Source organism: Meriones unguiculatus, chromosome 14 (assembly GCF_030254825.1).
Source record: "Meriones unguiculatus strain TT.TT164.6M chromosome 14, Bangor_MerUng_6.1, whole genome shotgun sequence".
NCBI classification, from domain to species: Eukaryota; Metazoa; Chordata; class Mammalia; order Rodentia; family Muridae; genus Meriones; species Meriones unguiculatus.
In genome coordinates, this window is record NC_083361.1 from 13,165,558 (window position 1) to 13,294,238 (window position 128,681).

The 128,681-nt window shown below is 51.4% G+C and overlaps 8 protein-coding genes and 1 long non-coding RNA gene across 14 annotated transcripts; 4 read left to right on the top strand and 5 right to left on the bottom strand.

Moving 5' to 3' along the window:
• The first annotated feature begins 4,553 nt into the window (after positions 1-4,553).
• Positions 4,554-23,165, top strand: Stx1b (syntaxin 1B). 2 transcript variants are annotated; one of them, XM_021655405.2, is made up of 10 exons: positions 4,554-4,854; positions 12,955-13,029; positions 13,218-13,317; positions 13,400-13,474; positions 16,175-16,248; positions 16,478-16,586; positions 16,727-16,800; positions 19,220-19,357; positions 19,471-19,581; positions 19,842-23,165. In XM_021655405.2, exons 1-10 carry the CDS (start codon positions 4,825-4,827, stop codon positions 19,920-19,922), a joined length of 867 nt encoding a protein of 288 aa, XP_021511080.1. In that variant the 5' UTR covers positions 4,554-4,824; the 3' UTR covers positions 19,923-23,165. The 2 variants fall into 2 exon arrangements, with proteins under 2 accessions (XP_021511080.1, XP_060222781.1); XM_060366798.1 differs by lacking the exon at positions 4,554-4,854 and adding an exon at positions 5,246-5,278.
• Positions 23,166-23,278: 113 nt separating this feature from the next.
• Hsd3b7 (hydroxy-delta-5-steroid dehydrogenase, 3 beta- and steroid delta-isomerase 7) lies at positions 23,279-26,589 on the bottom strand. Its single transcript, XM_021655387.2, has 7 exons — positions 26,370-26,589; positions 25,829-26,000; positions 25,469-25,624; positions 25,143-25,251; positions 24,973-25,072; positions 24,680-24,842; positions 23,279-24,258 (listed from the first exon to the last, which is right to left on the bottom strand). The coding sequence occupies exons 2-7, from the start codon at positions 25,998-26,000 to the stop codon at positions 23,846-23,848; spliced, it is 1,113 nt and encodes a 370-aa protein (XP_021511062.1). The 5' UTR covers positions 26,370-26,589; the 3' UTR covers positions 23,279-23,845.
• Positions 26,590-26,970: 381 nt separating this feature from the next.
• Setd1a (SET domain containing 1A, histone lysine methyltransferase) lies at positions 26,971-50,295 on the bottom strand. Its single transcript, XM_021655389.2, is given in 20 exon segments — positions 26,971-27,792; positions 27,869-28,006; positions 29,291-29,410; positions 29,568-29,678; positions 29,758-29,930; positions 30,302-31,360; positions 36,008-36,328; positions 39,243-39,330; positions 39,488-39,645; positions 40,328-40,415; positions 40,586-40,762; positions 41,222-41,767; positions 41,769-42,011; positions 42,153-43,044; positions 43,688-43,917; positions 44,151-44,272; positions 47,459-47,729; positions 49,326-49,421; positions 49,654-49,818; positions 50,146-50,295. Coding segments are annotated over 19 exon segments (5,157 nt in total). The 5' UTR covers positions 49,804-49,818; positions 50,146-50,295; the 3' UTR covers positions 26,971-27,618.
• Positions 50,296-52,975: 2,680 nt separating this feature from the next.
• Positions 52,976-58,848, bottom strand: Orai3 (ORAI calcium release-activated calcium modulator 3). Of its 2 annotated transcripts, none has more exons than XM_021655414.2 (2): positions 58,561-58,848; positions 52,976-54,297 (listed from the first exon to the last, which is right to left on the bottom strand). In XM_021655414.2, exons 1-2 carry the CDS (start codon positions 58,660-58,662, stop codon positions 53,653-53,655), a joined length of 747 nt encoding a protein of 248 aa, XP_021511089.1. In that variant the 5' UTR covers positions 58,663-58,848; the 3' UTR covers positions 52,976-53,652. The 2 variants fall into 2 exon arrangements, with proteins under 2 accessions (XP_021511089.1, XP_021511087.1); XM_021655412.2 differs by lacking the exon at positions 58,561-58,848 and adding an exon at positions 57,958-58,354.
• Positions 58,849-59,256: 408 nt separating this feature from the next.
• On the bottom strand, positions 59,257-79,002 carry Fbxl19 (F-box and leucine rich repeat protein 19). 2 transcript variants are annotated; one of them, XM_021655397.2, is made up of 11 exons: positions 78,677-79,002; positions 77,326-77,526; positions 75,765-75,908; positions 75,567-75,653; positions 75,269-75,487; positions 74,730-74,762; positions 73,120-73,631; positions 64,816-64,979; positions 64,578-64,739; positions 60,548-60,766; positions 59,257-60,437 (listed from the first exon to the last, which is right to left on the bottom strand). In XM_021655397.2, the coding sequence occupies exons 2-11, from the start codon at positions 77,500-77,502 to the stop codon at positions 60,259-60,261; spliced, it is 1,896 nt and encodes a 631-aa protein (XP_021511072.1). In that variant the 5' UTR covers positions 77,503-77,526; positions 78,677-79,002; the 3' UTR covers positions 59,257-60,258. The 2 variants fall into 2 exon arrangements, with proteins under 2 accessions (XP_021511072.1, XP_021511073.1); XM_021655398.2 differs by having other exon boundaries at positions 74,601-74,762.
• LOC132647142 (uncharacterized) lies at positions 78,111-80,840 on the top strand. The gene is made up of 3 exons (XR_009585432.1): positions 78,111-78,169; positions 78,260-78,398; positions 79,652-80,840. It is a non-coding gene; the product is annotated as an uncharacterized LOC132647142 (long non-coding RNA).
• A 12,650-nt stretch (positions 80,841-93,490) lies between these two features.
• Positions 93,491-100,556, top strand: LOC110559794 (cardiotrophin-2). The gene is made up of 3 exons (XM_021655417.1): positions 93,491-93,506; positions 96,610-96,746; positions 100,098-100,556. The coding sequence occupies exons 1-3, from the start codon at positions 93,491-93,493 to the stop codon at positions 100,554-100,556; spliced, it is 612 nt and encodes a 203-aa protein (XP_021511092.1).
• Positions 100,557-101,246: 690 nt separating this feature from the next.
• Positions 101,247-106,291, bottom strand: LOC110559789 (cardiotrophin-1). 3 transcript variants are annotated; one of them, XM_021655409.2, is made up of 3 exons: positions 105,819-106,291; positions 104,510-104,628; positions 101,247-102,511 (listed from the first exon to the last, which is right to left on the bottom strand). In XM_021655409.2, exons 1-3 carry the CDS (start codon positions 105,841-105,843, stop codon positions 102,044-102,046), a joined length of 612 nt encoding a protein of 203 aa, XP_021511084.1. In that variant the 5' UTR covers positions 105,844-106,291; the 3' UTR covers positions 101,247-102,043. The 3 variants fall into 3 exon arrangements, with proteins under 3 accessions (XP_021511084.1, XP_021511085.1, XP_060222786.1); XM_021655410.2 differs by lacking the exon at positions 105,819-106,291 and adding an exon at positions 105,552-105,658; XM_060366803.1 differs by lacking the exon at positions 105,819-106,291 and adding an exon at positions 104,917-105,150.
• A 2,642-nt stretch (positions 106,292-108,933) lies between these two features.
• Bcl7c (BAF chromatin remodeling complex subunit BCL7C) lies at positions 108,934-112,828 on the top strand. The gene is made up of 6 exons (XM_021655411.2): positions 108,934-109,283; positions 109,771-109,849; positions 110,158-110,266; positions 110,352-110,513; positions 111,953-112,038; positions 112,631-112,828. The coding sequence occupies exons 1-6, from the start codon at positions 109,192-109,194 to the stop codon at positions 112,754-112,756; spliced, it is 654 nt and encodes a 217-aa protein (XP_021511086.1). The 5' UTR covers positions 108,934-109,191; the 3' UTR covers positions 112,757-112,828.
• The last annotated feature ends 15,853 nt before the right edge of the window (positions 112,829-128,681 follow it).

The window sequence follows — 128,681 nt, forward strand, 5'->3', positions numbered from 1 at the left end:
CAGGAAGCAGACACAGGTGGATTTCTGTGAGCCCAGTCTGGTCTACAAAGTGAGTTTCTGGACAGCCAGTAATACACAGAGAAATTGTGTCTCAAAAAAAAAAAAAAAAAAAGAAGAAGAAGAAGAAAAAGGAGAAGAGGAGAAGAAAAGAAAGAGAGAGCAGCATGTGCCAGCGAGAGCAATGGGGGAAAAGGGTTATTTCTGAGCAGGGACTGGGGCGCTAGCCCGGTCACTCAGGTAGAGAGACTACAAAAGAAATTTATGCATGATACAGCCTTACCTCATAGTTTTGTTTGGTAGATTTCAAGGGATCCTGATGTGATGAGCCGAAAGGATCTAGCAAGGTGCTCGCCTAGCCAGTCACGGATATGGATCCAGTCCCCAACACCACAAGCCAAACGAAACAAGCAGCAGCAGCAGAAGCATGTCAATGAACAGTCTGAGCATGGCGCCACACACCTTTAAGGAATTAGTCACAGTGTGTGTGTGTGTGTGTGTGTGTGTGTGTGTCTGTGCAGCACAGTGCAAGTGTGGGGACCAGAGGACAACATTCAAGAGTGAGCTCTCTCTCTTCACAGTGGGTCCCAAGGACTGAACTTAGATCTTAGGTGGCAGCAAGTGTCTGCACCTGCTGAGACACCTTGCTGGCCCTCAAACACAACTTTTAATACAGCTACTTGGGAGGCTACAGCAGAAGGACAGGAAGTTCAAAGTCAGCCTGAGGGAACTGGCAATACTCTATCTCAAAATAAAAATTTAAAAGGAGGGCTGGGCATGTTGGCGCACGCCTTTGATCCCAGCTCTCAGGGAGGCAGAATGCTGTGAGTTCAAGGCCAGCCTGATCTACAAAGCAAGTCTAGGACAGCCAAGGCTACACAGAGAAACTCTCCAAAAAACAAAACGGAAAAATGGAAAAGAGGAGTTGTATAGAAGGAGCAGCAGTTGGTGCGTCCTCAGAAGGAGCACTTGATGCTCTTGCAGAGGGCCAAGGCTCAGTTTCCAGCACCCACGTGGTGGCCCACAACCGTCTGTAACTCTGGTTCCAAGGGAGCTGATGTTGTCTGCTGACCTCAGTGGCCACCAGGCACGCATATAGTGCACATACATTGATGCGGATGAAACACACATAAAATAGATACATATTAAAAAAGAATTAAAAGGGAGTGAGAGACAGCTGAGCGGCTAAGAGAGCACACTGCACTTGAAGAGGATCTGAGTTTGTGTTGAAGCACCCGTGGCGGGCAGCTCACAACTGCCTGGAACTTCAACTCTAGAGGATCCGACACCTCTGGCCTCCACAGGTGCCTACGCACGCACGCACACACAGTAAAAAAAAATTTTGAGCAAGTGGATCTTTGTGAGACCGAGGCCAGCCTGGTTTATCTTAAGAAGTTTCGGGCCAGCCAAGGCTATCTGATGAGGCCCTCTCAAAGAATCATCATCACCCTCTGAAAAAATAAGGACTGTAAATACAGCTCAATGGTAAAGTGTCCTTTTTATCATACCCAAGGCTTCAGGTTCACTAAGACCTAGCACTGCCAAGCTAAATAAATAAATAAATAAATAAATAAATAAATAGTGAAATGCCTGGGCAGGGACAGGAATTTCGGTTGTCATCTTATCTCCTTGTGCCTGCCTGCATTAACCCTATCCACTCATTCACTGACTTAACAAACACTGTGTGCTCACTGTGTTCCAGGGCCCACAGAACTCTAGGGAAATTAGCAATGAACACAACAGACAAAATCTGCCAACTTTGTTGGGTTATTTCCTTCATTTTTGTGCCTGGGTCAAGGAGTGTGTCAACATGCCCATTTGTTTGTTCCGATTCCAGGTGAGCATCAACGTTGTCCTTGGCCTCTGTCAGTTCCTGGAAACATGTAAACAGCAGTTAGGTTTGTGCTGTTCCGACAGGAGACTGGACCATGGCCTCACAGGATGAAAATGTGACTTTAAAGAGAAAGGACTCAGTACTTACTAGTCCACAAACAGCAAACACTGCAAACACACAGTGGAGGCTCAGAGGTGCTTGGAGGGGTAACCAGATGGCAGAGCAGGCTTCTGTTCATTTGTTTTAAAGATTTTTTTTTAATTTTATATCTGTGAGTGTTTTGCCTGTGAGTTTGTATACATGCCACATGTGTGAGCGGTGCCTGAAGAGGCAAGAAGAGGGTATCGAATTCCCTGGATCAGCGTCACAGAGGGTTGTGAGTGCCATGTGCTGGGAATTGAGCCTGGGCCCTCTGCAAGGGCATCCAGTGCTCTTAACTCTCCATCTAACTTCCATACAGATTTGTGTTCATTTTAAGTGTGTGTTTTGCCTTCTGTGTGTAAATGTACCACCTCGGTGCAGTGCCTGTGGAAGCCAAAAGAGGGCATCAGATCCCTGGGGACAAGGTTTACAGGCAGTTTTCGGCGCCATGGGAGCGCTGGGATCTGAGGTTTGCCCTCTGTGAGGGCAGTCGGTGCTCTTAACTGCTGAGCTGTCTCTACAGCCCGCTTGTTTGTTTGACGATTGGTTTGTTTTCAAATCAAAGTCCCACTCTATAACCTGGCCGGCCTCCAGCTTGGTATCTTCCTGTCTCTGCCTCCCGAGTGCTAGGATTACAGGCACACACCACCCTGCCAGGCCTTAGATTAGCTTTTGAGCGCAATCCTGGAAGCTGTGGGGTGTGGGAGGTGGTAGTGCCACAGGTAACATAAGGTGAGGAGAGCCCACACAGTCCTGAGGTAGTGGGGACAGGGGGAGGTTCAGGATGCAGCAAAGCAGGGTGGGGGTGTAGCTTAGCAGTAGACCATTTACCCAGCAGGCGATGAGCCTAGCTTCAATCTCCAGCATTAGGAGGAGGGAGAGGCTACCAAAGGGCCCACTCTAAACACACTCCTTAATCCTTTGAAGCCCCAGCTTGCTGATCTGTCCACTAGGGACAGCAGCAGTGGTTAGGAAGGCGATGAGTTACCATGTATCAAGTGTCGAGGAGGACATGATGGACACTCAGAACATATCAGGGGCGCTGTAACAAGGAGGGAGTTGGGGACAGGTTCTGCTCCATTGAGCAGCTGGGTAGACAGAGATGCCACCGTTGATGGAAACGGGGAGAGTTGCTTCCTCTGGGGAGGAGGGTCTGGCTCATGGTGGGTACTCCAGGCATGAGGGTGCAGAAAGGTACAGGACGGCAAGGTGACAACCTGGGATCAGTGGGTGAAAGGTACCCGAGTTCAGATCTGCAGCACCCACACAGAAGCTGACAGCACAAGTCTGCAACCCTGTAAGCCCCGGAGGGACAGAAACAGGAAGCTTCCGGGCTAACCAGCGAGCCTGTCTTAAAAACTAAAACTAAGAGTAAGGTGGGGAGTGACAGGAGACACCCAGAACGGACCTCTGACCTGCACGTATGCCAATGAACACATCTGCCTACACCTAGAGTCAAAAGGACTAAACAGGAAGATGAGAACCTAGAATAGCACCCAGAAACCTTGGCTGAGGGCCATAGAACAGAGGAGAAGCTAGAAGGAAGTGGGAGGCAGAGCCCAGAGGTTGAGGTGGTGGGATAGGAGGTAGGCAAGGCGGCAGGGAGGGGGCAGTTTTCATCAGAAGGCCACTGGGTGGAGGAAGTGCTGAAGGTCACGGATGTGAGGTCCTGCCATGACACAGACGAAGGGTGTCTCAAGACCGTTACTGGGTGTTTGCCAAAAGCAAGGTCAAAGCCCCCCCTCGTTGGGAGTCCAGACCCCACTGCAGAGGAAAGGGAGAACTGATGTGTTGGAGGGAGGAGCGCAGAGGCCGGAGGGCTAACTGGACCTTCTGTAGCACTAGATTCAAGATTTCTAGTCCCAGCAGAGGTCTTCCTTCCTTTAGCACCACCCTCCCAGCCCCTGGGTGTTGGGCACGGGAACCCAGGGCCTTCCAGGCATGCTAGGCAATCATCTACCACTGAGATTCATTCTAGGCCAGGATAAATGTTATTTTTTTAACAGAGCCACCTAAAATGCTAAACCAGAAGGTCTCAGCAGGTAGCGACCACCTTGTCCCTGCGGGTAGACAAGCTGAGACCCACCAGGGCCAGGGCACTCCCGAGGTAGGGTGCCGACGAAGGATGTAGAGAACAAGCCCGTGTCCTTATCAGCAAGCAACAGCCACACACAGGGTCAGGTTTGTCATTGCTAGTATCCAAAACAGCCTTCGGCAGAGCAGAAGAGCCAGGATAGAAGGTGGTCCTGCGTAGGCTGGCTCACCAAGACCCGGGTACACACCCTCTGCCTTGCCCAGGCTATTCCTCTAGTGCACTGCCTTAGACATTCCTTCTGCTGGTTCACCCCAACCGCAGTTCACCTAGCATCTCCGTCCCTGCCTCCGCATCTCTCCCTGCTTCTTGGGCTCTGACCCCTCCCCCAACACACACACACACTTCTGGGCCTCCCCAGTGCCCCTCCCGTGGGTGCCCCTCCCCGGACTACAACCCCCAGGCGCCCCCAGCCTGGGGCGCTGCGCATGCCCCCTGCTCCCCGCCCCCTCCGCTCCCCCTCCCTCCCTTCCTCCTCACCTCCCTCCGCCCCCCTCCCCCGCGCCTCGGCTCCCGCATCCCTCCATCCAACCCTGTGCCGCAGCCGCATCACCACCGCAGCCCAGGCAGAGCCCAGTCGGCCCAGGCCCCTGTCTCTGCCTGGCTTCGGCTCCCCGCCCCCAACCACGCACCTTACCGGCACATCCCTGGGAGGTCTAGTCCGGTGCCCCCAGACCCCGGCCTCCAGCACAGAGGCAAGAGGCAGAGAGCAGCAGCGGAGGCGGGAGGACGAAGAAGGGGAGGAGGAGCCCGTCGCAGGATGAAGGATCGGACTCAGGAGCTGCGGAGTGTGAGCTAAGGGGTGGGAGAGGTGGGGAGGCGGGACCCTGCATTTGGGGAGCGCATGGGGATGGAGTGGGGGAGGTTCTGGGACGCGGGGGGCAAATGATGAGACTAGATGTTGGAAGCCAGGAACCCTAACATCTCCTGGCACCTGATACCTCCAGTGAACCTGCGATTGGAGGACAGTGGCTGGAAGGAGTTGGAGGCCATTAAGACACAAGGGGGCAGGAGAGGTCTCAGGGGCCTGAGCAGCCCACATGCCCAGGAGGGCCCTGGAATCTAACCTGGGGATGGGAGAGAGTGAATGTCAAGAGAAGATTGGGGGACACCATCATCCCTGAAGGAGGTCTGTCAGATTAGGCGGATGGAGGTGGTTACTGGCCTGGCCGGGCCCAGTAGGACCCAGATTTGGGATGCTGTGGAGGACACAGGTTGGGACTAGATGCCAGCACCTGGCAGTGAATGAAGTGTGTGGTGCTATTGGTTATGTGTGTGTGTGTGTGTGTGTGTGTGTGTGTGTGTGTGCACGCACGCGCACGCGCACTGGTGTGTTGCTCCATGGGGAGAGGGCAGTGCTTAGAGGGGGGAGTGTAGGGGGGGATTGAGTTCCCCTGGGTCAGAGCCTCAGCTGAGGTGACCCCCAAGGTGGGAGAGGAGAGAAAGATCCACCCACCAGGTCACAGAACTGGGTTGTATGACATAGGCCACACAGTGCTCGGGGGAACTGGGGCATGGGAGCAGCCAGGGGCAGGCTGCGGGCGGCCAGGGGCCAGGCTCCAGGAGGCCTGCCGGCAGACCTGGGGGAGGATGGAACAGGGTTGCAGGGACCGCTGCTCTCTGGAGGGAGGACTGTGAGGGCCTGGTGAGAACGGTTTCGGGGCAGGGAGGGTGCTGAGACATTTAAAGAATGACATGGGCCCAAGGAGGTTGAGGTAGCAGTCAGCTGTGTGATGGGGGCCCCTGGCCACTGTGTCCTAATGGAGTGGGTTATGCCAGGGTTCTAAGGGGTTGCTATTCCACCTGACAGGTGGGGAAACTGAGGTCCAGGGATGGGAAGGCACTGGCCCAAGGTCATCAAGCAAGTGTGTGTGTGTGTGGTACAGGTCAAGTGGCTCAGGGGCCTCCAGGCTGCAAGTTGACGTGGGCTACACCTCCTGGCCTTTGAGACCCAAGTTTGAGAGACAAAGAGCTCTGTCGTTAGAGAGCCTCCAAAGGCTGGACTCGGGGATGCAGACCCCAGTCGCAGGAGGCACAGGGAAGGAAACACAGAGGCAAGTGACCTCTGGTAGAGGCAGGTTGGAAGTGGGGAGAAAGGAGGAGCCGACAGTGGAGGGAGGAGGTCTGAGGGGTTATTTACTGCGTGAGGAAAATGATAGTAGCGATGGCAACTCTGTTCTGCGTGTTTTATAGGAAATCACCTCTGGTTCCCGGCAATCCTATGAGGCTGGTGTTAGCATGATCTCATCACACAGAAAAGGGAACAGAGGCTCGGAGGTGTTAAGGAACTTGGCCAAAGTTACAGAGTTAGAAACAGGCAGGATTCAAACCCAGACCAGCAGCTCTAGTACCCAAACTCCCCTCCAGGTGCAATTTGCAAAGCAGGTTGTCATGGCAATCCCATTAGATCCCAGCCAACTTCCTGGTAAGGTAGACAAAGAGTCTGCCTTGTCTAATATCTAAGAAAACTGAAGCCCAGGGGGTTTAACAAATCCCTCTGGGCCACACAGCTAAGCAAGGGAGAAGATAGAATTCGAACCCAGATCCCCAGCAGCCAAGAATATTCCAAGACTCCTAAACCTAGAGAAATTCTATAAGGTGGGGGCGGAACTCTGGGATAATTAGAGAGAGAGGGAGAGAGAGAAAAGTGAGGAGTACTCTTCTGCGTGAGTCAGGGCTCCCCGCCCGGAGGTGAGGAAACCTGTGGCCAGGGCTGCTGTGGGGAGAAGCCAGGTGGCTGAGGCAGGAGGCGGATGGTGTCGGGGGCTGGGACTCAGGGGGCTGGGTGAATACTTTGCTGTTAGTCACAGCTTAGGGAAAGGGGAGGTTTGGAGGGCGCGGGTGGGGTAGACAGGAGCTCCAGATGTCTGGAGTGTGAGAGTCTCTGCCAGAGTCGAAAGCCAAGCTATGGGGAGACGGGGAGACGGGGAGACAGAGGCTACGGCGAAGGGGCCTCAGGAACGCCAGCTGTGGGGCTGGTTGTCTTGCCAGGGCCCTGTGCTCCTCCCAAGGAGCCTCCGAATGTGTTTATCATACAGAGGTTGAGGGCTGAGACTTGGAAGCCCGACTGTCTGGGCTTAAGTCCTAACTTTAGTTACTTCACGTGCGACCTTGGGCAAGTTACTTAACTTGTCTGGCACTTGAGGTGGTTTGGTGGTGGGTGGGTTTTGTTTGTTTTCAGGAGTGCGTGTGTGTGTCTCTGTGTGTGTGTGTGTCTGTGTGTGCCTGTGTCTCTCTCTGTGCATGTCTGTGTGTGTCTGTATATGTGTCTGTGTGTGTGTGTCTATGTGTCTTTCTCTCTCTCTTCCTGTGATTCCGGGGATTGAAATGAGGGTATTACATACACAACGCAGGTACTCTTGTCATTGAGCTACATCCCAGCCTCAGTTTCTTCATGTGTGATTCGAAAGCAATGGTACTACCTCATTTCACAGGGTTATTTTGAGAATGAAAAGTTAATTAGTACTTACAAGGTGTCTAAGAAAGGGCCTGGTGCACAGCAGTGCTCTGTGGCTCCCAGGTGGCTTTCGAGTTTCTCTGGCGCATCACATAAGTCCATTTGGATGATTCCTGTTTGATTTGGATTTTGAAATTACCTGAGGGCTACAGAAAAAAAAAAAAAAAAAAAGACAGGCTTTCCAGAGGTGCTGGCGGTCCCAGAGCTGGGGGGGCTGAGGTTGAACAGCTTTGTTTATGTTGAGCCAGCATTCTTGGTCGGGAACTAGGAGGTCCTGGGAGGTCCTGGACATGGAACCTCCGCTGAGCAGGTGTCCCCGGGTCAGGGTAGAAGCCAGGCATGACACAGACAGATCAGAGTGAAAGCAGGAGGATGTGTGCCAGCTTGGGGTGGGAGGACAGGGGGCAGGGGAAGAGAGGGGAGAAGGAGCGGGGAGGCCAGGAGGCCTGCGGTGAGGAAGGCTCCGGGTCTGTAGCAGTGTGCAGAGGCCTAGAGTGAGCATTCCTGCCCTCCAGTCCCTGGGCTTTTCTCTGCCTTGAGTTCTCTTCTGCCCCAGCACTGCTCCCATTGCTTTATATCCAGCCTCTCCCACATGACAGCCTAGCTGGACTCAACTCAAACGTCACCTTCTCAGGAAGACCCTCCCTGGCCACCCTGAATGGAGCGCCACATGAATGCTCCCGTCGCGTCCTCCTGTTTCCCTCCCTTCTGCTACTTTTCATGCCGAGTCGCTCGTACTCATTTTCCTCTGTTTGTCTCCCCCCTCCTACTGGACCTTCAGCTCCCTGGAGGCAAGCCCTTTCTTCCCAGGCTTGCTCACCCTTAGTACCTAGCATACATATTTGTTAGATGAATGAGTGACTTGGGGAGGCAGGAGGAAGGTTGGGAAGGGAGCAGGTGGGCTGGATGGTCTGATGGAGGAAGAGGAGAAGTGAAGGCCAGGCTGGATCGTGGGAGATGGGAGATGGGGGCCCAAGCTGAGGAGGCAGATGGACAGAGTCCTGAGGGGTGCAGGAGGGGGTCCGGTGGCTTTAGATCAAATGACATAGTGCTCACACCTTGAGGAGGCTGGGTGGGCAGTGTACGGATGCAAGTATTTGTTAGCCTCAGTTCAGTTCCCTGCAACACACACACACACACACACACACACACACAGGCACGCACCAGAACCCTCTTGTTGATATGGAAAACTTTGACTTTAAGGAGGCCAGATGGAAGCTGGGGGCTTGGATTGGATGCCCCTCAAGGCCAAGGAAGCTTCTGGTGACAGGAGCTCTTACCAAAGGAGTCCTCCGAGGTGTTTAGGAGTTGGTGGATGGTGACAAGCAATGCCCTGCCGTCCACCAGCACCTCATCGGCTGACCACCCTTGGGCAAGTTGTGGAATCTTTCTGTGTCTCAGTTTCTTCATCTGTCAAATGGGAGTAAGAACATCTACCTCCTGGAGTGACTGTGAGATAAAAACATGAGGAACTGCACGCTGGGTACGGGCTCACACCTGTGATTCCAACACTTGAGAGGGTGAGGCAGGCAGGAGGATTGCTGTCTACCCTGGGCCACATAGTGAGACCCTGGAAAAAAGTGAGTGGAGGGACACTTTGTGGCCACCTGTCAGGAGGATGGATGGAAAAAGCCTTGAGACTTGACAGGTCCCCATTTCAAGCACCACCTCTGGCCTTGTTTGCTGTGAAGCTTCAGACATTAGGGCAACAGGTCTGGGCTGTCCCCTCGCCTGTCACACAGAAGACACAGGGACTCACAGTCCACCCTCACCCAGCATTCCCCCCTCTGCAGCGTTTCCCCACCGGTCTCCTCACGTCCTCCCGCCCTCTGTGGGAGCAGCCTGCCTTTTGACAAAAACAAGGTGTGAGGCCTCGAAGTCAGAAGCCCACGCGGCTGTTCAGCTGCCGAACTCCGTGCAGACTGTTTGGCCTCTCTCTAGTTAAAGCTCCCCCGTTAATAAAAGGGGGCTGTGATAATGTCTCTGCCAGGAGCCGCTGGAAGAATGAAAGTGAGTACCTCTGGTGGTGACATGGCTTATAATCCCAGCACTCACGAAATAGAGGCAGGGGGATTCCAAGTTAAAGGCTACCCTGAGCTACAGAAAACCAAGGGTTGGGAGGTCACTCAGTGACAGAGTATTGCCTTAGCCTGCCTGAGGGCCTGAGTTACACACACACGCACACATGTACATACACATATGCAGAGAGAGAGAGAGAGAGCAACAGAGAGAGACACACACAGAGACACACAGAGAAAGAGAGACAGAGACAGAGAGGCACAGTGGTCAAGAATGGATTAAATAGATGAGCCTGCGCAGAATACACAGACCAGCACCCAGCACTTCATAAAGCTCTGAAGTGTTTGTCAGCGTAGTGATGCAATTATGTCAGTCAGTGGTCATGACAGACTTTGTTAAAATGTTGGTTTGTTTGTCTGTCTCTTCTAGACAGGATCTTGCCATGTAGTCCTGTCTAGCCTGGAACTGGCTATGTAGAGCAGGCTGGCCTTGAACTCACAAAGATCCACCGCCCGCCCACTGCCTCTGCTGTAACTACAAGTGTATGCATGCCAGGCATAGGCCTGTTTTGGAGGTGGGATCTTGTTCTGAAGCCCAGGCTGAGCTGGATCCCCTGCATGCTAAGCCGCCTGCATTCTTCGACACTGAGCCATCTCAGTTTTTGTTTAATTAAGATTTTTTAAAGGATTTTATTTACTTACTTACTTTGTTGTTATTGTTGTTTTTGAAACAGGGTTTCTCTGTGTAGCCCTTGATGTCCTGGAACTTACTCTATAGACCAGACTGGCCTCCAACTCAGAGATCTGCCTGCCTCTGCCTTCCAAGTACTGGGAAGGTGTGTGCACCACACCAAACTTTAAAATAAGATTTTGTGTGCGTCTGTGTGTGTGTGTGTGTGTGTGTGTGTGTGTAGGTTTGTACATGTGAGTGTAGGACCACGCAGAGACCAGAAGAGGGCAGCAGATCCCCTGGGGATGGAGCTATAACAGGTGGTTGTGAGATACCCAGTGTGGACGTGGGTGCTGAGAACTGAACATGGATCCTCTCCAAGACCAGCGTACACTCGTAACAGTGAGCTTTGGCTCCAGCCCCTCTGTACAGAGTGTTGGCGGAGCTTGGAAGAGATGGAAAGAGTGTAAGCTGCACGCAGGAGGCGCTGGCAGGTGGCGCTGTTTGCCTGGCTTGTCAGGATGCAGCAGCTCCGCTGGCAGAGGCCTGGGCAGGAGCTGGCCCGGGAGGAAAGGAACCCAGAGGCTAGGGCACTAATTGCAGCTTGGAGCCTTCAGGTAAGCCTGGACCGTGGTGTCCTGGTCCTATTCTGCCTGGCGGCCCCCGGGAAAATCGTTGTCTTTTGCCCACTCCGGCTCCATGCTCCTTCATCTGTGAAATGGGAACAGCATTTATCCGGCTTTTGTCCTTGGGCTGTGTGGTGAGGATCAAGAGGCATTATGAATGTGAGCATGGCTGTTCGCATAGAGGGATTTTAACTCTCTTTGTGGTTGTTAGCCAAACCAAATCATACTCGGGCCTTACTTCTCTTTCTCAAGGGCAAGTAAGTAGGTAGGCTGGAGACTCTAGGAAGAAAGGAAAGAGGCTTTGAGAACAACAGGAGAGAGTGACCTAGGACTTTAGGAAGGACTTCTTCACGGTGGCATGGAGGAGGAAGGTTCCCAGGTACTTAGGCCTGCAAAGATTCTCCTGACCTGTGTGAAGCTGGGCAGGGGTGGGTGGGAGGAGGAGGAGCAGGCCAGCAGGAAGCTGTGGCCCCGAGGCACTCTCAGAAACCGGTGCATCCTAATGAAGAGCCCTGTTTCTCAGAGGCTTTTCAGGCTAACATCATCCAGGGGCCATCCTGGGGCATCCTGAGGTAGGAGAAGCCAAAAACCTTTGAGGCCTTTGAGTTTGGTTTGAGCAAGACCTGGGCAGAATCAGGTGGCCTTCTGGCCTGCAGCAGGAGGTCTCCTCTGGGTATTGCTGGTCTTAGAGCAGCCCCAGCTCTGTGGATCCCAAGTTATCTCAGTGTCTTGGTCGCATCTTGGTCCCATCTGGCCCTGTCTGGGTTCGATCTGAGCAGGCTGAGATACAGCAGAGCCAAGCGCAGTTTCTTTTCAGGCCATCAGACTTCCGAGGGGAGCTGTCTGTGATCCGCTCCAGCCCTGTCAGCTCTCCCCTTTGGGTCCCAGGGGCTCCACTTCCAAACAGCTGCTGTTTGCCTTCTGTCTTGATTTCATTGAGGCTCTCTTGGCTACGTTAGTTCAACCTGTCTGTCTGCGATTGGAGCTGAACCCTCGAGCTGACTGGGACTCCAGACTTAGTGTCGATGGTTTGAGCTCAACTTTGCCCTGAAAACTCTGTCCCAAGCAAAGAGGAATGGGGATCCCAGGGGAGCCCTCTTGTGCCTTCTGCCCAGCTCTGGGCTCAAAAAGGTTGTGTGAACAGGCAGCACCCTCCTCCATGCCCTGTGCCCACGTGTCGGGTAATGCAGCTCTGCCTGGGTCTGTGTGCAGTGAATGTCAGCGTGGCAGTGTGGCTCTATGTGGGTGTCGGGGGCCTATTTCTGTGTGCCTGGGTGTCAGCTCTTCTGTCTGTGTCACTGGTCTGCCTGGAGATGGTAGTGTGGGTGGGTAAGTCCCTTTGTGTCTCTGAGCCCTGAGGGTGGAGGGCTGAGCAGCTGCAGGTTGCAACTGGGAAATCCGAGTCAGAGAGAGTTGGTGGGGGTATGGTTGGAAGGGACTGGAGGATAGTGAGTGAATGATGCAGGGCAGAAGGGCCTCCAAGAACACAGTGCCGAGGGAGGAGGAGGGAGGCGTGGGATGGAGGGGGTCAGGGTGCTGCCAACATGGCTCAGCCAGGCCTGGCCCTGCTTGCTCAACTTGGCATCAGGCACGGGCAACCTGACAGCGATGTGACCTTCTGTAGGGGAGTGGACGGTCAGGTCGCGGCGGGGAAGAGAGAGACCTGAGCAGGTGCTGCTAGGGGATGGCAAGGAGGTTCACAGTCTCTGAAAACCATTCTAGAATGCTCCTTGGAGCCCAGAGCCAATCATCACAAGGCTGACATTTAGCTGGTTGTTGAAATATTGAAATTCGTTCATATCCAGGAGTCGACAGCAATGGCCTCAACTAACATCTCTTCCCAGGGAGACCCTGAACACATGAGGCTATACTTCCCTTTAGCTCACTCCCTGTAAGGTCCCCTGGCATCTAGGGCTTTCTTCTACAAGATAATCCAGTGCTGGCTCTGCCTGTTCCTTTGCCATTCCTCTTGACTAGGACCCTTCCCAAGATCCCTTTTCTGAGTCTGGAACTGGTACCACCAATGCGTGTGTGGCAGGGAGCAGAGAGAGAGCTAGGGAGCCAACCGTGGGGAACAGGACAGGCACTGCTAATGGATCTGGCCTTGCCTTGCTTCCAGGCGAAAGACAGTGATGATGAAGAGGAGGTGGTCCATGTGGATCGAGACCATTTTATGGATGAGTTCTTTGAGCAGGTAGAGTCCCCTGTATTTCTGGACTGGAACCTTGTCCCTTCCTAACTTCCATTGCCCTGTGCACCCCCTCTTTCCTGCACACTCCTTGGCCTCATGGTTTGGCCCGTTTCCCTGAACACGGGCTAGTTTCCTGATTTCCTCACCTGGCCCACCAACCTGGGTGAGGTCTCACCGATTTCCTGCCCCAGGTGGAAGAGATCCGGGGCTGCATCGAAAAACTGTCTGAGGACGTGGAGCAGGTGAAGAAACAGCACAGCGCCATCCTTGCCGCCCCCAACCCAGATGAGAGTGAGTGCTGCTTCGGGGGGACCCGGGAGCTGGGGCCCCATTCAGGTCCTCACTTCCCTCTTTGCTCCCCCCCGCCCCCCAGAGACTAAACAGGAGCTGGAGGACCTCACAGCGGACATCAAAAAGACGGCCAACAAGGTCCGGTCCAAGTTGAAAGGTGAGGAATGCAGTCCTGCAGCTGTGGTGAAGGGTCCCTGCCCTATCTAGACAGAGCAGGCAGGTCTCTGTGGCAGTGCTCATAGGCTTCTGGAGGCCAGATTCCTAAACAGCGAGAAATTCACAAGCGCGCTTTTGCCGACCTTCTGTGGAGACACTTGACGGGGAAATGAACCGGGTAGGGTTTCTGCTTGAATTGCACCTGAGACTGTCAATCAGAAAAAGACAGATTTCCAGCCAGTCACAGTAGGGAGGGCCTACAGTCACAACACTCAGGGGCTGCAACAGGAAGAGTGCGGATTCCAGATGAATGTGGGCTACATAGTGAGACCCTACTTCAAAAGATCCAGGAAGGAAGGAAGGGAGGGAGGAAAAATGAAGGAAACATACTCTTCCGAGAGGTTTTAATTTTGTTCAGTCCTCATTTGTCCTGAACAGGCTCTGAGCATGACACTGAGCACCCAGTAGGTGGGCTCAGCAAATGCTTCTGAATTAGTATCCCCGGCTCAGGACAGATTGGACTATGTGGCTGACATCAGGGGCTGGCACGCTTTCAGGAGGGCCTTGCCAAGTGCTCATGTATTCACTCTAATTTAAGGACTTGGGTGCTGGTAATAACCACCTTCCCTCAGAGCACTGTGGGTTGGGAACCTCCTTGTCGGCTTGTGCCAGGGGAATAACAGCATTAAGGAGCGGCCGCTTATGCACCCTGGTAATTCAGCAGTGTAAGGCGTTTACCAGGCATTCGTTAGCACTTAGGCTCACGGCTAGGCTTTGGACAGGCCCTATCGAAAGAACTTGTCCCCAGGACCACTAACCTTTCTGGGGAGATGAACTCTCAAGCTTCGTGTCCTTTTGGATAAGAGGAGGCCATGTGAGAGCTTCTGATGCTAACCAACTAAAAAAAAAAAAAACAGACAAAACTTTTTGTCCAGTGCAGTGGCACACACCTGTAATCCCAGCTCAGTGAGGCAGAGGCAGGTGAGCTCTGTGAGTTCGAGGCCAGTCTGGTCTACAGCATGAGTTCCAGGACAACCAGTTCTAAGATGACATTCTCAAAACAAACAGCATAAAAGTCAGGTTGTAGCCAGACATGGTAGTATGCTCCTGTATTTTCAGCACTTGGGAGGGGGAGATGGGCAGGTGGGTCACAGGTCCAGGACTCAGTGGTTTCTTCAGAAACATTGGGTCCTGATCTAGAACACTTTCTAGAAGACCACGAAGAAAACTTTGTGGTCAAGGGTTCAGGAACAGGTCCAGACAGAAGACAGGAAAAATGAAGGTGGTTTAAGAAACTGACCAGGAAAAAAAAAAAAATCTCTTTTCTATCTTCTTCCATTTGGTGACATCCGGGTGACCTTGAATTCTCATGAATTCGAACCCCAGTGTCTAGTCTAAAATGTCAGCTGATATCTCCGCATCCCCACAGCTGCTGTAGAAGACCCCACTGTCTGGGCTTGGCCCTAGCTCCAGGCCTGATAATAAGGCCCAGTGCCATGGCTAGCAGATTCCTGGATCCCTGGTCGTGTGTGCCTGAGCTGGCACAGCCAGTTTGATTAGGCTCAGTCGCTGTGCCTGCTCTTGCTTGCAGGACAGCCTGGAGGTGCCATCTAGATCCATTCCTCCCCCAGCTGCCAGGAGAACAGAGAGGAGGCACTCTCAGGACTGGCCCGGAGGCCTTTGGGAGTCTAAGCAGCCTGGGTGATTGGTTCCTGCCGCGTTTTCTGATCTGACTCGAAGAAGCTGTTTCTGCAAGCTCTTCTTAGAAAGTCTGAACGGCAGAGTCAGGAGTGCAGGGCCCAGAAGAAGTACAAAACATCCGTTAGAAGTTGAAACTCTCTAAGTCGGGCTTGGTGGCGCACTCCTGTAATCCCAGCCCTCAGGGAGGCAGAGGCAGGCGGGTCTCTGTGAGTTCAAGGCCAGCCCGACCTACAAAGCCAGTCCAGGATAGCCAAGGCTACATAGAGAAACCCTGTCTCAAACAAACAAACAAACAAACAAACGGACACCCCCCCCACACACACACAAAAGTTAGAACTCAGCTGGCAGGTGGCAGTGGTGGGCAGAGGCCAGCATGGTCTACAGAGCAAGTTCCAGGCCAGCCAGGGCAGCACAGAGAAACCCTGTCTCAAAAAAAAAAAAAAAAAAAAAACACAAAAAATAAAATAAAAAAGAAGTGGGAACTCTTAGAACAGACAGGGCAGACGGAGAGCTAAGTTTTCTCTGTTTGAACACCATCTGCTGGCTGTGGAATTCCCATGGAAGGAAAAGAAAAGAGAAGAAAGTAGAGTCAGAAGGTAGAGAGGATCTATAGTAAGTAGGAATGGCTGAGTCTACAGGGTCCGTGCTGTAACACCACCATGTCTTTAAAAGAAAAAGAAATGTTGGTGGGGTTTGCTTCTTGTTCAGAGAGGAGCTGAACAGTACTTGGAGGCAGTCCTCTTTAAGTGGACTGGCTGTCTTCCCTCGAGGGCTTGGGCTCTTTCTGAGGTGTAACCCCTCCATCAGAACAAACCTTCCATCCCTCTCCCTACTGCCTAGGGAAACCCCTCAGACCCCTGCCCGTGTACCTCACCATGGTCCCTTCCATTGGGCCTGGTGCCCTTACCAAGCTTGGAGCCTCCCCTTTCGTACATCCGGGACCCGGGTCCCCCACCCCATCCCCAGCTCTCCAGCCTGGCACTGCACCTTTTCTCCCCAGCGATCGAGCAAAGCATCGAGCAGGAAGAGGGGCTGAACCGTTCCTCGGCGGACCTGCGCATCCGCAAGACCCAGGTAAGCTCACCCACCTAGCAGGGGACCGGCCTGCGGGCGGAGCAGTCTCTGTCGGGGACCTTGGGTGGGGTTGTAGCTGGGGCCAGGGCTTGGCGGTACCTACTGTTGCCTGCGGGCGTGCAGAAGTAGGGTTTTGAAAATGTGGTATAGGCTGGTGCCGCACACAGCCCTCCCCGCCTTCTGTCCCTGACGCCCAACTTTGTCTCCCTCCCCCCCCCCCATTGCCTAGCACTCCACACTCTCGCGGAAGTTCGTGGAAGTAATGACCGAGTATAATGCAACCCAGTCCAAGTACCGGGACCGCTGCAAGGACCGCATCCAGCGGCAGCTGGAGATCAGTGCGTGTGCCCCTCCCTCCCCAAACTCCCAGGCCCCACCTGGCCTGAGCCTGGTGGGAGGGTGGGTCCTGGCTTCCTGTGCTCTTGATACCACTACCTCAGCCCTTGCTTCCTGAGCGAGAAACCCTTTCTCCCCACAGCTGGCAGGACGACCACCAATGAAGAACTGGAAGACATGTTGGAAAGCGGGAAGCTGGCCATCTTCACGGACGATGTGAGCCCCCGGGGTCGGGTTGGGGGGGTCTGTGGGGTAAATGTTTGCCTCTCGTCCACGTCCACTCCTGGAATCTCAGACAGTGGACAACACGGATCAATGGCTGGGAGAGTCCCGCAGGGCAGGAAGCACCTCCTTTGACCAGTAGTGGTGTGCCGGCTCTTAGAACACACCTGGAGGTGTTGTGTGGTTGTTGTTGTTGTTGTCATTGTTTTCTGAGACAGGATCATGCTCTGTGGCCCAGGCTCGTTTCAAACTCGCAGTCCTCTGGCCTCAGCTGGAATTACAGGCATGCACCACTATTACTGGCTTCATTGAACCTTCCCCACAGTCTCAGGGAAAACCCATCTCACAGATGAGGAGAATTGGGCCAGAAGGTGAAATGATTTGCTGGGAATTTGACTCTAGTGTCTGCGCCAGAGCCCTTCAGTATGGTGACTGACAGCCTTCTTCCCTCCCCGGACCCGCAGGGATCCACAGCCCAACCCTGCTGAAGCCTGCCATTGTCCGAAACTCATTTTTCAAGGCTTCTTTGCTTTTATTTTTATTTTTTAAAAAGTTTTAGTTTGGCTTAAGTTTTCCATCCTGCCCTGTCCTGTCATGAATGAGTGCATGGGCTTTCCCCAAACTCGTGTTCTCCTTTCTCCCCGTGGACTTTTGCTCTGGCCTGCCTAGTCCTATCTTCATTTGTGTCTATGGCCAGATGACTCTGGATGTAGACCAGGTACAAAATAATCACCGGGATTGTCTGCCGTAAACCAGTATTTGAATAGTTTCTTTTTCTTGAATTAACCCTGGGCAGATAGGCTGTAGGCCGCTCAGATCCCGTCTTCCCCCTCCCAATACAGCTCTCCTCAGGCCGTCTGCCTTTCTGTGTGAGAACGGAGAACAGCTTGCTGGGTGACTCCAAGAGGTCTTACTTTAGTGGGCAAAAGCTGACCTCTGGCCAGGCACGGTGGTGCACGCCTTTAATTCCAGCACTTGGGAGGCAGAAACAGGAGGGAGGATCTCTGTGAGTTCAAGGCCAGCCTGACCTATATAGCAAGTTTCAGGACAAACATGACTACATGGAGACATCCAGTCTCAACAAAACTCACCCAAACAAAACAAGAAACAAAAAAAAAAAACAAACAAAGAGTTGACCTCTGCCCCCTGGCAGTCCACTGAGGGAGTGGAAACCATTTTGTGAAACAATAATGCCAGTGGTTGGGAGCCTGGATGAGGACTGAGGAAACTTCACATGAACCCTGCACATGAGGGCTGGGGCTCATTAATGCTGGAGTCAAGCCAGGCATGGTGTCCTGTGATCCCAGCACTCACGGAGGCTGAGGCAGGCAGATCGTTGTGAGTTCAAGGCCAGCCTGGTCTACAAAGTGAGTCCAGGACAGGGCTACACAGAGAAACCCTGTCTCGAAAAAACCCAGAGAGAGAGAGAGAGATCAATGAAATGGACTTGAAGAGACAACAGGATATGGGGAGAGATGGGTTAGTGGTTAAGGCACAGAGCTAGTTCCCAGCACCCCTGTCGGGCTTACAACTTCTAACTCCAGCTCCAGCTGTGCCATGTGAGGGCACTTCGCATTTGAGTGCGAAAACATATACATGCTTTGAAAAACGTAAGACCAATGAGCTTTTAGATATGAGAAGGTTGGAAAAGAGCAGTCAAAACCCAGACAGGAGGGGGGGCACTGGCAGGACAGCTGTCGGATGACCTTGGCTTCTACACTTTGGGCAGGAAATCTGGGTAGAAAGAAAAACAGAGGCCTGGCTGCCAGATGGTGGTGTGGCCGGGGGTATTAGGGTGGCCTGGAGGTACCAGGGGTGGATAGATGTTAGAGAAGAGCAATGGCCCACAGGGGGCCAGGTCAGGAGCTGAGGGGGCATTGTGCCGTAAGCTGGCATTTCTCCTCCCAATTTCCTGAGGCCCTTGTGCGTTTGTTTTGTCCTTATTTGCTCCCTGCTCCATCTCACGCAGGCTCCTGTCGACTTGTGGGCACAGTGCTTTCTCAGTTGAGCCTCCCTGTCTGTCGCTGCTCTCCCACCTGCTGTATCTCTTGCATCGCCCTGTCAGCTTTTAGCCATCTCCCTTCCCTGGGCTTCCCCCTGCGGGGAGGGAGGTCGTGGACTCTGTACAAGCTTTATCTTGTAATTCCACAAACTTCTCTTTGATGCTCATGGTATTCCGGGAATCCTTGGAAGTTCCACACATAAATTCGTTCAGTTTTCCCGAATAATCTTTTGAGGTAGACACTCCTATGATCCACACGCTTTCTAGGTGGCGTCGGCAAAGTACAGAGGAGGGTAAACAACTTGACCAAGGATCAAGGATTTTGAACCCAACCCCTCTGTTAGGTTGAAGCTGGTTACGCGGGCAAAGGGTACTCATGGCCCTTTCTCCCCCCCTCCCCCGGCACCTCAGATCAAAATGGACTCGCAGATGACAAAGCAAGCACTAAATGAGATCGAGACAAGGCACAACGAGATCATCAAACTGGAGACCAGCATCCGAGAGCTGCACGACATGTTTGTGGACATGGCCATGCTTGTGGAGAGCCAGGTACAGGCCCCGCAGCTCCAGCCTGGTGGGCGCCCCCCCCGCCCCCGAGCCCCACGGCTGCCTCCCGCAGCCCGGCCCTCCGCCCTCCCCCTTCACGCTCCCTCTGTGCGCAGGGCGAGATGATCGACCGCATCGAGTACAACGTGGAACATTCCGTGGACTACGTGGAACGAGCCGTGTCCGACACCAAGAAAGCTGTGAAATATCAGAGCAAGGCGCGGAGGGTAAGCCGTGGAGGTGGCCTGACTCGGGGGGGTGGGATGGGCCCAGTGGGTGGGGTGCGGCAGTTATGAAATGACACGGGTGAGAGGCCTTATCTACGGCTCTGACCGCTTCCTGTTTCTGTTTTCTCTCCCCTATTTCTCCTCATGTCCCAACTCTCCATTTGTCTATCTCCCTCTCTCCCTCTCCCTCTCTCTCCTTCTTCCTCTCTCTCTCTCTCTCTCTCTCTCTCTCCTTCTCTCTCTCCTCTTTCCACGTGCAGAAGAAAATCATGATCATCATTTGCTGTGTGGTGCTGGGGGTGGTCTTGGCGTCATCCATTGGGGGGACCCTGGGCTTGTAGGCCCCTACCCTTCTCTTCCCCTGGACCTCCCCACACATCGGGAGCAATACCCCCACCTCCCTTTCACTCTTTTCCCTGCTCCAAGCTCACCCCCAAAAACGGACCCAGGCAGTTCCAGCCACTCTCCCCCTCATGCAGACCCTGGAGTTCCTGGCTCTCACCTTGCCATGGATCCCCCTCCACCTTGCCGCACATAGATAGCAGCAGGCGTGATCACACATGCACACGGACATGCATGCCGAGGGCACATGCTCAAGGGCACCCCAGCGTGTGTGTGTATTTGTGTAGATGTATGTAGAAGCCCCGAACCTTTTCTTGCTGCCACCTTCATCCTGTGTGGTCTCAACTTCCCTTTCTACCCGGTTGCTGTGCCGACGGGTAGTCGAGTATAACACAGCAGCCCACCGCGGCCCAACCTGTCCTCTGTGAATAAGACGTGCGTGTAGCACAGGTGTGCGTGCATGTGTGTATGTGTGTCCATAGATCTGTGGCCATACAGTGTGCGTACATGGAGTTTTTTGAGTGTGAAAACCCAATGCAAAAGCAATTCCTCCGCTGACCTTCTCTCCCATCTGATACATTTGGAGCAGGAGGTAGGTGTGAGGAAAATTCACATCCTGGGGATCCAGGGAGGCCCAGCGACCATGGCCCACATCCCATGAGATGTATAACAAACTCACAAACTCTCCTGGCTTGGTCACTACCAGGGGTTACATCATGTCCTGGGGATGTGTGTGTGTGTGTGTGTGTGTGTGTTGGGCCTTGGAGTTCAGGGAAGGCAAGTGGAAGCCTATATGTGTAAATGATAAGCAACTTGGCTTAGTTTGTATGAGTGTGTATTTTCCTTAACAGATGATGTGAAGGGCTTGTGCACAAGACGTGTGCGCGTGTGTATGAAGTGTTGATAGTTTTCTCCTCAGACAGAGCCCTCCATGCTGTGAATCAGACATTAGTTTTGGGTGGGTACAGATAGCTGTTTCTATGCCACCTGGAATATGACTGAGTGTGTTCATGCATGCATCCGTAGGGACCTCATAACATGTTTCTGCTTCTGGGTATCACACACACACACACACACACACACACTTTACATTTTAGGGTATACTCCCCATCCAGGCTGTGTCTTCGGGCTTAGTTACTTGCTCCCCATCTCCTCAGAACTGCGGCCATACACACTGCTCCATCAGAAGGTGCGAGCGGAGCGTCCCCACCAGACCACCTGATGGGGAAACACACACCCAGACTCTTACCTTTCTGTTTCTGCCCGAGGGCAGTACCGAGCCATGGACAACCAGCATATACTAGCGGGCTCCAGAATGCCGAGGCCGGGGAAGTCCCCAAAAAGTGGCCACATGTAGGTGCCGGGGCCTTCCACATTAACATCATAGCGCCCACCCCGGGCCACGCCCATTTGTACACGACTGTCTCCTGGAAGGAGAATGGTGGGACTCGTGAGATCAGATGCCAAGGGCTGCCCCTGGCGGGCGAAAAATCACGGTCTTTCTCCTTCCTGCCTCTTAAACTCACACCTTAGGAGCTACTGTCTGTCCTCACTGCCCCAGATAACGCTCTGGACTCTTTCTCAAGTAACTTGGGTTTGGGCTGCCGTATTTCACACATACCTGAGTGGCCATTTAGGGTCGTCCTTGAACCTGTCCTCCGGACATGTGTACTGCCGAAACATCAGTCACGGGCACTACCGAGGCTGCGTGACAGGCAGGGTGGGACTGGGACTAGTCTCTGGCAGGAGGGAGTGGAGGGACCCTAACGTGGTTTGGACGGCTGTGTGGTTTGTGGGTTCTTGGGGAACGGGCAGGAGGTCAGCGGGATAAAGGCCAGTGCTGGAAGTCCTGTGAATGTGGAGGCAGTAGATGGAGGTGCATGCGTCCTGCCCTGGAATAGGGCAGCCACGTGGTGGAGTGTGTGTGCGCACAAGTGCTTGCAGGACTGAGGGAGAGATCTTGCAAATATGACCTTCCAGATAGCCAAGATTTTTCTGAGCCAGGGCTGATAGCTGCCCCTTCCCTGCCTGCTGTTTGAGCCCTGTCCACCTGGTGTGTGTGTGTGTGTGTGTGTGTGTGTGTGTGTGTGTGTGTGTGCGTGCGTGCGCGTGCGCGCTTGTGTTTCTTGGTCCGTGTCCACAGGTATGTAACCCCCAGATTAGCTGTGCTGAGGAGGGAGCCTCCCTATCCATCCCAGAATACTCTTCTATGGGACAGGGGCCGCCCAGAGCCTCCCGCCCCAACCCTTGGCTTCTTTGAAGATGTCAGAGGAGGCCCCAGCACCCATCCCCTTCTTCAGCCAGAACTCCCTCTAACCCGCGTGTTTCCAGCAGCCTCCCCCACACCCCAGTCACGGTGTTCGCAAGGACAGGACTGTGGCTGGCATGCTGCCCCCTGCCGCTTTCCACGGCACTGGACCCATGGCTGCCCACCACTGAGCCTCCAGTCGCTGAGCAGCCCCCGAGAGTCTGCTGGAGCCCAGCTTTCTACAAGATCCGCACCTCACAGGATCGACATGCCTGTTGACTGCTGTCCACGTGTGTGTCCTGGATGGTTGCCTGGGGGCTGGTGTGTTTTGCATGTTCTCAGATCTGAGTGTGTGCTGCCTGCCCTCCACACACCTAAGCCCAATCGTGCCCCCTTGGTGGTCCCGGGCCCACGCCAGGACTCAATGCTTCCATTCTCCCCTTCCTTGCCTCGTACAAAGCACACTACCTGTCCATCTCACGTGCCCGTGGCTCAGCACGCTCTTGTCATGCCTTGAGCGTGTACACAATGTGTTCTATGCACTTACCCTGCCCTCCCCACAGAGGACAAGATGGTTGCCCCCAGCTCCCTTCCCCCCCCCCACTGAGCCTTTCCCCACGCCCGCTGTGCAGTTGTGTGCGTTGGTGTGTTTCTGTGTCGCTGGCGTGTCATGTGATGTAGCCATGTTTGCTGACATGAGCCCCTGCCCCCTTCTCTTTTTCTCCATTGGTTTCTAGAACTCTCTCCCTCCCCTCCCCTGAGGGGACAGGACTCCTGGGGCCTGGCTGGGGGCCCAGAACCTGGCCACCCTCCTGTTAGCCCTCAGGGTCTTCCTTCTCTCTATTGGTGACCAAGTTGCAAATGGATAAAATACAGGAAATTCTGACCCCCCTGCCCCAGACCTGCATGTCCTGTCCCCAGTGGCCCCGAACCCCATCCGGGGCCAGGTTGGGCCTGGTGGGACGGGAGAAATAGCAACTAATCCAACAGCGGGCTTGCCGTGTGCTCACTTCCTTCCGTCCCCACTCGGGACCGGCGCCGTGGTGAGGGAGAGACAGGTGGGTGAGTGCGTGGGGGCGGGGGAGGGGGCAATAGGTAGACACAGACTTGAAAAACGATTTTAATCCAGGCTTGGCCAGATACAGCATGGTGGCATCCTGAGGCAGGACGCTAACAATATCACAGGAGCTGAACTTGGTAGGAGAGGCAAGACATGGACAAATCATTTATTTCTTCAGCTTTCTTTAAAGCAAATTAAAAGGTAAATGTCTAAAAGAAATACACTTCATAAAGTGATCAAACCCTAACCCCTTAAGGAGAGCCCGGTGAGGCAGGGGCCAGGTCTGAAAATGGACCTGGAGGAAGCGGACCAGCACAAGCTCTCTGGAATCTTTGCCCCTTTTTGCTTGAGAAAGCAGAAATGGGAAAGGGGTAGTGAGACCACTCAGGAATCAGTTTTGCCAACCAGCCGGCAGGCCTCGGTTGGCACCAAAGATGGGCCTTTCCCCAAACTCTGTACTGCAACTCGGAGACTGAGATACCAACCAGGCCCAGGGTCTGTGTAGTTAGAGTGTGGCAGCTCCCAACAGCAGCCATTTCTCTCCCTCCCGGCTCTGAGGGCTCAGGATCTGGAGTATGTGCCACAGTGACCTCCAGGCCCTGGCCCTGCCATCATCAGGCTGAACCCTCCGTGGTCTGTACCCAGTGAATGGTGCGGGCCCTGCTCTCTTCCCATGAGAAGAGGGGCTTGTAGCCAAAATGGCGCTGTGCCTTGTTGGTACTGACGGTAAAGGTGGTGTTGGCGACAGCCAGTGTGTAGGGATTCAGCATGGGTGTGTACAGCACCAGGGGGCGAAGCAGCCACTGTAGCAGGGCATTGAGGGCAGCCAGCAGCATCAGCAGCCAGTAGGGCAGCAGGGGTTGGCTGCCTATCAGCCGAAGTCCACAGGGACCCAGGAACTCCATGTTGAAGTCCTCATAGCTTTTATAAGGTGACTTATCATAGCAGAAATAAGCCTGGCCACCCATGAGTGCTGCCCGACGCTCCAGCTCCCGGGCCACCAGCACATGCATCCAAGCCACATTGCCTGCCAGTAGGGAGGGAGGGAGACACAACCACTGAGGGACCTGGGCCAGGGCCTTCTCTGGCCCCATGTACGCGCCGCCCGCACCTCACTGCTGCCTGGTCAAGGCTGACTCTCCCCAAGGCCCTGTCGTTACCAGCCCTCCTGGGCACACGGCCGCCGCTTGGTGCCTGTATAGATGCTGCCCCTTTCTCTGGAGAGCTACCACTCCTATTGCTCCAACGCTTGGCATAACCTACGACATGTTTTTATGTCAGTCATCCCAACTGGCGTGGATGTGGTTTCTTTCGCAGCCCACGCATTAAGCGCCCACATGGTCACTGTCTGCCCGAGCCCTCGTGGAACCAGGAGTACACCCATGACTCCGCCACCTTTAGGGACAGTCCTCTTGCTCTGATCGCCCACTGCTCTGCCTTGTCCTTACCAACATACACTCGGCCGTGCTCCACAGAAGCTGGGACGGCCCGAAATAGCCGACCCCCCATTTGCTGGCCCTTGTGGTAGAAGTCTTTCATGAGCTGATGACCTTCACCATAGATGCCCGTGGGTCGAAGGGCACATGTCACCAGGGGCAACCCTCCGTTGACCTGGTGGCAAAGGGAAGTGTTGGGGGACACCCCTTCACCATGGCCACCGGGGGCTGGAGATGGATGCAGACAAGCCTGGGGGTCGCGCTCTGCCTCTGCACCCCAAGCCCTATAGATCTTTGCAGTGTACCTTCCTTCCATTGGCCTCCAGGACCAGCTGCTCAGCAAGGGCTTTGCTGCGTGGGTAGGGGTGCTTGTGGACTGCCTCATATGGGGTGTCTTCATTGCCCCTAGAGAGAGAGAGAAAGGGCTCAGTGCTGGAGGGAAATGGGCTCTGAAATTAAGTGGGGCTAAGCTCACCTGTAGAAGGGTTGGCCCTTGGCATTAGGCCCCACGACTTCCATGCTACTTGTGTAGACCAGCAACTGAGTCCCAGTCTGCACACAAGCGTCAATCACATTCCGTGTGCCTGGGAAGGGAAGGGACAGATGCAAGCCGTGTCTTCCTGTCTTAACATCTTTTTCTGTCCCACCCAGTGTCCAAGGAGAACCACCACAGGTCAGGAGAGGGTGGGTCAGCAGTGATGGGGCGAGGTTATCAGAAAGACAGGCCCTCAAATACAAATCACGGGAGTCCCAGTGATTTCAGGTCACACACTAGGGAAGGACAGGCGGGCAGCACCTCACCCTGCACGTTGACTTTGTGGATGGTCTTTGGACTGGCCTTGCCAAACACATCCACCAGCCCAGCTGTGTGGATGACCACATGAGATCCAGCCACGGCTGCTACCACCTCCTGGGCCTGAGTCACATCCCCCTGGATGGCGGTCACTTGCACAGGCCCTGGTGGGGAGGCCCAAGGCGGTGTCAGAGATGCTGAGTTTTGGCGTGCATACACCCTGGGGGCCACGTGTTCCCAGTGACTCACACGTTCCCGTGGGCCGGAGCACACAAACAGGAATCATCTTTTCCACAAGTGGAGTTACCGCAGTTGGGGAAGGAGTGGGACACCACACCCTCCTCCCGCCACTGCCCCGCTCCAGTCACCTGTTTTCAGCTCCTCCAGCCAGGGGCTCAGGTGCAGATCAAAGACACGCAGCTCCCGGAGCCTGGGCTCCCGCTCCAGCAGCATTCGGACGATATGCTCCCCCAGGAAGCCGCAGCCACCCGTGACCAGGTACACCAGCGCTGGCCCCTGTGCGCAGTCTGCCATGCCCATCTGTGGGAAGAGAACTTAGCTCACGGGAATTGCCCGATAGCACCTGCTCCAACTGTGTGTTATGCCCAGAAGGGATCTAGTGCATGGCGACAGTGATACGGGTGGAAGGGACCGAGTAGTCGCTGTGGCTTACAGTCCTGTGTTGTAGCGATAAGGCTCCCTGGCCTTTGACCTTAACTGCCGAGTCAGTAGAATTGGGCACAGAAGAATTGGGCACAGAAAGAGATTAGGGCTTGAGGTGGATGGAAAAAGCAAGTGGGGTTACTAAAGGATGGGAAAGAAGGCAAGGAGTTGGATTGGGAGGGTAGAGGGAGGTGGGAAGGGCTGCGACTTAAGGGTCATCTGGGGCTCAGGATCATCTCTACCTACCTGTAGCTGGTCCTAGGGCGCCCAAACTGGCCACTGGGAGAGGTTGTGTCCCGGGCTGATGGGCCAGCTAGGTGCACACAGGCTTCCTTCCTTTCCTTTTGCTCCACCCTCCTGGCCAATTCCAGGAAGGAGACCAGCCTAGCCTCCACCCCTATGGGCGGGCAAGGGGGTTTGAAGAAGGGAATTCTCTTCCCAGAGTGCCCCCTGGTGGTCAGTGCACTGTCCAGCAGCAGGCAGGGGACAGAAGCTGCCCACTCGGGAATGCAGTATTTGGGGATAATGGAGTAGAGGAGGTGGGGTGACCTCATCACTGCTACATGACCTTGGTTCTTCCCTCTTGCTGGGTTTCCCAGTAGGCTGGAGGCCCAGCACCAGCTGTGGTTCTGGAGAGGGAGAGCAGGGGAAGCCTCATTTTGGTACAACTCTGGCTAGCCTCCCTGGGGAGATACTGGCACGGTTGTTGCAGCTCGTTAGGTGGTTGGTCCAAAGCAGTATTGCTGTCTGCGGGTCTATTCATCCCAAATTTCAGGCTACCCATTTTTCCCTCTCTGGCGTGTCACCCGCATCCCAACCTGCTCTTCCCAAAGATACTGACCAAGCATTTTTGTACAATAAAGTTTAATCACAATTATAAAAATGTGGCGTTGGGTTTTCACTATTAACATTATATACAATCCAGCCCAACAAGAAGGGCCTGCCCCCCACCATCCTGGCCCACTGAGCCAGCGCCCTGAGACACCAGGGTGGGAGGGTGACCCACAGGGTCTGGCAGGAACAGATGAGGCAGGGTTCCAGGCACAGAGTTCCCAGGACTAGGGGCCAAAGGCCCCCCCAGGGGGAGAACATGGCCACTGCCCCAGAGACCCCTAAACTGGGGAGGGGTGCACATAGGGCAGAAGGGGAAGACCCCATTAACATGAAGCAAAGGGCTTTGCAGCCCCCAAGAATAGCATCTATACAGGCTGGTACCCCAGGTTTCCACAGGAAACAGCTGCTGGCAGCTACAAAACATTTACAGCTTCTTCTTCGCAAAGAAAAAAAAAATTAAGAGGGTGGTTGGGCACAGGGTATAGGGGAGGCAGAAGTTACCTCAAAGGACTGAGGCTCCCTTGCTGGGCTCAGGGCCCCTACCCCACATGTGGAGATGGGGGCATGTGGGCTCTGCTGAGTCCACTAAGGCTGGGGGTGCTGGGAGCTGAGGGCACCGAGGGGGAATAAATAGGGGTGTGGGCAGCAGTCCTGCCCCACCTCAGTTGAGGGAGCCACGGCAGCTTTCAGTGCCGCACAGACACGGGATCTTGTTGTCCTCCAGCGGGAACTTGTAGTCGTAGGTGATCTCCTCGTCCACGCCAATGGGCTGTTTGGAGTAGATCACGATCTTCTTCTGAGACTCGATGGTGATCACCTTAGCGTAGCAGTTGGGCTGTAGGAGGGGCAGTGTAAGCCGCAACCCCACCTCACCCCTGCCCAGCCCAGCCCTGGCCCAGCCCTGAGCGCACCGTGCAGCAGTGGTTGATGAACCTGGCAAGGTTGCCACACTTGGTGGCATCAATGATGGTGTCGTGATCCACTCGGAAAAGGTAGCTGCTGCCAATGCCCTCCTGAACATAGCGCTTCTCCCGCATGTCAGCTACCATCTGGTAGGGTAAGATGCACATGTCACGGACCTCAACCGCTGCAGGCTAGACCTGCTTCCAGCAGTCCCTCTGGACAAGCCACCGGCTCCCGGGTCAGTCTCTGGGTCTGCCTGCTCCCACCCATCTTAACCCAAAGTCCTGCCACAGGAAGACTCGGGAGAAATGAGCACTGGCTCTTCTAGGAACCTGTGTGACCACAGTGGAACCCACAGCATGCTGCAGTCCCATAGCTTCTGAAAGGACAGTGGCCATGCCTTGAACTGAATCCTTTCCTAGGACTATCCTTCCCAAACAAGCACCTATTGGGCAGCTGGTGAGAGCAGATGGCAGATGGTCTGTGCCAGGACAAAGCCTTGTTCAGCAAGGGGCAGCTATTCCCAGGAAACAGGCAATGCATTCGCCACACTCTTGACGGGTGACCTCACCCCTCTGCAGAGTTCTAACCATGAGCTCCGTGGTGAGGACTCCTCCCAGGTTTCAATCTCCAGCCAAGTCTGCCTCAGAAGGGCTGTGGAATGTCATTCCTACACCCCTGGGAACCTGAGCCTCACGTCTGCACTTGAACAAATCTTGATCCCATTTCTGTTCCTTCTGCTGCTCCCAACCACATTCCTAGAGGCTAACGGGGATGCCCTGAGAAAGGCTTTGCCACCACCACCTTATTTTCACTCTCTACAACCAAATACCTGGTTCTGTCAACTATTCTGAACCCACCGACTAGATTTCTGTCATCCCTGTTGCCACTACCTCATCCATACCTAGGGTATGATCTGCCATTAAGCCCCACTGAGGCCAGCCCACATGAGCTCGTTTTTCCACAGCTATTGGAGGCCACTCCTCATATACAAGACCACGCTTCCAGGCTCCTATCGGTCACTGGCCCTGACGAGGTCACCTGAACAGAGGCACTGGTCTTGTCCTCCTAGGAGGACGTAGCTTCTTAGCCTTTGTACACACTGTCCCCAGAACAGAATGTACACAGCCCACGGCCCCGGAAATTCATCACCCTTTGGCTTCCAGGCTGAGTACCCCGTCGCCGTCTCTGCAGGGCTCTGGGCCCACAGTCCCTGTCGCCCTCTAGTATGGAGCACTGTTCTCTACTATTGTTACTGCCCAGTGTCCCTGCTACACTACTAATACTAAGTTTGATAAGAGAAGTCTCAGACCTGGGGCAGTGGCAATGGTGGCAAGGAGTGATGCTCTGTACAAAGGATCAAATGTAACAGAAAACCCCATGCTACTGTCCAGTCAGCCACCCGCCTGGGGCTAGGAGTGGAGTCTCACCTGGCGGATATTCTGGCCAACATATTCTATCACCATTTCATCGGCTGCAATGGGCTCCATGGCAAACAGACCCCACTCGTGGATCCGGCTCCGGCCAAATCGGAGCTTCTTCTTCCGGAACTAGGGGCAGAAAGCGGCTTTAACTGCTGGGTGCTCCCACAAACATCACCTCCCCTTCCCTTCAGCACCCCGCCCCACAGGATCCCACCAGGGGCAACTCTCCTTGCTGCAGTGTTTTTCACTGGGTCTCCTCCCTCTTCCAGTTTCCCCTCCTGACCTTGAGCTGGTTTAGCTTTAGCAGATCACTATCCACGATGGCTGAGGTGCCAATGGCGCTTAGTAACCGCCGCTGCTCTGACCGTCGCTCAGAAAGCACCCTATTTGTCCCCTGTGAGCAAGACAAGGAGGTGGTAAGTGCTCAAAGGACACGAAGAAGTAGCAAGCGAGGGCTCCGGGCAGGACTCTACCTGAGTGTCTCCACCTTCCAGCTGTCGGGCTGAGACAGGGCACACATCCAGGTACCTGTCTTTCTCCTTCTTGCTGATGGGGTAATAACCTTCGCTGCGTGCAGAGCCTGTCTGATGCTCCCGGGGCCCATCTTGGGGCCGCCGTTTGCGCTTTGGAGTGCTTAGGTTGGTGAGTGCAGGGTGTTAAGGAAGAGAACAGGTTTCTCACTGGCCAGTCCCTTGGGGCCCACACCTCCTGACCAACCCAGGCCCAGCCCACAGGGTAGCTGGTCTGATGGTGAGAATACTGTGTTAGGAGACAGACTGGAGAAGGCTAAGTCTAGACGTTATCCGTTCTGCCAAAAGAGACACAAGGCAGAGAGGAAAGAGCTGGCAGCTGGAGGAGAACCTCAGGGCTAAGCAAAGCACAGTAAGTTAAGACAGGAGACCAGGGCAGCCCTGGGATGACATTTCCTGCCATGTGACCCCAGGGAAGGCTGCCCATGCCCCAGCCCTGTGTTTTGCTGTAGGGTGCAAGGAGGATGAGCTCTGTGGCTTAGGATATTTGTGTGATGGACCCAGTGGGTGTCGTTAAGCCAGTCAGCACCACTGGTCTGCTGCAGCAGCCGCTCGTACGTGAGCCGCAAATAGCTCATGTCTTCCAAGTCCAAGCCTGAGTTCCAAATGTCATATAGGATGGTCATCTGCTCAAATTCACTCCTTGGCTCAAAGGAAGGAGGCGGTGGGGGTGGGGGTGGGAGTGGTGGCCGTCTTCGTCGAGCGTGCGAGCGGAGGCTGCGCCTCCTGATGGCCCCTTCCTCATCACTGCTGCTGCTGCTGCTGCTGCTTTCTGAAGACTCGGACTCCTCTTCTTCTTCCTCCTCATCCTCCCCTTCCTGCTCTGGAATCTGCTGCTGTTGCAGCTGTTGTTTTGACTCCTCTGCCTCAGCCACTACCACCTCAGGGGCCTCCAAGACCTCATCAGCTGGGGAGCTAAAGAGTGCAGCAAGGGCAGGAGCTGGCTCCAGGGGCCGAGGTGCTGGTGTGGCAGGTGGGGGCTTGATGGCCAGAGCATAGTTGTGTTCTAAGAGGATGTGGCTGAGTAGAGGGCTTGGGCGCTCAGCCTCGTCTGAGGTCTCTGTGGCCTCTGAGTCATCACCAGTGGGTAAGGTAGCCAACCCACGTCGGGCTGGGGTCAAGGCCAGGTCAGCCAGCACTGCCAGGTCCACTTCTGTCCCTGACTCAGTGGCCTCTTCTTCCTCAGTAGAGCGAACACGACCTCCAGCCCGATTCCGACCCCCTCGGGCCACCTCCTCAGGCCAACTCTTGACCAGAGACGCATGGTCCAGGGGCAGGTTACGAATGGTCCGCTCCACAACCCGGGGAACTTTTCGAGAGACTGGACCAGGTGACTTGGCCTGTGGTGGGGCAGCTGGGGGAGGCTCTGGGGCTGGTGCCTCCTCTGTAGCAGAGAAGGAAACAGTTTTCCGGCGTTTCTTGGGTGGGGGAAGGAGAGGGATAGGAGAAGAGGGGCGTTCATCCAGGCGGGGAGCAGGGTCTGGAGGTCCAGCTGGCGGCTCTGGGGTAGGCTGTGGTACATTAGGAGGTGGTTCCTCAGTGGGACCTGGGGATGGAAGCAAATGGCAAAGGCCAGAGTGTCAGCCTCATCAGACAAATCTGTCAGGGCCAGAGAGCTGGACTCAGCAGTACTGGAGCAATGCAGCCTTACTTCATCAAGTCCTACCCTATTCTGCCTCAGCAGCCATCTAGTACCTGCATGCTGATATATACACAGAGCGCTTGTTACACAGGAGATGCTCTGTCTGCCTGTCTCCTGCCCATATAATTCTCAGCACTATGGGCTCCATGAAGAGAATGGGGCTCTCCACCTCTTCATTATTCCAACTGACAAGCATATACTGAGTCTGGTCCATGTAAGGTATGGGGAAAACTCAGAGCAGACAGATAAGCTTTTCTTCAAACGGATGCCCAACCAAATCAAACGTCTAACCAAACTAGGAAAACTGGGGAACTGGGGAGGGAAAGGAGCCCATGAAACACTGGAATTCTAGCCTGTTTAAAAGACCACTGAAAGAGAACATAGCCCACTTGTAGGCTCAGAGCTTTCACATCTGGCTCATTTTCACATTTCAGAACTAAATGGCAGCCAGCATCACACATTTGGCTAGGCAGGCAGTGCTCCGCTGTCTACACTGCCTTAAGCCGAGTGTTCCTTACTTGGGAGCACTGAGTAAGGTCCTTCAATGTGTTGTGTCCTAGGCTCTGGCTATCACATGGGTCTTGGACGATGGCAAACTACATAACTTAGCATCCACCTCAGCTTCCTCACACATCTCTCTGTGCTCCCTCACTTCCCCAGGATACAACTGAGGATACAATTTCTGGGTTACCCATGGTGAACACAACTACCCTTTTTCTTGAGAATCGCTCTCCTACGTCCTTAAATTCTTAAAAAACAAGGTCCTAGAAGTCAGTTCCTCCGAGTTTTTTCCCTCAGAGCTATCATTAACTGATACCACAAAGACTGCCACCTGATCCAAGCTGGCCCAATCAGAAACTTTCCTAAGAAGGTCTAAGGTGGGAGTAGGTTGGTTGACCTGTTGCTAGTCTAGTGGTTTGGTGGATGTAAACACTGCACTGGAACAGAGAAACAAAAGAAACCTCTTTCTTGGGGAAAGCAAAAATATACCAAACTACAAGACAAAGGACTGCAAGACCAAGGCATTCTACTTGTTTCTGAAATATGCCCACACCCACCCAACAATAGCCCTCCTCTTTGAGAGAGGTCTCATGTAGCAAAGACTAGCCTGGAAGTCACTGAAGCCCAGGTTGAACCTGATACTTCTGTAAATGCTGGGATCCCAGGCATGCACCACCATATCCAGCTTTCCTTTTTGGTATTTAAACTGACTGAAATTGGCTGCTGTCACTAGACACTCAATGATTTTTCTTCAATTAGGCTACCGTTTATTAAACTGACATTTTCCAGAGAAAGGTGGACGCTACAGTTTCAAGTCTTCTCCGTTTCCTGGCACTAAGCCACAAAGCCAGGTACTCCCCACCCTTAGGAAAAAACTAGCTATCATCCTTACTTCTCCTCATTCCTTAATACCTGACTTCAGTCTGAACCATTCACTTGAAATTTCTAATACCAATGACCAGGTCCAAGTCACTTCTATCTTATTATAACTACTCCTGCCTTTTCATTATTTACTTATTCAGTTAGCACTGGACATTGAACCGAGGACCTCATGCACGCTAAGTAAATACTATCCTGAGCTAGACTGCTGGCCCTTTGTAAAATTTTATTTAGATAAAGGGTCTTGCTAAATTGTCTAGATTAGCCCTGAATTGCCTAGGATGGCCTCAAACTTCATATCCCACTGCCTGACTCTCAAGCAGCTCGGACTATACTCATGTGCCACCATACCTGGCTATTCCTTCCTTTAAAAATAAATAAATAAATAAATAAATAAAATCCAAAAATCTTTTCTGTGTATGGTTGCTTTCCTGCCTGTGGATTCCCTGGAACAAGAATTACAGATAGATGTAAGCCTGTGTGTGGGTGCTGGGAATGGAATCTGAGTCCTCTGCAAGAGCTGCCAGTGTTCTTACCCACTGAACCAGTTCTCTAGTATCCCTCTCTTTTTTAAAAATAGGAGCTGGAAAAATGGCTCAGCAGTTAAGACTGTCTTCTGCTCTTATACAGGGCCCAGATTCCGTTCCCAGCACCCAACGTGGTGATTTTCAACTGTCCATAATTCTAGTTCTAGGGGATCTGACATCCAGCTCTCGTCTCCATGGGTCTTGTATGCATGTGGTACATAAACACACCTAGAGGGCTGCAGAGATGGCTCAAAGGTTAAGAGCACTGGCTGTTCTTCCAGAGTTCCTGAGTTCAATTCCCAGCACCCACATGGTGGCTCACAACCATCTATAGTGAGATCTGGCGCCCTCTTCTGGTGCACAGGTGTACATGCAGGCAGCAAGTTGTATAAATAAAAAAAATAAAAAAAAAAATAAAAAAAAAAAAAACCACACACACACCTAGAAAAACAAGATATGGTCTCATATGTATGCCAGCCTACCTTCAAACTTACTATAGTTGAATATGACCTTGAATTTTGACCCTCCTGCCTCCACTTCCAGTGCTGGGATTACAGGAATGTACCACAACCACATCGCCTGGTTTTAACTCCTAGCGCTTTAAAGCCATGCTTTGCTAGATGTACAGAATTTAGCCTTCCCTCAATTTGTCCTTTGCCCACCCTCTCTCATCCTATGTTCTCTAGGGTGGACAACTGAGTTCACATCAATGCTCTTATTTCTCTTGGGCAGACTCTTCTTCCCAGGGCCTTAGTACTATAATTGTATTGTTCATGTTTCAAACTGGAGGTCCAGATACCTCAACTCAATTCCAAGTCATCTGTGCCCATAATTCCAGGTCACTTAAGTTATCTATCCTGTCTTCATCCCTATCTCCACCTATTTCCTGTTTCTGTCTCTCAGCCTCAAACGTAGTTCCTCAACTGTTCACCCTGTTTTTTTGAGATAGGGTCTTTCACTGGGACAAGGAGTTCAGCTCCAGAGATCTGTCTCTGCTTTCCTGGGATACATGTGCAAACAACCACAGCTCTATGTGGCTGCTACAGATGAAACCAAAGGTTCTCAAGCTTGTGTGACAAGCATTTTACCTACTGAGCTACATCCCCAGTCCCAGACTGTATTCTCCTGTATCCCCTCTAATGCTACCCTTATTCGGCCTTCCTCTTTTCCAGATCTTTCTTCCTGCCAGAATGATCTTCTCAGATGTGACCCAGAAAATGGGAGAACAATGCCCTCTTAAGTGGCCTAGTGGCCTGCTGTTGCCCAGAAATTCAGGAGATGTGAGTGTGTGAGTGTACCAGAACAGGTCAACCAACCTGTGTATGCTAAGAGTTTTTACAATGTAACTGAATTACACTGAGGGACCCCTAAGTCCCAGTGTCTTTCCCATTCTCCATCCTTCCCTATCTTAGTCCCTATTTTCCCTATAGTCTCCCTTCAACACTCTGGCTCTTCTCCAACTTCTCTGTGTTGTACATCTTTTTTTTTTTTTTTTTTTTTTTTCCCCAAGACAGGGTTTCTCTGTGTAGCCCTGGCTGTCCTGGACTGGCTTTGTAAACCAGGATGGCCTTGAACTCACAGACCTCCACCTGAAGCTTCTGTCTCCCGAGTGCTGGGATTATAGATATGCTCCACCGTACTGGCTTTGTAATGCATCTTTCAAATCACTATTATCTAGTCATTGTTTTCTTTCTTTCTTTCTTTTTTGAGACAGGGTTTTTCTGTGTAGCCTTGGTTGTCCTGGCACTCACTCTGTAGACCAGGCTAGACTCTTTAACTCAAGAGATCTACTTGCCTCTGCCTCCCAAGTGCTGGGATTAAAGGCAAGTGCCACCACATCACCTAGTCATGGCTTTCTTCTTCTTCTTTTCTGGTTTTTCAAGACAGGTTTCTCTGTATAGCCCTGGCTGTCCTAGACTGGCTTTGTAGACCAGGCTGTTCTCAAACTCAGAGATCTGCCTGCCTCCCAAGTGCTGGGACCAGGCACCGTGCTGGTCTTAGTCATGGCTTTCTGTGGCTCTCAAACAAAGATAGAGTTTCTTACATGGGCTCTGCATTTTGCACAGGCTGCTCATTACCAGCTGTCATCCTAAGCTCTCAACCTAGGGGAAGCTTTCTTCCAGGTCTTCCAATTTGCTGTTTTATGCCTTCTGTAGCACCTATAGATCTGCTAATTCCTTCTCATTGTCTGTTTTGTCTAGACGTCAGCCCAACTGTGCTTCAGCAGGAGGATGTCCTCAGGCCCACAGATGCTCTCAGGAGTCTGAGTTTCTTGCACTTTTCCTTCATAGTACTTACTGGTTTGAAATCAAAATTATTTCTATGCATTTACTGCTTAACCAGCCCCTATCTCCCTGTAGACTGAAAGCTTTGTGAGGATGAGAACAGTTCCTGCCAGATAAACTTCTACTCTACGAGTAAACAGTCCCTACAGCAAGACCATCACATGCATGTGCTACAGAATAACAAGGACCATACACACCTACAAAGGAAAGCAAAAGTACAACTCAGGTATGAGTTAAATGTTCCTATGCACCCATTTAACTGCCCCCACGAATACATATACCCCCAGTATAAAGGGGGACACCACTCTCTAAGACACTAATATATACCTTAGTTATGTCACCTGTCCCATACCACCTACCTGTAGGTATTGTGGGCGATGTCGCCTTTTCAGTGAGTGGCATAACAGGGGAATCAACAACCCTGTCTGATTCAGGCTTCTCATCAGGTGCTGGAAGGGTCTCTGGAACTTCTCTGGGGGGTGGTGAAGCTTGGGGAATGACTGCTGACTGCTCCTCTTCTTCTTCAGAGGACTCTGATGAGGAAGAGGAGGAGGAGGAGGAAGGCGACGATGAAGAAGAAGAAGAGCTAGTACTCTCGGAGTCTGACGTGCTGCCGTTTTCATCATCTGAATCCGCAGAGAGAGAGCACTGGGAAGACGAGTCACTGTCCTCATCTTCACCTAGAAATCCACAAGGGCAATCAGTGGTCAAGATGACAGACCATTCACTAAACACTCTGGATGTGAGGCTCTAGGTCAGGTGCTGAAGTCCAAGAAGTCAGGAGGTTAAATAAGCAAATATCTGTTCATGGTGACAAACATCATTATAAGAAACTGGAGATAGAGAAAGTCCTGGGTTCTGCTTAAAGAACAAGCCTGGGAAGGTCTCCCCTAAATCCAAGAAGTAGGAGATGTCCAACCACAAAGAAATGGAGATGAAGCAGAAATGTTAAAAAAAAAAAAAAAAAAAAAGGGGTGGGGTGGGGTGTGGAAATGGCTCAGAGGTTAGGAGCACTGGCAGCTCTTCCAAGGTCCTGAGTTCAATTCCCAAGCAACGATATGGTGGCTCACAACCATCTATAATGAGATGGGATGCCCTTTTCTTGTGTGCAAACATACCTGCAGCCAGAACACTATATACATAATAAATTAAAATAAATAATAGAAAAGAGAGAGAGAGAGAAGACCTGGAGACTGGCAGGTAGTCAGCTTGGACCAGTGGCTGTACAGAAGATGGACTCAAAGAATTCTGAAATAAACAATACATGCTTTTAAAGAAAAAAAGAACACTGGGTGTGCGGAAGGGGTAGAGAAGTCTAAAGGGAGGGGAAAGCAAGGGAGAGCAATGAATATATGTGCCATAAAAATCAAAAGGAGGACCAATTTGGGGAAGGTATGACTAGCACATAGTTATATAATGTATAGCGTCACAATGAAACCCCTAGTTTATATACTAAATTTAAAAACCTAATAAAAAAAAGGGGGGGGGGAGTAGTGGCACATGCCTTTACTCCCAGCACTGGAGGGAATGGGTAAGGGGGGGAAGCAGGCAGATCTCTCTGAGCTTCAGGCCAGGTTGGTCTATAAAGTAAGTCCAGGACAGCCAAGCTACAGAGAAACCCTGTCTCAAAAAACTGATGGATGGATGGATGCCAGTCATTGTGGTGCATGTCATCCCAGAACTCTGGAGGTGGAGGTGGAAGCAGGACATGCTTATCTACATAAATTAGAGACTAGTATGTGAAACTCTTCCTCAAAAACAAACAAACAAACAAAAAAACAAAAAAACCAAACAAACAAGAGGCCAGCAAACTAGCTCAGCAGGCACCTATTACCAGATTGAGTTTAATCATCAAAACTTCAATGGTAGAAGGAGAGAGCTGACCCTATACACACACAGACATCATGGCACAGAGTCAAAACATTTGTATATACCACTCTTATGGAGTATTATCAGTATTGCATGAGAGCACTAGGGAATCCTGAAGAGGCAGAATGGAAAATGCCTGTAATCCCAGCAATGAGGCCAGGGAGAGCAAGAGCTAAGAAAACAGATGCATCTATGAATTCATAATGGAGTAAACAGAAGGTGGTAGAGGTGGGGCGGAACTGGAACATGGAAAGACAAAAGTGAAATGGGCTTATGTGCAGGAGCTGTACCGACTATATAAAAGGCTTATAAGTCACTTTGGCAGAAAATAGGAAGTAGGGCAAAGACCCTATAAAGAAGAGAGAACATTTCCTAAAATGTACATTTTAAGAAAGACAACTCTATTAGCAGTTTGGAAAATGGATTAGAACAGAAGGAAGGAAATGGAGACAGAAACCAGTCAAAACTGCAGCCAAGGAGCTGGGGCACAAAACAGTTGTCTAGAAAAAGGCTTGTCTAGCACGAAGCTCTAGGTTTGATCCCCAGCACTACAGACACCAGGCATGATGGCATGTAATTCTAGCACTCCATTTAGGCAGAAGAACTAGAAAAGAGTTAAAAAAAAAAACACAGCCAGTTCAGCTAGAGACCTTGTCCCTAAGAACTTAAATGAGAAAAGCAGAACAGAGGGGCAAAGAAGACAAATTCAAAATGCATGTTGGAGGTACAGCTGATGGGAAGGGAGACAAAGGACCCACAGGAGGGAGTGTCTTCCTTCTTCCCAGGAAACCCAGCTCTTTCTTTTTCAGTGAGTCTTCAGGAGATCACTCTCATCCCTGGGCACTGAAGGAACAGTATTTTGGGGAATTCCTTGACTGCCATGCATAGCAGTGGCTCTTCCCTCAAGTCTAGCACATTACCAGAAGTTATTACTCCATTTCACTGCAATGACAGGACTTGTGCAACCTGTCGAGTCTACAGGAACTACGTCTTGTCTATATCAAGGCTTTGTTTGAAGTTCATAAAACACACAAAGGGGGTTTTAATGCATACATCTTAAAAAAAAAAAAAAAAAAAGACTTATTTCTGTGTATATTTGAGTGTATGCCTGAGCACCACATGCCTGTGGACCTGAGAAGAATGTACTGGATCTCCTGGAAATAAACTTACAGACAGTTGTGAGCCACCATGTAGGTGCTAGGAACCAAACCCAGGTCTTCTATAAAGCTGTTGGTGGTGTTACCCAGTGTGCTATGTCTCTCTAGTCCCTTAAAACATACTTCTGAAGGAACGGAGATCACTAAACCATATACAGCCTGTGGAAGACAACAGGTGTGCAAGCGGAGGGAAGTGTCTGATTACGACAGGAGAGATGAAGAGAAAAGGACAGACTGATGACTGGACCTTCCAACAAGAGATGTGCCCTAAGACAAGATGGTCTGGATTGGCAGCATCAAGGGACAAGAGGAAAATAAATACCCTACCCCTCTAAGACCTGCGAAAATAAACAAACTTTTGCTGCTGCCCACAGGAAAGGAGTATCATGAATTAATGAGGTTCATTTCCCAAAGAGACCTAGATTCCCAAAGGATGATGCTAAAACAACTGTCATTGCAAAGGGCAAGACTGGCCAGATGTCCAGTAGGAAGGGTATAGGGATTTAGGAAAAGACAAACCAGAGAGTGTAATTTCTTCTTCTCCAAACCTAAAACTGTCTACACTTACCTTCCGATGCCTCTGCCTCCTTCTTGGTGGCATCTACAGCTTCTTCCCGCTCTTCATCTTCCTCATCTTCATCATCATCATCTTCATCCTTAAAGAAAAGAAAAAATTAAGACTAGCGGGAAAATGACAAGTTTTCACCCATCAAGCCCAGCTGGCTGCCTGGGTTCCAGCTTAGTGAGAAGCTGGCTGTGCAAACAGGAGTTCAGGAAAGGCTTCTGGCAGACACCAGGCACCTAGCATCTTACCTTCTCCGAGGAAGATTCCTGGGATGCCTCCTCTCCTTCACTGTCCAGGGCAAAGGATTTCCGGTGCTTGCCTTGGGTCTTGCCTCGTTCTTCATCTCGCTTTGGAGGCTTGGTCCCTGGACGTCCTGGTTCCCCACCTTCCTTCTCTCGCTCAGGATCTGGAAGAGGCAGTCAGAGAAGTTGCAATATATCAGCAATCACTGCTCTGCTCCCAGAGGCAGGGAATCCTATTGCCCACTTTACTGACAAGCCAAACTTACAGACAGTAAAGTCAGAACTCAGTATAGAACTGGAATACACTAACATGCTATAAAACTTGAGCTACAGCCCACACATTTTCTTTCACCATTTTCTAAGCTGGGTGAAAAGGGATGCCAACTTAGTTTTATCTGGCCCAAGAAATAATATAAGGCAGAGAGTTCTCCAGGGAAAAGACTCTGACTCAAAAAGAAGCTGCCTGTCACGTGAGCTGCCAACCAACAGTCCAGGCTTCAGCAAACTAGGAAGGACGGACAACAGAAGCATTAGGCAGTGAACCTGGGAAGATGAATCCTTCCATGAATCGCTCTGATTCTAGACAGTGAAATTTCTACTTTGTACTTGGGAAAACCAAGACACTGAATTACTTAAGTCAGCCAGAATAGGTTAAGAAACATAACTAACCTCAGGGAAAAGCCTCTCTTCTGATGCCTTTTGGAATCCCTTTCATTCACTTTCATTCTGCCCCAAGGTCCCCACTAGGTGCCTCGCCGTGAGAGATAGCCTGACCCTTCATCTTTCCTGTTGCCCGTCAGACTAAGCAGATCAGCCCTTTCTCTTTCTGCCTGATTTCCTACTTACCATCTTCATCTTCCTCAGCTGGAGTAGAGGGCCTGGGCCTCTTTTCCTCACTGGCCTCTGAAATTTCTGATGGCTCTTTCCGTTTTACCTGGCAGATACAGAAAGATAGAGAGGAGAGTGAGGAAAAGGGAAGGGGGAAAAAAACCAAACCAAACACCTCAACCACCACCATCCACAGCCTCACCCCACTTCCATCCACCATTTCCCGAGGGAAGGGAGGCCCACCAGCGGCTCCCCACCCTCCACACTCCTGGATACCTTGAATGAAGGCAACCGCAGGGCCCCTCGCAGCCCTGACCCAAAGGCAAAGGCCTCAATGCCTGTGATACCGCCACTCTTGGCCCAGTCTACAAGGGACAGCATGCCTGGCTCTTTAAGTTTCATCTTTTCCTTGTCTTCCTCCTTGGCTTGCTGTTTGGCTGCGTTCTGGAATGGCTGCAGATAGTAGGGAGACTGAGATGCAGAACCCAGAGCACAGCTATTCCCTTCTGCCCAAGAACCAACAGTGTGCCTCAGGAACAGACATGTATTAACTTACTCTGCTGACACTATCTCTGGCAAATTAAAGCAGTTCCTCAAGTCTGATAATTTAGGCCATCCACCCTTAGGAAACAGTTACTAATTTTTGCCATGTTACAAATAATAGAACTGAAGACAATCCCAGAAACAAGTAAAGAGTTCTAACCCCTGGAAGCAGCAAAGCAACCAGCTCTTTAGTGGCTGACAAAGTTCTTCAGACCCAGGCCCGTGCTTACTCTTTGCTTTGCCTGACTCTCCAAGTCCATAATGCCCACAGCCTTACTATCCATTTCATTTTTCTCTTATCCTTACTTTGAACTAGGCAACTAGCAAAACACCAAATGTCCCAGTGTCCCTAGCACTAAATATCCTCACCTTGGCCTTCTCTTCCTTGCTCTCCCACCACTGGTCAAAGGCTCCAAAGGCCACATTCTCCACCATCTTGCGGTTGAGGTCTCGCTGCATAATGCTCTTCATCTCTTGAACAAGGGTGGCCAGCACACGACCCACAGTACCCGCTGATGGTAGGGCTTTGCTTTCTGCCATCTCTGCTTCCTCCCTATGAGGCAGCCGGGCCTCCTCTCCCGAGACTGAGGAGGAGGGCAGGGGCTCGGCTGCCATAGGCAAGGGCAGGTGGTAGGCCTCCCGAGAGTATGCCCGACCTTCTTGCCCTTGTGTGTACAGAGCATACGGCAAGCCATAGGCTGCCTCTTGTGGAGGTGGAAAAGGGAGGAAAGCTTCGCCAAAGGCCCCACCAGGAGGACCAGCTGAGGCTGCAGTCAATCCCTTGCCCTGCCGCAACTGGTGGAGCCGAGTTAACATCTGGGTCTGCATCTGGAAGGACATAGGCATGCCTCCCCACTGCGCCCCAAGTCGATCCATAAGTTCCAGGGAGTTCACAAAGTCATAGATGTGGGGGGGGTGGCGGTGGAGGTGGTGGAGGGTACTCAGGGGGTGGCAGTCCATCTGGGTGGGGTGGGAGGAGGTAGGCAGGTTGGTGGGGAGGATAACCCAGGGGAAGGGAAGCAAGGTAGGGAGGAGGAGGGGGAGGTGGTGGTGGTGGTGGCGGCGGTGGCTGCTGGGGGGGCGTTGGGGCTGGAGGTGGAGAACCACCCCTGTCATCATCAGAGATCTCCATATCTTCTCCGGAAGAACATGGAGAAGCCTGTAGGGTATGGAGGAGAGTCACAGACAGCTCTAGAGCACCCTGAGCTTGCCCTCAAACTTGTTTTCATGTCTGAGCACCTTCCCTCTCCCCTAAACTACCAGATTCCTTCCCAGATCCTATGGCTGGCCCCAGGCTCACCTGGTTCTGTCCATTGGCCTTTGGCGATTCTCGGGCAGCCCCTGGCTCTCCACTGCCTGTAGGTGCTACATCTTCAAAATTAGCTGGGGCGGGAGGGGGTGTGCAGGGCCCATGACCTGCCCCAGAAGGCACCTCAGCCCCTGCATCTCTAGCCCCAGGGCCTGTGCTGCTGTTCTCTTCCTCTTCCTCTGTATCAGAGGCCAGGAAAGAAAATTTGGAGCGTTGTTCCTTCAACAGCATTTCAATGCGGGAATCCAAGCTGCTGTGCTGAGCAAAGGGCACACTCTCATTGGTGGTCTCTGGGGCTGGGGAGCCAGAACGGGCAGGTGAAGCTGGGCGCGGAGAAGTCCGAGCTTCTTCTCTCTCAGGGCTGGGTGCCCCACCACCACCACCACCACTACCACCACCACCACCACCACCACCACTACTACCACCACCACCACCACCGGGCTCTGGAGGCTCTGGAGGCGGGGCCTCTGAGGCAGGAGGCCGGTAGTCTTGGTCAGTGGATCGGTTGGGCTCAGGGGCCAAGTAGGAGGTATAGGAAGGTGGGAAGCGCTCAGCCGTATTTTCGGCAAAGGGGGCCCCAGGAGGGTCCTCCCTAGTTGCCCGGCGAGGTGGGTAGGAAGTATGGCGCTGGTAGCGATTCCAGCTTTCATAATATGCTGGGTAGCTAGAGTCAGAGCCACGAAACTGAGAGGCTGAGGAAGAAGATGAAGAGGACGATGAAGAGGAGGAAGATGAGGAGGAGGAGGCTGCAGTGGCTGCAGCAGTTGCTGAGGTGGCAGTAGAGGTGGTTGTAGGAGCTGAAGATGCAGAGAAATGGCGGCGAGAAAAAGAATCTTGATAGCTGTTCTCTGACCGTCGGGGTTTGAAGGAGGTTGAAGTAGTGCTGAAGAAGAAGCCAGGAAGTTAGCTAGGCTGCTACCTATGTGACCAAACCCAACTGTTTCTATTCTCACGGTCAAAGCCCATCTAAAACCCAGATTCTATCCCAGCACCCACATGGTAGCTCAGAACCATTTTTTTACTCCAGCTCCAGGTAATCCACTGCATGAGCACTAGGAACACTGTGTAAAGACATACATGCAGGCAAAATAGATGCATACAAGTCTTTTAAAAATCTAAAAGCAGGAGCTGGAGAAATGGATCAGCAGTTAAGGAAATATACAGCTCTTGCGGAAGATCCAGGATCCGGGTTCTGACACCTACGTGATGAGGGACAACCACCTGTAACTACAGTTCCGAGGGATCTGTCTCCTAGCCTGTGTGGGCACTGCGTGCATGCAAGACACAAACATAAACACACAAACACACACCTATAGTCAGACAAATCAAGATTTCTCAACACCTGCTTCTACATAGCTGATCAGGTCATGCACTAGTATCCCTGAAAGCAGCAATTTGTCAGTTGAAACCAGAGACTAAAATAAACAGTTTCCAATTTCTTCTCACAGAGACTTGGGCCTTGTTTTTCCCAGCTGCAGCTCTCAGAATCAAATGGCTCAGGCCCAAGAAAGGTGTGCTTCCCATACCTGCTGGAGTAGGCAGAGTCCTGAGAGTAGGGGGTGCTGCCCCGAGATGTATAGGGGGTTCCTTGGGAGGACTGAGGGGTGAACTGGCCAAAGGAAGATGGCGTATCTTGTCGACTGCTGGAGAAGTTTGTATCTTGGGAGCAGGGAGTGCCATTGCCAGGGGTGGTCCCCACAGCAGTGCCTGCTGGGTAGGCAGCTGTGTCAGAGGAAGATCGTCGGCGGGCTTCAGTCTGGAGAAAAAGTGAGACAAGGAGAAAGGAAGAAAAGATCAGGCATCACTTAAAAGTGTGTCCTGCCCCGGTCCAAGAATCCAGTTCTTTGTTTCTGAAGGTACCTAGGCATCTTTCCTTAACTCTTCCTATACTTAATAGTAAGGGTTAGGGCTTTCCCAGATGGCTCCTGCTCCTGGTGACCAGGTAATGAGTACATGTGCCTAACACAATGGCAGCTACAAGCTTCTCACCGTCTCAGTGGCTGCACCAGAACCCTGGAACTTCTCGCTCAGGGCCTTGCCCCCAGTGGGCACAGTCTGAGGAGTGTAGGAGCCATTGACAATCAGTTCATAGTACTTCATGCGTTGCTGTCCTACATGGAGAGAAATGGGAATCAACACTCAGAAAAGGAAAAACCACCTCCCTGATCTGGTAGTCTTGTTTCTTCCTCAGGTCTCAAGTTTCCTGTAATTTCTTGAGCTGAATGTTTTAGAACATCAGTCTCCTGCTTAACTCAACCCTTGGGAGCTTCTACTTCATTTCTACCTGGTTGGTGTTGTTTTAACTAGATCTATGCTTCATTCCTTTTATTTATTGAAACATGGTCTCATATAGCCAGGCTGGTTTCAAACTTGCTAATAGAAAAAAAATAACGCTGAGTTCCTGATACTATTGTCCCTACTTCCCATGTTTGGGGAATATAGGCATGTACTACCACGCACTGCCCTTTTGCAGTTTTATAGAATAAAGTCTAGCTCATCGCTACCTACCTCTTAACTATAAAAAAACAAAAGTGAAAACATTAATATGGGTAGGCAACAGCGCTTGACTTGGCATGTGAGAGGCCCTGGGTTCAACCCAACCACTGTATTTTGTAAACTCATAGTTCACACACATATATCATCTAGAGTATTTCATAAACTTCAAGAAAAGTATTCTGCTCAAAGCAGAGGTCTGCTTGCTGCTGCGCCCCATACCCCTTATGCTATAAGCTAGACTGAGAACTGCAGCCACAAGAGTCAATGCAGCCCACGGGGGATTTCATTTGCCTTGCACAATGACATAAAAGCTCTTGGAAGGGGTCGGGTGGCGAGAGGTTTTTGTTGGTAAAGTGCTTGCCACAAAGCTTGACAATCTAAGCTTGATCCCTAGAACCCACATGAGAAAAGGAGAGAACAAATTCCCACTTGTTGCCCTCTAACCTCCACATGAAGCCATACATTCACAATGGACATGACATGCACACATATATAAGCATTACATGTAAAAAGAAAACAATCTTAAAAGGATGTAATCCTTAAAAGCGAAGAGTTGCCAGGTGTGATGGTATATACCTATAATCCTTGTACTTGAGAGATTGAGGCAAGACTGACTCAGAAACCCAATTGGTAGATTGCCTTCCTAACAGCATGCACAAAACCCTGGGTCTCATCCCTAGTACCACATAAACCAATGTAAGTAGCACAAGTCTATAATCCAGGATGAAGGAGGACTGGAACATCCTTGGCTACAAATAAAGATCAAGGCCAGCCTAGGCTACATGAGACCCTGTCTCAAAAACAAGAACAAGGGGTTGGAGAGATGGCTCAGCACTCAAGAGCACTTTGTGTTTTTGCAAAGGACCCGGGTTTGGTAATGACCACTGACATGGTACTTCATAACTACTGTCCAATTCCAGGGGAGCCAACAACCATCCCCTTCTGGCCTCTGTGGCGCGTGTACAAGCACGTGTGCACACACGCACACACACATTTATACAAGCAAAAATAAATCTTTAAATGCAAAACAAAACACCGAAAGTAAAAACGATGAGGCCAGGTGTAGAATTCAATGGCAGCCTAAAAAAACCTATAAACAAATAAAAGCCAAAAAAAAAAAAATTCCATTGAGGGTTCTTTAATCCCAGCACTCAGGCAGATCTCTGAGTTTAAGACCAGCCAAAGCTATGTAGTGAGATCTGTCTCAAAAATACAACAAGTAACATAAAAACCATGAGCTTGCATACAAAAGTCTCAAGTCATATTGGAGAACATTAGTTCTCCACTAATGTCCACTAGTGAAGAACATTAGTTCTTCACTTCCATTTACAAACACCAACTAACAGCTACTTCCCTTAGATGGCACTGTAGCCTAGTTTGCCAGGAGTCTCATTTTACCCCTCCAATTCCTTGAAAGCAGTTCAAACCTGCTCCCTTTTCCTTCACTTTTATTTGTCTGTACTTGTGCACTTCCAAGTGCACACAGATGCCAAAAGAAGACACTGGGAATCTCCCATTATTGCACTCGATCTCACTCCTTTGAGAGAACGTCTTACTACTACTGAAGCTTGCCATTAGGCTAGCTGGTCAGTGAATTTCTGAGATCTGCTGATCTCTACCCAACGATGATGTTACAGCCACACCCAACTATATCTAGATTTATGAGTGATGGAGATTCAAATTCAGGTCTTCAAACTTGTAAATACTATTATCCACTTGAGCTCCTTCTTGTTTTTTAAGACAAAATCTTACTATGTAGCCCTAGGTGGTCTGGAATCATCTCTATAGACGGGTTAGCCTCAAACAGTCCTCCTGTTTCTACCTCCCAGGCACTAGGATTACAGGCAAGTGCCATCACGAAGCTCTTCTCCACTCACATCTTTATCCGCACAGATCTGGAGGTTTTTTGGGCAGGCCATTACTGTGCTCGGCATGTATTCTACTACTGACCTAAAATTCCAGTTCCTCAATTACCTAAAATTTCAATTTCAGTGTATGTGCCACTAAAGAAAGCACAAAATACCTATAATTTCAAAACAAACAAAAAAAGAAAAACACTCCCTCAGCTGGAGAGATGACTAAGCAGTTAAGTAGACTGGCTGGGCTTCAGGTCTGTGGTTCAGTTCCCAGCACCGACGTGATGGTTCACAACTATTAAAACTCCAGTTTTAATAGTTCTCCAGGGAAATTTGATGCCTTCCTTTGCCTTCCACGGGCACCAGACACACATGCCATACACAGAAATACATTCAGGCAAAACAGTCATACAAATAAATATATAAATAAATCTTTAAAATCCTAGGTGGGTGGTGATATGTACGCTTTTACTCTTACGGGTAGAACCATGTGATTAAAAATGGAGTACTGTCATCATCATGTTGTCAAAAACAAAACAAAGCAAAACAACAACAGAAAAAACATGTGGTACATATGCATGTACCATAATTTTTCTGTAACATTTAAAAAAGTTCTAAGTTCAGGGCTGGAGAGATGGCTCAGCAGTTAAGAGAACTGGCTCTTCTTCCAGAGGTCCTGAGTTCAATTTCCAGCACCCACATGGTGGCTCACAACCATCTATAATGGGATCTGATGCTCTCTTCTGTCATGCAGGCACACATGAAAACAGAGCACTTACCTATATAAATACATCTTAACAACAACAGCAACAAAAATGTTAAGTTCAGAAACAAACCTGATCTCAAGAATTTGATTTTGATAGAGTCATGACCCTGATCCCTTGACTGAGTCCAGTAGCTATTTGCACATATGCCCGCTAAAGCAGCATGCAAGGCAGCCCTCACCTTTGATATCAAGCTGGGCATGGATGATATTGCCCATGACGGAGGTCAGGTGGAGGTTTTTGACGGTTTCCTTGGCACCCCGAGTGCTGGTGAAAAGCACACGGGCCAGGCCCAGGTGCTTGCGAGTGCGGGGATGAAGAAGGATCTCCACCTCCTCCACCTCGCCATATTTCCGACACATGTCCTTCAAGAAGCTTTCCCGCACATTGTCATTGAGCCTTGCAAAAGTGACTTCCTTCAGGGGAATCTGTCCGATATAGAATTCATCCAGCTGTGGAAAGACAAGAGTTGGTGTGGGGTTTCCAAAATGAGCAGTTTCCTTAACGTTTGGGAAACTTCAGAGATCCACGAGATCAAGACAAGTCTGGGATTACTGTGATGAGGCCTACATTAGGAGGCAGAGGCAGGTGGGTCTCTGAGTTTGAGGTCAGCCTGGTCTACAAGAGCTAGTTCTAAAGACAGCCAAGGTCACATACAGAAATCTTGTCTCAAACCCCCCCCCCAAAAAAAAAAAAAAAAAGGTAAGCCAAATATATATAATCCAAACATGAATGACACAGTGGTACCAAAGGTGTAGACAGGGTATATGGGAGGCAAAAAAAAAAAAAAAAGGTTCCTCAGGAAAAAGATACTATCATTCTTACTCCACTACTTAAGATTTCAAGACATGAAATGTATCCATCTTGATATTATCTGAAAAGCTAAAAAGTGTCTGTTTGAATATTACAGGAGGAAGGTGTCAACAAAGTGGTAAGGCCACATGTCAGAGCCACACGTCAATGCCTCACACCAGACTTGGAATGCCAGCAAAATGGTTCGGTGGGTACGGGCACTTGTCACCAAGCCTGAGAAACTTGAGTTTGATCCTTAGACCCACAGCGGAAACCAACTTCCTCAAGTGTACATGCGCACAATGTCATGCAAGCTCTTGTATGAACACTCACACATGAAAAAGAATATAATAAGAGGAAAAATAGACTTGGAAGATAATATTAGAACCGGAGTCAAATGACAGCAAGATGGAGCCTAAAATTAAGAAGGCAGCCACAGAAATCAAGTGAAGTGAACACAGACTCTGCATGAAGAAAATGGTAATGAAAAGAGAAGGATTAAGATGAAAAGAAAAGAACTACTGAATGTCTCCGAGGTTTCTAGCTTGTGCACCTGAGCAACTAGTACTGCGATCTGCTAGTCAAGGATGATGAGAGCAGGACCGAGGAAATAAAGGCAATGTGTTTAAGTCAAGGATGATGAGAGCAGGGCTGAGGGATAAAGGTAATGTGTTTAAGTCTTGCGTCAGACGCTGGCTGAAAGAAGGTATGCGAAGGGAACATTCAGGCAATAGAGCTTTAAGTGAAATTGCTCAGGCAAAGTAAAAGAAGGGTGAAAGTACCCCATAAATTACTTTAAGATCAATCAGTAAAACAAAAACCATGAAACTGGAAGGAGACAAAGAACTACCAATTTTTAAGGCTCAGTCCAAAGCTTAAAGAATAAATACCCTACTAAAGTAGGAAATGGAACTGCTCTAACAAGATGGAGGAACACATACCCACATGACAGCGAAGAACAAGAGCACTCCGAGAAGGCAGTGCTCTTAGCAGTACCCTAACTGCTGAATAATGTGGGTATGCCACCACCATGCTGTTTCAGAATATCCTCCCATTCCTCATCAACACCTCTGTCACCAGAGATATATTAGAGCCACCTCAGCTATACAAGTACACCTGTCCAAAACGTCTCAGCCTCACAGACTCAGAAAGCTGGCTGTCAGTGCTCCACTGAACAGACACTTTGGTAGGCTATGTGAAGACCACTGTTTGACCATACCAAGGACCAACATGCTAAGAAACCAACAGACACTTACCTTAAACTTAGGAACTGGGAGGGAAAAGTCTCTGTTTTTGGACCTGACATGGCAGCGGGGGTCTTGGAGGTCTTCCACTGGCGTGTACTTTGAGTCCTAATAAAGAGAGCAGGAAGAGATGAAACCAGGCTGAAAATTTACCAGGCTACCGATTCTACAATGCCCACTCAGAGACCCACATAAGAAGAACTGGGATAGCTTTTGCTCAGTCTCAAAAACAAACAAGCTACAGGTACATGAGGTCTGGGTGCCGAATACTCAACAGGGGAATGGGGGGAAGGGGAGACAAGAGGCCTAAAGAAGTCAAGAAAAGATGTAGCACACTCACATTGACACTGAAGTGGACTCCATCATAGCGGTACACCTTTTGAGAAGGCCTGCGCAAGGCAGGGTCCAGAGCAGGATCCACTATGAGCTTGTAGTTCCGCCACTGGAAGCTCGGGGCTTTCTGCCCATCTCCCCCACCTTCCTGGTCCATCTTTGCTCATTTACACTGTCAGGAAAAGAGGAATACGCAATGGGGGTCCAAGACTTAGGCCTGACTCCCTTGCTGTCCCCTCAATGGCTGGCCCAGATTCCAGGTTCTCACATCAGTCTAGTTTCCACACCTCAGCATGACCCACGGCTCCCTCAGATTTTGCCCTGAGGACCCGGGTTCACTCCAGCACTCCATTCCTCTCCACCCCCAATTCTACCCTCAGGGCCCCGGCCCATCTCGCGCCCCCTTACCTTCCCGCTCTCCCTAGCGCGCCCCACTTGGCCTCCACGCAAGACCCCTCCCCCGTCCCCTGGCAGGCCCCGCCCCCTCCCGCCTCCTCACCGGCCAGCGGCCCGGGCCAAGCCCCGCTCCCGCTCCTACACAGCCGCTCGCGTCCCCGCGCCCCGATCCTCTGAACCAGAGGTGGCACCTCTTCGGGGCGTTGGAAACACCGCGAGACCGAGCCTGAGACCCAGCTTCGGTCCCTGATTCCTGGCGGGGCGGGGGGGGGGGGCGGGGGTGGGTAACGCGCGCCGCTGCCCTCTCCTCCCGCCCGGGCGCGTTCGGTGCTCTGCCCCCCCCCAAACCCCGTCTCCGCGCACGCGCGCCAGGGCCCTACTCACCCGCTCGTGGCGAGCGGCTCACCCTCCCCCCACCGCGCGCGGCACCTCAGCGGCGTGAGGCGGCGGCGGCGGCGGCGGCAGCGCGAGACCCGGCCCCGCAGCGGTGGCGGCGGCGGCGCCCCCCCACCACCACCTCCCCGGCGCGCGCACCAAACACCACCGCCACCTGCACGAGGCCCAGCGGGCGCAGCGTCTGCATCCGCACTTTCGCTACGAGAACTGCGGAGGGGTCCACGGGGCCGAGGGTGGCGGCCTTGACTCGGCCGGCGCCCGGGGAGGCTCGGGAGTCGTAGCCCAGGGAGCCTGGCGACGGGCCGCATCCCCCGGAGAGTGGACCGCACCACCCTTCTCCGGCGGCTCCGGCCTCGGGGAGCGTGACGAATCGGCGGCGGCGAAAGCGGCGGCGAGCCCCCGAGGCGAGGGGGGCGGAGCGGAGGGGAGGCGGCCAGGCGGAGCTCGGGAGGTCGGAGTGGTGCGGCGCACGACGCAGATTCGCGAGGCGGGCGGGGCGAGCGAGTGGCCAGGATGCGCGCTCCTCTGCTCCTTTTCCCTGCCCCTTCCTTGCGCAGCCCAAACGCCTAGGAGGCTGCAGTGCAGATTCGCCACCGCTTCTGGGCTTGGGCTGTCACCGCCTCTCACCTGAGGTAGGGTTCGGAAAATGACGTCCGGTTCGCCGAGCCCTGTTGGCACCGTCGACCGCTGTTCCCGGATCTCCCTCGCCAGCACAACTCAGGGAGCGGCTCGCCTCCGGCTCAGGGCGAAATGGTTGCAAGGAGAGGGTCTTCTCAGAGTGCCATGAAAATGTTCAGACAAGGAAAGGTGCCTAAATAAGCCTAAGGAGTCCGGTAGCGAATCTGCGGATCCTGTTGTGGGCGGGGCTAATGGGCCGCGCAGAGAGGCGGGGCCGGGCGTGCGGAGCACGGCGTAACGGGCCGCTTCCCGTAGAACCCACCAAAACCCGAGCCGGTTGGGAGGTGGAAAAATACAACCAGGAGCGGTGACTCAGGCGCTTTGCCTGTCCACGCACAGGATGAAGTGATGGGCGCCCTCCCGCTCTTCGGCTCGGGTCCCCGTTGGGGTTTTTCAGACAGAATGACAGCGAACTTGCTGTAACGACGGAGGACGGCCTCGAACTCCTGACACTTTTGCCTCCTGTCTCCAGAATGCTGGGATTACAGGTGTGCATAGCATAACCGATTTAGAGGATGCTGGGGAATCTAACCCAGAGATTCCTGCATGCTAGGCCAGCACGCTAGTTACACCTCCCCTGGACTAGTTTTTAAAATGTCCGTTTTGCAAATGGGGAAACTGAGCTGTAGCGAACAGGCCCAAGGGAGGTGACTAGTGGTTAATTTTTAAAGCTGTCTCAGGGCCCACTCTGTTGAGCTTAAGAGAGGCACAAAGACCCTTGAGTGGGTCCTATAAAAAGTAAAGGCCTGACAGTAACCTAGTTATCCTTAGGCAGTAGTTCTTAGACTAGTGCTCCCTGTGGCTCACAGGATCCCACTGCTAAATTTAAGGACAATCCCAGCTCAGGCCTCACTTGGAGCCAGGAGCTGAGATGGCCCCAGGGTTCAATACCCTTTTCATCCGGTGAATAAGGGCACCCTCGCCAGGTCTACTTCTGAGCTGAAGATGTCCTACCTGCCCCTCTACAACAGTCCTGCATTATGTGACACTGGGCAAGCCATTGACTTCCTTTAGTTTCAAGTTATCCTTCCAGGAGGGATGGGTATTAGTCACAAAAGACTTACTGCAACCCTCCCAACAGTGTAGGAAAAGTTATTGGGGCTTGGTTTTACATAACTGATCATTTCAGATAATAAATAAAACTCTCCCCAAAGTCTCTTACCACAAAACCAGAAGACAGGATTTGTACTCTAAAATTATGAGGCTGAGAAAAGAAAAAAAAAAAAAAAAAATATATATATATATATATATATACATGAAGGCACTGGAGATGAGGCTCCTTTGTTCGGCTCAGTTGAAGTGTACCAACCCCCTTTCTCTCTGAAATATCTGTAAGATGGTAAAGGTAATTCAGGTCATAGACCATAACTGTGTGGTGTGGGCAACATAATCAACTTTCCTGGCCTCAGCTGCCTCTCTGAGATGGAAAAGATAAAACTTGTTTATTATGAAACTGGAGAGTGGGCTCAGAGGTTAAGAACACTGAATGCTCTTCCTGAGGACCCGGGTTCAGTTCCCAGCACCCACCTGGCAGCTCATAAGGGTCTGTAACTCCAGGATCTGACAAAACATTAATGCATATAAATAAATTAAAAAAAACAAACTTGTTTATTGAGAGGGCTGATGACCAAATGAGAGAACTTATGAGTAGTTCCATAGGATGAAGGGATCACATGTTAAAGAAACTTAATCCCCAGTTCAGGAACGAGTTCAGAGGCCTTGGTCTTGGAATATTCGGAAGTTTATCAGCTCTTGTCAGCACCTGATGGACCCAAGCCCTTCCCCCAAATCTGGTACATCACCTCCACATGGCCCTCACCCAGGGTTTCCCCTTCACTCCATTCACGGCCATAGGAACATATGTGAGACAATTTTATTTACAAAACAAGGTGCATCAAAAATTCAGTGTCTGAGCCAGGGAGTGGTGGTGCACACCTTTAGTCCCAGCACTTGGGAGGCAGAGGGAAGTTAAGTGAATTTCTGTTGAGTTCAAGGCCAGCCTGGTCTACTGATGGAGCTCCAGGACAGCAAGAGCTACATAGTGAGACCCAGGCTCCAACCAACACCCCTCCACCTCCCCCAAAAAGTTCAGTGTCTGAAGGGCTCTGCATTTTAGGGCTGAATTTTCTCCCCTAGAAACTCACCCACCCTTTGCCAGGGAGTCAACCAGCTGCACAACCCCTGTCTTCACATAAGCAAGGATGGCTGTGCAGGTATGTCACCTTCCTGTGGAGGAGCAAGCTACGGCCCCTCAGCACCACCAAGGTTCACACTAGAGCCTCCTTCCATCTATTCCAGGATCCTTAGACTGACATAGATTCTACTTCCTCTCTTCCTCCAGGCAAGCAGAGTGGCACTTACAGAGTCCATTGGGACAAGATGACAGGCATCATCCCTGAGACTGTGGGACTCTGAGGAATTTGGCCTCTACCTGAGAGTAGCTTTACAGGAGGTGGCTTCAGCCTGGGGCAAGGAATGAGGTCCTGCAGCTCCCTGGGGTCTCTGAGGCAATGTTTACAACAGTCTAAAGCCAGGCTCACACAGCCTGCAGCTCCCCCTGCAGGCGACTGAGTTCCTCAAGCTCCTGCTTGTGGCGGTCTGTCTTGTGGGCCACCAAGGATCGGTAGAAGTGCAGGGCAAAGGCCATAAACACAAGTCCCACAGGTACCATGATGGCGGTGGAGGCCATAGCTGCCTGCCAACCTGGCCCATGGGTGCCACCACACACTTGCCGGGGTGGGCAGGATTTGGAAGGCTGCTGTGATGTGACTGTAGAAGCGGGGGATGGTGTGAGGTTGGAAGCTAAACTAAGGGAGACAGTCACTGGTGGCACCTGGGACATGGGTACCACAGGAGCTGGCTTGTCCACAGGTGCCCCAATGGGCACGAACTTGACCCAGCCCACCAGAACAACTTCAGCGAGGAAGAGAAAGGTGCCCAAGGCAGTAGAGAAGCCCCAGGCTAGCTCCACGTATCGGTGGAGTCGCTGGTGTGGCGACTGGTGGACAGAGTTGAGATTGTGAATGTTGCTCACGGCTTCAATATGGGGCAGCAGACACGTGGAGACCATGAGTGCAAACAGGTGCACAGCTACCAACACAGTGGTGCAGGCGCTGAATGCCACCAGCAGGCCTGGTGGGTAGTCATGATCATTCTCCAGCTGCACCTCCACCATCGCCACCTGCGGGCACAAGAGCGAAGACATTGAGTCCTAGCCTAGGTCTTCCTCAGGTATTTGTTTTGCCTGCTTAGTACCATAGCAACATCCCTCACTAAAACTTAGTGCCTAGAAGATACCCCATCCCCCTTTCTTGGTAGTGTCTTATAATTTAGGGCTAGTTTGAAATTTGCTAGGCAGCTCAGGTTGAGTTGAAATTTGTGATCCTCGTTTTCTTGAGTGCTGGGTTAAACCACCCTGCCTTGCAGTTAGTTACTCATACTCTTAAAAGGCTAAAATGGGGAGAGGCGGGGCTGGAGAGATGGCTCAGAGGTTAAGAGCACTGGCTGTTCTTCCAGAGTTCCTGAGTTCAATTCCCAGCAAGCACATGGTGGCTCACAACCATCTATAGTGAGATGTGGTGCATAGGCACACATGCAGATAGAATGCCGTATAAAACTTTTTTCTGAGTTTTTACCTGGTTACGACATACAGGTTAAAACGCACAGACTCAGGGGCTGGGGGTGTAGTACAACGAACGGCAGAGCCTTGTTTAGCGTCCACACCACTCTAGGTTCAATTCCCAACCTACCAAGAATAGAAAGCACACACTGGCAGGTGTGCTGATTATCCCAGCACTCGGGAAGCTGCAACAGGAGGATCTCAGGTTTGAGAGTAGTCTACACTACTTATTGAAACTTCATCTCAAAAGCACCTGGAAGTGCTGGGTGTAGTTACACATGCCTTTAATCCCAGGACTAGGGAGTTAACCAGCTAGGGCCACACAGAGAGCCTATCTATCTACCTCTAAGGGAGGAGAGTCACATAAGCCCCAAAGCAAGCAAGCAGACAAAGCAAGCGCTACAATGTAACACACCCCCAACAGTTTTTATTAGTCCATACTTGCCTCAAATTCACTACCCTCCTGCTTCAATGTCCTGAGCAGGATTACAGTCATGTGCTACCTTGTCCAGCTGTGTAATCTTTGAGCTGGGCAAGTGTCTCCCTCAATTTCCTACCTAAAAAAGTGGGGATAATAGGCTCATTGAGAAAGTTAAGTTAGATAATAAACATTAACTGCTACGAATGGAGCCAGGACAGACTAAGGACCATTACAGTTGATGTTATCGTCCAAGGCATTTCAAAACAAAACGGAAAACAAAAAACAAAATCATGGCCACTCGGTGGGGCACACACCTTTAATCCCAGCACTCAGGCGGCAGAGACAGGTGGATCTCTGTAAGTTCCAGGCCAGCCTGGTTTACAGAGTGAGTTCCAGGGTAGCCAGTGCTACACAGAGAAACCCTGTCTCAAAAACAAACCAAAAAAAAAAAAAAAAAAAACAGTAACTGCCACTCAGAATTCAAGAGGCTTCATATGTTTCCAAATCAATCTGAGAATTTGGCAGATCTAGTCACACCAGCTCTGCATTCAACTATGGCAACCGTCCAGGCTGAGTCATGAGTCACGGCTGTTCATTTTTGACAGGTCAGGGAGTCTGAACCACAGGGCTCCACCCAGGCAGCCTGGACTTCGCAAACATTTGAGTTGATGTTCAAATTTGGGATCTCAAGTCAGGCTGCTAGAGTCAAAATCCTGCCCGCGGCCTACTGTGTCATCTTAGATACCTCAACGTCTCAGGCCTTACCACCTCATCTGAAAAACCGCCATGCACTCCAGAAGCACCGCACCGGGTACCAAGCCGAGATGTGTCTCCTGAGACAGGATTCCAGGGAGCCTAGGCTAGCCCCGAACCCTCAGTATAGCCAAGGACAGCCTAGGATTACAGGTGGGCTCTACCATATCTGGTGTATGCCGGAAACTGAACCTAGGATTTCCTGCATGGTAGGCACTCTACCAACCAGAGTAGATTCACAGCCTTTGAATATAATTTGTATGTCACTGTAACTCAGGCCATCTGTGTTTAAGAGGCCCTCCCTCTCCCCACCCCATCTCTATTAAGAATCCCTGAGATTACTCTGAGGCCAAAAGGGAAGGTGCAGGAAGACAGTAGTGATAGAAAACTAAAAATGAGTATTTTGGGAAACTGGGCCATGGCAGATAGTAGGCAGGCAGTTTCACAAACAGGGATCTGGGCCAGTCTAGATTCTGGTTTCCCCCAGGGTCTGACCCTGCCTTCTCTTTGTCAGGACTGTTCCTGTTCCCAGAACCTACACATCCAGCCTGTTGCTCTCCAGAGAAGGCCCTCTTGCTTATGCTGTCACCCCAGTGATCTGCAATTTCTGCAGACTGGACTGTTCCTTTGGACGTCACTGTGCCCTTCTTTCCGTGGTGCTGATGGGGAGTCGATTCAGTCCAATGTCACCCTCATCAGGAACAGTGGGTTGCTTTGGGGACTCTGGGTCCCTTATAAACACCATAGACCGAGAACAACCTTTAGGATTATAGATTTTTCATTCAGACATTGAGCTTGCAGATCAAAGGGATGTGCTGACCTAAGTCACTTCTTTTAGTTAGCTCCCTCCGATGTCTACTTAAACAAGGATACAATATTATTATTCCAAGACAGGATTTCTCTGTGTGGCCTTGGCTGTCCTGGAACTCACCCTGTAGACCAGGCTGGCCTCCAACTTTTACAGATCTGGCTGCCTTTGCCCCCCAGATGCTGGGTAAACGAAAGGTGTGCGCCACCTCCACCAGCGGATCATGGGTACTGTTCTGAAGGATGCCCTCCCTTCAGGCCTGCTTTCTCCTCCCTCCAATCATGTGGAGAGAACTTAAACCAGCAGAGGTTCGTTCCCTCCACACCCTTCCCCTGCTGAGTGCCCTCATCAAAACATCAGCTTCCACCCAGTTCAGTTAGCACATTGCTCTGAATCTTTGCTAGGTGGGGCTTGCTCTGACACACCTAAGTTCTAGGGGGCTCCACAGGAATCCCAGCTTCCCCCCTCCCTGGACAAAAGCTTGGCAAACCACAAAGACAGCACCTTCTATGCCCTCCCAACTTCCGACTGTCGGCAACGAGTAGAGGTCGGCTTGGGGGGGGGGATGTCGCACAGCTGGCCATAAGTCGGAAGGAACCAGGACACATCTGCTGACTGCACTCTGGAATCTTCTTCAGTCCCACTTCCGGAGGCCACTGGCTGGGACCGTTAGCTGACATTATCCTCCCACACCTGCAGTTTATCAGGCTCTCTTATCGGCTAGCTCCCCGATCAGCTTCCTTTCCCAGCAGCCTCCTTACTGGTTCCTCAGTTTTCCTGGCAATTCTTGCATTCTCTGGGCCTTCGGGAGGTTGGGGCTATCTTCCTGAGGACAGGCCTTCAGCTGCGTGACTCTAACATACCCTACCTAGCCCCTTGCCCTCGTTGGTTTCAGCTCTCACTCAGCTCTGACTCGCCTTGCAACTCTTGAGGACTTGGTAACTAAGCCGCTTCGGCGAGAAAAGACTTTCTCCGCACCAGTTTGACCCTGCTGCCCTCTTCACTCCTTTCTTCATGACATCTCTGGGACGGATCTTCCTCGGCTTATATTCCTAGGGCCGTGCCTACCGCAACCCCATCCCCGACATAAACGGCTCTTTCTAGTCCTTTGGGATTCCGTTCCTTCCTTTACCCTGAAGAAACCCTTTGTTCCGTCCTGCACTTAACGAGGATCCATTTTCTTGGCTCCTCGACCCACCACGAGTTCAGCCACCCCTGGCAGCCCCTGCCCGCCCCTCACCATGGCGAAGCCCGACAGCAGAGCGGACGTGCGGCTGGAGGCTTTGAGCTTAGCCCGGCTGAGGTAGAGGCGGCGCCAGCTGAGCGCCCGCAGGGAGTGCTGACTGGCCCCCATGAGGTCCAGGTAGCCGCGGTGCACGAACTCCCGGTACGTGGCCGAGCCCGAGGGGCTGTCCACCTCCGGGTTCAGCGGGGCCTGTTCGCCCGCGTCCCCCTCGCAGCCCTTCATCCTGAGCGCGGCTCCGGCGCGAGCGCGGGCGGTCACGGCGGGGCGGAGGCGCCCGGCGGCCCCGACGAGGGACGGCCCCAGCGCCGGCGGGACCCCATCCTGCGCGGCGCAGCAGCCCCGGCGGGAGAGCGCGGCGTCTGCAAGGCCCGGGGGCCGAAACAGGAACTGGGGCGGGGGCGGAGCCCGGTGACCACATGATTGGGTGGAGCCGGGAGCCCGAACCCCGCAGTCCGGCCCGCGGGCAGCGATCTCATGGGACCCCCGGGACCCAGGTCACCAAAAATATCCCGCTGCCTGCGAAGCACTGCGAGCCCAGTGAACGCCCACACAGCCTCTGTCTGGGAACTCACTGGCTTCGGAACACTCAACACGTACCTGGGCACTCACAGGTGTCCACACTCCCACGCTCCTCCAACAGCCGTCTCTGGAAAAACGGGCCCACTTTCCCACAAGTGACCACAGGGGCCCTTCCGCCATCCCACCCACCGCTCACACAGACACAGGAAGTCAGCGGCCCCGGCTAGAAGATTCTGAGTTTTATAGCAAACCGTATTGTACAGACTTGGGGGTTTAGGGGTCCAGCCCGGCTGGGTCCCCCACTTGCCCCTTGCCGGGGTGCCTTCTCCCCTCCCGCAAGCGGCCCCATCCTCAAGCCTTTCTCCAACCCCAGCCCCCCCTCCTGCCTTTGGTCCGCCCAGCCCCCGCCCCCAACCCCGCGCACCTTCCTGTTACCTGAGGTATGTGGATAGATTCCCCTCCCCCCACCCCCATGTGGTACAATCCAGTTCCCCCTGGCCTAAATTGAGTGGGACCTGGACCCGACTCCTCCCTCAGGCTCTTGAGACCCCACCCCCACACTGGAAGAAGGGAAGGGGTGGGGAGAGGGGAGGTGCCAAGAGTCTTACTAAGTTCCCACAGCAACTAAGAGGGACCATTTCCAGTCTTAGCACTGATTTCCGGAGGTGTCCATTGGCTGCTATTTCCATGGCAACCAGGAGTGGCAGTTCCCTGGGCAAATGGGACACATGTTTCCATGACGATGAAAGAATGGTAAGAGCCAAGCTGGAGGAGTCCCATCTTGCCCATCTTTAAGCTGACATCCCCCACCCCCAACTCAGGTCGGAGGTGGGGTGGAGCTCTTCAAGACAGTAACTCAAGAGAACTGGGGGTGGGACAGTCCAAACTGGGTACCCACTGGCCCAGTTTCCGTCAGTCAAGCTGGTCCCCTCACATCACACTCCCCCAAGTCCGAGATTTCCCCCGGTTCAAGTAACACTTCAGTACAGATGAATGTTCAAGTATTGTGTAGAGAGCCAGGCAGGGGTCTGGGCCACCCCTTACCACTCCCCTGGGCCACGCTGAACAGCAGGTAGACCCGTGGCCCCTACTCCTTGCAATAGCTGCCATTTTCAGTGACGTTCAAGGAGTCGGGGTGGGGAAAAGAACTGAAATCTGGGCAGAGGAAGGGGAGAAGGGTAACCCCACAGAGAGGGAACTAGCCCACATCTGCTCCTCTCCCAGCCCCCAGTCCTGGCTTTTCCTGGCTTGTAGAGGCCCCTATCTGACACCTGGAACCCCAATTGCTCCTCTGGTTTCCCTTTTTTTGGACCCCGCCCCACCCAACTGGTCTGTTCCCTGAACCCTTGTTGGTCTGCTTTCTGCTTTCTGCCCTCCCCACACCCGGCTACCACCTCCCTCGGCCCCCTGGCTCCCAGTATCCTGCGTGCAAGATACCATATCCCCTCCTCCTTCCCGACTCGCACCTTTGGCGCCCCCTCCCACCGTCCCTTTGGCTCAGCACCTCCCCGGTACCTCTTGACCCACTCCCCCAAGGGGATGGACAATGAAGCAGGTGGAAGGGAGAGATGGGAAGCAAAGACCCCCAAAGATATCAGTGCAGGTGGGAGGGAAGGGGAAGGCTGGCTCAAGTCCTTGGGAAGAAATCCCAAGTCATTAAACTGAGGAGTGCCAAGTCATGAAGAAAATAACCTGGCCTCCAAACAGGGGTGAAATGAAGGCGAGAGGCCCAGGAGCTCTTGTCGAGTCCTGGGGGACCAGGGCATAGGCACCCAACTAGCTGTCCTTGAGAAGTAGTTTCTCTTCTGGGCAACGAAAGGGGCCAGGGGGCCCAGCAGCTGCCAACCGGGCACAAGCTTCAGGTGAGAGCTGGCGGCAGGAACGCAGGTCCAGGCGGCGAAGACGTGGGCAGCGACGGAACAGTGGAAGGCAGTGGTCCGTGAGGCGGTGGCATCCTGGAGATGAGGCAGTGGTAGCTGAGACTAGATAGGCGAGCAGGAAGTAGGCGACGGACAGGGGACCCACACCACTAGGCAAGCAAGGCAGACGGGGGGATCGCACTCACCAGCGAGATTGAGGTGTACCAGTGTCTCTCGGAGAGGGGAGGTGGGAGCCGTAATGAGGTGGACACTGGGGTCCCCAACATGGGCACAGTGACTCAAGTCGAGGGCACTGAGCTGGGGAGCATGGCGCAATAGGAGCCTCAGGGAGGCGTCGGTGAGCTCCAGGCCTGCCAGGCGGAGTTCTGCCACCCCCTGCAGTCGACCTCGGCTCTCTGTTTGCCCTGCGTGGACAAAGAAGCATTAACATTTAAGGCTCCTCCTACCCTTGGACCTCTGACCCCTGGACCCTTCCTGGGAGCTCTGCCACCGCCCTCATGCTCTTCATTACCTGCTCTCAACATGTGAGCGCCTCCCCTGCTGCTGCTCCACATGACCTGCTCTTGCCAACACCCACGGCACCCAAAGTCATCTCCTCTGACCTGTGCTCCTATCCCCTGAGGGAGGCCTCCCAAGCGCTCAGAGTCTTAACATTCCTCTCACTCCTAAGCCCCACCCCCAGTATCTAATACACTGTATATACATTTCTCCCTTGGGATCTATTTCTCCTGCCATAAGAATGTCCAAGAAAGCACAACTTTTGCTCAGTGCTCTGTCCCTAGTAGGATACTCAGTTATTTTCACCCCTAATCCAATAAACACCACTCCTCCACCCTCCCCATGACCAGTGAGGTCACGGTACAGGCTCAACGACAGTCTTGCTTGAACTCTCGCTCATTCTCTGCCAGAACCAAGTTTGCCGGCACTCTCCCACACCCTTGCTATGTAACTCTGGCTGGTCTGAACGCCTGTGTAGACCTCAAATTAGCAGCAATTTTCCCACCTCTACCTTCTGAGTAGCTACAATGCTCCATCGATTTATTCTCAAACACAAATGTGGTAGTATTTCTCCCCTACTTGGAATTCTTTGGAAGTATGTGCTGGTTCAGGTTTTTTTGTTTTGGTTTGGTTGGGTTTTCTTTTTGTTTTTTTCTTGTTTTTAATTGTTGTCGACACGAGCTAGAGTCATCGTCGAAGAAAGAATGTCAATTGAAGAATGAATGGCCTCCATCGGATGGCACGTCTGTGGAAGCATGTTCTTTTATGTTCATTTAACGTGCAATTGTGTTCCATTACTGACGTGAGATGGCCCAGCTCATTGAGGGCAGTGCTACCCTGGGTAGGGAGACCAACTGAGCCAGCCATGGAGAGCCAGCCAATGAGCAGTACACCTGGCCGGTCGCTGCTTGACTTCCTGCCCTGACTTCATAATGAACTACAAGCTGTAAGATGAAATTAATCCTTTCCTCCCCAACGTCCTTTGGTCATGCCGTTTCATCACAACAAAAGGAAACCAACTAGGACAGGTTAACTCCCTGATAGAACATGGATTCTATCCTTTCTTTGTTTCAGCTTTAAACCCAAGCCCATCCCCAAACACTGGGGCTACATTCCACAAGTAGCTCTGTCCACGAAACCCTGACAGGATGACCTAGGCTCAAGAGACTGCTGGCCACTGCAGAGTGAGTCCAGAAGCCTCCTCCTCCCTTATCTCCAGGGGAAAGGGCTCAGAGTCCTCCCACTCCACACCACTGCCTTAGGATCTCTGACTGGAGGGTTGCTGGCCCCGCACCAGAATTGCAGTAGGTCTTGCACGAAGCCCAAGATTTCAGATTTACTTTTCTTCCAAATTCTCTTGTGCTAACACTGCTGGGCCTATACTATGCTTTAGGAAGCCAAGGCAACAGAGATGGCTCGGCGGTTAAGCACCCAAATCCAATAGCTAACAACCACCTGTTGTATCTCAGCTCTGGGGGCACCTGACACCCCTCTGTGAACACGTGCAAGCATGCGCACATGCCCGCTCATGCCTGTAATCATACCACTGGGAAGGTAGAGGCAGGTGGATCTCTGGGGGTTCCAGGCCAGCCTGGTCTACAAAGCGAGGGCTACACACAGAAACAAAACAAATAATTTCAAAAGGAAGCCTCTACTTTGACCACCCCTGCTTGCAGAGAACACTAGAGCTTAGGTCACAAAGTCACCTGTCCAAGAGCACATGATTATGAAGTAACAGAGATAAGACCCCCAGGCCTAGGACTGAATCAGACTCTTATCATAATACCATCACTTGCCAGACACTAGCCTGGCTCTGAGAAAAACATCGCCAGATGTCACAGACTAAGATAAGTTTCCAAAACTGTTCTGTGGCATCTGTATAATGCTAAAATCAGTGTGTGTGTGCGTGTGTGTCTGTGGCATTAGGGGTTGAACCTAGGACCACACGCTGGCCACTAAGCTGTGTCCTCATTTACTTTCTGAGACAAACGTCTCTATGTTGCCCAGGCCTGCCCTGAGTCCCTGATTCTCCTGCCTCAGATTTCTGAGTAGCTGGGATAACGGGAATGTACCGCAAAGCTTCCAGGAGAATTACTCTTTATTTAAAATGTATTTTTGAGGTAGAATATTTAGCTCAGGCTAGCCTTCCATGTATCTCCTTGGCCCCGCTTAGGCCTCAGAAGTGCTGGGACTACAAGGTTGGTGAACTGCTCCCTAAGGTCTGGCAACCAAACATACCGCTTCTGTTATACGTCTGTGGGCAGTCAACTTAGCAAGCCCCGAGTTCCACCCCTCCACGTGTCCCTAAGGAGCTCACAGCTTAAAGACGGAGCAAACTGACTGGCCACAGCCCAAGTCTACCAGTGGCAAGAAAGGTCATTTAGAACTTGTGGACTGAGGGCAGGGGACATTAGTGTATGTCTTAGAAGCGAGAAATCTAAGCATAATAAATAATCTAAGAGCTGAGACAGCTTCCTGAAATGGAGGAATTGAATGATCAGAAAAAGAAGGAAGCCAAAGCTGAGAGACTCTGGTCACTGAAGCCTCAGCCTGCCCTGCTCTGCTTAGAATTTTCCCTAAATCCATGGCTTCAGAGACGTAAAAAGTGCAGGTGTAGCGTCTTCTCCGAAGAAATACTTTAAAAACAGACAGCTGTTAATTCGATGGAGGAGGATACAGCAGAAGAGGCGACGAAGATTAGGAAAAGGCCCCAGGACTGGAGAGACCTTGGCAAGAAGTCTCAAGCAGCTAAAGTACAGGGATGGCGTAAGACAGAAGGACGTATGCTAAGCCAGCCCTCAGCCCTCAGCCCTCAGCCCTCAGCAGTGAAAAATATCAGTCTTAAGGATGGTGGTGCAGCTCTGTGGACTCAGAGCTTAGGAGGCAGAGCCCCACCGGTTCCAGGCCAGTCTAGGCCACAGAACAAAACCCGTCACAAACTCAAACAAAAAATGAAAAGTAGGAAGGGTCGAATGTGGGGGCTCACGCTAATTCCAGAGGCAAGCTCATCTCTTGGGAGTTTGAGGCAGACCCGGTCTATACAGTGAGACCCTGTATAAAACCACAAGAACAAACACCAAGCTTGTGAGCTCAGTGGGAGAGTGTCTGCATTCCATGCATAGGAGGCTGCGTTCCAAGGGCACAGAAAACCAAAAAAGTGGTCCTTATGACAGTCAGAGCACGAGGGTGACAACACAGATGTGTTCTTCTGGGTGGCTTTCCTGGCTTTGGTAGGAAGAGACTATTGGGGCCAGAGAGAATGCTTTTAAAACCATGACTCCTCACCAGGCCTTTTCTGCCCTTCTAAGGGAAAGCCTATCCTTTCAAGACTTAGTTCAAAGTACACAGTAAGAAAAGTGAGTAAACGAAAAGTGGCCAAAACAGGTCTTCCTACTCAAACTCCTATTTTCTTCTATTTTTTTTTTTTAAATTTACTTATCTTTATTTTACATGCATTGGAATTTTGTCTGCATGTGTGTCTATGTGAGAGTGTCAGATCTTGGAGTTACAGACAGCTGTGGGCTGCCATGTGGGTGCTGGGATTTGAACCTGGGTCCATATGGAAGAGCAGTCAGCGCCCTTAACCACTGAGCCCTCTCTCCAGCCCACTTTCTTCCATTTCTTTAACTCCTTTGAGACCTGGCATATCAGAAGGGGCTTCAGAGCCCACGCCTCCACTTTACCTAACCCGTCTACAGGTGAGCTCGGTGGGCAAACCTGGTTTGGTGTCTGGTGGAGGCAGCAGCAGCTCACGAAGCTGGGAGTCTTTAACATCTTCAATCCAGCGGAGGTCCAAGAGCCGCAGAGCCGGCAGTGGGGCTGAGCCCAGGGCAGAGACGGAGAGCCAGGAGCACCCAGAGAGCACCAACTCCTGCAGGCCTAGAACCAGGAGACAGCTGCTAGAACTCATGGCACCTGCCTGTCCCCACCTGTCCCGACTCATCGCCAGTCCTACCTTGCAGTCGGTTCAGAAGCCACATGAGCTGCTTTTTGGAGACACCTGTCCAGCTAAGGTCCAGAGCGCGGGGCTGGCGACGAACGACCCCACTAAGCATGGGTGGGGTCAGTGACTTCCTCCTGCTCAGGTCCATCCTAGGCCACAGACGCTTGTCGTAGCACCTGCCAGCCACAGGGGGGAGACAGAGTCTTCAGCCCCAACTCTCAAGGACCCCACAATCCGACACCCCAGCTTTCTCCTGTCTGAGGATGGCTAGAATCTTCTGGCCCAAAGGACTGGATCTAGAAGTCCACCTCAGTGGAAATTGGAAGCAAGACCCTGGGCAAGTCCATTCCTCTTCCTGAGTCAGAAAGACTTCAGTTATAAACCGAAGATAATGATTCAGGCTGCTTGCCCCACAGGGCTGCCTTAAGATCAAATGAAGTAATTACAGTTCGTGGATCTTACAACTTTGCCAGATAGCTACACAGACACCATTTTCAGGATGATGTAATTAATGCCAAAGAGCCCTGAAAGCAGCCCCCAGACTCTACCTCTGGGCTTCTTGAGTTCCCTCCCTTCCTAAGTCAGAACCTCTCACAGGCGCTTTTCAGCTTCACTCGGCCAAGTGTGTAGCCAGTGCTGGACTTAGAATAATACTTTATCTGTTGGATTAGTTTCCCCCACTAGGATGTAAATTCTACAAGGGCAGATTTGGCCTTTTTCACTTCTGGATCCCCAGCATCCAACACACTAAAGGAAGGTGCCGAGCACAGGTTGGTTACCACACACATGCTGGCTGAATGAGCCAAGCCAGCGTGAAGTCCGACAACAACTCAGTCACCATTTTGCATTTATTAAGTGTTTAGGCCTGTAGGTCCCAGGCACTGGAGCAATAAATAACATGTGAATTCTGAAGAAAGATCAACAGGTCTGAGTCCCACTCTCCGTAAGTGGAAAGACTCCCAAGTGTTTTATCAAGAAATCATCAACATCCTGTGATACACTTCAGTTCCTTCAAACTGTAAGGTGGTCTTCTTCAGTAATTTTCAAATTTTCCCACTATCTGCCTATTTCTCTGCATAACACAGGTTTGCCTTTTTTTTTGGTTTGTTTGAGATAGGGTATCTCATTGTAGCCCAGGCTGGTCTGGAACTCACTATTTAGGCTACTTTAGACTAGAGGTGGGCCAGGCGTGGTGACACAAGCCTTTAATCCCGGAGGCACAGACAGATGGATCTCTGTGAGTATGGGGTTTGAGGCCAGCTTGGTCTGCATAGTGAGTTCCAGGACAGACAGGGCTATTTGAGAGACCCTGCCTTAAAAAACAAAAACAACAAAAGACCTTGAGGTAGTCTTCCTACCTCAACTAGGATTGCCAGCGTGTGCCACCATATTTGGCATGAGTTTATCTTTACGTCATTCTCTATCTGCACTTAAAACCAGTGTTGCTCTGGGAGCAGTGGCACACGCCTGTAATTCTAGCACTTGAGAGGTGGAGACAGGACAATCAGGAATTCAAGTCGGCCTCAGCTACCAGACCCTGTCTTAACCAAAACACAAGCGGAAAAAGAACAGCAGACAGCAGCGGTCCACACAAATGCAAAGCTTAAAATAAACAAGAGAGCTAGGGATGCCTGGGCAATAGAATGCTCGCCAGGAAAGGCTGATGGCCTGCCTGAGTTCTGTCCTTACAACCCATGCAAAGAAAGGGAACTGACTCCTCCATCATCCAATTAACAGCGCACCTCCTCCCAAAGATAAAGTTTAAAAGGCCAATCTGTACTGCACAGTGGGACACTGTCACCAAAAGCCGTTAAGACGACTCAGCAGGTAAAGGTGCTGGTGCCGAGCCTAATGACAGAGTTCGATTCCCAGGACACCTCACCCCACCATACATACGAATGAATAAATAAATGTAACAAAAAAGCCAGCAAGGAGATGACACTTAAACAAATACAATGAAACCTATTCTAGCCAGGCTATCTAAAACCTAAAGCCAGTTAAGTAGGTGATATGGATTAGAAAGGTACTAAAGATACAATAGCCCTACAACGGACTTCCCTTTCTTTTCATTCTCTCCTTCTTTCTGCCATTCCGTTCTTTAGTCTCCAATCCCTCCACTCAACCTTTAAACATACATCTCTCCAATCTAAGAAGAAAAACACGGAACCAGACCCATTATCCAGCCAGCCTCTCTCCATTCCTACTCTGACCTCCTGCTACATCCAAAGCCTTTCTCTGTCCAGCGTAAAGTCCTAGCTCCGCAGTGCCACTCCTTGAAGGCCTCCTGGACTGTCCACAGTTGGAAAGAGAACCCTAATTTGAGGGTACTCCCAGGTCCCCAACTGTGTTTCTGCATTATATTCCACAAAAGCCAGCTAGAATACCAACATGCCTTTATACGCATGCAATGTCGTCTAGTGCCAACTTATTCTGGCACATTCTATGTTTCTAGAGAGGCTAACTATCCTAGGCCCCTCAAGGCTCAACCCTAGACCTTCACATTCAGGGAGTCTCCCTGATTGTTTCTTGGCTGCAGCCAACTCAGCCCACTGTGGTCGGTCACAGGACATTGGGATTAAATCAACCGCAGTGTAGCAGCCAACAGCTGCTCAGGCCCTATCGATAGGAGTGTCCCAGCTTCCTCTGGACGTGAGGGAGCAAAGACACCATTGGGGAAAACCGGGGTGATAAGGACATGGCGCCTTCAACTCAGAGACCAAAAGAGGGGAAGACCCTGCTGAGACTCCATGAAGGGGAGGGTGGACAAAGGCAGGGCTTAGCTATCTCTACCCAGGAGCAGGACAACACGGCAGCTCTGAGAAACTCAGGTGGCAAGCAAGAATGAGGACAATTCACCTTAACACAGACTACAGACTGATGACTACAGACTAATATTCGTACAATTAAGAAACATAAGGCCCAGAGAGGTTAAAAAATATACTCAAGGGGGGCTGGAGAGATGGCTCAGCGGTTAAGAGCACTTACTGCCCTCACGGAGAACCTGGGTTTGATTCTCAGAGCCAACATGGCAGCTCCCAACTGCCTGAAGCTCCGTTCCAGGGGATATAACATGCTCATGCATGCCTCTCCTCTGGTGCACAAACTCACACAAACATACACATAAATTAAAGAAAAAACAAAACCTTGTCCAGGGACCCCTAGGTATTAAGTGGATGGAGCCTGAATCCTGAGTGGAAAAAGGCAGGGATGAGGCTCGAAGGGCCAGGACAGCAGCAGGGACAGACGACAGAGAGGGCTGCAACGCCAGGCAGGGCGCCCACTGTCCCAGACACAGAACCAGAAGAGCAGTGTATAAGCCGCACAGATCTAAACCCAGCTCTTCCACCTCCACACTTGGGGAGACCTCTCTGAGCCTCCATTTCCCAAGCCATAAAATGGGGTAAGAGTTCTGACTTCAAAGGCGTGTTACACCAACAAAGGAAGCAACGCAGGAAGGCCTGTGCTGGGGCCCAATGTCATGTCCAATGGGACTGGGCAGAGGCTGAAGGTGACAGAGAGCTATGGATGTCTTTTCAAGCTGGGGGCGGGAGCGAGGGTGACAGGGAGACAAGTGGCACTTGAGCAACAAAACCTGCAAGAATTCTTCAACAGGCAGGCCTGGGCATCCCCCTTCTGACTCCAGCCAAGCCCACAACATCCTTCTGCAAACCCTCCATTGCAGTTTCAAACCTCATCTTGCAGAAGTGCCCTGGGGATGGAGCAGTTCCCCCCCCCCCGCAGATTCAGCTTTCCATGGGCCGTGGGCAGAGATCACTGCTGGTTCTTCCTTCTAGGCACTGTCTGGGATTCCTAACACTACCGCTACCCTCTAGCCTCCCACCAGCCAGCCTTGACCGTGTGCCAGTCCTTGCTTACCTCCTCCTGTGCTGACGACCTTGAACACTGCAGTGTCTACCTGGTACATCAACACCTCCTCCACAACCCCCCTGGCCGCCCTTTGCCTCCCAGTTCTGAATAATCAGAGCTACCAGACAGGAAAGCCTGCAACTGCCTGCTCTCCCACTTAGGAACTTCTCCAGCTACACCCTCTTCTGCTTCTTTCCACACCCCATTTCTTCATCTAACTTCATTCACTCAACACAGTTGTCTTAGTAGCTGGTGAACGCCAGGGGCCGTCTCAGAAACCAGGGACCCAGCACGACTCAATGGACCAAGTCCCCGACTTGGAGTTTCTGCCTTTGACTCTGGCTTTGGCTCTCCCCTTCTCTACGCACAGCAAGGTGTGTGTCCGTGTGCATGTGTGCGTGTGTGCTCTAAGCCTCCCTTCCTCAGCCTTTTATTAGGACCTATCTCCTTCCTTAAGCTCCAAAATTCTTGAGTTGCTCTTTCTCTAGCTTATACTTATGTTCTGTCTCTGTGCTTTCTCTTTTCTTTGATTTTTTTCAGACACGGTTTCTCTGTGTAGCCTTGGCTGTCCTGGACTCATTTGTATACCAGGCTGGCTTTGAACTCAGAGATCTACGCGCCTCTGCCTCCCAGAGAGCTGGATTACATGCGTGCACCACTGAGCCCGGTATCTCTGCTCTGTCGCAGCAGTTCTAAACCTATGGGCTTCACCTCCTTTGGGGGTCAAGTGAGCCTTTCACAGGGGTCACCTAAAACCAGATATTTACATCAGGATTTATAACAGTAGCAATTTTTTTTTTTTTTTTTTTTTTTTTTTTTTTAGAGACAGAATTTCTCTGTGTAGCCCTGGCTGTCCTGGAACTTGCTCTGAAGACCAGGGTGAGCAATCAGCCTGGTTCCACCTCAGGCGGTAGTGCTGGGATTAAAGGTGCACAGTACCACCTGACAATCTTCTGGTAGAGGGTCCCCACAACATGAGGGGCTGTAGGAATGGGTCACAGTATTAGGAAGGCTGAGAAGCATGGCTCTCTCAAATCTGCTCCCTACAAGATGAAGACTTGTATGTTAGAACGAAACCTAGCTTCCTCGGCAGTGGAACTGGACCGGCTCGCAGCATCTCAGACCAAAGATCAAATGTGAGCTCTTCTCTCTCTGCTGAGACTGCCTGACCCTCCTCTAGGATTCCCAAGCTTCAGGAATATTGCTATCTCCCACCCAGGCTCCTGGGTCACAAATTCAGCTCATCTTCACAATGCAGTCTTCACAGGCAATGAGTCAGCAAGTCTAAGCCCTTTCCTGCAGTACAAAGGCTTGAACCCAGGACCAGGCTAAACAAGTGTTCTATCATTAAGTTACTTCTCCAAACGCCTGTCCTCTGCAGAGCAGCACAGGCTTTTAACTGATGAGCTATCTCTCTAGATGCCCCCCCACCCACCCCTTGTTTTCTGAAACAGGGTCTCTTACAGGGAACTAGGGCTTGTAGATCAGGTTAGGCAGGCTGGCCAGCAAGCCCCAGGAATTCTCCTGTCTCAATGCTGGCCTTTTCCCTGGGTTCTGGGGATGACATACAGGCCTTCACGACAAATACTATCTCCCCATCCCCCAATCCTTCCTTTTTATTTTTTTAAAGTGGGCCTGGCTGTTCTGGAGCTTTCTAAATGCAGACTAAGCTCGCCTCAACTTGATCACAGGGATCCACTTGACTCTGCCTCCCAAGTACTGGGATTAAAGGCATGTGTCACCACTCAGCTAGTCCTTTTATCTGGAGAAGTGTCTTAATAAACTGCGGAGGCTGGCCCGGAAGTTGCCATTTTTCTGCCCCAGTCTTCCAAGCAGTGGAATTACAGACCCGGACCCCCAAGCCCAGGGGCCACTTCTCTTCTCACAGAGGTCTGGACCAGGCACGTGGTGCAGGAGGGTTCCGGAATTCACAGTGAGACACTGTCTTCTCACCTCCTCCACAAAGTCTCAATCTGTGCCCCTCCCTGCTGCTCCTGCTTGAATGACCAGATCTGGCAGAGCTTCCTGACACATCCCCCACTGTGATCCCCACAGCCCTCTGCTCTGCTCTTAGCTGGTTCTTCTCACCTGAAGGCACCATTTACTGAGGGCTTAGTACCCTCAGGCACTGTGCTGAGTGCTCTGCAGGGACCGCCTCATTAAACCCCACAAGGTAAACAGGACCTGGCTTCTGTATCTGAGCTTCGGCATCTAAGGATTCAACCTCCCACAGATGGAGACATTTAAACAAAAATTGTTTATGTACTGAAGGAGACTTGTTTTGTTACTCCTTGAACAATACAGGATAGTAACTATTTACATATCATTTGCATTGTATTAGATCCCATAAACCATCCAGAGATTGAGCAGGTTACACACACACACACACTGTGCTGTTTGGATTTTGGTATCCTGAAGTGGAGGGGCATCTTAGAACCAGTCCTTCTTAGGACTTGATATCCAACCACATTAATATACACCCCAGACTACAAGTGAGCAATGGAGGCCTCTAAGAGATGGAAGTCAGCACTGACAAGAGCCACCAGCCAGGCTGCAGGGCCCAGGCTGGGGATACTGTGCACTCACTGGCTTGTCTGCTTTGTCTATGTCCAGCTACAGGTCTCTTCTGGATCCCATGTGTCAAGCACAGAGCCAGCCTGAAAGGCATGGACAAACATCTCATCTCTCAAGACTGTATCTATGCTGCAGTCTCTTCCAGAGCACAGTTCTTAAGACTAAAACCTTGGTCTTTCGGTCTGTATCTGTAAGCAAGCACATGTGAACAGTAATGATCCTGAGGCCCTGAAAGCTTCTACTTCCTAAGGACTTTGCTCAGTTCTGGTCTACCATCTAACAAAAGCTGTGAGACCCGTCCTGGTTTTACATGAAGAAATAAAGAATCGGAAGCCAGGCCTGGTGGTGTTCTCCTTCTGAGTAAAAGGAGAACAAGGTCAGCCTAGACAACTTGGAGACCCTGTCTCAAAAATAAAAATGAAGCCAGGCCACGGGTGGCCTTTAATCCCAACATTTGAGAGGCAGAGGCAGGAGAATTTTTATAAGTTCAAAGCTAGCCCTTATCTACAGGATCAGTTCCAGGACAGCCAGAGCTGTTACACAGAGAAACCCTGTCTCAAAAACCAAAAAACCAAACCAAAACAAAATAATTAAAAAAAAAAAAAAAAATAAGAAGGCTCAAGGTATAATTCAGTGGTAGAGGACCTGCAATGCAACAGGCCATGGGTTCATTCCTAGTACAGGGAAGGGAGAAAAGGAAGGAGAGAGGATGAAAAAGATGATGATGATGAAGAAGACGAAAAAGAAGAAAAGAAGACGAAGAAGAAGCAGAAGAAAGGCATGAGGAAGTTAAAAAACTACCCCAAGGGCACAGACTCACTGGAGCAAACAGTCTACCAGAGGCATTTGCCTCCGGCTCTTCGCATACCAGCCTGCCTGACTCCAGAGAAACCCCAAGGCAAAGTTCTAGCTCTCCAGACCCTGTCCCAAAGGAAGAGGGAGGAGTTTTGTTTAGCCCCTAACCAGACTAGCAAGGTTCAGTGTGCCTCATTCCTTGCGGGTGCTGCTATTCATGTGAACAAAGATAACTGCACTTTTTTTTTGGAGGGGGGGTATAGGGATGGAGGGGTAAGGAGTGGGGAGGTGAGGGTGACTGGGGACACAACAACAGGGAACACTGATGGGGACACAGAACACTAAGTGTCATTATGTAGCCAAGACTGGCCTTCAGTTCAGGCTCCTCCTGCTTCAGCCTCCTGAGGGCTGGAGATGCAACACTGTTGAAGCCCTGATGGGAATCTGAGTCCTGGGAAAAACCTTGGATTTACTCACTTAGTGCAACATTTCTTGAACATCTATCTATACTGCCTTTGTACTATGTTGGGGATATGAAGATAAAAATCAATACAAAGTATGTGTCCCCAAACCCAGAAACTGATGGGAACACAGAAATAAAGAATGAAAGCTTGTCCACACGCCAAAGGCCTCTGTGTGCTCCATTAGGGGAACAGCACGCTGTGGGAGCGCGATGGAGGAGGAAGCTTGTTGGTGACGACCAGAAGGAAAGACAGGCTTTGGGGGATGACAAGCATTTCTACACAGGGTGAGGAGGCAATGGGGGGAGGGTGTTAGGAGAAAAGGGATGGCTGGTTCAGGCTATCTGAACCTATGGCTAGCCACCCATGGCTGCTTCAGAGGGCAAGGACTACCTGTAGGGGGGTTTTCTCTCCCGATTCAAAGTCCTAGGTCTACTATCTGCTCTCCACAGAGCCACTGGGAGGGCCAAGTGAGCTCACAGTAGCCACGAAGGGATCACATTACAATACAGACGGAAAAAGAAGGCCAAGACTCAGAGAGAACCAGAAACCTGTTACAGGTCACCTAACAAGCAAGAATCAAAGCAGCGACGGAAGCCAGGCCTGTCTGGCCACTCACCAGCGGCTCCATGTCCGGCAGACTCGCATGCACACACATAGCTCTCGGGGTCCTAGATGCTGGAAGACTCGAAGCCAGGCCGCCCGAGGCAGGGGGTGGTCGGATCCAGCAGCCAAAGGCAGAGTGTCAGGCTCAGGGCTTCGAGGGGGAGGCCGGACCACGTGCCGCTCCAACTGCGGAGGCCTCGGTGGCGGGGCAGGGCCCAGGGGCCAGCTGAGCAGTGGCCCCCCACTGCCAGGGCGGATGGCCCGCCGCCCCCCACGGTTCTCTTTCTCGCCAGAGCTGCCTCGGGCTGGCCGCCGCCCATTCCGGGCCTCCCCAGGAGCTTCATCCTCACTAAGTGATGTGCCAGATGAGTCTGAATCAGAGTCTGAGTCCGAGGAGGAAGAAGAGGTATCAGGCACCCGCTCCAGCAGCTGGCACATCCGCTTGAAACGCTCTAGTTTCTCCCTCTGTGGCGATGGGGATGGCACTGCTGGGCCCTCAGCAGAAGCCATAGGCGGCTTTGGTTTCTGCAAAGAGACAGGTGAGGCTGTACTAGGGCCTAGAGTGCACTTTCCCAACCACTCACCCAAAAGGAGTCACCAGAGGATGAACAGCCCCAGGAGACACAGTCCACCTCTGGACTTCAGTTTCCTTATCTACCATGTGAAGGCACAATTCAAAGTCCAGATAGCCTGGGTCAGTCAGTGGCCCACGACCCTCCCAGGGGCCTTGTGTGCAGTGTGGGCTTGCCTTTTCAGTTCTGGGCTGTGGAAGGTCCTGCTTGACCACGGACAACATGGAACAGCTAGACTAGAGAAGCCCGCAGTGTGAGAGTGATCACTGCCTGTCTTGGTGAGAGCAACCTTGTTGTCTGACTCAAGAGACAACCGGGGCTACTCCTTGGAGATGTGAGGAATCTGAGCGAGGCTCAAAAAGACTAAGTGACGTGTTCAAGGTTACAAACTGGTATTTGGTGGAGGATCTGGACAGTCCAGCAGGAGCTTGTGTTTGGGTTGCCAGTGCAGAATAGTATCAGAATTCTAGCTTTGCCAGGCGATCTTGGGCCAACCCTTTACTTTCTCTGGGCCCCATTACTTTTATGTGTCATTAGATTTATCTGGCTAGGAGATGGGAAAAGGGGTAAGGAAAGTAGGTCTGTCTTCATCTCACAAATTAGAAAACCCATTTGCCAGCCCAGAGTAGCCAACAAGTTGCCAAGACCATATAAATAATCAGTAATATGGCAGAAACCTAAATTCAGTTCTTTCCACTCAGGCTTAGAAAACTGAGGAAAATGGGCCAGATAGTATACTCATGGCTGCTGGAAATCAGGGATTCCTAGGACCTGGACCCAGGCTATTCTCCACCTAACTCCTTCCAGGGGGCCATAGGGAACACGGGGGCTAGAGCAAGACAAAGTGAGCAGGAAAGAACAGATCTTGGTCTCCATGATGGAGGGTGGGGCGGGGGAGGGAAGGAGGAGGTCCCCGGCACACCTCCCAGTTCTCGGGAGGGAGCCCAGGGTGGCAGGATGAGAATGCCTGGCTCGGATTCAGAACCCTGGGGGGCAGAAGGCCGGGGCTGCCTGGGTCCGCTCCTCGGAGGAGGCAGGCATCTCCACCCACCTTCTTCAAGTGCCTTTCTCGGCCTCCTTTCACCTACCAGGGCAAGGAGATACAGGGAAAAAAAGAAACTCCATTAGAAGCCCTTACTGACTACCAAACTAAGGGCCACGGCCTCTTCTTGAACTACAAATCCCAGAAGCCCCCATCCCAGGAAGACCGCTCAGCATGCTAACCTTGTAATCAGTGTCTTGGCTTACTGAGCATGCTCCTCAGCTTCTTTCTTTTCCCCTCAGGCTTTTTTTCAAGCCCTTCCCTCCGCCTCTGTAGTAGTTTGAGCATGCTCTGTTGCTCCTCCCTAATTCTCCAGGTTTCCAAAGATTCCTGGCCTGTACCAGTTACCCCTCGCTATGTTTCTTCTTCATAGTGATCCGTGTTCCATCCACAACTCCTGCTACAACTCCCAACCACCTCTGGAAGAAACCCACATACCCTTGCTCCCCACATCAGGCAGGACCTTCCTCTGGAACCCCCACCCCCCAGGCTAATACTACAGTTCCCAGAATCCCATGGGCTAAAACCAGCCTCCCCCTTCCGCTCACCTTTTTCCTTGGGGTGGGGGTCTCATTCCCCGCCTCCCTCTCCTTCCGTTTTGGGGGCCCAGACACATCGTCAGGGGGAGGGCCAGCAGGTAAGGGTCCCTTTCTTCTGGGCAAGGGTGGTGGAGGTGGTGGCTCCTCCGTCAGCTTCCATCCACCCCCTAGGTTAGCGCCTTCCTCACCATTGTCAGCCCTACGGCGCCCTGGACCCTCACCTGAGTCCTAGAAAGTGTAAGCTGGGGATGAGGCCGCACCTAGTTCCCAACCTCCCACCCCTCCCCGGTCCCAGCCCCTGCTTTACCTTGCTTGTCCGTCCTTCCTGGGTGCATCGGGGGCACTCCCAGCAGTTGGGGATCTCTGAATTGATAACGCCCTCAGCCTTTCCCATCTGTACACGAGAGACCACGTTACGGAGAGAAGGTGCCAGTACGTGCCCAGAGACTGTGACCCACCTCCCCCTCCCCGCCAGCCTACCCCAATGCATCCCCAGGGTTACCACCTTCAGGCAGCCAGGGTGGACGATCTCGTTGCAGATTGTACACTCCATGAGGCTCAGAGCAAACTTCTCTTCCTCTCCATCTACTGTATCCTCCTTCCCAGCTTCCCCACACAGGAGACACACAGCTGTGTGTGGGAGCACGGGCTGTTGGGGGAAGAGGAGGCATCAGGGACCCCACAACCAAGCTGCACAGAAAAACTCTGGAGTCAGCTGTGGGATAAAGTGGGTTCAGAACCCAGTCCTTAACTTGGTCCTTTTGCCAGAATGACCTTCAGCAGTTGATTTAACCTCACTGTTTCTGCGTCTTTAAAATGGGGTGAGGGAGCTTCCTTTGCAGGCCCATTGTTAAGAAGGAGACGAGGCATGCGGGTGGGGGGCGGGGGCAGAAACACAGCTACTGTCCTTATTGGAATTGTTAGCTCAGGAGGCAGGGCTGGCTCGGAGTGGAAGAGACCAGACCACAGGTGAGTGAACACTCAGATGGGTTAAAGATAAGACAATAGCCTGGGGCTAATGCTAAGGTTGTTCAGGGGAGTCCAAGGGTGACTCAGGGGCCCACAGTGAGACCAGTTAGGCAAAGGTCCATGGGACATGAGGAGTCACAGCTGCTTAGTCTGACTTGGGGCAGAGGCAGCAGCCTCAGACAATGTAACTTTAGGGTGGACAATGTTTACACTAAAGCATATCAGGGATGCTGAAGGCCATGGATCTAGATCAAGGAAGGAGGATCAGAAAGTGAAGCAAGGGGTTAAGGGACAAAGGAAGAGAAGGGACCGTGGGGGTGAAAGTGCAAGGAAAGAGGGAGTGAGGCGAGCTGCTGGGGAAAGGCCATTCTGGTGCCCGGGGCTGCTCAAAGGATGAGGGAGGCAGGGAAGAAACCATGCTTCCCAGATAACCACTGTGCTGGGCCTTTCAATAGGACATTCATAGTACACTACTGTCTAATCTCTGCAGCCCAGCAAAGGAAACATTTTACAGAGAAGGTACTTGAAGTTCAGAGTGATTTGCTCAAGGTTACAAAGCGGGGAGGCGGGGGTTCCTGGCCTAAAGGTTGTGGAAGAGGCTAGAGAAAGGCAAAAGTTATTCTCCATGTAAGATGGGTTCCTCTTACACAGATATTTGGCCAGGGGCATAAACTTGGGGGCAGAGCTCTCTTTTCACTTTTTGGGTTGTTTTGTTTTTTGTTTGTTTTTGGTTTTTCAAGACAGAGTAGTCTTGTGTAGTCTTGGCTTTCGTTTGTTTTTGTAGATCAGGCTGGCCCCCTCTTAAAGAGATCGGCCTGCCTCTGCCTGTAATCTGGGAATTACAGGCATGTGCCACCACACCCAGCTGGGCTGAGCTTTCCATATAGATCTAAGGCAGATTCTTCTGTGTACCCCATTTTGTGACAAGGGCAAAAAGCAAAAGTTTAAACAAATCAGTGGAGGAAGACAGCACCTCTGAGGAAGATTCTGGAAAGCAGCTTCTAGACACCCAGAGAATACTCGGGCAGATACTGCTGACGGTGCTCTCGGCAAGCATACCTGGAGGTCCACGTACCCGGCACGGGGGCAAGACTCACCGCGGTGCACTGCCGAAGCAGGCACGACTGCTTCATGCGCCCGGGCCCCCCGAACTTCTTCATGTCTCGGCAGAAATGGCAGTCCCCGCACTCAGTTCGCACACAGGCCCGGCAGCGGCGGCAGCGGGTTCGGCGTCGGCGCGCTCCGGCCCCCGGCCCCCGGCTGCTCGACGACATTGGGGGCGTCAGCAACGCCGAGGGCTGTAGGCAGACGGTAGTAGGGTCAGGGAGGCCTGCGGAGCCTCGCCTGAGACAGTCCTGAACACGAGCTCCCTGCACCTCTGATGGAGCAGAGCTATTTGTACCCACGAGACAGGAAGGTCAGCCCTCTAAGTGTGTGTCCTGAGGAGACAGCCACTCCCATTACTCAAGACCTCCCTCCTCGAACATTCCCTCTTGCTGGAAGCAGACACTTAGGCCCCTCCTCTAACATCCCAAGCCAAGGTTCCTGGAAAGGGCTTCATGTCTGCAGCATTACCTCAGGAAGCTTCGAACTCATACCTGTTACCCAAACAACCCATACTCTCACAGATTAACCTCCAGACTGCAGGGGCAAATAAATACCACACTCTTCTCTCTCTCTCCCTCTCTCTTCTCTTCTCTTAGGTACTAGTCATCCAAACCTTTCAAACCTGGATACTCTAACCAGATCCATTTCCAATAACCCACTGTGCTCTCAACTTCCCAGGACTGACACCCCTGAGGTTCCTAAGTGTCCCTTCCCAGCCCACACAGAAGTCCTTCTGCTCCAAGATATCCAATAGGATCCCTCAGGCAACCTGGGTAATCTCCCAGTTTCCCCCGGGACTCTACAATCCGGCCTAACATCTCAACAAAATTCAAGGTGGGCTCGGTTTTGGATCCTCCCGCTCCCCCCGCCCCATCCCACATCTTACCAGGCTGCTTTTCATCCCTAATTGTCTGGAATCCCTAGGGCTCTCCTGCCCATGGAAACCAGATCCTCTGAAATCCCACATGGATTCAGCAAGCCTGGAGGGGTCTCTTCCCAGCCAGTCTTAGACCTGCTTCCCCCTGGCTTCTCCCTTTCCAAGGACTTCCAGACCATCCACAGGGTATGGGGCCCTCCAGCACTCCGGGGGAGGGGCCTGGAGGGCGGCGACTGGAGGCGGGGGGTGGGGGACGGAGGGGGAGGTCTGCAAGGGGCAGCAGGGTCGGGGAAGGAAGGCCAGTTGCCTAGGGTTGGGAGGTTATAGGAAGAAGGTTGGAGAGGAGTTTGGAGCAAAGGGAGGGTGAGGCTGGGGGCGGGGAAGGCAGGGAGAGGCCAGGCTGAGGATGAATGGGAGTGGGAGCTGCCCAGGTCTGGGGGTGAGGAGGAGCCGCATGAACCCACCTCACACGTGTCCCGGGAGCCATCTCTCCCTTCTCGGCAGCTCCCGGCGGGTCGGCGGCCATCGGCGGCGGGGGGGCCGGGCGGCGCGGGGCGCGGAACGCTCAGAACGCCGGGGTCCACGGCCCCCCGAGGGCGCTCGGCCCCTCCCTCCGGCGGAGGCCGGGACAGCAGCGAGTGGAGATGGGGAGCGCCGGGGGCGAGGCCCTCCCACGGGCTGCGGCGCGGCCCTTCCAGGGGGAGGTCCTGCTCTGGGGGGCTCAGTCCCTCAGCCCCCCCAGGCCAACGGGGGCTCCTCGGGCGCAGGGTGCTCAGCTTCTGCCCGGGCCCCACTCAGTCCCGGGTACGAGTCTCAGTTCCCCACCCCCACCTCGCCCCAAAGCCCCCGACCCTTAACTGGCCCCTTCCCAGCTCCAACTGCCCAGGGGTCCAGGGAAAGACCCGGGGGCCCCCCACCGTTTCCGGGGTTCAAACCCCGCCCACCGCCGGTTCCCGGGGAGGGGGGGGTCGCTGCAACCTGCCCCCCTCCCCTGGGTCCGCCCCTGTACTGCGGCCCCCTGACCTACAGAGACAGGGCGGGCAAGAGGGGGGTGAAGGAAGCTGCTCCGGCCCCGCCCCCCCAGCCTGCGCGCGCCCCCGGCCTCCCCCTTCAAACGCGCGACCCTCAAGATATTGGGATTTAAATAAAATTTGAATAAATCCTCTCCTAAAATGGGAGGGTGTAAGGAAAGGATGGGGCAGAGGCAGGAAAGGGGTGGGGGCAGTTGAGGTGTCTTAGCACCTCTAGTCCCCTAGCCTCGCGCTTCTTCAGCCCTGGGCCCTGGTCGCCGCTCTCATCCCTCCTCAGCTCCTTCCTCTTTCCTCCTCTCCTCCCTCTCCCCTCCCTCCTTCCCACCTCCTCCTCCTTTTTACTCCCTCCTTCTCCCAAAGGAACCCCGCCCCCTTCTCCCTCCTTCCTCCACCACTTCTACTTTCCAGGGCGAACGCGTGCAAAGCACGACGGGAGTTGTAGTCCTGCAAACTCTGGCGCTACCGTGGGAAAAACGAGTTACTGGGGCCAGCCGGCACTACTAATAAGATGGCGAAAGGCATGCCACGCTGGGAGCCGAGCATGGCGGGAATTATAGTCCAGTTGACCCGAGACTCCCCGTAGCAGGACATAGAAGGAGCAGGAACGATGACTACAAACAAGATGGCCTTTTCCCCCGACCCGACCTCCTTTCCAGGCACTCACACGCCCTCTGGTCCACAACCCTCCGCGTGTGTGATACCTGACGGGAGTCGCAGTCCATCTGCTGCCTTCCCGCTGCCATGTCTACTCGTCAGGAACAATGGAAAGGTGAAAAAGGAACGAGGACTACAAGCAAGATGGCGAACGAGGGCATACGCCTAATAAATCGATTTTATGAAGTTGGGATGGGAATAGTAGTTTTCCAACCTTCCTATGTTCCTTAAGAATGCCAGAACCAGGAGGATAACGAGACTACCATAAAGATGGCAGGCTACCTAACCTTTCCTGGCTACTTCATTCTACCACTCGGAGCTCCTCGCCCGCCCGGACTATCAGAATCCCGCACTCAGTAGCGCAAAGCAGGGCGGGAATTGTAGTCTCCCCCGGTCCCCTCTTTTATCTTCTGTCCAGACAATGGAAGTGGGTGGGGCGGGGCCTATCGCAAAGATGGAGGGTGAAGGAGCAGACGGTGCTATGGGATTTGTAGTCCAACCGCTAAGACTAGTCTCGGCGGATATGTTGGAAAGGACTACTGCGGAGATGGCGACCTAGTCGCTTGCCCTCGGTGCCAGTACCTGCTGGGGTATGTAGTCTCTTCTTTAGCTGTACAGAGAAAGGACGCTCCTGTTGAAATATGTATCGACGCGAACACGCCAAATCGCAGGCGGACGGAAACGGAAAGTCTCTTTCCTCCTGGCCTCCTTTTCTAAAGGGCTTGCAGGGAAATGTAGTCCCAAGCTTTCATTCTCCAGTGGAGGAGACCTGGTGTCACCTGTGGGAATCAGTGCGGGTGAGAGAGAGGTAGCGGGGGTGATCAGGGAGTAGAGAACGTCCGCCTTCTCGGATGGTGAGGATTTTATATTGGGGGGGGGAAGCAACCATAACCAGTATTGCAGCGAGAAGGGAGGCGTGGTTCTCCCCAGAAAGTACTCCCACGCTGTTGTCCCTTAGAAAGCCTGGGCATCTTGCACACGATGCTTCCTCTCCCAGACCATTGCAAATCGATACCTTGCACGTCGTGAGGGCCAAAGAAAGAAGACTTTGGAATATACAAAATCTCCTTTCCGCCTTAGGAAGTCATCAAACCTCAGTTTCTTACCCGAAAGGGGGCATAATACTCACCTCCAGGCAGAATTAGCGTTAAAAGTGTTCAAGAAAGTAACCAGTTCTGGTACGAGGCATGTGGCAGCAGTTATTTTTTCGAGGTCCCTTCCAGCCCAGCCGTTTCGGAAGCCCAGGAATCCATCATGCCGGACAGTTAGCTTCTGGGAAAAGAAAACTGACGAGTAGGCGACCCCCATCTTAACCCCCACCCCTCTTCCGTCCTCATCTGGGTCTTCCTACCGTGTCTACCCTGCATTGTTCCCAGGGGGCGCCCTCTCTCCTTTTAACAGAGGACGCACACGCTGACCAAATTCCGTCGTCAACCTGAATTGTAGCTTTGCGTGCTGTGAAGCCTCGTGCCTTGCCTTCGCAGCCTTGCAGGCCTCCCCTGAACCCTCAGCTATCAATGGGACTGCTTTATGCCATCCCAATTTCCTTCTGAGCCCTAGAAAACCCGCTCACTGCTACCCCAAGCCAGTCCCCTCTGCTTCCTTGTCTCTGCTGGGTTTCCAGGCCTCCTGGAGACTTGGTGGGTGTGGTTTTTCTGCCTGGGAAGTTAACTCTGGCCAAAACCGTGCAAAGTCGCAGTTAGCTAGGCCTACTAGCCTTTAAGGTAAGCAGATGCTCCATGCGTTTCACCATTAGTCGTGGCTCCCAGGGAAGTGTCTATCGTTTTAAAATCCACACTGCTTTTACTTAAACTGGCAAGGACTGATTTCTGGTTTTGGTGGGGGGTTTTTTGGTTTTTGTTGTTGTTGTTGTTTTTTCCTAGCGCTTTTCACACGTGGACAAAAGTTGCATTTTTTTCACACATCCAGTTGTTTATCCTTCGGGTACCTTTAAAAATTCCACTGCACAAATAAAGTCTTCCAGTAATTTCCAAAAGGAGATTTGTTTGTTGTCCTTTCCACTGCCCTGTAAGTTTTCTGAGGCTGGAGAGATGGCTCAGCAGTTAAGGACACTGACTGCCCTTCCAGGGGACTCGGGTTCAAATCCCAGCGCCTCATGACAACTCACAACTATCTGTAGCTCCAAGATGTGACATCTTCTCACATACATGCAGGCAAAACATCAATGCACATAAAATAAAGGCTAATTAAAAAAAGAAAAAGCGAAGTTTTCTGAGTCCATCTCACAGGTTTTGTTTGGTTTTGTGATGCTGGGAATCAAATCAGGGATCATTGGTGCTAGGCAAGAACAGCTATGTTGAGCTACACCTCAGTCCTACAGGGAATACAGTTAAGTATTCAGCTTCTCATTTGATTCTCCTAAGAATACTGTAAGAGCCAAGCCTGGGGGCACATACCTTTAACCCCAGCACTCCTGAGGCAGAGGCAGGAAGATTTCTGAGTTTGAGTCCAGCCTGGTCTACAGAGTGAATTCCAGGACAGCCAAGGCTACACAGAGAAACCCTGTCACAAAAAACAAAAACAAACCAAAAAAGTGGGCTTGACAGTGAACACACAGAAAAAGGTTTTTGTTTTTATTCTACTGCAGGTGGCGACTGTGTTTTTCCTATTGGCTGGGGTCTGGCCTCACAATCTTATTCAGTTGGCTAGTCTGAAAAGAATTGGTGCACAGGAAATAAGGGAGGAAGGGGAATGGAGTCACTGCTTCAAGCACTGGTCATTGATCCAGGCCATCAAATTCCTAGAACAGAGTAATGAGCCTTTGTGTAAACAAAGGTTTTACAGAGTAGGGAGGAATAAAAAATTGGCATAAAAATCTGACAAGGAGGGAAGGAGGGGGGAGCTATAGGGGGATACAAAATGAATAAATTGTAATTAATAAAAATAAAAAATTTTAAAAATATTTTTTAAAAATCTGACAAGGAGAGAGAAATTAAAAAGATTTCAATTCCTTGTCCAAAACACAAGTTTTATAGAAAAGACACATATTTGATATGTTTGTTTGTTTGTACAACAGATTCACTTTGTAGACCAGGGTGGCCTCGAACTCAAAACGATCCACGTGTCTCTGCCTCCCAAGGCATGTACCACCACCGCCCAGCATAGTTGATATTTCTCCCACTCAACTATGCACAGCAGCTAAATAATAGATCCAGAATGCAAACTTCGTTCCAGAGCTCAGGTTCAGAACTACTGCAACATCCATACGCTGATCAAAACTTAGTTACGTGCATTTAACATGAGCACAGAAAAATTCTCGTGCAAAAGTAGATTTCTGAATGTTTTTTTCAAAAATCCCCAAGTCTAAAATTCTGAATTCGTTTGCATTATTTCATAAGGGAACAGCTGGAGCCAAGTACCTGCTTTTGAACAGAAGGAGTGCTATAGAGATGGCTCAGCAGTTCAAAGCATTTGGTGTTGCTCTTGCAGAGGAGGGGGATTCAATCCCCAGCACCCACGAGAGGCAGCTCACAACTGCCTGTAACTCACCTCTGTGAGTTACACTTCTGGCCAGAAGGAGACAGATCTCTGAGTTCCCTAGTGCTCATTTTTTAAACTCTATTTTATTGGGGTTCCTTAAAGCCCCTCCCTTCTACCAGTGAGGGCAGTGGCCCTCACCTGTAATTCCAGCACTCGGGGAGGTAGAGGCAGGCGGGTCTCTGTGAGTTCGAGGCCAGCCTGGTCTATAAGGAGGGTCCCAGACAGCTAAGCTTGCCCAAAGAAACCCTGGTTCTGAAAACAAAACCAAACAAACAAACAAAAACCTGGGAAAATAAAACCTATTAAAAAAAAAAAAACCCTCTCCTCCCTTCCAACCCCCAACCCTAGGTAGGAGAGAGGGGCCACAGACCCCTTTACTTCTCCCAGCTGTTTAGGGTTGATGGGTTGGGGGGGGTTATACCAATATTCAGCCACAGCAGATGCAGGGACTAGTCTCTTCCAAGACGCGGAGTGGGAATGTTTCTCTCTGTCTATCTCTGGTCTCTCCAAACTGCCTTTCTCATGCCACCACCGCACTCCACTCCTGGGCTCTCATATTTATATCCTCAGAGCCCTAGACCACTACCCCCATGCTGCACCAGGCAGGCAGCTGGCAATAACCACCCCTATCCCCTGCACAAGTCAATTAGCAGCTGTGGACAAACTAAATCCCAAACTAAAATCCCATACTTGGGATTAAAATAAAAAAAAGTATTTACATAACTGAGGATTTTTAAGTGTATTTTTTTGACAATTTAATTTTATTTTATGTCCATTGGTTGGTGTGAGAGTACCCCTTGGAACAGGAGTTACAGACAGTTGTGAGCTGCCATACGGGTGCTGCGGTTGGAACCCCAGTCCTTTAGAAAGAGCAGACAAGCTCTTAACCCCTGAGCCATCTCTCCAGCGCCACACAACTGAGGTCTTAGAGAAATCAAAACTTCCATTACAGAGTTTGAGGCATGCATGGTCTATAGAGTGAGTTCCAGGTAGCCAGGGCTACACAGAGAAACCCTGTCTCAAAACAACATAAATAAATAGATAATTAAAAGTAAAAATAAAGCTCAAATCCAGAATTTAGGTTTCAGAAACAAAAATCAGCCAGGTGTGGTGGTACACACCTATAATCCAAGCCTTTGGGAGGCAGAGGCTGTGAGTTGGAGGCCAGCCTGGTCTACAAAGCAAGTCTAGGACAACCAAGGATACACAAAGAAACTCAGTCTCAAAACAAACAAAAATCAATCACTCTACTCCCTCATTCTCCATAGTCTTCACACACAAACATTGTAACCCAATTCTATCAGCTCTGACAGCTAAAGCCAGCTTATTGAGGACCAAGGGCTGTTCCTTTGTTTGTTTGAGGCAGAGTCTCAATGTGTATTCCATGTGGCCCAGAACTTGCCATGTAAACCAGGCTGGCCTCAAACCCTAGCGATTCACCTGCTTCTACCTGCTAAGTGCTGGAATGTAAAGGTATGCGCCATCCTACCCAGCGACTACTTGCATAGAGTCAGTCCCTCAGCAGCGTTTCTGCCTCCCAGTCTATAGGCAGATAGGTAGGACATTGCAGAGAAAACACAGGGGAGGTAGGCTGTGGCTCAGCCTTAGCCGTGGGCGCGTGCTGCTCCACGCCAAGCTTAGAACTCGGAGCTCCATCCCCACCAGTGAAGAGGAAAAATGAACACAATGCTTAGCTCTTCACTTCGTAAGTGAACATTTTACCATGAGCAAATACTAGCTGTGGAGTTAAAACGTGAGTTGAGCCAGAGGGGAGGCTGAGGAGCACTCCCCAAGTCCAAGAATTTTAAACTAGTCTGAGTAACACAGCAAAGATCTGATCTCTAAAAGAAAGAAGGAGGGAGGGAGGGAGAGAGGGAGGGAGGGAGGAAGGAAGGAAGGAAGGAAGGAAACAGACATAGAGATATGCATTAGAAAGTCTCAGTAATTTGTCCTGGAACATTATTTTTTTAAAAAAAATTTTTTATTAATTAGAGTTTATTCACTTTGTATCCCAGCTGTAGCCCTTCCCCCAACCCCTCCCAATCCCATCCCTCCCTCCCTCTTTTTCCCCTATGCCCCTTAAACTTTTTTTAAAGATTTATTTATTATTTATACAGTATTCTGTCTGCATGCACACCTGCACGCCAGAAGAGGGCGCCAGATTTCATAACAGAGGGTTGTGAGTCCCCATGTGGTCGCTGGGAATTGAACCTTTGGCAGAGCAGAGCAGTGCTCTTAAACTCTGAGCCATCTCTCCAGCCCCCTGGAACATACTCTTACAGCCCAGTGTGGTTTGAAGGTTTAAATGAGAATGGCTGAGTGTGGCCTTTTATGGTCTTGTTGGAGATGAATCACTGAGGAGTGTCACTGAGGAGGAGGAGTGTCACTGAGGAGGAGGAGTGTCTGAGGAGGAGGAGTGTCACTGAGGAGGAGGCATGTCACTGAGGAGAAGGAGTGTCACTGGGAAGGAGGTGTCTTTATGGTAGGTCTGAGGTTTCAAAAGACTCCCATCTTTCCCAGTATGCTCTCTGCCTACTTGTACATCTAGATGTGAGCTCTCAGCTAGTCCTGCTGGTTGGGTTTCAGAACATACCAAAGTGGACCAGGCCTTCTAGGTTCTCCCAGCATCCCTTGGTCCCTGCCTGCTACTGGGCATGGCTGACATTCTTGCCCCCTGCCCTGAACCCCCCAGCCCAGGGACAGGGCTTCCCCTCTTGCAGAGGCCCTTCAGTATATAATCCAGACATTTCAGTTTCCCCTCTTTCCTCTCCTCTCTCTTTCTGTATCTCTCCTCTTCTTCTCCCTCTTTCTTCTTTTTTGCTCTGGGAACACTTTTCAATCCCCCGCCCCCGACCATGGCAGCCAAGAGCTGCTTCCAATAAACCAGCATTTATATACTATAATTTTGCTTTGCAGTTAGCTCATTTGCAGTCTCAGTCTTCTGGGGCCACGCCTTGGCTCAGCCACCGTGGACTCTCCCACCCTCTGAAACTGTACGCCTAATGATACACTCTTTTCTAAGTTGCCTTGGTCACGGTGTTTCAGCACAACAATAGGAAGGTAACTAAAACACTCAGGATGACCTCGAATTTGTGTTCCTCCTGGGCTGTTGTGGGATTTCAAGTATGTGTTTCCTGCTACCATGGCCTGTGATACATTTAATCCTCTCTCTCCCTCTCTCCTTTGAGACAGGTTCTCACAACAAAGCCCAAACTGGCTTCAAACTCATGATCCTTCTGCCTCAGCCTCCTGGGTGTAAATTGTATGTAAATAGTTACTGCATAAAATCACCTAATAATACTGACAAGTGAAAAGTTCGTACATATTTGGTACAGATGCAGTGTTAGTTTGTTGTTGTTGTTTTTATTCAAATATTTAATTTTTTATTTACATTTTTAATCGCTTTTGAATTTCATATAATGAACACTGCTGATACAGTGTTTGGTTCTGAATTTTTTTGATCTAAAGTCATGGCTGTAGAAACCACAAATATGGAAAGCTGGTTGCACTTACCAATTCACAGATAAAAACTCAGCCTGGGATCTGGAAATGCCCCATGGTTTTCCTGAGTGTGGTGGTCTGAATAGGAATGGCCCCCATAAGTTCATGTGTTGAAATGCTTGGCAGTAGGGAGTGGCACCATTAGGAGATGCGGCCTATGGAGGAAGTGTGTCACTGTGGGGCAGGTTTTGAAGTCGTATAAGCTCAAGCTATTCCCAGCATAGAACACAGTCCCCTGTTGCCTGCTGATCAAGACATACAACTCTCAGTTTCTTCTATAGCACCCTGTCTCCCTGCACGCTGCCATGCTTCCCGCCATGATGATCATGAACCTCTGAAACTGTGAGCCGGCCCCAGTTAAAAGTTTTCTTTTATAAGAGTTGCCTTGGTCATGGTGCCTCTTCACAGCAATAAAACCCTGAGACACTAAGCATTAAACATAGTCCCATCATGGTGATGCCCAGGACCTGTTACTCTTGCCAGTATATGCAAACTCTTTACCTGATGCTCATGAAGCCACCAAAGTGACTAGGAAGCAACTGTAGCTCAATATCTAATGGAGACAACCACCATGAGTTTCTGTTTCAAAAGGGTATAACTTTCACTTTTTCTTTCTGTCTCTTCCTTCCTTCCTTTCCTTCTTTCTTTCTTTTCTTCTTTCTTTTTTCTTTAGATTTTAGGAGACAGGGTCTCCCTGTTGTATAGCTCTGACTGTCCTAAAACACATTATGTTGACCAGGCTGTCCTTGAATTCACAGAAACCTAACTGCTTCTGCCTGATGGCACACCTTTAATCCCAGCACTCAGGAGGTGGGTGTGGATCTCTGTGAGTTAGAGGTTAGCCTGGTCTACAGCTCTAGTTCAAGGACTGCCAGGACTACATAGAGAAAGCCTGTCTCAAACAGACAGACAGACAGACAGACCAGGAAGTGTAGAGACAGTGGTAACCCAGACAGTGCAGAGCTTCAGCTCTGGAGTCTGAGTTAAAATCATAAACCTGCTGCCAGCCAGCTGTGTGATGCGGGGCTAATTGATTCACCTTGCAGTGCCTCAGTTTCCCATCTGAACAAGAAACATACTACCCTGGTCAATAATTTTTTTTCAAAAAGATGTTTTGAGATAGGGTTTCTCTGTGTAGTCTTGGCTGTCCTGGAGCTCACTCTGTAGACCAGGCGCACCTAGGACTCACAGGGATCTACCTGCCTCTGCCTCCCTGAGTTCTGGGACAAAAGGTGTGTGCCACCACTCCCAGCTCGCTTTTTAGAAGTCCTGTTCCCAGCGGGCCTCCGAGGGTGCCAAGATGCCAGAAAGAAATTATCTTTTTTTAAATTACATTTTGATTTATTTGAGGGGGGTGCAGTGGCTCACATGCCATACCAGCCTGTCAGAGGACATTAAAGAGGTAGTTTTCTTCTTTCACCACGTGGGTCCTAGGATCAAACTCAGAGCGGCAGGCTTGGTGGCAGGCGCCTTTTCCTGCTGAGCCATCCTGCCAGCCCCTGGTCTTAAGCCGTTGATCCTCCTGCTTCCACGTTTCAGGTGTGAAATTATAGGCACGTATTGGGTTTTTTTGTGTGTGTGCATGTTGGGTTTTTGTTTGTTTGTCTTGTCAAGCAGATGGATTAAGAGATGCCTAGCGGGTAAGTAGAGCACACTTTCGGATAAATGTGTACAGTGGCCTGGACATGATCAGCTCACAGGTGATCTGTCCTCAGGACAGAGCAATGCCTCGGCAGAGTCATATTTTAAGAAGACTGTTAGCAGGTTGGTGGGACTATGGAAGGTAGGGCCTGGTTAGAGGAAGCAGGTCACTTGGGTTATGTCACAGAGGTGAGCATCTTGTCTCTGGCCCTTTCCTATGACTCCTTTATTTTTAAAATAGTTTTTAGATTTTTTTTTTTTTTTTTTTTTTGGTATGTGTATGGGTGTTTTACTTGCATGTGTGTCCGTGTGCCACATGCATACCTGGTGTCCTCAGAGGTCAGAAGAACATCAGATGCCCTGGAACTGAAGTTACAGAAGGCTGTGTGCTGGGAACAGAGGCCAGGTCCTCTGCAAGAGCGGCAAGCTCTCTTAACAAGTGAGCCATCTGTCCAGCAGCGCCCCACTCCGAGGATTACTCCTCTTTGTTTGCAATTGCCAAAATGTGAACCACTAACCAGCTAACTGTCCTCCACCACGTGTTTCCACCTTGAGCACCTTGCCACAAACCTCAACACAAGGGAGCCATTGAAACCAGGAATCAAGATCAGTCCCTCTTTTTTGTTTTTGTTTTTCGAGACAGGGTTTCTTTCTGTGTAGCCTTGGCTGTCCTGGATGCACTTTGTAGACCAGGCTGGACTTGAAACTCACAGAAATCCACCAGCCTCTGCCTCCCAAGTGCTGGGATTAAAAGTGTGTGCCAGTACCTCCCAAATCAATCTTTCATTCAGGCGTAGTGGGCATGCTTTTAATCCCAGCACTCAGGAAGCAGAGGCAGGTGGATCTCTGAGTCTGAGGCTAGCCTGATCTACAGTGAGAGTTCCAGAACAGTCAGGGTTACACAGAGAAACCCTGTCTTAAAATAAAACAAAACAAAAAAATCTCTCAAGTATCTTTTACAGGAATGAAAGCCTGAAAACGTAACTGAACCACTCACTGAAGCCTCTTCATTGTGCATGGACCATTTTGCTTGGGGCATGGGCAGGAGATAAAGACTAAGAAAGGGTGATAAGGAAGGGTGATCAGTCAACAGTAAAAAGACCACAAGGAGCAAGGGTTAAAGGTTGGAAAGCTTCTCAGGTGAGGCAGAATTCCAGTGAAGGTGCCGCGGATGTGGGAAAGGCTGAGTCAGCAGGATGTATGGAAGGTGGAAGATAAGTGTCCTCTGAAGCCGTGAAAGTGCCGTGCGGTGGGGGGACCAAGCGGGGACAGCGACAGGTAAAGCCGGGGGACTTAGAGACCTAAGATGCTAAGGGCACTGGGAGGCACTGGGGTAGCAGGAGGGAACAAGGAAACCCTTGTCCCCTGTGCGGCAGTGTGTCACCATCGCCCTGCTCTTCTGTGGCGTTGCTCATTTCTGAAGCCTGACACCATGCTCCCATCTGAGACAGGAGTGGAGACTGAGGGTCAGGAACAGGACTGGGGTGAAGGCTGGCCCTCACGGAGGTTTTCTAGATGACGGAGCTTGGGCGTCCTGAGGGATGGGCAGCCATCAGACCTCTGGGGAGCACACTTGTGATGGGGCAGGGATAGGGCTCAGAAGTAAAGCATGGTGGGGCGCTAAGTCTTTCGTCACTGGGGAACTGAGGAGACAGCGCAGAACCTAAAGTAGTGCTTTCCACAGGAGTGCAAGGACCCGAGTTTGGTCTCCAGCACCCGCATAAAAGTTTAGGTGCAGGCTTTGGGATTTAGTTCAGTGGGAGAGCACTTGTCTAACGAGCCTGGGGTTTAATTTTAGCACTAGGGAGAAAAAGATAAAATCAAGTTATGAAATTAGTAAGAACATTGGTTGCTCTGGCGGAGGACCAATTTCAGGGAATTCGACACCCTCTTCTGGCCTTCATGAGCCTCAGGCACACACAAATGCATACAAGCAGGCAAACGCTCATAAAATAAAAATACATCTTAAAGCCCGTAGCGGTGGCACACGCCTGTAATCCCAGCAGTCAGAGGAGGCAGAGGCAGGCGGATCTCTGTGAGTTCGAGGCCAGCCTGGTCTAGAAAGTGAGTACAGGACAGCCAAGGGAAACCTGTCTCAAAAAAAAAAAAAAAAAAAAAAAAATCTTAAAACAAACAAAGGCCAAGTAACATGGCACACGTCTTTAGCCTCAGCGCTTAGGAGGCAGAGGCAGGCAGATCTCTGTGAGTTCAAGGCTAGCCTGGTCTACAAAGTACCTCCAGGACAGCCAAGGCTACACAGAGAGAAACCCTGTCTCGAAAAACAAAAACTAAAAAAGACAGACTGATCTGGACTCTTGGTTTCAGTGGCTCCCTTGTGCTTCGTAAGTTTTAGAACATGGAAGACACTTTCTCATTGACGCGATAGAATCAGCATCAACAGAGGACTGTATAAGTGTGAGAGAGAGAGAGAGAGAGAGAGAGAGAGAGAGAGAGAGACAGAATTTTTTGTTTTGGTTTTGTTTTTGTTTTGGTTTTGGTTTTCTGAGACAGTGTTTCTCTGTGTAGCCTTGGCTGTCCTGGACTTGATTTCTAGACCAGGCTGGCCTCGAACTCACAGAGATCCACCTGCCTCCCTGAGCGCTGGGATCACAGGCGTGCGCCACCACACCCGGCACGAGTGAAGTTCTGTTCTTAACACCACAAACAAGGAAGGAAGGAAAGACCAAATCTCAGAGAGATTTTCTCAAGCCAGCGATGAACACAGGCAGGACTTTCAAGCCTACTGACCCTTAAACTGCTAGGATCCCTGAGGGATTGGCTTCTAGTGAAACCAGAACTGCCACAGAGACAGACCCACAGGGCAGGGCAGGACGGGGTGGCAGAGCCGCTGGTCTCCCCAACACTAAGAGCTGACCCTGGAATGGGAGGTGAACCCTGCAGCCCTAAGGGGAACGTGAACCCTCTGAAGGGGGCAGGCGGTGGTGAGGTCGGTGGGGCTGGCCTTCCCTCCTGGGTGAGGTCCACGTATACCTTCACCTGTGAACAGATCGTGTGTCTGTTCCCTCCCCCCTCCCCCCTCTATTCCACTGCCATGGCCCTGGCCCACGCCTCAGCGCACCCACTCAATGGGCCTTCCCTAATCCTCTGACATCATGGACTACCCAGCCCTGGCCCTGCTTGCCAGCCTGGCAGGCCTCCATCCTTGGAGTGATGCTGTTTAGAAACCCCCTACTCAGAACTGTCTGTGTCCCTCAACCTCCTTCCTGACTCCACAGCTCAGACCTGGAACACACACTCCCATCCCCGGGCTGGGGACAGAGTCTAGGATTTGCTCCGGCTTTGCTGTGTGATTCCAGGTAAGCAGCTACCACCCCTTTCTGGACTTTGGGTTCCTTAGCTAATTTTGCCTCACTCCCCACCCCTAGCCAATCATTCTGAACCCTCTTGACTCCTCAGCCACTTGTCACTGAGGAAACTTTGGATTGTTTTAATTTACTTGGTTTTATTTTGAGACGGGGTCTCATTATGTAGTCCAGGCTGGCCTCAAAGTCAAGATCCCCCTTCCTTAGCCTCCTCAGTCCTGGGATTATAAATATGTGTTATCGGCAGATAGCTGTGAGTTCAAGGCCAGCTTGGTCTGCACAGTTAGTACCAGGCAAAGCTACACAGAGAAACCCTGTCTTGTGTCTTGGGAAAACAAAACATAACTATGTGCTGTCCTACCTGTCTGAAACGGCAGCCTGTTTCTTGTTGATCATTCACCCTGGTGCCATGCATAGTAGGTGCTGTACTATGTCTGTTAAGTGAGTAAATGTGACTCTCTCCATGTGGCCCTCTACCAGGGGAGGTAAACTGTCCTCTGGCCCTCAAGGGAGTAAGGATGAGCATTTGGCTGACACAGAGTGAAAGAGCAGCACCATGCCATGGCTGACAAGTTCCCAGAGCTCTGAAAGGGGCTGGAACTAGCTCTTCTGCCCCACCTCCCCCCAGACTTCTCCAGGAAGGAAGAGTCTCCGGAGAGCGTACTCATGAGGCTGCCTGTTCTTGCAGCCTGTACCTAGGCAGAGGGATGTGGCTGGGTGGGGAGTCCTGACAGCTGCGCTTGAGATGTGTGACCAACTCTAACTGCACATCTGCCCTGGTAGGTGCTCTGGCTGGGATTCCAGATGTGTGTGCATCTGTGCGCACTTGTGCAGATGAGTACTTACCTGTCTGAGACTCTGGGTATGTGATACGTGCAAGCCTGGTATGGCATGTGCGTAAAGACAGGCCTGGGAGGGTCAGCTCCACGTGGGCAGGATTTCCGCCTATCTTGTGCCATATCCTGTGCCAAGCACCTGGAACAGGGACCTGCAGACCTGCAGTGCCCGTGAGTACTTGCACAAACGAACATGTGAGAGTGCCTGCACAGTTGCATGTTCCTGTACTCAGGGGCACACCTGGGTGTAGGTCATGGGGTTCCCAAACCACTCCTCCTGCTCCTTTCCCAAACTCCTTGAAAGCCAGGGCCCGGTACCTGGGTCCCCATGGGCGGAGCAGGGGGCGGCCTCCTCCGGGGAAATTGGATCCCAGGACGTGCAGAGCAGCAGGGAGCAGGGCTGCCCCTTTGTCCCCCGTAATCCTCTCCCCGCCCTTGTCCCCTCCTTTACAACCACCAAGGTTTAAGGTCAAGTTTGGGGGCCGAAGGGGCCTAGGGTGCCTGTCACCTTAGTGTCCCCTTCACTGGCTATTGCTTGCCCTGGGGGTTTCTGGTTGACCTGGAATATATGCCCTCATCTTGGTCCTTCCCAAAACTTTCGTCCCTGGCTGGGTCTGTGCCATTCTCTGCCAGGGCCCTGTCTGCTGCCTGCCCTCCTTCCTATGTAGCAGCTCCCCCCTCTCCTGGGCGGCTCTAGGGCTCAGTCCCAGATATAAAGCTACCCAAGAGACAGGAGGACAGGTGCCCTGGAAAGACCCAGAGTCTTCAGAGGAAGGAGCCAAGGAGGGAGCATGTACTGCTTGCCGGGTGAGTGAGGGTACAGGGTGCCGGGGCCCAGGAAGCAGGAGGGAAGAAGGCTCTGCCAGCTGTCTCCTGCTGCTCAGTCGTGGCTGCCCAGTGATTGTGCAGGTGCTGGGAACCTTCACATCCTCACACATAGGATTCACTCACCATCCACACAAGGGGTGTTTACTGAAGCCCCACCATGCGCTGGCACAGTTGTCTCTTGGCATCCAGAGAGGGCTGATTCCAAGACTTCCACAAATCAGACCAAAGTCCAACGATGCTTCAGCCCCTTACATAGAATGTGATGTTTGCATATAACCTGGGCACGTGTGTTCATATACTTTATATCCTCTCTACGTTATTGTAAGAGTTGATGCACTGTCAATCCTGTGTGAGTAGCTGGGAGGCTGTATTGTTTACAACCAATCTTTGTGTGCCCAGGACACATGGAAATTTGCATCTGCGGCTGTATGAATACATGGGTGCAGACATAGAGGGCTAACTATACTGTAAAGAGATTTGGGATAAACCAGGCCAGCGCGCCGGGCGCACACCTATAATCCCAGCACTCAGGGAGGCTGGCAGAGGCAAATGGATCTCTGGGAGTTTGAGTCCAACTTGGTCTACAAAGTGAGTCCAGGACATCCAAGGCTACAGAGAGAAACCTTATCTTAAAAAACAAACAAACAAAAAAAAAAAAAAAAAAAAAAAGGAGAGGGGATTGACATCTACAGTGTGATGTGATCACCTTGTCAGGTTGTGTTACAAGCAACAGAGAAATAAGTTATCCTGGGCACGGTGGTACATGCCTGTAATCCCAACACTGGGGAGATTGAGGCTGGACGGTGCATTTGAAGCTAACTTGGAGCACATAGCTCTGTAACACATAGGCTACACAGCAAGACCCTGTCTACAAACAATCAATCAAGGAAATTATAATGGGAGTGAGGGGAAATGAGCTCCCTCAAACTTGTTGAATGTATGAGGAAAGTATCTTTACTCCCAGTCTTCTTTCTTTTTAAAAAACGAGACAGGGTCTCACTGTGTAGAACAGACTGAGCCAGAACTCACAGATCTGCCCCCTCTGGCTCCCAGGTGCTGGGATTAGAAGCCTTCACCCACCAGCTGACCTTTGGTTCTCTCCTGATTGGCTCTGAACCTCTGGAGCTGAGGGACGTAGAGGGGCTGAGGAGACCACCCACATTCACCTTCCTCCCGTCCGGTGGGCACATGACCTCACACTGTGGATGGGGCACAAGCTGCACCAGGGATTTGGCAGGAGGGTTGGTCGGCTTGTGTCCAGTGGGAAACAAGCATCTGGTGCCTGCGGTCCCAGCACTCAGGAGGCTGGAGCAGGAGGATGGCCAGCCTGAGCACTTGGGGAGACCTCAAGGTAGAACATGAAAAGCTGGGGCCTGGGCCGCCTGGCTCAGGTGGGAGAACCCTTGTATTGCACGCACGTAGCTTTGGGGTTATCTGAAGCACCGCATAAACGGGTGGAGATGTCAAACAAAACAAAAACAACAACAAAACCAAGAAAGCTGGAATACCATACATCCATTTTGCCGAAGTAGTCGCAACAGCCAGGATCCGCAACCAGTTTAGGTCTCCAATAACAATAACAGAGCAATGGGAAAAGAAAATGTGGTGTTTTATGCAGCTATAGAATTAAATAGCTTTTTCAGGGATGAAGCTTTTTCAACAATGAAGGGAACTGAGATCGTTATGTGAAGCAAAATAAGCCAGATTCTGATAAATACCGCATGTTTTCTCTCATACACAGAATCTAAGTGTTTTTCTTGTTTGTTTGTTTGTTTTTGTCCCCCTCCCCCAGGGAAGGTTTCTCTGTGGAGCTTTGGCTGTCCTGGAACTAGCTCTGCAAACCAGACTGGCCTCAGACTCACAGAACTCTTGAGTACTGAGATTAAAGGCATGTGCCGCCGCCACCTGGCTATGAATTTAAACACACACGTACACACACACACACACACACACACAGGCACACAGGACATGAAAGTAGGAGGGGGCCAGGCGGTGGTGGTACACACCTTTAATCTCAGCATCCAGGAGGCAGAGGCAGGCAGATCTGAGTTTGAGGCCAACTTGGAACACAGAGAAACCTTGGCTCAAAAAACTAAAAAACTACAACAAGAAAGAGAGAGAGAGAGAGAGAGAGAGAGAGAAGAAAAGTAAAGTAAAGAAAAGAAAAGAAAAGAAAAGAAAAGAAAAGAAAAGAAAGAAAAAAGCCAGTGCTGAGGGATCAGAACCTCTGCAGTCTACCTGTGGTGGGCTTGTGTTTACACTGAGTGAGGAGGGAGCCGTGGGGATCTCTGAGCAGTGGCAGGCCATACTCGGGTGGGAGGGACTGTACGAGGGGGCTGCCGGGTGGGAACAGAGACTAAGGAAGGGGCAGAAGTGCCAGGGCTGCCCCTGAGGTGCTTCAGGTAGTAGGAAGGGGAAAAGCACGTACATGCTGGTTATTCTCAGGATATCACTTGATTTTCTTCCAAGGTTCTTAATTTATTGTTTTCAGTGTGGGTGAGGTCAAAGGAGGACATCACATCCTTAACTGACAGTGGAGTTAAGGACAACGTAGGCCGCCGTGTGGGTTTCTGGGAATTGAACCTGGGTCATTTGGAAGAGCCGACCGCCAGTGCTCTTAACTACTGAGCCATCTCTCCTGCCCATTTCAAACATTCTATTGAAAGTACAGGTTACACTTGTAGGTAGCCACGTAAGGCTGGATGGGTTTTCATAAAAGGGACATTTCTAGCGAGTGTTCAGATAACTGACATCCCCACCACTGCGTGAGGAGGTACTGGCCTGCAATCCCAGCACTCGGGAGGCAGAGATAGGTGACTCTCTGGGAGTTTGAGGCCAGCCCGGTCTACATAGCGAGCTCCAGAACAGCCAGGGCTACACAGTGAGACCCTGCTTCAAAGGGGAGTTCTGGGAATGAAACAATCAGTTCACCAGGTAACCTTGCCCTGACTTGAATAGATAAGAAAGAGATCACAGGCCACAATGGCTGTCCTCTTTGGAGGCATTGTCGACATGAATTAATGAATGGTGAACCACCAGAGGGCCAGGGAGTTCACGCTGACCTTCTTTTATCCCCTCCCAGCACCCCTCTGCCTCCTGAGCCTGCTGTCGCTACCTCTCAGTCCTGCGGCCCCCATCTCCCCATCAGAGCCCATCGGTCAAGCCTATAGCCTGGCCCTCTACATGCAGAAGAACACTTCAACACTGCTGCAGACCTACGTGAGTGACCCCGGGAACTGCAGGGGGTGGGGAGGAGGTGCTGGCCTGATGGGGAGAGCAGAACAAGCCCAGGAGACCCCCTCTGTGAGCCCGAAGGAGCAGGGCCCCATAGCCAGAGACACATTCGCCTGTGTTGTCACTGCTGGCTGCGTGCTGTCAGGCTGCTCAGGTGTCATCCCTTGATCCTGACCGCCTCATCCACAAAGCTAGGACCCTGTTTTTACTGGACCAGACAGTAAAACACACACACACACAAACACACGCACATACACACACACGCACACACGACAGGCCTAGCTCTTTAGGTAATCATTCTTCCGGAACCATGCTCTGTCCTCACTCCAGCTAGTCTGTGCTAGGTGCTGCATCTCATTGGTTCGTTGACCCCTCTGAGGGGTGAAACTAGAATCCATTATACAGGTGAGGAAATGGAGTTGTAGAGAGGCTCTTTGCCTGTGGGTGCTGAGCTGGTGAGTGCAGTGCCAGGGCCGGGAAGCAGGTCTGTGGAACTCTGTTCTGGAAGCTCCCACCCTCCTGCTTACTCCTTGTCCAGAGGTAAAACTGTCAGCTTGCTGTCTGCATCTTGGGTGTTTGTTTGCTTGACCCTGGTAGTGCTGGTTTCCATCCTGAGTAGTAAGGACAGGGATCTCATTGGCAAAAATTGATCTGATCATAGCCGGACATAGCTTTCTGGTCCTGAGACTCTGGAATTTGCAGCTCCTCTGCTGCATTGCCCTTTACAACACTGCAGTTACCAAATCTAGGTTCTAGGCTGGCCGTAGTGGCTCACACCTTTGATCCCGGCACAGGGCAAACACAGGCAGCAGATCTCTGTGAGTTTGGTCTGCCCGGTCTACAAAGTGAGTTCCAGGGCAGCCACGAATACAAAAAGGGACCCTGTCTCAAAAACCAAAGCAAACAAAAATATGTGTAGGTTCTAGTCTTACCTCTACCACTATTCCCTGCACAGCGCTGGACTCTACCTGTTTTTCCACCTGCAAAATGGGGCTATGAGATTAGGTGATCTATCTCCATTAGATCTGTCGGTGTGCAGTCAAGCTGGGCATGGCGCATGCATCTGGAATTCCAGCACTTGGGTTGTGGAAGCTGCAAAAGTTCAAGGTCACCATCCTGGGCACAGAATGAGTTGAAGGCCAGCTTGGGGTGAATGAGACTTTGGAGGAAAAAAAACAAACCACACCACAAATTACAGAGAAGGGACTGTCAAGACACAGGTGGAAGGAAAAATACCAGTCAGGTGCACGCATTTGTGTGCACTCCTGTGCATGTGTGCGGGCACACACACACACACACACACACACACTAAACACATATATACATACATACTTAATTTGGGGGGGGCTTTCTTTTTTCTCTTATTTTAGATTTATTTATTTATTATGTTTACAGTGTTCTGCCTGCATGTGTGAAGAGGGCACCAGATCTCACTATAGATGGTTGTGAGCCACCATGTGGTTGCTGGGAATTGAACTCAGGACCTTTGGAAGAACAGCCAGTGTTCTTCACCTCTGAGCCATCTCTCCTGCCCCTCTTTTGTTTTGTTCTGTTTGTTTTTTGAGACTATGTAGCCTTGGCTGTTCTGGACTTACTTTATAGGTCAGGCTAGCCTCGAACTCACAGAGATCTGCTTGCTTCTGCCTCCCTGAGTGCTGGAATTAAAAGCGTGCATCACCACTTCCAGCTCTAGTGTATTTTTTTTAGAGGTTATATTGTGCAGTGTCACATCTGGCGTGGTGGCACAAGGCTGTTAGCTCGTAGGAGGCAGGAGGAGGATTATGAGCACAAGGCACTCCCCGATCACAGAGTATGATTCTCTTTTAAAAACAAAACAGGAGGGGGCTGGAGAGATGGCTCAGAGGTGAAGAGCACTGGCTGCTTTCCCAGAGGTCCTGAGTTCAATTCCCAGCAACCACATGGTGGCTCACAACCATCCATAATGAGATCTGGTGCCCTCTTCTGATGTGAAGGCACACATGCAGATATTGTATACATAATAAATAAATAAATTTAAACAAACAAACAAACAAAAAAACAGGAGCTGGGAGACGGACACTCTTTCTCTCTCTGACACTCTCTCTCTAAGAGCTCAGTGGTGAAAGGCACTTGCTGCTCTTCCAGAGGACTTGGGTTTAATTCCAGGCACCCACATAGTGGCTTGCAGCCATAGTATCTCCAGTCCCAGGGGACCTGATTCACTCTTTTGGCCTCCAAGGTCACTGGCACGCACATGGTGATGGACACTGCATGCAGGCGAAACAACCATACACATCAAATAATCTTCAAAAAATAAAAATAAGACAAAGCAAAACAGATAAACAAGCAAAACAAACCACAAATAAACGAAGCAAAAGAACCTGTGAGTCTTGTTTTGTACAGAGGAGATGAGACTAAATACCATGAATGCATCAGAACTGGGTGTGGTACACTTCTTCAGTCTCAAGCTCAGGTAGCAGGCAGATCTCTGCGACTTTGAGGCCGGCCTCCATACTGATATACAGTAAGGGACACACAGCGACCCCGTTTAGGAAATAAAAAGTACCGGTGCAGTGGCACACGCCTGTAATCCCAGCACGTGGGAGGCAGGTGGCTCTCTGAGTTTCAGGCCAGCCTGCTCTACAGAGGCAGGCAGGTCTCTGTGTCTGAGGCTAACCTGGTTTACAGAGTTCTAGGGCAGCCAGGGCTACACAGGGAAACCCTGTCTTTGAAAAATAAAAATAAATAAATAAATAACCAACCAACCAAACAAAAATAATGGAACATGTAAGACGTGGTCATATTGCTCATGGATATTCAGAGAAGGGACTGTCAAGACACAGGTGGAAGGAAAAATACCAGTCAGGTGCACGCATTTGTGTGCACTCCTGTGCGTGCGTGCGCACACACACACACACACACTAAACACATATATACATACATACTGAATTTGGGGGGGGGCTTTCTTTTTTCTCTTATTTTAGATTTATTTATTTATTATGTTTACAGTGTTCTGCCTGCATGTGTGCCCGCAGGCCAGAAGAGGGCGCCAGATCTCACTATAGATGTATCAGTAGGTAGTGGTTCTCGCCTTACTTTACTGCACGCAAGACGCTGTGCTCACTCTTACGTGTCATTTCCCACCAACGTACAACACTGCCACGTGGAGCCACGGATTCTTGGGGCTCAGGGAGGCACAGCTGTGCAGAGGACCAAAGGGAGCTTGTCGTGAGTGTCCTTGCTCACCCCCGCAGCTCCTGAAGAGCCGTGGATGGTGGGATTGCCTGTCTCAGGGGGAAGATGTACGCCCAGACACTCCCCCAGGGCCTTACTCCTGTTTGTCTCTCATTCACGCAGCTCCATTACCAGGGCAGCCCCTTCAGTGACCCTGGCTTTTCAGCCCCTGAGCTCCAGCTCAGCAGTCTGCCTCCTGCCGCAGTCTCCTTCAAGACCTGGCATGCGATGGATGACGCCGAGCGGCTAAGCAGAGCCCAGGGAGCCTTCCTGGCCTTGACCCAGCATCTCCAGCTGGTGGGGGATGACCAGAGCGATCTCAATCCCGGAAGCCCCATCCTGCTGGCCCAGCTGGGCGCGGCAAGACTCAGGGCCCAAGGCCTTTTGGGCAACATGGCTGCTATCATGACTGCGCTGGGACTGTCCATCCCCCCAGAGGAGGATACTCTGGGAATTGTCCCTTTTGGGGCCTCAGCCTTTGAGAGGAAATGCCGAGGCTACATAGTGACCCGGGAATACGGTCACTGGACGGACAGGGCTGTGAGGGACTTGGCTCTACTCAAGGCTAAGTACCCGGCGTAGAACGCTGGCTTCCTGTCAAAAGTCCCAAGAATCTCTTTCAGAGGGCTCTCTCCTCCCTTACTGCTGAGACTGAGAACATACCACACCTCACTTAGCAGACAGGGCGTGCCGGCGTGCCAAGCATCTGGGAAGCTGTCCTGGAAGCCAAGCCTCCACTCCTTACCGCCTGGGTCTTCCTGCCAGATCCTAGAGACTCCTTTCCAGATCTCGGGGAGACTCCATGGATCCATTTGATGGATCACCAAATGAGTGGGACAGTGATTTCTCTACTTCCCGGTAGGAAAGAGGAGTCTGAAGAGGCTTCACTCCAGTGTCTCAGGAGGGAGCAGCTGGTCTCCTGGGCTTGCCCTGACCTTCCTCCCCCTCTAGCTGAGGAAGTCCCGGGTCTTGCTTCCTGTCTACCTCAGTTCCATTCTGAACGCAGGCCTCCTTTGGCTGGAGTTCTCGTCTTTCTACCTCTCCTCTGGTGGTTTACATCCAGTCACAGCCTCTAGGGCTCATAGCTCACCTGTGTCCTGCCGAGGAGATCTACTTTGCGTCAGGACTGACATGTGGGATCCCTGGTCTGGGCCTCTGATGAATTGCTTTGTACTGTGCCTTTGTGGGTGTGAAGGGGGAGGGCGGACGTCTCCTACCCTAAAGATCCAATTCTCCTCAAATCTCTCTCCCCACAACTGTGCAACAACTGTGTTTCATAAAACTTAGGTTTTATTGTTAAACTTTTTATTTACAAAATTTAATTTATTCTCAAATAAAACTCTCTTAAGATGTTTTTCTGCCTTCCCCTCTCCACAGACCAGGCTAGGGCTGGGGGCCATTGGGAATGGGGTAGGGAGTTAAGAAAGGGAAAGACATCAAAGGGGGAAGGAGTCTAAGGATGGGGGGAGGGAGCACAGCAGGAGGATGGTCCTGAGGGTGGGCTGGCCCACGGCAGGCCCAGCAAGCAGTTTTCTGGTCAGGAAAGAATGAAGGAACTGAAGGGAGAGAAAGAGTCCCCTCCATGAGCTGAAACCAAGAGTTACACATACCCATATAGACCATAGGGAGACAGAAGGGGAAACTAGGAGTCAGAGGCAAGTGGATCTCTATGAGTTCGAGGCCAGTCTGGTCCCCAAAACAAATTCCGGACCATTCAGGACTGCATAGTGAGACCCTATCTCAAAAACAAAAACAAAACAAACAGACAGACAAACAAAAATAGCAAGCAAAGAAAGAGGCAAGAGACAAGGAAAGAGAAACAGAAACCTCTCAGAGACAAAAGAGTTTAAGATGGGAGGAAGAGAGGAGAGAGAGAGAGAGAGGGAGGGAGGAGAGAGAGAAGAGAGAAACTGGTGGGCACAGGGAGCTCCCGAAGTGACGAGATCCAGAGAGACCACACAATGCAGAAAGATAGAAGCAGCCCAAGAACACACCGACGCGGATAGAGACAGAGCATTAGAGGCCAAAGAGGCGGGATCAGGTGAGCTTGCAAGAGTAAGTGCTGACTCTCAGGCGACGCCCCCAGGCACCAGCTGGCCCAAGTCGCCCTCCGTGCGGCTCACCCACTCGCCGTAGAGACCGCACACATGCAGCCCAAGCACCTTGGCCGAGAAGACGCCCGCAGCACTGTTGGCCGTAGAAAGGGCGGCGGCGGCGGCGGGCTCTGGCCCGGGCCCGCGGGCTGCAGCGCCCAGGGCGGCCAGCACCGTCTCCACAGCGATGCCCAGTGCCCGAGCCTGGCGGGAAGCGTCCTCCAGGCTCCGCAGCAGGCGCGGGGCGCGCGGGTTCAGCTCCGCCTGGCGGCGGCGCACAGCATCCAGCAGCGCGGGCAGCGCGCTCAAGGCGGCCGCGTCCAGCCGCAGCCGCTCCGACACCGGCAGCCTCTCGTGGCTCGGGGCTGGGCCACTCAGGCCGGTCAGCGGCAGCTGCGGTGGGGAGAAGCCTGGCAACCCAAAGGGGTCTCCCTGTTGCTGCACCTGTGGAGACACGGCCAAGGGTCAGCTGGTCTCCCGTGATCGAAGGCACGTACCACCACAGCCAGCTCTGTCTTTAAATTATTCACTTGTTTATTTTGAGACGGAGTCCCACTGCAGCTTTTGCTCTTCGGGAATTCACAATTGAGGCCAGGCTGGCCTCAGACTCCTGCCACTGCCTCCCAGTTGCTGCTATTTCTTAAGTATACGTGCATGATGTGTGGGGGAGTCTGGTACCACACCGCACGTGTGCAGGTCAAAGGGCTACTTTATGGAATCAGTTTTCTTCACCTTTATGTGGGTTCTGGGGAGCAAACTCTGGTTACCAAATTGCCTAGCCAGCCCCTTTACCAGCTAAACCATATCTTCTATCCCAGACTTGGGTTTAACGCCTGTGTGCCACTTACTAGATGTGACCCCCTACACACACACACACACACACACACACACACACATACACACACACAAGGTTTCTCTGTGTAGCCCTGGCTGTCCTGGAACTCACTATGTAGACCAGGCTGACCTCGAACTCAAAGATCCCCCTGCCTCTGCTTCCCAATCATCTCTGACCGGTTAATAAAGAAGCTGAGCAGCCTATGGCTGATCAAGAGGGGACAGGGAGGCTGGACTCCCCAGTGGTTTCAGTTACGGACCTCAAGGTAGGGAGGAGAAGAGGGAATAAGAGAAAGAGAGGAGGGAAGAAGAGGGAGAGAAAGGATGTGGCCATGATGGAGCCGAAGAACCATTGGCAGGCAACATGGCAAGTAAATTCTGGGCACGTGGTGGGAAGTAGCCAGACTAGCATAGAGGGTTAGAACAGATGATTATCTGCCCAGCTCTAGTGATTTGATGCTTGTTGGATAAACCCAATAGGTCTTTGTGTCAATTATTCGGGAGCAAGAGTGGGTGATTAGAAAAGGCCCCTAGATTGTAATGTATTTCAACAGAAGCTTCTTGAGAATCACAGAAATAGTGCAGAGACCCAGTCAGGTTCACTTTCTCTTTCCCTACTTGATATGTAGGAACAAGTAAAAAAAAAAAAAAAGTCACATGCTCTATTTACTATCCTTCTCAAGTATCTTGCCTCTGGTGCAGACCTTGTGGTCGATACTTTGAATACAGCATCTTCCTTAAAGTGGGGATGATAATGGCTTTGTAAAAGAAAGGAAATTGCGGGCCACCAAGATGGCTGCCAGCCTGCCAGCCTGAGTTTGATCCAGGGGACCCACATGGCAGGAGAGAGAGAGCCAAATCCCTTAAGTCATCGTCTGACTTTCAGGTACACAGCATGGCACCTGTGTGGCCACACACACGCACACAGGATAAATGGGTATAATTTTCTAAAGAGAATAAAAATCAAGCTGAGTACAAACAGTGGTTAGCGGTAGGTTACTCATCCAGGAAGCAGGAGGGCTGGAATTTGGGCCGAAGCTGGCTGTATCATCCTGTCACTGTTACATTTTAATGTTCCCGCTGCATCCCAGGGCCACAATTCAGCGGCCCTACAGTCCGTCTGAACCCAAACAGCAGATTACACCACGGTAATCTGGAGGCCAGGCCAGGACTGTTGGCAAGTCCCTTTTCTCTGTAAAAGTCCACTCAGGGGTAGAGTTTTTGCCTCTGATTGAAACCTCTACTGGGCTTCTCTAAATGTCCCAGGTGGAAGTGTTCACGGTTCACATTTGACAGCCCAAAGAGCCAGCACATCAAGATCACACCGAGCCCAAATCTATGTTTCCTGACTCCTAGAGTGCCCTTTGTTTCCTCAGACTGGCTCTGAGTTCCCGGACCAAGGATGGAGCCTCCAGGCTGAGGCAGAGGAGCGTTTGGCCACAGATGGATCCTCCGCTTTACTGTGTGGCCAGAAGAAAGTTAACCTTCCCTCCACAAACTTTGGTTTCCACCGTCGCGGGGATGAGGTGAAAGACGTGGGGTGGTTGGAGACGGACATCGGTGGCCTGTGACTCCCCACTCCGCAGCCCCCGGGCTAACCCTACTCACGTATTCCTCCAGCAGCTGTTCTGCATATTTGGTCAGGAGGCGGGCAAGGTTGTGTGTCTGGCGGATCTTGGCCTCCAAATGGGGAAGGAATGAAATGGAGGAGTCAGTCGGGAGGTCTTCTGTTGGGAAAGACAGGGGAGTCTTAAGAGGGCAACCCAAACCCCACTCCTTAACCATCTTTCCCAAGTCGGCCCTTCCTGAACCCAGAGGTCCTACCCTGGATGCTAACATTCAAGCTAGGAAGAATCTGCCCCACGCCAATGGGGGGGAAAACAGGACCAGACAGAGCAGGGTTTCAATGTAGATGTCTCTCCTGTCCCCAAGTCGCTCCCGAAATCCTAGTAAGACCAAAGTCATCTACTGTCTTCCTAGTGCTGCCTCCAGCTTCTCCCAACCCTCCAGTTAACCTCCTCCTTCCACTTTAGGCAGTTTGTTCATGCTTCCAAGGTAGTTTCTTTTTTCTGTGTGAATCTGCCGTATCTCGAGAGTCCTTAGAAGGCAGCCTATGCTCGCCCTATGCCACCAATGCTATCCCCAAACTAAGGACAAAGTTCACATATCTTTGGATTTCTCTTGGTTGAATTCAGTCAGCAGCACTGAAGCACAGAACTTCACCTCTCCGGCCTGTTTTACTGATAGAGAAACCGAAGACCTACCTATTCCCTTCCTAATGCTCCAAGTGAGCCGCTAGGCTCAGCAGCACCCTCAGTCAATCAACGACAGGCTAGCCTTCCCTGGTTAGAGGGTGGTGCCAAAGGAAGATGACTACATTTTCCAACATGCACGCTCCAGGCACCCCAATGCATGCTGGGGAATGTAGTCCCAACCGGACAATCCCCTCCGTCAGAGTTTCCCACCGCCAGCGGAGATCTCGGAAGCCTGTACTTTGGTCTCTAGCCACTTGTCGCTTCTTCGAACATCAAAGACTTCCTTAACTCGGCCTCGCCTTCCAGTCCTCCAACTTTGATTCTTTCCTAATACTCTGAGAGGCACTGTTATCCTGCCCCAGCCCGACCCCAGCCCCTTTTCAGGGTGTACTCACCCATATATTCGGTGCTCTAACCCCTGAACCCAAGGCTCTGAAGCCTCAACTCCAGTCCTCCTCTAAACCCTTGCGCCTGCCCTTTCTCCCAACTCCCCAACTCACCCGCTGGTTACCTGACACCGGCGGCTCCTCTCCCCCGCCCAAGCCGTTCCCCTCCCAGACTTGGGGGTGGGGTGGTGTTGACAGGCATCCAACCCCCAAATTTCGACCCCACTGACTCCTATTCCCATCAGGGTCCCAGGATCCAGTCACTCAGCCCCTTACCCAGACTTCCCTCCCTCTGGCTCATGCTGGCCCCAAGCCGATCCCGTTTCCCTCAACACACCCTTACCGGAGCGGAGGAGGGGAGGGGGGTAAAAAGGGGGAAAGGGCTAAGGGCGTGGCTCGTGCTCGACCAATCATAGCTCAGACCCCAAGTATTTCCTTCCCATCACTACTTTCAGGCAAGATTCCTTGGCCCAGAGCTCAGTAACCGGCTTGTGAGGCTTAGACTGGGAAGAGGCCAGAGTGGGGAGGCAGGTACTGGCACAGTCAACGGGAACTTGGGCCTTTAAGGCAGCTGTGTCCTGTTGGGAGGAGACTTGGGCTCTGACCTGAGGTAGGCTTGACAGTTAGGGCTGCTTTGGAGGGAAAGCCGGGAAACTGGAGAGGAAAGCTGCGGGGCTGGCAGGAGAAGAATGCAGGCAGGTGCCAGCCACTTCTGGGCCAGGGAAGGCCTGTCTAAATTAGGGTGCACCTAAGGCATGCACCCTCTGGTCTACTTATCTTCTTTGCCTTCTTCTCTCTATCACACCGGTCAGAAGTGAGACAGCCTTCCCCTTACCTTCCTATTACACACCCTCCCACACACATGTATGTGTGTAAGGCATTGAGACCCAGCCTCCCACACAGGTGAACACAAGCTTCAGAGAGGTTACACCCAAACGGCAACACACCAACCCAGGGCAGACACTGAAAGGTCTGGACACACTTGCCTCTATAATAGCTTCCCAAGCACCTACTCTGTCTTGGGCTCTGGCACAGGGAGCATCATTGTTTGTTTCAGGCTTCAGATAGTGGAGTTTATGAGCAAGGGGATTGAAAAGGCCCGTGTGAGGATGTCAACACTAGCAAACCATCAGAACAAAATTCATTGGCGGAGTGCATCACAGGTGAACTTGAAGCCAGACTGTCAGCAGTGGCCACGAACACACACTAACCAGCAGTATTTATTGGGTATTCACGTGTGCCAGGCACTATTCTAAATGCCATGTACATACACATTACCTAATTTCCACGTTATAGACGAGGCAATAAGACAGACGGCCCAAGGTCATGCAAGTAGGTGTGACAAGCTGAGATTTTTACCCCTTACTGTTTGGTTCCAGAAATGCTGTCAAGACATGGTGGGCACAGACACACCAAAACTTTACAAATGCCCATCACACAAACAGCACAGGAAACATGTCCTATCTACTGATGGGCCAGCTTCAAATAAAATCATCCAAGATGCACTCATCTTCTTTCCTTTCTATTTATGCGTGTGTTGGTGACACGTGTGCATCTGTGTGTGGGGGCTGGAGGAGGCCAGAAGAGGGCATCGAATCCCCCGGAGGTAGTGCAGGCAGTGCAACGGGGTGCTGGGAGCTAAACTAGGGTCCCCCGAGAAAGCAGGGAGTGTTCTTAACCACCAAGCCATGTTTCCAGCCCCTGTTTTCTTTCTTTCTGAGACGGGGTCTCACTATGTATTTTTGGCTGGGCTGAAACTCATTCTCAGAGGAGGCCTCAAACAAGTAGAGATTTGTCTGCCTCCTGAGTGTTGGGATCAAAGGTGTGAGCCACCACACCCAACCTTTAAAAAAAACAAACAAAAAACAAAAAAACTCTACATTTATTTTGCCTGTGTGTAATGTGTACCGTTTATGGAGGGTTAGGGAACCAGCAGGAGTGGGCTCTCTTCTACTACGTGAGGACCCCGTTACTGAACTCGGGCCATCAGGCCTGGTGGCAAGTGCCTTATCTACTGAGCCCATCTTGCCAGCCTTCATTTTCTCTCAGTAAACTTTTAGTTGAAGTGTAATAAACACAAGAAAAATTACACAGGTGCTATCTCGACACACTAAAGAACAGTGTGACAAACTCCCAGAAACCCTATCTGTTGCCCTGTAGGCCCAAGGGTGAATCCCTGTCCCGACCTCTCCCGCCAGAGATGCGTTTGCCTTTTGAACTTATATAAGTAGAATCATCTAACGCGTCCAGCTTCTTTTATTCAAGATCTATCCCCACTGTTGGGTCTAGCAGGACTCTGGCACACGGTAGAAACAGGTTGTAACTGGTTTTCCATTCCATTCCATTCCATTGAGGAGTTGCTCCCAGGCTGTTGCTACTGTCAAGAGTTACAAACTTTCCAGCACGCTTGTCTCCGGGGCGTTCAGACAGCCACATTTCCTCCTGCTGAGGTTTCTCCAGACACATTTCCTCCTGCTGAGGTTTCTTTTCTTAGGATAAACACTAGGATCAAAAGTAACTGTAGGGAGGAAAGATTTACTTCGGGTTACAGTTTATAGTCCATCAGGAACGGAGGGCAGGGCAGGAACTTAAGAGCAGGAACCTGGAGGCAGAAACTGAAGCAGAGACGGAAGAAGGCTGCTTACTGACTCGTTCCCCAAGGCTTGCTCAGACCGCTTTCTTAGAGGACCCAGGACTCCCTGCCTTGGGATGGTCCTGCCCACAGTGGTCTGGGCTCTCCAGTATCAACTGTTAATCAAGAAAGGGATGGAGGCGTGGAGGTATTTTCTCAATCAAGGTTCCCTCATCCCAAACGACCCTATTTGGTGTCGAGTTGACAAAAAACTAGGGTGGGCATTGGTTCTTTCGAGTGTCGGCAGCTTGGGAGTGGAGCTGTTGGGAATGGCGTTGGCATAAGTTTTTCACTGGAAAACCGCCAGTTTTCCAAAGTATCTCTATCAATCACACACCCTGGTTCAAGGAATGTCAAGTTGCTCTCCTAACCCCATCTGTATGGTCTGTCTTTTTCACTTCCGCCATTCTGGCCGAGGAGGCCCGCTCTGCCCTCGCAGAGCCTAGCACGTACTTGGCACTGTGAATGGGACTGTTGAATGAATGGACGAACAAGTTAAGTCGGGCAGCAGCGTAGAACCAAACAGCCTGGAGAGGGCAGGCGCGCGCGCGCGCACACAGCATTTCAGGAAGCCACCCGCCGCGGACGCACAGCAGGACAGTCCCTCTCGCGCACCCCTGTGCCCACGTGGCCGGAACGCACCGCCTCGCTCGGGCCGCGCGCGTCCAGCCGCACAGCTGCCCCCCAGCTCTCCCTCTCCGCGGCGGGCAGAGGGCGCTGTGCGTCCGTGCGCCCCGAGGGGCGGGCCCGGGCCGGGGCGGGGCTGACCGGGCTTCCAGGCCGGGGCTCTAGCCGGCCGCGCCGCCCGGGCCGCTCCGGGGACGGGCCGGGGCGGGGCGCGGTCGCAGGAAGCCAGGCGGGGACGCGCGGAGGCGTTGGGGAGCGAGGGAGGGCGCGGCCAACTCCCGGAGGGACGGCGGGCCGAAAGAGCGGCGCCGGGGCCTGGCGAGCAGCCTGAGATCGCCGGACCGCAGGCCGCCCCACCACGGGCTCTATCCCGGCCCAAGCCCAGCCAGCATGGCCGGCCGGACCGTGCGGGCCGAGACCCGGAGCCGGGCCAAAGATGACATCAAGAAGGTGATGGCGACCATCGAGAAGGTCCGGAGATGGTGAGCGCTGCCCCTGGGCCGGGGACACAGCCAAGCCACCTCCTCCAAACGTTTCCGCCCTTTCCTGGCCAGCTGCCCCCGCCCACCAGCTGTGCTCTGAATCGACAGGGCTTCCCCCCCTCCCCCTTTCCCTGGCAATTCCCAGAGGTCTACAAAGCGTGGTCCGGAGTGGTGCTTTCCCAGAGCGGGAGCCCTCATCTATGCCCCGCCTCCTGAATCTTTTGACACTCTTGCAAGCGCGGCCCCGGGTCTTCATTGCTGGAGTCCCTGGCCAGGCCTTGGTGGCGCCCTGCTGAGTGCCCCAGGTTGTCTGCAAAACCGCAGCTCCAAGTTACATCCGTCAGTGCCCTGGGGTTTGCCGGGCCCTTTTCTGCTCCCACGCCCTGCGAGCGAAGCTGCCCCTGACCCTAGCACATCCTTCCCGACCTCCAGCTCTGTGGGGGCTCGTCCTTGGGCCTCCCTGACCCGGTCTCCTGCCCTCCCACAGGGAGAAGCGGTGGGTGACTGTGGGTGACACTTCCCTTCGAATCTTCAAGTGGGTGCCTGTGGTGGATCCCCAGGAGGAGGTGAGCAAGCCCAACCCCCAACAGGCCTTGCATCTGTGCAGCCTCAGGCAGTTTCCCTCCCCACCTTGGCCTCCACCTTTAGCCGGCTTGGAGACTCCAGTGTGGAGCTCAGGCAGATGGTAACGATTATAAGCCGGCACGGGGGCGCACCACAGACACACCCACACACCCACACACACACCCTAACTCAGCCTAGACAACCTGAGGCAGCACCTCTCGCCTCTCTGAGCCCAGGTTTCCTTATTTGTACTGAGCGGTTTTGTAAGAGACGGTCCAACTAACTCTGATCTTACCTCTCTAACCCTCAGGAGAGGCGGCGGGCAGGAGGCGGGGCGGAGAGATCCCGAGGCCGGGAGAGACGGGGCAGGGGCACCAGTCCCCGAGCAGGTGGCCCCCTCCTGCTGCTGGACCTCAATGGTACGTAGAAATTCTGGAAAGGGAGGGAGGCAGAGAGAGCTACAGGCGATCCTCCGGCCAACCAGCTTGGTGTTTGCTTCAGCAGATGAGAACAGCAACCAGAGTTTCCATTCAGAAGGTTCATTGCAAAAGGGCACTGAGCCCAGCCCTGGGGGCACTCCCCAGCCCAGCCGCCCTGGGTCACCAACTGGACCACCAGAAGCCATTACGGAAGATACTCAGCCCCCACAACTGGGCCAAGAGAGAGGTAGGAGCGCTCTAGTAGTTAAAGTTGAACTCGCTATCTTGTCCTTGTACCTATGTCATGTCCTCCACCCCCTGTCTCCGTTGGTGACCATCCCTGACCCTGGCAGAAATTACCCTCAGTTGCTGTCTCGTTCCTCCGGCTTCTTAGATTTGTAGGAGTGTATCACCATGCGAAAGTTTTATGCAAATTTATTTCTTGGCTTGCTTATTGTCTTTTTTTTCCGTTACGGTCTCATGTCAGCCATGCTGATCTTGTTCACGTGGGAGACTCAGTAGATGTTCAGTGAGTACTTGTTCAGGGAATAAAGGAGTCTGATAATCACAGTGTAGCCGTGTAGTAGAAGTGGCTTAATGGCTAGCAGGGCCCCATTTCCACTAGGTGGTTTTCTGAGCACTTCAATGTTTTGCTTTTTGTTTTCTTATTTAATCTTCACTGTCATTTTCTGGGAGCGATGATCCTATTATGATTGCTATTTATACACAAGGAGAAAGGACATCCAGAGAAAGATGCCCAGACTTACAGAGCCTGTGAGCCAACACCCTGGGCCTGAGCCCTCTTCTGCTCCTCTGTCTTCATATAGTCGGTCCCCCGTCTGGTCAGTACTACTTCCCAAGTGTGGCTGATCTCTGTGCCTTTGGCTCTGCCTCTCATTTCCCAGTTGTACCCGCCCCCACCTCCTCACCTGCCTCTAGTGGCCTCCACACAGGACAGCAATTCCTAAAGCACAAATCCAGGATGGTTATTTTTCTGCTTCATATCCTTCATGGCTCCCCATGGCCTTTGACTCCTTAGTTTGACACCAAGGCCTTTAGAAATTGTTGGGCCTAAAATTGTCCCGTTCCCCCACCCATCAAGAACACCATGACATGGGCCCTCTGGACCATGTCCAGATTGTTCCAAATACTTTTGTTAATGTAAAATGATAGGACAAGCGTTGCCGCCCAGGGGTAGAGTGCTTGTCTGACATGCCCAGGGCCCTGAGCCCCGTCTCCAGTACCACAGATTCAAATGAATGTTTGGATGGATGAAAATGCTAGCTACAGTATACTACGTGCCAAGCAGCGTGGTAAGGACTTTACCCGTTTTACCCCGCTTGAGCCTCACAGTAGTCTCGTGAGCTGTTACTGTCAATATTCCGATTCTGCAAGACAGTTTAATTGAGGCTCAGAGAAATAGCTTGCCTAGGATCAGGATTTAGACTCCATACTACATAGAATTTGTGGGCACTAGGCGTGTATTTCCCTCTGCTTAAATTCTGCTCTCTCTGTCTCCCGGCTCGCTCCCCAGTAACAAAACCAAACCTAATACTTCCTTTCTTGGCAACTTGGCGTCCTCCCCTGGCTCCCACGGTCTTGTCTTGCTGATCGGTGCCTGTCCGCTTCTTTTGCCCCTGCTCACTTGTCCTGGCTCAGGAGGTGTCTGTTCATTTGGCATTCCAGATCTAGGGGGCACGCCCGCAGGCGGTACCGACGAACCCCCGAAGCTGACCAAGGAGGAGCCTGTCCCAGAGCTGCTGGAAGCTGAGGTGAGAGGGGCCAGAGGCTGGGCTCTGGCCTTGTGGGGAGTGGGGGCTTGGGGGGACAGGGAGACTGCATTCTAGGGTCCAGGAGGGAGATATGGATCTAGAACCCAGTGGAAGGCTTAGCTGGAGGATGAATTCTTGGGTGAAGAGGGGTGTCACAGACACCACCCTGAGGGCTGGATCATGGCTGATTTAAGAGCATTGAAAGCCTAAAACGATCTTGGTGCTCCTCTTAGGATTAAAAACAAAAAAAACATGAAAACAAAATCTAGGCTCAGAGTGCCGCTTGGTGGTACTTGACTTGGTAAGTATGCATAAGAGCCTCCGTCCTCTGAATTACACACATCCTCAGCATTAGCCTGAGCCACTCCTTGCCTTTCCCTACAAGGTATATGTTGATACACTTTTCAGAAAAATCATATCCTTTCCCCAAAACAGCGTTGCCATTGTTTTTGGTGCCTTATCTTATATTCTGGTCACTTGGTCCTGGGCCAGACTCTGGGTCCCCAGGGGAGTAGAGTGGAAAAGGCAGAGGCTAGGAGGCTGTACTCCTGGGTCAGAGTGGAGCTCACACCTCTCCGCCCTTCCTCTTCAGGCCCCTGAAGCTTACCCTGTCTTTGAGCCAGTGCCACCTGTCCCTGAGGCAGCCCAGGGTGACACAGAGGACTCGGAGGGCGCCCCCCCACTCAAGCGCATCTGCCCAAATGCCCCTGACCCCTGAGAAGCTGCCTGCCTCCTGTCCTGTTGCTCCAAGGGCCCCTTTGGCTTTTTATAAATAAAGACCCTTTTGTAATTTTGTGTCATGTCATTTCCCTGTCAAGGCTGGGGAGGGCCTTTGGAGACAGTTTTGGCTCATGCTCTGTCCCTCAGATGGGGTCACCAAGGCTCCAAGATGACCTGTATTCACACCATGATTACATGTGCGGTGAGGGCCTGAGCCAGGACCTGGCCTCCCTGCACCTTGCCCTTCTTCACCCCCCGGGGGCCCAGCAGTTCCGGCTTCACTCACAGGCCCAGAGGAAGCACCCGACCCCTTCCCTGCACTCAGCAAGCTGCAGCACCGTGTCTCCTCCAGCTGAACCATCCCTTCCACACCTGAGCTGAGTCCTTGTCGCTTGTCTAACTGTCACCTCCTGCTAGATGCCTTCCCTGAATCTAGGCTCCATCAGCATCATTGCCTTTGAGTTCCTACAGCCCTTTAAGCTTCCTCCCCTTTGTCTTAACATTTATCAGGCTGTTTGGGGGCCATGAGTCTGCATTTCTGTCTTTTAAGCTGCAAGCATCTCAAGGATAGAAGTAGGTTCCCAGCAGTACCTAGCTTAGCACTGGGAACACGGTAGTCCTAGCAGCTGCTTCATGAATGAATGGGTAAATAAACAGGGCTGGGCATGGTGGCACACACTCGGAAGACCAGTACCCAGGAGGCTGAGGCATGACTGTTGATTTCCTCTGTCACTACCTGTGTGGACCTAGGTTAGTCAGTTGTACTCTCTGACTCTTAGTTTACTTGACCAATGGGTTAATAACTTGGCCTCACTCCCCGCTCCACCCCAACCTCTCCTCCACCCCTCCCCCACCTCTGCCAGTGCCTAGTGAGAAACTTTATCCATACAGGCACCCCTCAAATCTGTACTTGTCAAAGAAGCAGGGTCAGGTGAGTTAGCCCTGTTTTAATTTTTAACAAAAGGAGAGACCGAGGTTTAGGAAAGCATCACTTTAAAAACGTCAAAGTGTCTCCTGTGGTGGTAGAGACAAGGCTGGCTAGGCAGTCTGTGACAGCAGGCATTCCTGTTGCTGTAGAAACAAACGACCCAAAACAACTGGCTTAGCGCTTCCCCAATTCATAGTGTCATCATTCTGAAGGTCAGACGTCCAGAGCCAGTGTTGCTGGGCTAGAGTCAAGGTACCTGTAGGGCTGGCTCCTGCAAAAGGCTGTCAGGGAAAAATCTGTTGTCTTGGCATTTCCAGCTTGAAGCTACCTGCATTCAGGAATGGGTTCAAGCCGTGGCTTGTCCTCTTTTCAACCCCACCCTGCAACTTCTAACCTTTTCTGCCTTTCTGCTTCCATCATTGCATCTCTCTGCCTGGCTTCCCTGCTGCTCATGTGACCCGCTGTGAGCACACTGGCCTGCCTAGGTTTTGCAGGATCATCCCCCCCCCACATCCTGTAATTTAGTTTGTCTGAAGATGCCATGGTCATGTAAAGTAACCCGCTCGTGTTCTGGGGCTTAGGAGATGGACATCTCTGAAGGGTCAATAATCCATACTTCCCATTTGGTAACCAGCAATTTTCTGGATGTAGGAGTCATCTCATTCTTCCCTTCACTGACACCATGTGGTAATGTAAGTCCCCTACAAACCGTAAAGTGCCTTCTGTGGCTTAGCAGCACAAAGTTAAGGCCCAGCATTCAAGTTCTGGGTTGGAATTTTACCACCTGCATTTAGTTTCTTTATTCTTTGCTCTTTGTTTTTATTTGATGTGTATGGGTGTTTTGCCTGCGTGTAAGCCTATCACCATGTGTGTGCACAGTGCTGGAGGAAGCCGGAAGAGGGCGAAATTGCCCCTGAAACTGGAGTTAGCGTTTTTTAGCTGTCCTGTGGTTGCTGGGAATGGAACTTGGGTCCTCTGGAAGAGCAGCCAGTGCTCTTAACCACTGAGCCATCTGTCTGGCACCATTTTGAAAACCTAATATTTTTACTTATGTGTAGAGTTGTGTGTGTGTGCGTGTGTGTAGGTGTGGCTATGAGCACATGAGTGCAGGTGCCCTCCGAGGCCTAAGGTGTTCCATATCCTAGAGCAGGAGTTACACACAGTTGCGAGCACCATGTGGGTGCTGGGCACCTGAGTCCTCTGGAAGAGCAGCGAGGGCTCCCTACTACAGTAATACTAAGCCTTCTCTCCGGCTCCTTCTGACGTTCCTAGTGTGATGTTCCTCTTTGTTCTCCTCTGCCTTGTTTTGTTGTTTGTAAATCGGGGGTAATAGTGGCGTGAGCCTGGTGGGAGTAGTCTAAGAATTAAATGAGTTACATGGAGAGAGAACCCTTGACTGAGTGCACAGCAAGAGCTCAGTAAACGACAGTCCTTTTCCTCATCCTCCCATAATGCAGATAAGGATATACCAAGGAAAAGGAAGGGTGTCAGAGACCTGCCCATCAGGAGACTGTGTAGGTTCTGGCCCCATAGCAGTTATCTGTTGTTGAAAACTTGGGTTTTTAATGCAGTGGTTATTATTTATCCTGCTACCATATCAAAAAAGACACTGACATCTGTTAGATTTTTAATACACCTTAAACTCTGAGGCTGGGCAGAAACTAGCCTCTAGGCTATCTGTACACCCCCAGCCCCACATAATTATTCCTATCTGGGCTTCCCATCCATCATTCTCATAATTATTTTCACATGCTTTTCATCTGGGCCGTTTCTCTCCATCACCAATCCTCAGAGTAAACTCCTCCCAGCCACGTGGTTCCTCTTTCTGATAACTCATGGTGCTCTCCTCTTCTTTCTCTCCTCTCTTATCTACCTGTCTCTTTCCTGTGATCTTCCTGTCCTCCAAGCCCTCAAACTTGGGCCCAATCTACCTCACTTCTGCCCTGCCCAGATTTTGCAAGCATTTATTCAGCCAATCAGGGATAATTTGGAAGCAAGGTTACACAGTATCATTTTGGGTACTTGATATTCTGCTTGTAAAAGGCAGCAGGCAGACCTCTGGGAGCAAAATAATCAAAACAATCAAATACAAAGCACAGACCATGCTGTAACAGGTACCCATTTCTGAGCAGCCTTAAGGGATTAAGGCTTTCCAATTCTGTTCCTCTCCTGATCACAGGCCTTGGCTGCTACCCCAGAACAGTCTGTTCCTACTTTCTCCGTGGCAAACACCTCCAGCCCTGTCTTGGTCTGTGAGCCACTCCTTCTCTAGGCACATCCCTGAAGCAGAAATGCTGTGCCTTCCCTTCCATCGCCAAGTGCACTCTTTCTGGGATTCTTCCCCTTAGACTCTAGGCCATCCCTGGTCTGTGTCACCCTAGTGCTCATTGCCCTGGCCTAGTTTTTTCTTTATGAAAACTCTACCTTCCCATGTCATACCTATTCTTAAATTAATCATCCCCTTCCTCCAAATTCTGTTCTAGGCCTCCAGACTCAAATGGCCAAATGGTAACACAGCTCTGAGATGGTCCATGGGCCTTTAGTTTCATCTTCTTATCTACTGATCCTTTCTGTTTCCTCTGCCCGTCAGTGTCCTCATCCCCAGTCCTCATTGCTGAGCCAGCATGTCCTGCGGCTCCATCCTATTATTGTGTAACTCGGCAGCCAGGTTCTCCAGAGGAGCTGATGGAATGAATATATGTAAAGGTGACTTAGTGCAGTGGCCTCTAAGCTGTCGTCCAGTTAGTCCAGCAAGGACTGTCTCCCAACAGAAGGTCTCAGAGCCAGTACTTGTTCAGTACATCAGGCTGGGATGTTTCAGCACTTCTTCAGTATATTCCAGAGTCCCTAAGAAGTAGGCCTTAATGCTAGTAAAGGAACGGACTAGCCAAGGAGAGTGAGGGCAAGAAAGAAAAAACAAAACAAAACAAAACAAAAAAAAAACCTTTTTCCATGTCCTTTATATAAGCTCCAAGAGTTGAGGCCAGATTTAGGATAGCCTCGAATGATCTAATCAAGGAAAATGATGCACAGCTATCCCAGATACTTGGGTTTTAGTTAATTCCAGATGTCGAATTGCCAACCAAGAATAGCCGTGAGTCCACCCTTGATCAACTTGACACACAAACATATCTTTTCATGCCATGCTTAATTTCCAAATGAAAACAATAACCAAGTCACAATTATACCCAACTTGATAGAACTTTGCCATGCACAACCACAAATGCATTTATATATTTCAGAATAGGTGGCAGCATCCCTTGAGGGAAACTGTTTTAGTATCTCATAACTTAAATATAATAAACACCGATATTATCTCAATGGGGGTTATGTTTATCAATTTGTATGATAAAGAAATTAAGGGAAGAAAACACAAATATCTGTACAAACACATTTTAAACACAATATTCTTCTGCACAGGCCAGATAGAGGGAAAGGGAGATGTGAGAACCATCACCGCTGTCTCTTCCAAGTCCTTGATGATGCTTCTAATTTCTGCAGTTCCTCCTGGTATTCAATACTGTCTTTGGTTCACTATTTTTCCTGGCAGAGGCAACTCCAGTGGCTTCTCTTTGGCCTTTTTAACAATAACTTGACAGGTCAGGGAACCAATGTGAGATTTCTGTCAACTTCTAAGTATATCTATCCCAATTATACATTCTGGGACTGGAGAAATAACTACAGGATGAATTGGGTACTCACTGGACCTACTATGAGTCAGACTTCAGCCAACTCTCCATTAATAATCACCTGGCCCCCATAAGCCCCGACTGTAACTGGAGGCCACAGTCTTTTTTGGGGTCTCCCGGAATCAGCGTCCATTTACAATCAGTATCCAATAGTCCCTGGAGAATCTGATTGTTTCCTCTTCCTCTTCCCCAGTATACAGTTTCCCTTCCAAGAGGACATTGGTCCCTCAGGAAGGACTGAAGAAAGGCTAACAGTGAAACTCTTAGGTATTTAATCAAGGTCCTTCCTCAGGGGAACCTGGCCATCCCTCCATTATGGGTCTGCAATTGGCTCAAGTCTGGAAATTGGTTCACAGGCCGAGATTCCCTCTTGCCATGATTCTGTGTAGCCTTTCTTTCATTTGCTTGAGAATTTTTGTGCTTGTAGAGATCAAAGAAAAACGTAGAAGGCTCTTTATCTGTTTCATGCCTGGAAACATGCGATCGATTAGCCAGTCATGGTGATGGGAGTCATACCACAATCAAATTCACTTTGCTGTGCTGACCATTACGGGTCAGCCCCCCATGAGCATCGAATTGTCTGTGCTGACCTTTGCGATAACTACGATCACCTTGCCTTGCCTTTCTTGATTCTATGGTGTCAGTAGGCCCCTGCTACCCTGAGGCCCATTTAAACTCACCAAATTTCATTTATCCAACTGAGTGGCAACAGCTCCAATCCTAAGGTCTGGCACAAGGAAAAGGGCAACAACTAAGCTCTTCAAATGTGCTGCTGGCCCCTCTCACCTTTGCGTCTTACAGGGTTAGGGAAAGCTGTGTCTTCTGGGCCTTCCCATTGTGGAGGACTAGGTTTTACATTGGGTACCCACTGTAGCATTGTCTTACGAATCCCTTCGCCAACTCTAAGCCAAGGGATATCAGGCATCTTCCAGGTCCTTTCAGGAGGCCATCTTTTGATGAACGCTTCAACCAACCAAAGTTTGAAACCTGCTTTAGGCACTGTTCTATGACTGTGTAGGGACACGGTGACCAAGGCTACTCTTATAGAAGAAAGCATTTAACTGGGATCTTTCAGAGGGAGGGCTAGTCCATTATCGTCACAGCATGGAGCACGGTGACCTGCAGGCAGACATGGCACCGGAGAAGTAGTTGAGAGCTCTTATATCCTGATTGACAACCAGTTTGGGGAGCACAGAGAGGGGCACAGGACCTGACATGCTGGGCCTGATGTGGGCTTTGGACACCTCCAAGCCCAGGGACACGCCTCCTAATTCTTTCCAGTTTACCAAGTGGGGACAAAGCATGCAAATAGGGGAGCCTATGAGGGCATTCTTATTTAAACTACCAAAACACTTCTGTTTCTTTCCTATTTGTGACAGGGTCTCACTTTGTATCTTTGTCTGTCCTGGAACTCACTATGTAGGCCAAGTTGGCCTTGAACTCTTAGAGATTCACTTAACTCTGTCTGTTCCTCCTCAAGTACTGGGATTAAAGGTGTGTGCCATCAGCTAGTCCTGGAGGCAGAGGCAGGTGGATCTCTGTGAGGTCAAGGCCAGCCTGGTCTACAAAGGAGATCCAGAACAACTGGGGCTACACAGAGAAACCCTGTCCCAAGAAAACAAAACAAAACCAAAAGGTGTGTGCCATCATGGCTTTTGTAACCGCAAGCCTCCATATTAAACCTAGAGTCTTCATTCAGTGGTCCTATGTCAATTAACTCAGCCTCAGGCCATTTTTTCAAAACTTATTTTATGTATATTGGTGTTTTGCTCGCATGTATGAGTTGCACTGCCACGTGGATTCTAGCGTGGGTCCTCTGAAGAGCAGTCAGTGCTCTTAGCCCCTAAGCCATCCCTCCACCCTCCCCGAAGCTTTATGTTCCTGCCTCCATTGCCCCACACCCTTAAAATCCATTCCCCCACACACTCCCCGGCCTTGTGCTTGAATGAAGAAGCGCGCTTACTAGTGAATTAGTAAGCTCTTCAGTAGTGTACTTCTCCTCGTGCACTCTGCTTTCAGTTTCTCTAGGAGCCTGCCTAGCCTTAAGTCTGGTTATAGGTCTAAAGGCAAGTGTTGGTGGGCCCCGGGGAGCATCAGTATTGTCTTGCCTGGCATTTCTTTCAAGTGGTTTAACTGATGATGAAGGATTAATTTCCTCAGGCAAAGGCGGAAAGAAAAAAAAAAAAAACACGTTATTTCAGGCAGCTAGGTGGGGATGAGATGCACTTTCTGCTGAGGCTACAGAGACTTCTTCCTCAGGTGAGATAAGCTGAGAATCTGAAGGTTCAGAGTGTTCGGCCTCAGTAGGGTCCTCCCACACGTCTCCATCATAAGTCACAGGTTCCTTCCCAGCTAATGCCCTAACTTTGCCCCCTAACACTCTCCTAGGCTGGGATTTCGATTTTCGCCTGTTTCTGAGGGTTTCGGTTTGATTTTCTGCAACTTGAGCTCTGTGGCTGCTGTAGAGAAGATTCTCTTCCAGGGCACAGTTAGGAACCTTTAGAATGTTTAAGGGCATCTGGAGCCAGTCAGTTTTATCACCAAGTTCATTGTTTTCCTTCATCACCATATCCAGAGATTCTAGAAGTTGGTTTTTCCTTTGTCAGTTTATCCAGAGATGCTAGGAACAACCAGCATCGTTTTCCATATCTTTGTACAAATTGTCATAAGTTGCTAAATACCTTGCCCTTTACAATAGGTGAATCAGGATAATCAAATGCAATTGTGCTGATAGGTCTGCCAAGCAGTTCATAAATGGGTCCTCATGCTCTCCGTGCTTCTTGGAGAGGCCGCGGTAACTGTCAGAACTTTGAAAAGCTTGTTCATCCTCACGCTTCCGTTGCTCTAGAACAAATTTGTCCTGGTACCACAGTCTGTATTGGTCAGGGTTCTGTGGAAGAACACAACTTACAGAATGGAATTTATTAGACTCTTTTCCCAAGCTGTCATCTGGCTAGTCCAACAGTGGCTGTCTCCTGATGGAAGGGACCAGGAATCCAGTATTTGTTCAATCCATGAGGCTGGTCTTCAGTGTATATCAGAATCCCGAAGAAGCAGGCCCTAATGCCAGTGAAGGGATGAGCTTGCCACTGAGAGCGAGGGCAAGAAGCAAAAGCTTCTTTCTCCTGTGTCCTTCATATTGGCTGCCACCAGAAGGCGTGGCCTGGATTTCGGGTGAGTACTCCTCGCCTCAAATGATCCAGGGAAGAAAACTGCCTCACAGGTGTGCCTGCTGGGCTTCTGTTAATTCCAGCTGTCGTCAACAGAAAAAGCCATCCCTGTAGCCTGGGTACCATGTAGACCTCAAACCTCAGGTCCTCCTACCTCCGTCCCCTAAGCACTTAGACTACAGGCATGTCCCTCCATGCTTGGTGTCACGAGGTGCTGAAGGTTGAGCTTTGGAGTTTGAGCACCCTCAGCAAGCACTCCTACCTGCTGAGCCACGTCCCCGGCCTTTATCTACTTTCTTTCAGTGCCCAGACAAATGCTGCAGCAGCTTCCTGACAGTTTTACGCCTGGCCCCCTTGGCCTGAGCTCCTCCGCTCTGAAGTGGGCAGCCCTTCCAAGCCCGCGTGTCTGCAGTGCCGCCCTGCCAAGCCTTCTTGTGTTGCTTCTTCCGTGCAGGATGGGGCCTCTGCCGCTGCACACCCCCAGCCTCTTCCCCAGACGCCCTCCATCGCGGTCTCAGCTCTGAGGCCTCACTTCCGCTCTCTGCTATGCCACAACCCCTCCCCCACCGCTCCCCTCACCTGTCAGGGCCCTCTTGTCTTTCAACAAACCTTGGCCTCTTAGCAGTGGCATCATCTTGCTTCCGACCTTGCATGCTGGTCCTTTCCCCTGCTCTGAGGGTCTTGCAGCGGTGTGGTCAGCCTGACACTCAGCCTGGATTCTCCCCAAGGGCAGCTGAATTCCCTGAACTGGTGACAGGCAGTTGTGGTGTACCTACTGTTTACCGGGCACCGTTCTGGCTCCTGGAATGCAACCTAACAACAAAGAACCCTGGCCGTCTGCCCCAGAGATCTCAGAGCCACTGGCAGGAAGTCAGAAAGATACTCATAGTCAGTGAGGAGGAAGAGATGTGCGGAGAAATGCATCTTGGGCGTTTTCATTGTTGTGCGACTATTGTAGATGTGTGAATGCAAACTGAGATGAGTACAGTGTCCCCAGGTGATACAAGCTTGAGGGAAACTGTCACAATATGTTGCTTGTTGTCGCCTGAAGCGCTGTTGTGTGGCTTGTGTGTGTGTTTGGAAAATGAGACACGGCAGAAAGCCCTGGTTGCAGTTTTAAGGAGAGAGGTCATAAGAGGCACCCCGGGGGCAATGTTCAAAGAAAAGCGTGAAAGAGAGGCTATACATCAATGCTTCTCAGCCTTCCAATGAGCTGACCCTTTAATATAGTTCCTCATAGTTGCTGACCCCCAACCACAAAATTGTGATTTTTGGGAGGTTTTGTTTTGTTTTTCAAGACAGGGTCTCTCTGTGTAGCCTTGGCTGTCCTGGGCTCAGCTTTGTAAACCAGGCCGACCTCAAACTCAACAGAGATCTGCCCGCCTCTGCCTCCCTGAGCGCTGGGATTACAGGCATGCGCCACCACCCCCAGCTATAAAATTGTTTTTGTTGCTATTTCATCTCTGTAATTCTGCTGCTGTTATGAATTGTTATGTAATTATCTGATATGCATGATACCTGATATACAACACCCCCCCCTCAAAAAAAAAAGTCATGACCCACAGGTTGAGACCCACTGCTATAAAGTGTGTAACAGTCTGGATAAAGAACATTTCCATTTCAACCAAGCAAAGAGCCTGTGTGAAGCCCTGAGCTAGGGCGTCCCTGACAACAAGGTCACTGTTGCTAGAGCTGAAGGGAGGAAGTGACGTCACAGAAACAGCCTCAAGGGCAGGCCAGGCGCAGAACCGCTCATCCAGACAGGGGGACTTAGAAATCGTCAGTCTACTTAACAGTTAAACTGTTTTACATTTATTTGTCATGTTTGTGAGCTCACGTGCACACAAGCTGCTTGCACTTGTGTGTAGGCCAAAGGACAGAATTCAGGTTTGATGGCATTGGCAAACACTGTCACAAACAATGGCAAACATTGCCCATCTCCCCAGCCCAGCATTTAAGTGTGTGTGTGTGTGTGTGTCCCCTTTTTCTCCATGTGTATATGTGCCACAGCATGCAAGTTCAGGTCAGAGGACAACTTTTGGGAGTCTCCTTCCGCCTCAGGGGCCCTGGGGATAGAACTGAGGTCCTCTGGCTTAGTGGCAGGTGCTTTTATCCACTGAACCATCTTGCCAGCCTGGCTGATTTTTATTAAATCCAGAGTGGTCTGTTTCTACCCTGCTCTGAAATCTTCATGGTTCCCTTGGGCCTGAATGTTTGAAAGCTCCCCAGGTGTTTATGAGTGTTAGGCCTATGGACATGGTTTGCTTGGTTTACACGGTCTTGACTGGCTTGACAACATTTAAAAACCCAGTCATTTCAAATACAGATCTAGACTCCTGGTTGCCCTTGAAAGTAGAAGTTCCGAAACTTTGAGTATGTCTGCCAGAGTGCTTATCACTAAGAGCCACAGGCTGGCTACTCCTGTGTGGATGAAGCTTGGGCTGTTCATTCTTCTTCCAGTGTTTGCTCCTTGTGTGGCCTTGGGCTCGCTGGCCATCAGCCCCAGACCCCCTACTTAGTTCTAGTAGTAGCTCACTGTCCTCCAGTCACTTAGACACCAGGCTGCCATCTCAAACTTGTCTTTACCTGTAGAGCTTGCCCACCAAATTCTTCAGTGTGGCAGGAAAGGCTCTGTCCTCGTGGTTCCTGCCCACCTCCTGCCCCTCTCCCTGAAGCTCTCTATCCAACTTTTAACACTGAAACTAAGCTATATCCTCAATGGGAAGGTCAGATGTTCAAGGTCATCCTCAGCTATACATCGAGGCTAAGGCCAGCATGGGCTGCACCATCTCAAAGATTAGCCAGGTGGTGGCACACACCTTTAATCCCAGCTCTTGGAAGACAGAGGCAAGGCCAGCCTGGTCTACAGACCAAGTTCCAGGATAGCCAGGGATACATAGAGAAACCCTGTCTCGAAAAACAAACAACAACAGTCAGACAAACAAAAAGTTTAAAAATCAAAACATTGAAGCTGCCTGGGCTTACTCACTTAGCACTGTTGTTCCCTCTGGCTGGAAAGTTTGTCCCTCTCTCATTTCAATAGACACTTAACCTCTCAGGCCGTGGGGGGTCATCTCACCTCCTTCTGGAAGGTTCCTTGACCTTCCAACTAAGTCAGGTCCTAGGTATGTCACTATACTTGCCATTCCGTTGGACTTCTTCCTTCCTCTCTTACCGGAAGGGCATCTGTTCTTCCAGGGCATAGTGTCCTATTTCACAGTCACGTTCTTCAGTGAAAAGTACGGATATGTTCATGGGTTAGGGACAAACAGACAAAGCCAAGCACATCCTCACCGGTGAAGTCCCAGCTGAAAGCATGTTCGCCTAGCATTCGTGAAGCCCTGGATCCATTCCCCAGCATCCATCACGTGAATGGGGGCAGGGTGGTCATTCTTGGCTACTTAGCAAATTTTAGGCCTCAGCCATGTGCTTGTCCCTCCCTTTGAGGACGGGTGAGTCCATCTCTATGCATACTCAGGCTCTTAGTTCTGTGTTCACCCCTGCTGTCTCGGAGACTCTCTTTAAGGGATGGGGTGATCACAGAGCATTAGACCAGGGCCATCTCATCAAGGGCTCCGTGGTTCTTCGTCTTGTGGTTCCTCAGCCAGGTCAGAATCTGTACTTAAAACATACGCTCTTCAGCTGGCAGAAGCCTGTCATCTGCCAGGGTGTGTGTAAGACGGGCATTCCTGGACGGTGACCCCAGAGCCCCTGGTTCCCTCACACGGGCATAGCGCAATAACTCTTCCATCCCTTCAAAGCTGGCTGTGGATTTTCAGGTTGTTATTTCTTTGTCTGTCTGGTCCTTTGTTCCTGTCAGGTGGAACAGACCTGAGTGGTATAAGGAAGAGATGCAGAGCAGGGGTGAGGTCATTCCCAGATTCAAACTGATTTGTGCCCATTGTAATTTTGGACAAGACACTTAGCCGGTCTAGATCTTAGACACTGCCAGTGATCTTTTCCTCAAATTTGTGGTCAATCTGTGTGAGCTTTGTCAGAGTGCTGTGAACCGAGTTCCAGCCCTGACGATTTGCGACTAGTGGTGAGGCAGGCTCTGGCTGTGTAGCACAGGCTACCCTGAACTCACCATCCCCCTCACCCAGTCCCCCACAACACTGGTATTCCAGCCCAGTCCCTCACTGTTTTTCAACATCATAATATTTACCAGTGTCGGAATTTCTTGCAGTGTTAGTTTAGGAGATAGAGCGGCAAAGTCAAACACGTTGTAAGATCTGTAACGAGTCTGGTTGAGGTTTTCATGTATGTATAGTTTTAGTACTTGGGAAGGAGCAGGTGGATGATGCAAGGGTCATCAACCGCCTTGAAGCCGTTGAACCTGTAAAGGGAGGGACTGACTTCTGCCTCCTGTGGCTTAGCCTCTGTGGACCCAGAAAACATAGGTGAGGTGCAGCCCAGCTGCCCGAGCAGAGAGGAGCTGAGCAGCCGCTCCTGCAGAGGGCACCTCTGGCGTCCCACCACTGAGGTTCTCTGGGTTCCCCAGCAGCGAGGCTGGTGGGCAGAGCTGGGCGCCGGGGTACTCCGCTCCTGAAGCCACCTCTGTGTCCCTGGCCATCATCTGAACCGCTTTTGGGTCCTGGCTTTCCCGATTGTGATGGATGAGGACAGTTGGTGTTTTCAGTTCACATCCTTGGATTTCCTGATACCCCTTCTGTAGTCAAGGAAGAGGAGCTGAGAGAAAGTTTCTCACTCCCTTGCCCAATGGACAGAGGAAGAGATCAGAACTACAGCTGCTCTGTGGTTTGGGGTCAGCTCCTTCCCTCTTCTGCTTCCTTTCTTCCTACTCCCTTCTTTTCTCCCTTCTCAGGCAGTCTTTCTGATCTTCCTCTCCTTCCAAGTGCTGCAATTACAGGAGTATCATTTATTTGTTTGTTTATTTATTTATCTATTTATTTCTTTATTATTATTTTTTTCCAGACAGGGTTTCTCTGTGTAGCTTTGGCTGTCCTGGACTCGCTTTGTAAACCAGGCCGGCCTCAAACCCAGAGATCCATCCAACTCTGCCTCCCAGATGCTGGGATCACAGGCGTGCACCAGCTCGGCCGGCTCATTACAGGAGTATCTTACAACATCTGGTTTTAATAGTGTTGGGGATCAAACCCAGGGCCAGCCGAGTGAGCTACATCCAACCCCAGCTCCTCTCCACGCCAGTTCTGAGGATGGAACCCGGAACCTCACGCATGCTTAGTCATAGAGCGCTCTGCCTGTGACCTGTGAACTAACCACGTTGCTACTGTTACCTGGCAGTTCCTCTTCCTCTCCCTCTCCCTCTCCGTCATCTCCCCCTCTTCTCCCCTCTTCCTGTCCCTCTTCCTCGTCATCATCTCCCCCTCTTCCCCCCTCTTCCTCTCCCTCTCTCCCTTCCCCCTCTTCCTCCGTCTTCCTCTTGTTCTCCCCTTCTCCCTCCCCCTCCCTTTCCCTCTCTTCCTCCCTCTCCCTCTCTCTCTCTCTCTCCTCCTTCCTCTTACCCTCCTCGCCTCCCTACACACACACACACACAATGAAGCTGGGCATGATGTTGCATACTTGCGGAGTGCTACTAAGAATAATTGTTCTAGGGTACACAGTGTGGAGAGAGGGACAGAGACAGAGAGAACTGGCTGGGATCTGAGCATGGCGCGTGCGCCCGTGAACCAGGTGATCTTTGAGCAGTGTGCCCATATGTAATGTCACAAGTGATTTGAACTTCAGGAGGTGAGTACTGTCATTTTCACTTTGCAGCCGGGGAAACTGAGGCGGGGAAGCCGATTGTGCTCCGTGGAGGCAGACTGGAGATTGTGCACTCTTTAACGCAAAGTTTGGCAGCAGTCTTTTAGGGTCCCCTGAATGCTGGGGTTCTTGAAGGCAGTCTGTAGCTGCTTGGGGAGTCAAGTTAAAGATGGCCCCTCCCAGAGAGGAGTTGGAGCACCCCAAGACTTCACTCTGTTCCCCAGCCCGATACTACACACCAATCTTACGCTGGGTCCATTTACAGTTTCTTTTTTCCTTGCAATGATCCGGCAAGGAGCAATTATCCTCACTTTACAAACACACTGAGTCTCAGGACAGTGAAGGGAATGACCTTGACCGTACAGCTGGTGCTTCCACCAAGGAACTTGGAGGAGCCAAGTGTCCACTGCTTTGTGGATTCTGTGGGGACCTTGGGAGCTGCACTTAAGTTCCCATGACTTAATGGGAACTGTTACACAGAAATCCCACGCTCTAAAATGTAACCATCTCCCAACATTCTAATGAAACAGGCTTTTCTTCTTGTCTTTTCTTCATTTTCTTTCTTTTTTTTTGAGATAGTCTCTTAAGTAGTCCAGGGTGGCCTAAAATTCATTATGTAGCTAAGGATGACCCTGAATTTGTGATCTTCCTGCTTCAACTTCCCAAGAGCCAGAATTTATTCACACTGCTGTCTACTGCAGGACTGAGGGTCAAACCCAAGATTTCATGTTTGCTGGGCAAGCCCTCGACCAGCCGGGCTCTGTCCCCGGTCTCAGGTTTTCTCCTTTGGGTTCAGAATATGAACTCAGGGCTCACTGTGAAGAGGGGGCTCTTGTGAATGTGAGTCATAAGGTGGGCGCAGAGGAGCGTTTTTCCTCCGGGCGCTAGAGCAGCACCCGCCATGGGATCTGGGGGAGGAGCCTGCGTGGGGACCGTAAGTGTGACAGAAACACCGTTCCTATTCAGTGCATATTCCTCACGTGCAGCGTCCTGGGAATTTTTACACTCAAACACACACACACACACACACACACACACACACACACATTGTGCAGCCACGCTCCCCACTGCCCCACTCTTCTTCTCTAGGTTGTGAGAAGGCCCTGTTCCTAGAGATCACCTCATCCTGTCCCCCGTTTCCCGTTTATCCGGCCAGTGGCCGCGGCAGTTCTAGTCCATGCTAGGCCCACGCTCCGTTCTCAAAAAGGATAGCAAACAGCCGGGCGTCGTGGTGCTCGCCTTTAATCCCAGCACTCGGGAGGCCGAGGCAGGTGGATCTCCGTGAGTTCCAGGGCAGCCTGGCCTACAAAGCGGGTTCCAGGACTGCCAGGGCTGTTACGCAGAGAAACCCTGCCTCCAAAAGCAAAACAAAAAGAAAAAGAAAAGAAAAAAGGGATAGCGGACAGTAGTGCCGGCCGGTACCAGCAGGGATCTGTAAGTGACAGGAATACTTTAGCCCTGCTCCAGCCCCCTTCTCTTGGCCTTTGCTGTGTTTGTTACAAGGATGGCCTCAGAGTTGTGCACAAGTGACCCTCCCACGCTGGCCTCCCTGAGGCTGGGGCACAGGTGGGCACTGTGTCCGCTAAAGCACTATTTTTTGGTTGGGCTACATAAGACCCTATCTCAAACCAACCCACTAAACAAACCAATCCCAGAACAGTAACAGCCTGGAGGGAAAGCACCCGGTTGATTGAGTTTGCAACTACAGCTCTGTCCCTTCAAGCTTAGGTCTCACTGAATTTCTCCCTGCGGCCGTCACCCGCCACAGCCAGTGAGAAAACTGTCAAGATAACAAAGTGAGATGTGGCAAGGGTCTGGAGAGATGGTTCAGTGGTTCAGCACACTTGCTGTTCTGGCAGAGGACCCGGGTTCAGTCCCCAGCACCCACGTTTAGGCTCCCGACTACTGTAACTGGAGTCCCAGGGGATCTGGCCTCTAAGACCACCAGCCACGTGTGTGGCACACATACATATGTGCGGGAAAAACACCCATGTGTGTAAAATATAATCTAAAACCTTTTTACAAGTGAGATCTGGAAGCTGATCAAAAAAGGAAGGAAAAGCAGAGTTTATAAGAAAGAGCAGGGCGGTGGTGGGGCACGCCTGTGATCCCAGCACTCAGGGAGGCAGAGGCAGGCAGGTCTCTGTGAGTTCGAGGCCAGCCTGGTCTACAAAGAAAAACCAGGACAACCAAGACTACACCAAGAATCCATGTCTTGAAAAAACGAAACAAACAAACCCAAAAACAAAAGCCAAGCCAAACAAAGTCAACAATAACAAAAACAAAACAACAACTGCCTCCCAGGTCTGCATCTTCCCTGGGGGGGGGGGGGAGCAGGCACCAATGCACACTGGGCTAGACTGGAAGGAGAGAGGCTTAGCTCACAAAGGGGGTTAATCAGGATTTCAT

Excerpts from the sequence above, each read along its gene's own strand:
- LOC110559789 (XM_060366803.1), bottom strand. The coding sequence starts at position 104,947 with ATGAACAAACTGCCTAAAGTGGAAGGAGGAG. Across the intron at positions 104,629-104,916 it reads GCCTAAAGTGGAAGGAGGAG|AAGACCTCCCGACTGACTCC; the intron begins GTTAACTGGAGG and ends CTTTCCCAACAG. Across the intron at positions 102,512-104,509 it reads AACAGCTGCTGGAGGAATAC|GTGCAGCAACAGGGAGACCC; the intron begins GTGAGTAGGGTT and ends GTGTCTCCACAG.
- Stx1b (XM_021655405.2), top strand. The coding sequence starts at position 4,825 with ATGAAGGATCGGACTCAGGAGCTGCGGAGT. Across the intron at positions 13,030-13,217 it reads TGGATGAGTTCTTTGAGCAG|GTGGAAGAGATCCGGGGCTG; the intron begins GTAGAGTCCCCT and ends TTCCTGCCCCAG. Across the intron at positions 16,249-16,477 it reads TGCGCATCCGCAAGACCCAG|CACTCCACACTCTCGCGGAA; the intron begins GTAAGCTCACCC and ends CCCATTGCCTAG.
- Orai3 (XM_021655412.2), bottom strand. The coding sequence starts at position 58,185 with ATGAAGGGCTGCGAGGGGGACGCGGGCGAACAGGCCCCGCTGAACCCG. Across the intron at positions 54,298-57,957 it reads TGCTGTCGGGCTTCGCCATG|GTGGCGATGGTGGAGGTGCA; the intron begins GTGAGGGGCGGG and ends TTGTGCCCGCAG.
- LOC110559794 (XM_021655417.1), top strand. Across the intron at positions 96,747-100,097 it reads CAACACTGCTGCAGACCTAC|CTCCATTACCAGGGCAGCCC; the intron begins GTGAGTGACCCC and ends TCATTCACGCAG.
- Hsd3b7 (XM_021655387.2), bottom strand. The coding sequence starts at position 26,000 with ATGGGCATGGCAGACTGCGCACAGGGGCCAGCGCTGGTGTACCTGGTC. Across the intron at positions 25,073-25,142 it reads AAGGGCCAACCCTTCTACAG|GGGCAATGAAGACACCCCAT; the intron begins GTGAGCTTAGCC and ends CTCTCTCTCTAG. Across the intron at positions 24,259-24,679 it reads GCACGGCCGAGTGTATGTTG|GCAATGTGGCTTGGATGCAT; the intron begins GTAAGGACAAGG and ends CCCTACTGGCAG.
- Bcl7c (XM_021655411.2), top strand. The coding sequence starts at position 109,192 with ATGGCCGGCCGGACCGTGCGGGCCGAGACCCGGAGCCGGGCCAAAGAT. Across the intron at positions 109,850-110,157 it reads TGGTGGATCCCCAGGAGGAG|GAGAGGCGGCGGGCAGGAGG; the intron begins GTGAGCAAGCCC and ends TCTAACCCTCAG. Across the intron at positions 110,514-111,952 it reads ACAACTGGGCCAAGAGAGAG|ATCTAGGGGGCACGCCCGCA; the intron begins GTAGGAGCGCTC and ends TTGGCATTCCAG.
- Fbxl19 (XM_021655398.2), bottom strand. The coding sequence starts at position 77,502 with ATGTCGTCGAGCAGCCGGGGGCCGGGGGCCGGAGCGCGCCGACGCCGA. Across the intron at positions 74,763-75,268 it reads CCCCCACCCCAAGGAAAAAG|GTGAAAGGAGGCCGAGAAAG; the intron begins GTGAGCGGAAGG and ends TTGCCCTGGTAG. Across the intron at positions 64,740-64,815 it reads GCTTCTGAACCGACTGCAAG|GCCTGCAGGAGTTGGTGCTC; the intron begins GTAGGACTGGCG and ends TCCTGGTTCTAG.